The 137914-nt window shown below is 38.5% G+C and overlaps 2 protein-coding genes across 16 annotated transcripts; both read left to right on the top strand.

The window, feature by feature from the left end:
• Nucleotides 1-40877: 40877 nt before the first annotated feature.
• aktip (akt interacting protein) lies at nt 40878-49173 on the top strand. 8 transcript variants are annotated; one of them, XM_056756297.1, is made up of 11 exons: nt 40968-40982; nt 41955-42046; nt 42124-42227; nt 43369-43577; nt 43852-43916; nt 44355-44455; nt 45048-45136; nt 45451-45549; nt 46607-46714; nt 46992-47052; nt 48105-49173. In XM_056756297.1, exons 3-11 carry the CDS (start codon nt 42186-42188, stop codon nt 48210-48212), a joined length of 882 nt encoding a protein of 293 aa, XP_056612275.1. In that variant the 5' UTR covers nt 40968-40982; nt 41955-42046; nt 42124-42185; the 3' UTR covers nt 48213-49173. The 8 variants fall into 8 exon arrangements, with proteins under 8 accessions (XP_056612247.1, XP_056612275.1, XP_056612300.1 ...); XM_056756304.1 differs by lacking the exon at nt 40968-40982 and adding an exon at nt 41060-41543 and having other exon boundaries at nt 41955-42037; XM_056756278.1 differs by lacking the exon at nt 40968-40982 and adding an exon at nt 41060-41543.
• Nucleotides 49174-49803: 630 nt separating this feature from the next.
• Nucleotides 49804-124705, top strand: chd9 (chromodomain helicase DNA binding protein 9). 8 transcript variants are annotated; one of them, XM_056758549.1, is made up of 39 exons: nt 49804-50058; nt 67525-69186; nt 92040-92428; nt 99961-100072; nt 100916-101062; nt 102100-102168; nt 102750-102805; nt 102988-103105; nt 103366-103452; nt 103543-103680; nt 103789-103910; nt 104993-105236; nt 105730-105906; nt 106003-106146; nt 106423-106678; nt 106758-106968; nt 107994-108189; nt 108271-108450; nt 108539-108721; nt 109223-109333; nt 110358-110554; nt 110760-110959; nt 111085-111244; nt 112930-113019; nt 114496-114599; nt 114685-114802; nt 114899-114956; nt 115514-115562; nt 115651-115906; nt 116449-116654; nt 116729-117604; nt 119011-119171; nt 119619-119849; nt 120148-120325; nt 120456-120595; nt 120687-120908; nt 120983-121120; nt 121218-121322; nt 121406-124705. In XM_056758549.1, the coding sequence occupies exons 2-39, from the start codon at nt 67648-67650 to the stop codon at nt 122273-122275; spliced, it is 8838 nt and encodes a 2945-aa protein (XP_056614527.1). In that variant the 5' UTR covers nt 49804-50058; nt 67525-67647; the 3' UTR covers nt 122276-124705. The 8 variants fall into 8 exon arrangements, with proteins under 8 accessions (XP_056614527.1, XP_056614536.1, XP_056614509.1 ...); XM_056758558.1 differs by having other exon boundaries at nt 49808-50058; nt 108536-108721; nt 120151-120325; XM_056758531.1 differs by having other exon boundaries at nt 49808-50058; nt 108536-108721.
• Nucleotides 124706-137914: the final 13209 nt, after the last annotated feature.

The raw sequence follows: 137914 nt of genomic DNA, 5'->3' as shown, positions 1-137914 counted from the left end.
CATCGCTCTTTATCACTTTTTCTGTCTGTTGTCTTTCACCCTGGTTCTGTCCCTTTTCTGGTTTGTGTGTCTTAAATTATTACTTTCTTATACTGACGTTTTCCAGGCGTAACAGACCACAGGTTTTCATGCCACATGTGTTTCTTTGCAAACATTTTGGCTCTCTTTCTTCATTGTTTATCACCCTTTCTTTTTCTGCCCTAAATGTGACTTTGGGTGGGGAAGAATTGGCCACATGGTGGAACTATGTTGATATTTCAGAGGTATCTGAGGGATAATGTGGTACGTATTAAATAAATTGTGGTATTCCCAGTCGAAAATTCATAGCTATATAACATTTTAAATACAGCAAGTGAATCTAAAATGACCAACGAATAGAACTTTAAGTCTCCAGATCGACTTTTATCTCAAAGTAAAGCTGGTCAGATCAGAATTTTTGGAATGATTATCACCTCTATTTTTTCTCACTTTATTAGGACCTTAAATGTAAGAAGTAATTTTTTTTACTTTGTTAAGGAATATAGATTGCATCTGCTGTTGAACTGTTGTATAGGGCAGTGGTTCTCAAACTGGGGGTCTTGGGCACCTAGCGGACCCCAAGATGGATCCAGGGGTCCCACAGTTTTTTGGCATTTTATAAAATATAGAAATTGATGATACATTATGTGCAATCAAACGTTAGAAAAACCACCAACCGTAAGAATGGATGTTCCAGCATTGTATAACATTTTTGTTTTAATTAAAATTCTATGTTTGAGATGATAAATCTTTATTTGGGGGGGCACAGAGGGGGCATTATAACGAAAAGTGTAAGAAGCTGATTTTGTAGATTTGTATTTTTGTATTTTTAAAGATGATGTCAGAGTTTGACATTTTAAAAGTATTTCCCAAGCTGAACATTTTGAATGTTATTCTGTCCATAACGTTATTATAGACATTACATTATTACATTAAACTTTATACTACTGTACATTACACTTTAGTCACTCTGTTGTAAATCTATACGCATAGACACTGTATTTACAATATAGAGTATAAACATCTTCAAAATGTCTATGGCATTAAACATGACTAAAATCAGAGATGCATTGCACATTTGTGGTTCTAGTCTTTTTTCAGACGATTGGCACTGGTTGGCATTGCTAGCCTGTGGCTGCCATTACATGTGTTGAGTTTCACCACCAGTTTCCTATGGCTTACTGCGATGCAGTTATTCGTGGAGCAGCGTCGCATAGCACACACTTCTCCCGTGAATATCCGCCGCTCCACTTGCCAATTCAAACAGCCCTTGAAAGCTGCTGACGTCCAATCCAATATCCTCAGGCTTTTTAAGATGTTTGAGTGTTTTCGCTCTGCCCTTCTGTAACATGTTTGAATTTGACCAGAGTTTGAAATCCTCAGTCATTAAATCCTCAGCGAGGCACCCTGAAACATGCAGAGTTTATTTTATTATGGGATGTTCAGACAGCCGCAGAGCAATTTTAGGAACCGTGGCAGCAGCCATGTGTGTTTTAGCACTGGGGCCTTATGTGGCATTGTGACCCCTAAGATAAACAAAGTAGAGAGATGAGTGTGTGTGTGCGCGCGTTCGTTCGTGTTCCAGAGTCTGTGCGAAGTTGTGTGTAATGTATATGTATGCAGGAAATGAGTAGGTGTATTTAGGCGACCGTCTTTGAATAACACTGGGCAAGACTTTAAAGTCGTCTATTGTCTGAAGTTCATCTCGGTCATTTTCAGAGCAGGACCATTAAAATGCCTCCTCCTCACTGACACTAGAGAACACGGCTAAATTTATCTTCAAACAGCCTCTCTGTCTATGAACCAACCCAAGCTATTAGACTACTGTCTGACCCTTGATCTTCACCCCTTGCTCGGATCTCAAGAGACAGAAGGAATGACTTTAACCTGTTTTCACATTCTCCATCTCTCCTCAGGTGTACTACCTGTGGTGTCCCTCTCAGCTTCGGGAAGTCTATTGCTTCTCTCTCTCCCATCCTCAAGACAACCAAATACAAGAAGGTAGCCCTTTACTTAATAAAAACTACATCCACCGAACCAACTGGCCACCCACATCTCCATTGAGCATGACAGGGTTGGTTGTGGCTTTCCAATGAGGGGTGGGTGGGAATACGAGAGATGGAAAAGGAGGCTGGGAAGTAGAGGCCATCTTTAAGGTAATTGTGTATTTGCGGGGTAGGGGGTGAGATTCGGAGGGGGTACTCCATATGTAATGAATGTTTGATTGAGGCTTGACGCCAGACTGTTGGGTGGTCCTGTCCAGAGTCATGTGCCCCTTTAGCCCCCCGACACTGATCCCTTTTCTCCCTCTGTCCCGTTCCACTCAGGTGGAACTCACCTGTTCAACTGTGACTGGGTTAGAACAGGGATGGCCAGAAACCCACGAGCATTGGCGCCTGACTCTCTTTCACCCTTTCTCTCGCTCTCTCTCACCCGCCTCCTGAGACTCGGTAACCCTCTCATCACATTACCTCACATCAAAAGCTATAAGCTAATTACAAACGACTGAGGGCATACACGCAATAAATACAAAATCAACATAATTGATTTAATCCTCTCAGCACTCAAATGAAAGATGCAGAGCGAGAGGAAAGAAGTAGAGGGAGAAACCCAACACAGTCAGCCAGAAGTTACAACTCGGTTTCGGTCTGTTGCTGGAATGGAAGCTTGGTAAAATAAACAACAACTGTCAAGTTTGAAAGAAAGAAATGAGAGTGACAAAAAATTCACACGGTGATGCAATAGACAGGAACAAGGAAAGAAGAAACTGCACAGTTCAACTTTGAATCAATGACAGTAAAAGGTTATTTTTGTCGGTGGAATATAAATACGTTTTACATATATATACTTGCATCTTAAAAGCCGAGGAGCCTGTACTGGTTTGCAGCATGGGCATTTATTTATTCATAACATCTGAGCTGCCCTGTGTGTTGCGGGGCTGAGGGCCGTTCGGTGTGCCGTACACCTTAATGACAGCTGAAAGTGCTGAACATTGATTCAGAGTGGGATGCCGTCTGTGCTCAGATTTACAGGCCAATGCAACCTCACATCAAATCAATGAAGCATTTGCATATGGAAGAGCAGCCCGGTAAAGTTCGTCTCCATCTGCTGCGGACTGCATACGCTTTTAAGAATTGATGGTAAATGGTATTGATTGATTTTGGACTTTTTTGGACTAAATCATAACAAGTTATATCATGGGTGGAGTAAGTTATGACGTTTTGATTAAAGGATACATGGTCAGAAAAGTGAAAAAGACAACTAAATACAGTATGCAGGTAAAACTTGTGATTTACCACCTCAATGTAGCAAAAATGTGACCAAATGCAGAATCCACATGCAAAAAAAGAGAGACTGTCTGCTGTACAAGTCAGCCATCTAATGGACAACAAAGGAACAAGAGAGAAACTTGTGGTAGTATTAAAGACTTTGGATAATTTCAATATGAGACTTCAGCATTCACAGTCATACAAAATTCACATTTTTTTCAATTATTAAAAAAACAATACAGCATTACCAAAATACTGAAGTCTACTTGTAATCTGAAAACTTTAAATATTTTTGTTTTTATTGGAAACATTGAGAAAGTGCAGCAAGTGAATCAGCCTATAATTTACTCTCTATAAAATTCATCCCGCAAGTCATTTTATGTGCATATAAATGCAATAATTTATTTGTGACCAACACAATCTCACGGCAATCCGTGACTATGAGGTGGCTAACTAGTATATGAATGTGTATGATCTTATTAATACATTGTACAATTTGCATTTGCACAAGTGATTGGTGAGGTTTGGTTACGGGATGGGCTTCAATTTGGCCTTTTTTGAATATTCATACATTTTGTACGATTCACATAGTATGAATTCATACTGGACAATTGAGCCACCTCATAAAATAGTCAAAAATTCTTCTAAAATCAGGCCGGTTTGTGACATATCACATATCTTTCCCTTTGTGTCTTCTCATGCTTGGTTTGTGTTATTATCTCATTTATTTAGTGTAAATAACCTTAAATGATCCATAAAACAAAGATGCTAGAAATCTCTCTCACTTCATCTGGTCCTAATGAATGTTTTACTGCAAACAATTACAGCTTACTGGAGCTTGGGAACAGTTTTTTTATTGTTTTAGCTCAGTGGTAAGAGCATGGCACTAACAACACCAAGGTCGTGGGTTCGGTACCACATACTTAGAAAGAGAAATGTATAAGATAATTCACTATAAGTCGCTTTGGATAAAAGTGTCTGCCAAATGCATACATGTAAATGTACCTATCACACAAACCTTTAAGCGTTTTTACATTTTCATTTCGTTTTTATTTGTTCATATTTTAATTGTGGCGGTCCCACAATTTCGGTGGGGACCTGTACACACACACAGCATGAAGGACGAACAACTGTAAATAGAAAACATTTTTAAAATACAAATCACAGAACAAATGTTTGCCTGTTGTTGATGAATGCTGACCGCTTCATGCACTGTATCATATCCGTGTAATATCTGTTGAATTGTAAAACAGTTCACAGTAACAGGTGCCTAATGCTGCAGTTTCACCAGAGACTCTTAAAACCATCCATCCGAATGAGAGAGAGATGAGAGGACGTTTCTAAATGGAATCATTCATTTAAAATAGTCCATATCTCTTTCCCTTTAACTGTGGAACGAAAGAATAAAACGCTTGGGCTTTTGAAAAGCACATTATGTAGAAAGCAATTAACATATACACAGTGTGGTTAATTTAGTAATAACACCTCAGCAGCTGGAACCCGCGCTAGTTCAAGCCGTTTTATCCCCAATCCAGCTGCTTCTGCATTAAAGCTGAGGAGGAGTTGGTCATAATGAAGACGACACGCATAGATATGGAACAGCACCATTGGGAAATAGAGATTAAGTGTTTGAATGTAACTTGGAGATGGTTTTCCTTGCATTCGGGTTTAAGTTTGATTTCTGTCTGGCTTTAGTTTGCTTAAAGACCCTTTTTTAGTCTTACTTTTTTCAGTGGTGAACACTGGCATGCATTTAAAGCATCTTATTGCTTCCACCGCAGGAAGTATTGTTATGTCCTGTGGAGAAAATAAACGCTTGAACCCTTACATATTTTGACGGATGTATGAGGATGCATAGTCCATATTTACACATGCGTGTGTTAAACACTACATCAAGCATTTCCCAGAAAGAGAGAGACGGCATGGTTAAAATAGGCTTATATGAGTTGTGTTTTCTTTTATTTCTTTAGACCGCAACAATTTAAGGAGTATGCGGATTCTATTTCTATTTTTATAATCCAAATGTATTTGGTTATTGAATCTGCTTTGAACCAGCACTGAAAACAAGCAGCATCTCTCGCCATTACTGGTAACTTTCAAAACATTCAGAAAAGCTTCGTCTGATGCTACAAACCAGCATCCTCTGTCAAATGTGTATATTAGTTTCATACAAATTCTCTTTTTTTTTCCTCTTCTACTAAAAACTGCTAAAACTGTGTACTAAAACTGCTAAAAACGTCCTTTTTGTTCTGATGCATTGTATTTTGCACATTGTCTGGATTTGAACATCATGTCTTGAATTTTTTTTCGAAGCAGTTTCCATGAGTAAGATTCACATGAGGTTTTTTCACTTTTAGAAAATGTTAAGTAAAATCTTTAGAAAACTTAAATCATCAACCTCAGGAGGTCAAAATAATTATTATATTAGCTGTTTTATTTTGCAAGATATGCAATTTTTACAAAACAATGTTTAAATACAGTTTTTATCTGTCTTATTTTGTTTTGTCAAGCAATAAACATGAAATAAAATAAAAAAGGATCATATTTAAAAATGTCATGTTGGAAATGACATGCTTTCCATGCTATATTATTCTTATGTTAGATAACAGTTTATTTAATAGTTCCCATGACTTTTTCACGTATTGCTTTCAAAAACCATTATGGAAGACCAAAGTGCACCCATGGAAAGGGCCACAAATTTGTTACCAAAATGACATGCATTGTCCTAACACTGAGCTCACACAAACACACACGCACACACTAAACTTTTTATACAACCATAAACCCTCAGCATCATTTAGTGCCTTGCTTTCAATGTGTTTAGCAGTGAAACCCCAATGCAAATAGCAAAGCCATTCCACATATGGCACATTTGTTTTGTTGCTTGGAAACTTATTGTTAAATGAGAGAGAGAGAGATAGAGAGAGAGAGAGAGTGAGAGAGAAGAACATGATGGAAAGAAAATAAATAGCATTGCAGTTTGCAGCACAAAGTAAGTGGCAAACATTATGAGAGTGAAAACCATTTGAAAAAAATTAATTTATGGCTGTGGTCTGTTTGTCATTTTGCCTGGCTACTGCTCTGTTGCAGAAGTAAAAAAGTGGATAATTATATTCACGAACAAAAACGTTCAATGTGCTCTCAAATAAAGGTCTGAGCAACAAAACACACACACACACACAGTGTCATGGCATTCAGCTCCAGATGTGAGCTCTGGGTCAAACATCATATGGATCCACTTTAATCGCAGTAGGAGAGAGAAATAGTGAGAAAGAGATAAGCCAATGATTCTTATCAAAATGAGCTTTTGTTTTCTTGTGGTATTAGCTGTCACCTATCCCCTATTCTGGTGGTTTCCAGGTCATGCTTTTGTGTATTTTTTGTCTTGTTGTTCCTTCCTGCACACCTTGACTTCTCACCTGTTTATACCATACCTTACTGACAAAAGTAGCTTTTCTAATTTATGATTTGTTGACCAAACAAGCTTTAGTTGCGCTGTCAATAAAATATGAATGAGAAACTTTGTATTAAGTGAATGATTCGAATTCAAATGGCACTGGTCCATGACGGAAACTCATCCCACCTAATAAAACAAAACAAAGGAGTTTCGAAATAGAGTGACTTAGAGAAATGAAGGAGATGAAATCAAAGGACGGCAGGTGTTAGTTCCTCTTTTCTTTTATTCATCCTTAGCTCTTTCTGTTCGCAGGTGTTATTCGCCTCCTATGGGATCAAGAACTTTGAAGACAGAAACATGATGTGGACCAAACCAGCTGTACAGCAGGAAGAGAGAGAGAGAGAGACCAGAGGTTAAGTTATATCAAATGCATGGCAACTCATAAGTCCATTTCCCCTTAGATAGGAAGTGAGACTCACTTCAATCCAAAATAGCTCAGAAGACCACATGAAAGCTCAAGCTATTCTTTATGGAAACATTAATCATTTGCAGATAAAACATTTTGACCTAAATTGACTTTTTTGTTTTTGTAAAACAATTTACCGAATTAAAGGTACATGTTTAATAAATAGAAATTACTATGATTTATTATTATTGAAGGCATAGTTCACCCAAACACGATAATTCATTTCAAACCTGTATGACTTTATTTCTTCCACAGAACACAAAAGAAGATCTTTTGGGTCAAAGCTTTAGCCCACTTTTGGCTCACAGGGACTGGGGTTCGACCACATTCATCAAAATATCTTCTTTTGTGTTATATTAAGTCATACAGGTTTAAAATGACAAGAGGATGACTTTTATTAAACTTTTATTTTGGGGTAAAATATCCCTATCCCATCCAAACTGACTCCTACATTCTACAGGAAATCAACACCACCCTAAAGCTATAATGTCTTGCCCATGGTGTAGTTTCTCCCAAGGCTCGATTTAAAACCTTCAGAATACAACCCCTCACACCACAAAATTGTGACTGTATCTCCTTAAAAACAGATATCCCAGGGCAATGGAGCGAGTTAAAATAAAAACAGAGCTGTCGGTCTTGAAGACTTCTGCTCATTATCTCTTTCTGGCTCTTACAAGGCCTCATGCAATACTTACAAGCATCGGGCACTGCTGTGCCTGTTGTCTTTTTTTGTTTTGGCTTTGTTGTAACATGAGAACGGAACACAGACACATAAGCAAACATGGTGTCACTCAGCCGCAAGCACAGACTGCAGGCATTTGTGGTCTCTCTCCCTCTCTCTCTCTCTCTCTCTCTCTCTCTCTCTCTGTCTTTCTCTTTCTCTTTCTGTCTCTCTCTCAAACACACTCCCTGTTTTCCTTTTCATCCCCAGTACAGTTTTATGGCCTAGTTCACATCTTTGCAAACTTGATTTTAACATGCTGGAACATTCCCTCTTCGTCCATGCACGCTGTCAGCACATCCTCACTAAGCAGCATTTACCATCTCTCTCTCTCTCTCTCTCTCTCTCTCTCCCTGCCGTCATAGCAAGAGCACTAACAGCTGTCAGTTATGCTGCAGTCTAGGCTGTACACCTCATTCCCAGAATGATCTAACAAATGTTAAAATCTGAAAAAGCAATAAAGACACAAGAAGATTGAAGCCGTACACTTTGGTAATACGTGCTTGTGTCTTTGATGTTGAAATCTTTTCCTCGCCGCTGCTGCTGAGATTATGTCTCTCTTGTTTTATACATGTTGCTCCCATCAGAATGGGGGATCGGTAATGGTTAGCACATGGCTAGCTTTTGTCTTTGCGGTTTTTGTTCTGTTATAAAGGGCCAGGATCAGATCTCTCTCGCTCTCTGCATTAGACTGAAGTGTGAGACAGGTTTTAACGAGTGCAATTTGGCTTTGATGTAACTGTGAGACTCATTAAGCCCTTCTGGTGTGTGCTCACACACAAGCCGCCGTGAGTTTCGAAATGTTTCGTCTTGGTTGCCTTTATATGTCTTCGCTTTCCTAAATACATCTGGCGACCATTCAGACACGCTCTGCTTGCGCCAACATGAACGCGTGAGGCATTAGACCTCTGCTTTCCACTCTTCTAACACCTCACACATGAACACGCAAATCCAATGTGTCCAACATTTGGTTTTGCTAGAAGTGTCCCTCTCCCAATGACCTGACACAAGTGTATAGTTTCGAACTGTTGCAGGCCACAGACAGGTTTATTAGAATCATACATCAGACAAGAGGGAAACGCTCTCACCTAGATTACAGATTTCCAAATGAAAATCCATCCCTTCATCTGTGTTTGATTCTCCTTAACACAAAAGAATTATGAAAGAATTTGTGCTTGTATGGATTTTAGTGTTGAGCTCTGCAGCTTGAGTTGTCAGAACTGGTGAAACACTCCTTAAACCGTAAAGCTTAGTTAATCATCACTGTTAAATCCACATTAATATCTAAAACCTTTATAAAACACTTAAGCAAACAGTAGATCACGATGAACTTTGTAAGGGCAAGCATCTGGACAAAGCCAGTAAATAATATGGAAACTGTATAGTTGCCAAAGCTGTGGATAATATTGCAGATTGTTTCCTCTTTAGATATCAAACTGATGTTATAATAGTCACAGGTTTGCTTAACAGCACTGACAATGAGACTAAAAGCACATCATTCAATACAGGATTCCCTAAACTCGGTTCATTCTATGACTTGATGATGAGTTCAAATGTAACAGTAAGGATGTCTGGAAAAGTTCTGCATATCATGCCATGCCGTATATCCTATTGTTTTAATTCACTATAAACAAAAAAATTAACCATGCACAAAAATGTGCAAACCGGGGATCAAATTAAGACATCTTAATTTTCACAAAGATATTTGTCTTCAAATAATACAGTAAATACAGTCTAGAACACAAGTTGTACATGCATTGAGGATTAAAAAATCTGCATCACTATTTATCATGTAAAATTATTATACATTAATTATTATAAAATATATGATGTTGAGTGAATGCTCGCCACATTTTGTATAATTTACTAAAATAATTGTGCTTCAAAACCCACTAAATACCACATTCTAACGGGTCTGAAATAACGGGTGTGGCTTAAAGTAAATGTAGGAGCCTGATGAAAACTTCTCATTTAAGCTTAAAGACATCTGACGGATTTAGAGGGTTTTGCATCTGAACTCTTCATATACAATATACAAATGACTTCAGATAATGAAATTATTATTTAACCCTTATGGCCTATACCATTATAGTAATTGTAAATAATACCTTATACCTTAATAGTTAGTTCTCATGAGCATTTTTTGTCTTAGACTTTCATAGAAAGGGTCATTGTAAAAATTTTGCTTCTTAAGCAATTTTGTCTTGTTTTCTAGTTTAAATATTTTACATTTATAAAACTTCTTTAAAACCTTAATTACGATACATTTACAAAACAAGAAAAGTGACCCAAGATAGTTTTCAAGACTCCTTCACAGTATCAAACAGAAGATGAAAAAAAATATGTTGTCTGACAATAAGCCTTTTTTGGCCAATGTGTATGATAAACTAGTTTTAAATTAGCTAAATAATAAATATCTTAATACAGCATTCTTCAGTAATCCATCTGCATATCTGAACCATGCATTTTCCTTTTTTCTAATAATATAGTTTGTTCCACTGGAAAGGATCGAATCTTTGATATTTACACCATGTTCAACTTTTTCTTTCTTTCTCTGGAGTGAACTGTTTTCCTTGTCTATTCACATTGCAGAAAACAACAATAAAATATAAAAGATGTACATTTGATTATATTTTGGAATAGTAGATTCCACAGCATCTCCAGAAAGGAGATCCAATAGCAGCCTGTGTCCCGGTTCAGGTATGTTATGGTTTGGTTTAGTTCTGTGTTCCTGTTTTACCTGCATTCCCTCATATATTTCCATGGTTACTGATTAGTTCTCACCTGTTTCTGTTTCTGTTTGATTCATTAGTTAATTTTCTATTAAAGCCCTGAGTTTTCAGTAGTTCACTGTCCTGTATTTTTTATGGTATCCTGTGTTCGAAGCCTGTGGATTTAATAAAGTTGCTTTTTGGAATACTGCAACTTTGTCGTGTGCTAACCACAGCTACACGTTGCAGACTGTTAGTAAAACAGAAAATTATAATTGCACCATTTATGCCCATTTTATATTTCGTTGTTATTTGACATAATTTAGTCATTCTTGGCATATAATAGAATATATCAATATTTTTCTTCGTGCGGTTCAGAGTATAGACCTTAGATGGCTAGGAAAATGCTTTTGCAAGGTTTCTGAGTGAACTATGGTTGTATGAGCATGAATTATCATAAACAACCACAGACGAAAATGTTTCCAGTATTTGACAAACTCGCTGTGGTTGTGTAGTCATCCCTGCATGAGGTCTGAAATGAAACCTAAAGCCTTAGATAAACAATTAACTCTGCATTTTGTACCACAGAATCTGTAATATTGTAATATACAAAGACAGTTCTTTCTACTTTACATTTTAAAGACTTTAAGATAGACCGTTATTGACTTGACTGTATGGTTGCTTTATGTAGCTAACAAAATACATTTTAAAATGACTGTTCTACATTAACACCACATTAAATTTATTCTGTAAGCAGGATAAACTTTTACCAAAAACTGAAATGTTGTACAACCTGGTCCTTTTAAAAGAGTTGCATGAAAAGCCTGCAGGGAGATATTATACTGTGTGGTATATATTTTGTAAAAAAACTTTTATGTGTGACTTTGAATGATCAGAATTCACGGGGTGAATAAAAGCTTTAAATCCTGAACTGACCAGCGGTTGACATTAACTTACACTTGCTTCCTTCGTTTTTTATTGCGCACATAAAAGGTTGCTTTTGTCTTGAAACGGTTGCATCTGGCAGTCACAGCTTTTTGACTGATAAGCTCTTTCTTCATAGAGTGACTCATTTTTGATAAAACATCTGTGTTTTTTCAAGTGTGACCTGGGTCTCCTTTTGTACCCCCCTTCATCCCCTGATCACTCGCTCTCGTTCTTTCTGAGCCTTTTATTCATTGCCAAAAAAATATCAATAACATAATGCCACAAAGCTGTTACCAAAAACCAAGCCATTAAAATGTCAGTTGCATGACACAGATCTTATTTTTCCCTTGTATGCTACACATCTTTTGTACATTTTAAGCTTTTTTCATCAGTGATTCAATTTATTTCTACATGGGTTTAAACCTGAACAAAACTGTGTGATAACTTTTTCAAGCAAGCATAACCGTTAATCTTCATTTCTCAATAGTTGGCTTACTGCATCTCTAAACCTTTATGAATGATTGTGGACAATGTTTTCTATTTACTGCTAACAGTAGACACGCCATCCTCATGGCCATTGTTTTTCTGCAAATACAACACATCTCCAAACAATCTGATTCACCTTCTTTTTATTTGAGCAAATGAGGCCTAAAACCATTTTGTTAGTACTAAAAGACCCGAAATGTTTATTTGGGGGAAATAAAAGCTTGTTTCCATTTGATTTGCAGTAATGAGTGTAGAGTCAAATATCCTTCGGAGAAAAGATTGAAAGCAGGGCATTAACATGAGCCGCCATGACATTTTGCCAAATCAATCTGGACTAAAAAGGTTTACTTCAATTGAGTGTGCATACTTAAGTCAATTATGTTTCTAAGGATAAAGTGGAATACTGGATCAGGGATCCAACAGATGTCACTGAACTTCTACATCCTGAAAAATATCCCTAAAATAATCAACAACGCACAGTGTTGAATTGCATTCTTCTTTTTTTCTCTCACAGGAGGTTTTTTCACCCTGTTTGCTTATTTGTTGGCTTGATATTGCCCAAAGACATTTACAGCCCTCATTTTTGGTGATTGTTTTTGTGGCACAGAAGTTACAGCCTCATTGGAGTTAGCATTTAATCATCGTGCTTGTCCCTGTGGAATTTACTAATGACGATCGACTCTCTGGGCATGCTCAGTGTGCACTGCGGAGGGCTGAGGCCTGCGAGCATGTTTGTCCCATGAAAAGCTGTTTCTGTCACCAGCCAAAGCTGTTGTTTAACAAGTGGAAACCTCATCACAATTAAGCCCTGGTGGTTATGGCTTGGCAGTGTGGAGATGGCAGAACCCTTTCCAGCATTTCGCAGTTCTTGTTTGGCATCTTTTATCCTTGCCTGTGGCTTTTCATGACAACAAACAAACAAACAAATCCATAAAACTGTGGTTTTCTAATCGCAAAACAACCAAAATAGCATTTCTATACCTTGTCAATGACACTGAATAATAAATACAGTATGAGATTGTTGAGTGTGTGAGAGTAAAAGCAATGTGTTGGACAGGTTGTATTTGTAACGTGGCAGTCTGGCAGGTGCAGATCTCTGGTTGTGTTCAGGCAGTAAAGAGCTTTGATCTCATATTTTTAGGTGTGACAACTGTTTGGCAGCGTGTAGCGCCGGGTCAGAGAGAGGCCTCCTCTAGTTAGGCCCATATGACTAAAGCCAAAGTTTGAGAGAAGGCAGAAGTGTTCATCAAAGCAAAATGAGGAAGCTAACATACAACATACCACGACATGGAAAGTTGTTGGGCATGGAAGAATATTTGGTAACTGCTATATCCAAAGGAGCTACCCTACTGTCACAGCGAGGTCAAGTGTCCAGTCTTTCCATTTGTGATGTGTTTTATAGAGCTTGTTTAATGATCTTAATACCCGGGGAATTGCGACTTTGCAAAACCTCATTCTCAAAACACTAGACCAACATTGACCATGCCAAGTCTCCAGAGACCTTCATATAAACCACACTGAAATCTCTCTTATCCTTCAATTCAAGAGATATTTATATTATATTTATAAAAATATGACCACAGGCCATGAAGAGGTCAAACTATATTTACCACTTTCTTTTATTGTGTACAAAACTATAACTGGATTTAGTTAATTAAAGTTTAAAGTGCTTTTACAGTAATAGGATAACACCGCAAAGACACATCTGAGCGCATGAAAGGAAACAAAATATAATTTTATGTGCTGTCTGTTGGCCACTCCTATCTTTAATAAAAACTTATATTTGCTATAAACTAATAAACCTTGTCTGCAGAATAGGAAATTAGCCTATTACAGCTACAGTTAATGAGTTGCATATTTTCTCAGAATCTGCAGGGGTAAAAAGTTATTGCCATTTTGTCATAATTTGGCGGCTCGATTTTTTTCTGCCTTTTATTATTTCTTATGGGCTAATTAAGCTATTAGCCTCCGAAGAAACTCTTGCGCATTCACGGCAGAAGTGTAATGTTAATCTTTAGACTTGTGCCAAGTACTGAGAGCTGTTCTGCAGAGCGTCAGCTCTGTGCTTCTGCTGTCTGAAGTGTGGGAGAGGTGATGGAGTGCGAGACCTTTAATGAACTCTTCGTGCGTTTAAAAGGACAACAGCTCTCAGCGCACACAGTGCTGACCAATTATTCTTGCCATGGCAACACATGTTTCTGTTTTGATAATTGTCAGGAAAAAATCTTTTCAAACACAGTGCTGTAGTTATAATATGTAGGATGAGTTCACATTGTGGATTATACAATGTTTCTTTGTATCCCTGCAAGCAGGCACTTTAATCATAAAAATCTTTGCTGTGATTTGTTGTGTGCATTTTTACTATCTTTTATATACAGTGCTTAAAGGAACACTCCACTTTTTTGGAAATATAGGCTCATTCTCCAGCTCCCCCAGAGTTAATGAGTTGAGTTTTACCGTTTTGGATCTCAAGGTCTGGCGATAGCACTTATAGCAGAGTTTTCCTTTAACAAATGTATTAGACCACGACACAATGTAGAGTGTTTGCCACAGCTGCCCTATGGTTATTATCAAAATGTTTATTTTATGTTTCTTTAAAGGATAATCCACTAGTACAGTATGCGTTATCCCTTTAGTCACAGTATTTCTAATGCTTAAATGTAATTATTGTTGTTATCCAATATATTTTAAATTTCCTAATATCCTTATGTCTTCTTTTGTGTGTAACAGAACAAAGAAATGTATAAAGCAGCCCTACTATGGTAGTCAAATGGTGGCCAAGAACTCTTTGGTTACAAGCATTATTCCAAATATCTTTCTCTGTTCATTAAAAAAAAGACATTTATACAGATTTGAAACTCGAGGGTGAATAAATGAAGACAGAATTTTCGTTTTGGAGTGAACTGATGTTAATCTGAGGCACTATAGAAGGCCATCCACTCAAAAAAAAAGTTTTTATACATCTACAGTAGAACATTTACAAAATCTCTCCATTGAACCTGATCTTTACTTAACATCCTAATGATTTTTTGAATAAAGGAAAAATCAGTAATTTTTACCCATACCCTGTATTTTTGGGCGATTTATAAAAATGCTCCCATGCTGCTTAAGACTGGTTTTGTTGTTCAGGGTCACATTTAGTTGTTTCAGTTTGTGATTTGCCTCATAAATCTTAAGTTGATATATTCCTAAAATATTTGTGTTTTCTCTTCATTTTAGCTGGTGGTTTTATAAATTTGTTAATCTATCAATATCATAATCAACATCATTCACATCCCTAAGATATTCCCTTGATAAAAGGTTGTTTAAACCTTTTCTTACTGCAAATGTTTCTTGCTGCATTCTCTTTCCTGTATAGCGTGACTTTAGCAAAGGTCACTGTGTGTTTAACTTTCATTAGCCCTTTGCTCCGTTAGCATTATAATGAAAACACTGCTGCGGCAGATCTGCAAACATTTCTGGAGTCAGCAAAAGCTAAAGCTTGATGGCAAATAAATATAATTTATCATGATGTTTGTGTTAGCGCTTTAACTGCTCATTTTTATACCTCGGCAGAGAGATGCTGTGTCAGTTCAAAACGACAGTGTCATTCATAATAACATCCAATCCAATGTTCTCAACCTCATACTAGTAAAACCACTGCAAACTTTTTGTGAGCAGTGACAACATTTAACCGTAGATGTTTATTGAATGATTTGTGACAGTTTGACCTAGCCTTGAAGGTTCGTTATATTGCAGATTGTTAATGCTCCATTGCACTTACATTTATAAATGTAGAATATACAAATTCTGAAGAACCTTACAAATGAGAGAGCATTTAACATCTTGTCAAGAAGCTGAACAATAAATGCATTTCACCAAACCCTACAAGTATCAGCTTAAGCATAAAAGATAACAGACATGTTAACACACCTCTCGGACTGAACTATGTTCTGGCTTCAGACATTGAATGCCAGACCACAGTTCACATGTTCTGTGTCATATGGAGTTTGTTAGGGGAGGACTTTCTGATAAGAGGAGATAAAGCATGCATTATTCCAAGATTGTTCCAATTCACTATGATGTCATATAAAATGGCCAACACAAATTATCATTTGACATGTGACCACCCAAGAGTAAAATGCTTTGTCACATGTAAATGTGTACTGTATGTGTGAGAAGAATACACGGCTCTACTTTGTGAACACATTCATACGTTTGAAACAAAAAAGTGAACAAATGAACAATCAACAAGCGTGTAGGCCAAATGATTAACTATGTGTTTTCATGAAAGTTAGGATGTGCTTCTCCCACATAATAACTATAGAAAAGGCAAGAAAGAGAACAGCTTGTTTTTACTTGGCAATGGTAAAAGTCTTTTGCCTGTTTTTTCCTTGCATGTCTTGTCCACCCCAAAATTACAATTGCTCTTTGATTACTTTGTTGTTTTCTATCATTTGGTATTTATCAGACACTGTTAGTTCTGACATAAACCCAGAGAGAATACGCACATCCAAAAATGTCATTGCAGAGGTAAAAATTTGTTCAATAAATCCCTTTGTACAGTGTATTTCACATTTGCTCTTCTTTATAGGGTGGTGGTGAAAGGTGACATAACCATCTAATCTGTGGTGAACAAATGCTGAATCTCAAAGGTAGGAAATTGGCAATTATACAAAAATAACACAATTTGCTATATTTGTTTAGATTATAACAAATCCTTATGCGAAGATGTTTTGTTGGCAATAGCTTGAATTTAATTTTTTTATAAATACTGGATCTACTCGAATTGGACAGAGGCTCAGATAAATGTGTTCCTGTAATCCTTCCCATACTGTATACATCTTTTAAAGTTAGACTCGTGATGTGGACTCTCATTTTGAGGTTGCAGGGACCTAAAGCCACAGGATGAGGTTCGTAGCTCTGAGGAAACAAACTGTGAGAGATCCAGTACTAGACATACTTTCATATGTTTTCCCTCACCGCAGAGCCACCAGCCAAACCCTCCTTTACTGACCTCAAGGGTACAAATCTTTCTTTCTCTTCTCATTTCTTATAATCTGTGATTAGCTCAGAGGATGGCTATGGTCAGCACAGTCCAAAGATCCTCCCTTGGATAATATGAAACATCACTGTGGCTGTAGGTTGTCCACTGCATTTGTGTCATAAACACTGACAGTCTTGAATGCTGTTTTGACAGGATTACTTTTCCAAATAACATTTGAGTTACAATTATTAACAACAGACGATATCTCTGATTTCACATCCTAATTACGAAGAGATTTCTAGTTTGTCTCGGATAAGAATGTCAGCAGATTTTAAACCACCAGCTAACCAAGAAAGTTTTCAAAATGGTCTAAATTCATAAGGAGTGTTAACAAGACAAAGACATGATACATTTAGCTTTAAACTTACGGTGTTTGAAAAAGAAGATTTAAAATCAATTGTAATTGTTTGATCGAGAATGAGAAATATACACAGTGTAGAAGTAAATTTACTTGACATCTATAAGTAAATGGCTATTTGTTTTAATACTATTGTTTTACATACTGGATGTAGTCGTTTTTCTTTAACTGCATGTGTTACAGCGTCTGTCGATAAGAGTAATCTTTACAGACAACAGTAAACATCCGGACTGCTACGGCGCAGTCTTTTACACTAACATTTTCAAGTGAAGTTGTAATACATCTCATTGTGAGATTGAAGCAAAGCCACAGACACCAAGCAATGGATAAACCATAAAAACAGAACAGTGCAGACTGATGGAATACAGCCCACATCAATATTCATTGACTAGTGAGAGCGAGAAAGAACCAGAGGGTGAAACATGTGGAAGAAAAAGAGAATAACCACAAGTGAGAGATTATAATCTGTTTTCCAAACAGTGCTTTGTTAACAGTCTCCAATGGCTAATAAAACACCAAATTTCATCTCACACCTCTAAGGCTTAGAAATGTAATTGGTTTCATAATTGTCAGTCATTCTAATGAGAGATGTTGACCACAGAGCTATAATGCAACTTGAGTAACAAACAATGCATTCAAATTTCAAACTGATCTATAACGTGTGTTCAGTCTTAAGCAAATGTTACGTTACAATCTTGAAAGGATAGTTTACTTAAAAAATTTAATTCTGTCATGAGTGTCTGTGGACCACAAAAGAAGATGTTTTGGGAAGGGTTTTGTGTCCTATACAGTGGAAGTCAATGGGGGCCATTCTTCAAAATATCTTCTTTTGTGTTCAGCAGAGGAAAGTCATACAGGTTTGAAACTACTTATGTCATGGTAAAAATCCTGATGTGTGGGGGAAACCCCGAGCACAAATGCACCAGCACTGTGTTGATTGTCACATGGAACAAAACAATACCCAATCAGAATGCCAGCTGACAGACGCATAACAACCATAGTCATGACTTCAACCAAACAATTATCTTTCTTCTGTCAATTTTCTGTCAAAAGCATTACAAACATCGCAATTATGAATAATTTCTATAAAAAATTCAGGTTGTGTGCAAGTGACAGACATAATGGATCCCCCGTCTTACAATAGTGGTAGGAGTCCGAGAATGCTGACGCTTTAAGGTAGAACAGAAAAAAATAGATCCAGTGGAGCTAGTGACGCCAGTGGACTCTTTCAGGTGATAATGTCAACAGCTACTTTTACAAAACAGTCTTGATGTTATTTTTCAATAGCTGTGAAGACATAAATACAACAATATTTAAAAGTTGCAATATTTTAATAAAAAGTGCTGTTCCACCTTAAATGATTTAGAACTCCCTGCTTTAATTTCTCAACAATAAATAATAATTGTCAAATCACAAAAAAGCTTGGATGTATACATTTGTTTATAATGAACACATATCTAATAAACATACAGTGAAATAATAAATAAAATCTAAAGTCTTCAGAGAATTTGCGAGATTTCCTTTGTTCACAGGACTCTGTTTGAAGATCTGTTTGTGTGTGGTCTTTGTAACATCACGGCGCAGTAAACATTATAGGAGATAATCGATTCAATCTAGGATTCTTTGTCCTCATGTTTGTGGTTTCTCACAGTTTGAAACTCTTATAAGATTAAAAAAATCTTTTGGTGAGGCTTCGGCATAAGTGATGAGTAAATAATGAAAGCTTTTGCCTCTCTATCGCCATCTCTGTTTGCACCCTAAGATTGCAAGTTACTTCTCATATGTACATGAGTTAAAGTCAAATGATGAAAAAGGAGGACCTTATCTAATTCTATCCGTACCCGACAGCTCAACCTCCTTATTATAACCCGAATGTTGTGTCTTATGTTGCCAGTCGGGTAAAGGTAAGGAGAATTTAAAGTACTAGTTAAAATTCTTTCATCATTTACTCACCCTCTTGTCATTTCAAACCTTTATGAGTTTCTTTCTTCTGCAAAATACAAAAGGACACTATCACTTTAATGTCTTGAATGAGTTGAAACTTGTCATTTTATCTCAATCGAGTGTAGTTTCACTTTAATCAATCTAGACAGTGCAAAGCTTATTGGATTTAAACAATTCCCACAACTACACATGACTAAAAGAGACGCTCATTTGGCATCTATTCACGTGATGTTATTCAGTGATGTTCTCAGCAGCCCTCAGGACAAGCTCTGTAAATCTGACAGTACAGGTTTATTTACTAATAACAGATGGTTTCCAGTTGACCTTCAATCGACATTATTCTGTAGAGGCCTGCGTGTTCTCCTGCGTGTTTGCCCGATGCTCCACAATAAACCATTCAGCTAAGACCGTAAATGAGCCGGGTTGGTGATGCATCTGTGTGCGTGCAATCCTTTGCATGGTTACTCACCAGACTAATTAACCAAACACACATCGCTCAGTGCTGCAACCCAAGACAATTCCAATTTGAGTCGCCCTAATTGAAGTGACAACTTAATTACAGCCCGATGATATCAGGCTTTCCTCGTAGACCCGTGTATCTCTCCCTCTACTCTTCCATCTCTCTCTTTATTCTTTCAGAAGCTCTAATTAATGAAAGACACCCAACAAGTTCAATGTAAAATCGGGAAACTCCGCCCCCTAACCTTTTTCCCATGTCACACGGTGTATAATTAAACCCTGATGAGCGAAAAGTCACTTTGTCTCATTTTCGTTGACGATATACATAAGAGCTTCTTCATTTAGGGATAACAGCGGCTCACCCCCACCTTACAGCGTAATTAGCGTTAGCATAGTTTTAAAGGTGCTACATAGAGTTTAGCATTAGGGCTGAATCACATCATTAGCATAACGTCTGTGTGTGTGTGTGCATGTGTCTGTAAGTGATTCGCCCCAATCTATCTCTCTTTTCGCTACATCAAAGTGAAATGGAGCGTCGCTGTAATTGGGCCATGCCGTCCTGTCAGGATGATTCAAGATGATGTCTGTACTTCTCCCTCAGAACCCAGTGGCTCTCTAATTAACACTCCAAAAACTCACATGTGGAAAGAGAGGGGAAAAACGTCATAAGTATTTCATGATCCGGACTTATTAGAGTTTGCAATATCAGTTTAGTATTACACAATTATTAAAAGTTTTGCTCACTTTCAATGGAATCAAAAGGGAATATTTTATCATTATGGAAATTGTTGCGTGGAAGTGTTTGTTGTGGAACAGTATATGTGCACATACAGAATCAATGTGTTCAATTGATGAATGTGATGGCATCGGTTGTTGACGGTTAATGGTGTCCATGATTGTTTCCTTCAGTGATGTCATTTTGCACATGCATGCTTTTTACTCACAAGTTGAGGAAATGTGAAGTACATGACAGACAAAATCATGTTAAGGGGTCAACTTCCTTTTGGGCTCTGAATCAACATTCTTGACATTTTAGATAACATATTAGGATTAGGTTTAATTCAGTCTCTTTGACACCGTAGAGGACATAAAAAGTATGGATGGATGGATGGTTCATTACTAGTTTTAGGGTTAGTAATTGCAAATTCTATTTTAAAATGATATTGAAATCCTTTATTTAACACTGGCAAACAAGATGATTTAGATGATTGTGTTTTGTTTGACTTGGGAATTGAACCCAAGTAAAATGTAATTGCTGTTTACCTCAGGAAATATGATATAGTTTGTCAGTGGTTTCGTTTATAGGGATAGTTTGCCTAAAAACGATAATTTACTCACCCTCATGTCATTCCAAACCTGTATGACGTTCTTGTTTGGAACACAAAACAAGATATTTTCAAGAATGTTGGTGACTAAACAACATTGACATGGAGACATACCCACTGGGAAGTTTCTCAAAAAATTAAAATCTTCTTTCGTGTCATATTGTAACGAAAGAGTAATCCAGGTAGTATAAGATTTATTAGAGAAGAACACAGAACAAAAGCAATCCATGAAACATCGAACCAGGACAATGAAACAACAACTGACAAATGACAAAAGAAATACAAGGGCTGTATAGACAGGATCAAACAGGGTAACACGACACACCTGGGGAAGACCAACCAACAGGGAACCAATGAACAAAAGAACTACAAATGACTACAAAACAGGACAGGAACTCAAAAGAACCCAATTAAAGGTGCAAAACAAGGAAAGCACAGACAAACTCGGGACAGAGTGCCCTCCCTAGGAGTGGATTCCAGAACCTCCTCAGAGACAACTTCAGGTGGGTGGTGGAGCAGAGGTGGAACAAGGAGCTCGACGGAGGGAAACTAGTTTATTTTTGCCTTTTGGTACTGTAGGTCAAGTACCAAATCAACCGATTCCCCTTCCTGTATTTTCTTCGGCCTATGTTTGAATACAAAAAGATTTCTTTCTGTCTGATCGTCTTTAATGTTATTTTATCATCATTTGATTTATAAGAATTATAATGGAAAAAAGAAAAAGAATCCAGTTAATATTTCATAGTAATCCATGAAATATTGCCAGCTATGCGTGTGTGTTTGTACATGGAAGTGAGTGTGGACAGCACCAGTCGTTGGATGTTAAAATACTTGCGAACACCCTTAATAATAAAACAGCCTCCTATTAAAATATTTAGTCTTTCCCATCAGAGAATCTTTAAAACATGAGATTTCTGCTCTCACTGTTTTGAGAATAAAGAATGTAGGTGCAGACAGAAATCACAGAATGCAAAAGAAAGCTTAAAACTTTATTTTCTTTGTCTCTTCCTCTCTCTTTTGTTTCCTAACTCTCTTTTCTTCCTCTTCATCTGTGACTGGATTGGGGGGTAGAAAGCAGGCTCTTCAGAAACATGGCTTGTTATCCCTGCGTAACACATGTCTGAAGGGAGGATGATCGCACACCCTCTGCTTTCCTGTGATATGGGAGACGGGGAAATATGTTCTGTTTCAAAGTGAAAACAACTACAAATATATAAAAGTTTGATTAACATAAGTAGCTTTAGGAATACAAGCTGGCTGGCGAAGCAGATTCAGCAGTTCCTATCCTCTCTTCAGCTCAGCTCTGCTGTGAACTCCACTGACACTTGACGTGGTGACTTTCTCATCATCACGCTGTTAAACATGTCTCTCACTCAGCCCCGCCCACTCTGAGATATAGTATTAGCAAGCAGCTTTAGCTGGGAGGTGGATTCTAAGCTGTTTTATAATGTTTCTTTTATTTTAATGCACAAAGGTATCACGTGACATCACGTGTTGTGCATATGAAGGAGATCGAATTTGAATTTCAGGTGATGACCGATGTGTTTGAGCATGCCTTTGTTCAAATACCGTAAATGCATGCCTGTTGTATATTCCATTGCTGGTGATTTTACCCAAAAATCCTCAGTGAGGCAAAGCCTCTCTTTAATGTTCAAGACTGACCCTGTGATGACATCATTGTCACGAGCCAAAGGGAGAGACGCTTGCGTGATGAAAGTTAGAGATACAGGCCACCATGACTGCATGCACAACAAACCACTGAAGAACATCCAACAATCTCTTTGTGTGTTGGGTTTTTGTGAACAGAGATGACAGGGAAACAGGCCATTGTGTGGCAGGAGAATGACAGAAAACATATTTAGAGAGCAGGTCACTAAACAGGCCTGCAGGAATTTGGGTTTTGAAATGAAAACAATTTGGGGAGGATAAATGTTCCAGTCCCAACATCAGGATTAAATTGTTTACCCTACGGTTCTGTGAAAATCTGACCACATTTTCAGTGGCCATGCTAGATGGATATCATTTCGCTTCTAGAAACAAAACAACAAGAAATTGATCAAGATAAAGCCTTACGCAACAAGGTCAACTATGTGTTACACAGGTTTGTGAACTTGATATTCTAATACTCATTTATGGCCAAAAGCATTGGTGATAAATTACACTTTTTTCTGTTTATTGTTTGGTTTATTGTTTGAATCATTACTGATACACATTTCTTTAATTTAAAAGTAATAAACAAATAGCTCTAATAACAAAAATATATAATAATAAATAATTTTAGTAACATTGATGAACTGTGAAAAATTGTGGTTTGCCTGAACTTTTTATAGTTCTTGTACAATTCTGTGGTGCTAATTATTGTGGTAATATTATAATATTTAAGTGTACATTTAGCTGAAGTAAATTTTTAGCTTATATCATTAATTGCGATTTATCGGTATATTGCAAATATACAAACACTGTAAAATGTTCACATATAAAAAAAATCGAATTGCCACTGTCAGAAAATTGAAAACAAACTCTCTTAAAAATAAAGGAGCTTGAAAGGATCTTCACAGCGGTGCCATAGAAGAACCATTTTTGGTTCCAAAAAGAATCATTCAGCCAAAGGTTTTTTGAAGAACCATCTCTTTCTTACTGTTATAATCTGAAGTACCTTTTTCGACACAAAGAACCTTTTGTGACAGAAAGGTTCTTCAGATGTATTAGGTTCTTTATGGAACCCAAAGTTCTTCTATGGCAAGAACCTTTTGATGCACCTTTCTTTTAAGAGTGTGGGATGAAGCAATGATTTGTGACTATGTCTGGAACTTGAACAGTATTAGTCATAAAAGACAAAAACGATTAAATGTACACAATTTTAAAAACCTGTTATTTTTAACTGTTGTTTTCAGCTCAGTGTTATGCCAGTACCTTGTAGTTTCTACGAAGAAAAGTACTGAAATGTGTTATTTTTATTCAGCATGTAAAACATTATTCAGCATGTCCATTTGTTAACATTTGGTAATTTCATTATTTTATGTGCACTAACAATACACATCCACATCATTTAGACGCTTAGTTCACGTCTTAGTTCACATTTCAGCATTTACTAATATATTTTTTTAATAAAACAATGCATTAATGCACAATGAACTAAGACTGAACAAATCAAAAGTAAAGATTAATAAATGATAAAATGTTAAAAATATACTACTGATTGTTAGTTCATGTTCATTAGTCATCTAATGCATTCCATTCCATTCCATTCCATTTTCTACCGCTTATCCGAACTACCTCGGGTCACGGGGAGCCTGCGCCTATCTCAGGAGTCATCGGGCATCAAGGCAGGATACACCCTGGATGGAGTGCCAACCCATCGCAGGGCACATCTAATGCATTAACTTATGTTAAAGTCGGCATTAAAATTAAGTTTTAATGGTGTTTTTTCACATTGTTGTGACGTATTCGAGGGAATTGAGAAATGTGTTGGGCTGTACTTGATTTTTAAATGGTTTGTCGGAAGGTGTTGGAATCCTAGCCATTGAACAGTCCATATAGTCCCACCCTTGCGCCAAGAAACGTCATGCAGAGATAGATGGTGTGAGGAGACGAAAGGAAGTTTTTTTAATGAATTTTAAAAAGTGACCCATGCGTTTTAAATATTTATTATAAACACTGCAATATTTCATAAATATTTTTTGGTTTTGATTTCAAAGAATCTTGTAAAGTGAACCTTGTAAAGCACAATACATTCTCTATTCTTAAACATTGTGTAAAACCAATGTAACTGGCGCCAAAAATAACTGGCGGTTAAACATGACAGCCATGGTGAATGGTTGTTGGACAGATTAAGCTATAATAAAATGTAATGCCTATAGTGAAAACTCAGGCTTATTAACAGACACGCCACCTTTTCACACGTGACCATCGATCACTACACTGGGCTGCGCTGACAGGTGCACGAGGGGCTTGGCCATCACATCTTGAAGAACGTAACACAAAGTAGGGTTGTATGTGTATTTGTGAAGTAGATGCATGTTCCCAGCTGCCTCTAACTCTAACTATTATATGCAAGAGTGACAGCTCATGATAAAGGTAAGGGAATAGATGTTGAACGTTCTCAAACAGGAGACAGCCCAATAATCTGCTCAGATAGTGTGTGACCCAGCATCAGTGTGTGTAGTTACAGCGCTGATGGAAGCGCTCAAGATTTTAATTGGACATAGCAGGCGTCAGTTCATGCAGCAGCATGCGGATGCACCGGATCCTTGAACGCCCGGCTGGGTGATTTTTACACGCCTGACAACTGCAGGCTCACAGACTAGGTGACGGGAGGCTGGGTAGTCGCCGTTGTATCACCTGATTCGCCACCGGGGCCCGTAGCCACAGTCTTGTTTAAATTGTGAAGAGGAAAGGAAGTGACACGCATAAGCTGGGCGTCACGGTAATCGGTGCTAAATGAAGGACTCGCACCTGAGATGCGAGAAGGATGCGACCAGACCACGCTGTCAGGACTGCTAGTCTGAGTTATTCACACTGCCTTCAGGAATATTCACACACATCATTAGAATATCCGTCCCCATTACGAATATGGAGATTAGCGGAATGGTAGCATGAGGAGAGAAACCTAGTTTGTATTGTGGCAGAAATGACAGCGATGATGATTATGTTAATGATGAAAAAAGACAATGATGAAGATTAGCGTTGATCTGGAAGGGGGATCTTTGACAAGAGCTGTGGGCCTTATTTACTTGTGTCTGTCTGCGAGCGAGAGATGGGTAGCGGGTAATGTGAAATGATGAAAGGACAGGCGATATCAGGCCAGCCGTGCATTTAAATAAAACACACAGTCCCATATGCATACAGAAAATCCCATTAGGACTGTGCGCCATTGGCTGTCCCTACTCTACGTGTCTCTGTGAGTATAAAAAGAATCTATTGAATAAAATAAATGCTATATCAAAAAATCTTTTGTTTCTTAGTTTTTATGAGGTTGCTGTTCTGCTTTGAATTTTGCCATCTGCCTTTTTGCACATATTACTGTTGGTATACTGATCTTATTAATTTAAACAACATCTTTCCTCCAGAGAGATTTTGGATAATTTGAGAATATTTTCCAAATTGGATTCCACTTAACTTTATGTCCGTCCAGTTCAAAACGATTCCTATCAGTTTGTTCAAAGCAATTGAACTTTATGAGCACTAAGGCCAAGCATTTTCTGCCAAGCGATGTCAAAAGACAATCTTCTTGCTATGAATTTCCATCCTATGGTCTGTCCAACTGCACTGGCCAACGCTCAAGCCGCTAATGCACATCAGGCAGAGAAGACAACTATAATTATTCCCACACACTCGCATACATACACACACACCAAACCAATCAACAATGAAAATATGGAAAGATAAATAGCTTTTGGATATTGTTTCTAATATGAAACCATGGTTCAGTGCAAATTTGGAGCAGATTTTGATTTCAGTAGTTGTTCTAACACACAAAAAGAAAGTGAGATGGAGATTCGGGTGAGGCTGGGCAACTGTGATTTATGAATTGAGGAGTGAAACTTGACTGCGCTTTACCGTGTTCTTTTTTTGCCTTATTGTTTAAAGTGACAGTTCAACAAAAAGAAAAATCTGTCATCATTTACTCATCCTCTTGACATTTGTATGAATTTCTTTATTTTGAAGAACACAGAAAAGAAAAGTTAAAGAATGTTCGTAAAGGAACAACAGAAGTATCTATTCACAATTGTATGGAGACAAAACCAATGCAAGTGACATTCTTCGAAATATCTTGTGTGTTCTGCAGATAAAAGAAAGTCAGACAAGTTCGACAAGAGAGTTGGAAAATAATGAGAGAAAATTGTATCCCTTTAAATTCACATTTAACTTAAGCAATGAATTCACATGCTTATACAACGCAGGTTGTGTGGTACAAGCTGAGTGGCACAACACTCAACTTTGTGAAAGTTAAATACATGAGTTATTAGAAATAAAGCTGTAGTTGGGGTAGATGACACTTGACATTTCTATGCATTTAGAAGACACTTTCATTCAGAGAGAATTGCATTGCTATCATTCGGCCAATGGACACACAGAACCATACCACATCTCAATCTCTCAGAATAAAAAGTGCAAAGAGAAGAACTTTTTCTTACTGCGTGTGTGTGTTTTGAGTACCAGTCAAAAACATCAAGTTAAAAAATTGTTTTTTGAGGGGCCGTGCAATTCCGATAACTGTGAATGAAACAGGAGAAACCTTTCTATCTAATGGAGCTTTCCATTAAAATAGTTCACCAGCACAATCTGAATAAAATAATCATGATCCTCACATAACACGAACTGATAAAAAATAAGAGGGGTTCTCCATCTTAGTGCAATAAAGTATGTTGTTTATTAATTCTGAACAGTGTTCTGATTTTAACAATCGGTGTAATAAAATATTCGTACATTGGGTTGAGTGCAAACTCTTGTCTGATGAGTGATGTATAGACAGAAGGAAGGATATAAATATTATAACACACAGGTGAAGAGGGGATTGACTCTCTAATGCATGCGGTTTCAGACCATCCTAACAGCTGCTCGGCTACTGTGTGTTTTTACAGGTTGTAACTGTGTGCTTGTTTATTCTTTAAACAGAAAAAGAAAATGTGTCAATCATTTCCTTTTTTAGGGTGACTACATCATCACAGCCTGTTTCCAGTTTTTGATAGATAGATTTGATGTTCTCTGTGACATGCCTGGATAAGTTTATCACATTACTCCACCAAATGATTTGTAAATTAGTACGGTTGACTTATTTTTTTCTGTTTTCTACTTAGTGTGTTGACAGTATGCTGGGATTTAACTGTTAGACAAGTTACAATGTTAAAAAAGGCATCTTTACATTCTTCACCTTCAAAGCACGGCCACTACAGTTTAACACATTTAGAGATGTTCATGTCTTCCGTTTTAACAGACTTATATGACTTATAAGACTGAAACAAGGGTTGTTATCAAAATGTCATTTTTAATTTAGTTATATTCAATTTAAACATTACAGAACTAGCTGTACCTGCATAGATTAACCTGATATGTAATTTTAAACAGTAACTGTTTGTTCCAGTCCATGAATCTGATTGGACAAGAGGCATTCCATAAGAGCTGATAAGACCAAAACAGAATTTATGCCACTCTTACTCATGTGGAATGTTTTTATATATTCACATAAAAAACACTTATAGATTTTGCCCAAAGTCACTTGAACATCCTTTAGAAATAATCTTCCTTTTTAAAATGATGGGTAAGGAATTTAAGTGCAAGCTTTCTCTTTGAGTCTACCAGCCAGTAATGTAGACATTTAAATGGAGAATCTTTTCAAGCAGAGCTGTCTGTAAATTTGCCCGGATTAAGGTTATAATCCATTAAAAAAAATGCTAATGCATGTTTTATGCCAATTACATTCGAGTTGTGTTTTCTTTGATGCACACAGCATCTATCAGTTAAAACCAGTGATCTTAAATCGGCGTGAAGCAGATAAACTATGTTTGCACTAAACCTTAGTGGGCTACTTTATCTTCCCTTTCAAAGTTTCAGATTTTTTTTGGAAAAAGTACATAATGAGTGGTTACTTCTGATGTTTTACACAAATTCATTAGAAAATTGTATTATACAGAAATTTAATAATGTGTAGACAATTCAAATAAGCTTACATAAAACTGCATTTATGTCAATGCGATACTCATTACTTTCTTTATGAAAGTCATCACCAAGATTTTATGTTATATGGGAAAGTTTTAATTGCTGTGAAAAGAAAAAAAATCACTTATCAGTAAACATAAGTTTATTTAAATTTAATTTTTTATTTATTTATGAATATTTATGTTTGTATTTTGCCACCTAAAATAACTGATATAAAATAAAAATATTGATTCATTGAAAACAAGATTTTTAAAACTCCTGATTGTTAACCTTGGGAAAGTAATGCATCACAGCAAACAAAGTGATATTTTGGTGGTGAAATGTTTTATGATGTTAGACTTCAAGTTAGTCCTCATTGTAAGGAGTTTACAAGGGGAATTTAAATGACATAGACTAAGAGAAAAGCTGGACATAAAGTGCTTTCAGATAAACCCCATGAGCATGATGCAGATATGTTCACAAAACACTGGCCCATTGTTCACAGTTTGAGTTGTTCCTGTAAACTCACACAATGACACAATGTTGTAGGTTCTAATGATCCCTTATATTCCCTCAAGCTCCCGGTCTCCTGTTTTTAAAAATTCCTTTGTGCATGATGCTCCTTTAGATAACAGCTAGCCCTTCCGTTGCTAAAAATGGCCTCCATTTTCCACTTCGGAGGACACATTTAATTTACACACCTCCATCCTCACAGCATATGTGGATCATTCGTTTGGATTTGTGCTTTATTAATATTGACCTAATTTTGCATGATATATTAAAGCTGTGACTCGTGGCACATTTACTTCGAGAGTGCGAGTGCCGCACAGTGTGAGCACAGATCTGGAAAATTAAGCCATTCTGCTCATATTAGCTTATGCTTCTAAACAACTAATATCCAGGGGATGGAATAGATTAGCTGACAATTCATTCAAATCTGTGTGGGGGTAAAGCCATCTTCACTAATTGGTCTTATTGGAAAACTTCATCGTCCTTGTTGGGCTGGGTTAAAATACCACGTTATGGCTTTAATATAATGGATATAGTTCTGTTCTTTGCACAGAAGCAACAAGATCATTCATGAGATTTTAGGAATCACAATCTGCAGAAATGTTGTACCACTTTTCCTGTGTTTGAGCTACATTAGTTGCATGGGAATGGGAACTCGGGAACAGTAATGCAATGAAGTGCTTTCTGCTGGCTTGGTGTAATTATGTCATTTGTAGTTGCTGTTCCCAGCAAACAGGATGTCCCCAGTTTAAAGTTCTCTTGTGGTGAGAAGCAGTCAAGTCTGCGTGCCACATGAGCGAGGTCTGATAGAGAGAGACATATCCAACATAATGCGGTTATCAGATGATTGGTCTAATTCTGCCTTTAGGGCCTCCCTTCCTTTCTCACAACAGTTTTTAAGAGATTTTTCAGGCTAAAGTACTGTAACTGGCTGGTTCACCAGTGTTCTTCAGAGGTACTTCTCTAGACGTAGAGAGAAATGAGTAATAAAAATAATAAAAATAAACTACAGCCAGTAAAGAATAGTGTTCAAGCTTGAAATCCGTTTAGGCTTATTGATTGTGACTATGTAAATGAAATGAATTATGCAAAATAAAAGACCAATCCTAAATCAGTTTGTAAATGTCATGGTAGTGTCATCGCTGTTGTTATGTTGAATGTTAAAATTCTGTGTGAGACTTTGAAATGTATTCTCATCTCATTCAAGACTACAGTTAAAATACTGTAAATAAATAAAAATAATTAAATAGCATGCCCAAGGTTGAAATAATGGTACAGTGGCCTTGTTATACATTACATGAATTTACTATAGTATTTACTATTTACTATAAATTTTGCATAATTACATGTAACTAACCCTAAACCAAACTAACTTTGTGATCTTCTGATATTTCCTCTTCTCATCCTCTCCCTTATATGGAAATTCACTATATTGCACTATATTATAAGCATAGCTTAACTATAGTATTTGCAGTAAAGCACACGAACCACAAATTTTCCATAGTTTAATTTTAATAACTACCATGTATATGATAACCATTTAGTTAAACTGGTATGGTAATAAATTGTAATTGTAAATTGTAATAATCAGATAAAACATGATTGCTATGTGTATATATACACAGAACACTGCTCATAAATAGGCCTATATTTTCTGTAAACCAGTCAATAAGCACGCTTAATGACCGTACAAGTTGATATCTTTATGTTCTACTTCAAATGGAATCAAAACTGGGAATTGATAAGCATCGAAATCGATCAAATTCAAATGCCACAGTTCAGTTGAGGTTGTGTAAGCATCTGTGTGTACATGTGCATATTTCTGTATTTCTGGAAGTGATAGTGCACACCACCACAGGGCCAAGAAGCCGCCATAGCCATACAGAAGGTCTTGTCTGCTCCACTTTCAATATTAAAGTGTGTGTGTATGTATGTAATGCCCAGGTGTGCGTTTTCTTCTCTCCTAGCTTCTGATCTCAGCGTAACGCAGATCCCCTCATTAATATTCCGCAGGAGGCAAAACAGGCCATCAGGTGCAATTCACTATTTGTTTCAGCACATCTGAGACACAGTCACATCAATACAGTACATTTCAACCCTAACAAGAACAACTGTAGCGCTTTCATTCCTCTCCTCAGGTTCCCATTGTCTGCTCAATAATGAAAAGCAATTAGGTGGGTACACAAAGCCCAGCGGCCATGCTGCCTTTTGTTTCCATTCCGTCCACCTAATCCGCAGTCAAATTTCTCCTTGTTTATGGAAGGGGATGAGATTCTCACAGATCCTATGGGTCACAATCAGGACAAAGTCTGCCGGGCCTTATTTCCCATTTTGTCCCTGCTTATTTCCATCTAAATGAACGTGTTAGCTGTAACAGGTCTGTGTGCCAGCGCGTGCGGGCGCCGCCGCAGCCGGTCGTCTGAAAGCTGAAGGATATGAGAGAGGGCAGCTCAGATTGTATCTGTGGATAAATTATTCAGAGTTCAGCTTCTCTATCCAATGACCCCACTAACAGAGCACAAATTATTTAGCAAGCTGCCAAAGCGACAGCGTTGCTACACACGTGAAGCGTTGCCTCCCCGAGCGGAATCGCGGGCGAGACGGAAGGTGGAGAGAGAGGCTTATACATATTCATCCGTTGCATCAGCTCACAGATGCTCTGATTTCCCATTGTCACTAATGTCCTAGTCACCCCAAGCATCGGGTTAGAGTAAAAGCCTTCATTAACACAGTGATCTAAGCACAGGTAATGCTCACCTTTCTTTTTAGTCTGTCTCTCGTTGCGACTGTCTCTCTTACTCTCATAGAGATGAACGAAGAGATTCCTGTTGCGGGCGATCAGATGATAGCAGTGGGACTTGAACTTGTTCAGGGTTGTTAAGGGACACTAGCACAAAGCGCTGTCATGTGAGTCTCAGGTGTCCACTCTGTACCCGGCAACACGGGTACCTTGGTGCTGACGTTTTGGTGGCAGACTGCACTGTATGCTTAGAATTACAAATACAATTGGCTTAACAACGTAATGACAATATAATGACCATATAGACAAAACTCTTTTAACTCAAATATGACATAAAACTTACATTGAAAACAGAAGTAACCATATACTATGGGACAATGATCTGCTGTTGTCATAAAAAGCCCAAGCAACAAACTAATGAACGAAAGAGAGAGAGAGAGAGAGAGAGAGAGGTGTTGGAGGGTGGTATAGCATTTGGTCTTGATCTTATTAGCAGTGATTGGTTCTCTTAGACCTCACACTTGGTTAGGGCTGTAATTGCCTCTGGCAGAAATGGGCTGTAACCGTGGTGATCGGGGAGGAAAGTGCCATGCCTTTGTTTGCAGCAGCCGCCACATGGTGTCGTGTGTGGCACCAGCTTTAGGGAGATGATGGTTATGACCGTGGTGCTGCCTTTTAAAATCATTTTAATAGGGAGTGCGCTTCAGAGGCATGAGCTCGGAGGCTTGGGAAAGCAACATCACATAGATGGGGTTTAGAAGTTCAGCCCAGGAGAGAGGCTTGGAGTCAATGATAGAGAAAGGCTGCCACCTGCTGTCTGTCAATTGAATTACTTTCTCATATGCATCAGATCATGAATATAAAACAGCTTTTTATTTGTGTACTTGATTTATCATTCAATTCTACTTACTAGTGTACTCTTAAATGTTTTTAATAATATCGTATGAAATAAAAATACCTCAGCAGAACAGAGGACGGGGCTTTGGAACATAGGATTTTATTAGTATTTTGTATTTTCTGAATTTATAGACAGAATTTCCATAGCTGTTGTCATGTCAATGAACATGTAATCTGTGAAGACCTTAAGGATTTTTTTAACTGTTAAATTTGTGGTTACTATAGTTATAAAAATTTGGTATATTTTGAGTAAAAATATTGTACATTTGAAAATATATATATCTGTAGCACGTTGAAAAAAATACAGGTCATAGGTACGTGGTTCTAAATATTTGCTTGCAAATAAGTTTAGGCAGAAGCTGTCGGATTCAGATCCTCTGTCGTCTGTCTCTGCCTAAATCAAAGAGCAGCTTTAAGCAGACGTGTCCCTACTGCGTTAAGTGTCTACTTTAATTTAATTCAATAATCCCGATAAATGAAATAAATCCCTTTTGGGACACCCATCTTTGGTTAGCGAGATAATGTGAAATGAGGTTCGGGGAGAAAAATTAGGACATTATGGTTGATTGAGCTTTAACAAAAAGAGGAAATATTAATACCGAGATATGCTTTATGTTTATAATTTTAGTTTAATGAATGAGCGCATCCGTGTGGAAAAAATAATCAGAGGGAAAAATGGAGGAGAGTAGATTGTTGGGGGGCTTAGTTTGGGAATGAATTAGCATTTAATCCAATCCCAATGCAAATTGTTTCACTTGAACTTTTCATTTCATTTCGTGTCATAACTTATGCTTTTGCTTGTGTTGTAACAGACGTCTGCTAAGTGTGCATGAGTTTTACTTGATGCAGAATGTCTATTAACTTTAAACAGACACAGGCTGTTCAAAAATAAAGCCTGGATGAAGATAACTTTGATTTATATTTATTGTAAATATATTGTATTGCATTTCTGTCCAGCGTACACTAACGTTCCTTTCATACTGCACGCGTGAGCAGTGCGTAAGCAGAACGGGAGCTGGCGCGTAGGGAGGGCGTTAGCAGCACGTGCCCATTGTCCATTGTCCGCCTGTTTCGTGCTCTCACATAGTACAAGTTAAAAATAAAAAGCCATCGTGCTTTCAAGGATACTAAAGTCACTAAAGGTGGTTAACGCACCATAGAAGAGAGTGACTGTGATGCGATCACTTTTCTCTCACACATATGCAATATAAGCATATAACATGATGTCTGTGTAGTTTTATCTGTTTTTTCAGAAGGTTATGATGACAGTGGGTTTCAGACAGTACAGTGACAGCGTAATGCGGTCGTTTTCCACTCCTTCATATGCATTATAAGCATAACATTTCAAATATACTTGTATTATAAATCCTTTAAATGTGCTGTTGTAGATTTGGCCTAAAAACTCTTGGCAAAACTGTTGAAGGTCATGGCGATTGTTAAAAACACATTAGACACCACTTACATGCTTTAAATGTAAAAGTGTCAATCCATGTGGATTTTGTCTGTAAAGAATGCACTGTCGCTTTTATTGAGCGTGAGCAGTGCAGTAAAAATACAGAAAAAAATACATGAGGCGTTTCAGGCTGGGTGGGTGAGCATTCGTTTTTAGATATAATGCATCTTTTGTTTCCGAACCCTTACATTTTTGCAATTTTACGTGTCTAATACATACATGGGCAACTTATAACACAGCAAAGACACAGAAAAACACGTATTTGCCCCATATGACCCCTTAAAGACCCGTTTGTAAATGAGAAATCTCATTTGAATTTTATGCTTGAGTTTTGAGACGTCGTCCCTACAAATTGTGTGAAGCAAGCGGTGTAGTCTACATGATATGCAGGTAAACGGCGTATATCCACTAGAAAAGATCAAGTATTTCAGTATACCCACTTATAAAAGTGTGAGGAAACGTAACAACATCAGTGCAACCGGGAGATACAAAACAAAATGAGATAATGAAAGGCAAGCATTTAAACTACACTATTTCAGTGTTTTCATAAGCCTGCCCCTAAAGCTACTGCAGAAGGTGTTAAAGAAAATGAGCCAGACGAGGCTCATGCTAAACTGTACACGGGGTCCCCCTCTGTCCGGGGTCGCAATAGTATACTCTGTTCTCCAGTTTATTATACTTTCTGCTGATAACTAATCCCCACTTTTAAAACCACTGCAGATTCTTTAATAAAATTTGCATATTTGATATCATTAACATAACTGTATGAGGTTTGTTGGCATATTAAATGGTTTCTAACTAGCTAACTTCACAAATGTAAGTTTGTGTGGTGAATCATTAAATGAGGCATGGGAGAGATAACTTGCTAAAATGTCTATAACTGTTTTAGATCATAAGAAGTGAGAACTGTGAGAACTTGTGAAAGACAGGCAAGCAATCTATAAGTGCAACGGGTGTAATATAAAAATGCACAAATGTGACCCTGGAAACCAAACCAGTCAGAAGTTAGGATGTTGAAATAATCTAAAAGCTGAATAAATAACCTTTCTATTGATGTATTAGTTGTTTGAATAGTCTTCTGTGATAAAACAGTTTAAAACTCTGGATTCTGAGAGTTGAAAAAAACTAAATATTGAGAAAATTGCCTTTGAAGTTGTTAATCAGGGGCACTCTGGCAGGCCAAAAAAAGTTTTTATATATTAAATGTAGGAAATTTACAAAATATTTTCATGGAACACGATCTTTACTTAATATCCTAATGATTTTGGGCATAAACGAAAAATCGATAATTTTGACCCATACAATGGATTTTTCTAAAAATGTTCCCATGCTACTTAAGACCAGGGTCACAGGCGTTCTTCGTAAATTACTATTGTTAACGATCTATGTCAATAATAGTCACAACTTCCACTCATACGTGTTTTGATTTTAACCATTTTTTTCAATACGATTTATTCCAAGTCTTTGACATGGCCTTAGCCTGTCAAAATCAAACTCAATTAAAATCTAAAGATTATACTTTCACAGGATATTCTTTAAATTATGTTGGTTGACCTGCTGAAAAACCCCAAAACACAATAGATGCAGATTGAATCCACTATAATTTATGTAATACTATTTTTTAGCAGGGTGGGTTTATTTAGAATTACTATATCACAAATAAATGACTCTATAGCTGGGCTTTCACATGGATCACAAATGTGCATTGAAAATTGCCAGCTGACAAAACCTTTGCTTTATTGTATATACCATCAAAGGCTAAATGTTAGACAGTGATTAACAACCCCCAGCTGTCATATGCTATTCAAATCTTGCTTGCAATAAATATTTCAGAATGCTCTTGATAACATATTGAGGGATACTCTATGCATTCGTGAGTGTGGTGGTGCTCGTGGGTTGTAGGCTGGGGGGTCAGAGTACACTCTAGACTACACAAACTAGACTACACTACTTTGTATAGCTAACAGTTGATTATGCTATATTACGGCGCCCTCTTGTGTCCACAAACCTCTCACGTAAGACATGTTAACCACGTAGGCTCAAAGTGATCAATATTCTGAACTGGACAGATTATAACCAAAGCAATATTTCCGCCGATTTCTTATTCAGCTAGAATGAGATACTTACGACATTTCGCAATCGATTCAAACGGGAAAATATTAACGAGAACTACATTAAACTGCTTGGTTGTTTATACATGTCATTTCTTGCTTCTCTCGCACTGTCGACAGGTGCTCTCTGCTAAGTATTATTGAATGAGCTGTCCCTGAGCATCTGTTGTTTCACCAGCCCTCAAAGGTAATCACAGTAATGGATGTCGCATACTCACATAAATAAATATGTTTCCAAAGAGACCCGCATATCGACTACCTCGCTAATCAATTGCGCGGCGGCATCTGTTGATGGAGGTTTAGGAAGTGCAGCGGAAGATAGACGTGCAGATCGATGCCTGCAGCCAATCAAAGCGAGCGACACTCACTGTTCCCGGGTCATCTACTGGAAAAGAGATGAAAATGTAGCCTACACAACATAATGTAAATACAAAGGCATTACAGAACCAGTTATCTAAAGACTGTTGCTCGATTTAGTAGCGCAAAGGGTTTATAATCCAATGGGAACGTTCTTACTGATCAAATAGGCTATATCTTGAACACATAAGCAGTCCGAGAGTTTATGAAAATTAGGCCTATCCATTGTTTAGTTGTTGACAAAAATATTGATTTAGTTATGTTCACTTTAAGGCAGATTAAGTACCATCTGTATTAGGCCTACCGCGGTTTTGCTACAAATATCATGGTTCAAACTCTTATTTCTGTGAAACAACAATGGTTCATTGCTCGAAAAAATGTTGTGGTTGTCGTGGGCAAAACTTTCTACTGCAAAAATATGCACTGAGTATGTCATTCACAATCATAAACAAAGCTTAACATGACATTTGAAGTGATCTCCGTAGTCTACTATACATAAACTTCTGGGAATTTACACATGGCATATTTGTTCCGATCTCTAATTTACTCCTGGTGACTCCGAGACCTCCGATAAGTCACAGTGCTTTCTCTGTTCCTGCTTTTGAAGGTTGTGGCAAAGTTCTCTCCGGATCCTCTCTGAACCTCATAAGAACTCGTCTGCTTCGAGACTGACAGCTCAAGGCTGCCTATTTGGGATAACCCCCGCTGCTGTGCAATATTCATAAATTTAATTTTCAATCCTCTCTGCCTTTTATTAGTTTGGGTGTTATTAAATGAGATTGCTTTATCTTAATATATATACAGCGCCTGCGAACGTGTCTGGAAGCCGGTACTCAAATCCAATAACATGGCCTGTACTTAGTGCACGGCTCTAATAAATGGTGGCGTGTGCAATGCATATGCGGACACAGAGCCCACATTACGTACTCATTCATTCATACACCCCAGACAATAATGCATATTCGAAAGCAACTGAGCTCTCCCTTACTTCGCATAGTCTAAAAAAAGAAGGTTGCCGTTCATTGAGACCATCCAGCCTAGAGAGAGTGAGCACTGGTTATCAAAAGTTTTCTTGATTAAAGTTTAAAACTTATTTGGGTTTTTTAATAATATATGTTATTCTGTATACATATCCGTCGAGAATTGCCAAACATAGGCTACATAACCATGTATCTCTACCCTATGACACTAGCAAATGATCGTGTCAATCATTAAAGTGCTGTTACAGTAATGGTTTTATGGTTATTTTAGATGTAAATAACTTGGTGATATTTTGTATTATTTATAGGAATTTTTTGAAGCCTAGTCAATTTTATTATTTTACTGTATTTGCAAGTGGATCATTTCAAGCATCATTTCCAAAAATTTTAGAGGGGGTTTTTAATGTATATGTTTTGGTCGGGGTTTATTGGTATTCTACTGCCCAGGAACTGCAGATCAATCCATTGCCCCAGATAAATAAAAAGTTAAATAAAAAAGCCACTCCATAAAGCAGTTGTGCTGAGAACAAAGTTGGAGAATCTAAAACTACTTTAGAATGTATAGCGTATGTAAACATAATCTTTAATCATACAAACCTATTTGTATATTTGTCTTAGAAATACAATCAGCAAATAACATACGGCTCTTTTTTTGGACGTTGCACTGTTGTAGACAAAAATGTATGCACACAGAGACAAGACTGAAGGTTATTGTTGTAGGTGTGTTACTGAAGCTGAAGAACAGTGCTTTGTCTCCCTCCTTTGCCTAAACCAAGTCATAGCAAGCTCTCTCTCTGTTTCTTTCTCCCTACTCCTTTCCTGTTCCTCTGCATCACAGGTTCTCTGTTCCTGTAAAGGTTGCAGCTTAGGAAAGCTTAGTCTGCTCTGTGGATGACCTTTGCTTTTAATATGAACATTTCTCTTTCATTATTACTATCATATAGTAAAATCTATGCACATGATTGCGTACAATAGATCTCCTTTTCATTAGTGCCGTAAAATGCCAGCCAGGTTGTGTAAGGGACATCCAGCCGTGCAGTCAGATTATTTGCTCCTCCGTCTACCCTTGCTCCCTTTACCACCTCCTGACAATGAGAATTAATATGCATACAGTTCTGCTCCCTCTCTCTCTCTCTCTCTCTCTCTCTCTCTCTCCTCGCTGGAGTTCAATAGGCAACTTTATCAGGGGGAACATTATTGAGAGCTTTGCCGAGAGCTTCTTCATCACACTCACATCTGAGCCTCCCCAACACTTGTCACTGTCAATCACAAGGTGATAATACACTGAAGATTTCCTCATTTGGTTTAATAAAATCTCCAGGCTTATTTGAACTGCAGTCATTATAGCAAATAATTGCTGCATTGAGGTACTAGCCAGGCCATAGCCTAAGGGATAAGACAAGACTATTGCTCTGTGTGGGACTTTTTTTCTTTTCTAGCCTATACTCTCTCTCCCCAGTTGTGCATATTCCAGCAATGAATATTGCGTCTGAATCCAGCTCTGGCTTTTCTTATTTAAACTAACATTGTTATTACTTATTATCTGGACGTGGAGTCATTCGTTCTGACTCCTTTATGGCTTTTGCTGTCATGGTGTATTTCACTGGGGGGCTGCCAATTGCAATTTTTAACTGTCATTTAAACCAAATTGCAGATCAGAATGAGCAGGTCCTCAGTGTCTCCGAGAAGAAATACAGTGATGGAGAGGATGAGCGCAGGATATTCTTCATCTGCAATTTAAACACAACGATCTACCGGGGATATGCTTTTCAAGAGGTTTGGTACATTAATCAATGCAGACAAAAAGGGGCAAAACAATATGAGAGACTGTTCTCATTAGTGTTGATGGGTTTTTTTAAGAAGTGAAACCTTATAAAGCTTTTCAGAGCCTGCCGGATATTATGGAAACCATTGTAAAGCATTTCTTAACTAACATTTAAGTTAGGACAAGAATCAAGCAAGTCTTGCTTTGTGTCAAGGACACAATAATAAACAAAATAAAATCCGTGTTAATATGTGACAGATTTGTAAAGGTTTATAAAACTCACCAGGTAAGTTCATGCGTACAACCCTTTAAAGATGCTGCTTAAGTACATATAAAAGAATTGTCGTGAATTTATTTTTCTGCCGAAAATATTAAACACCAGGCTTTAGATGTTTAGATCAGGTTGCGTGTAGCTGTTTTTGTGAGTCAAATTATTTTATTTGCTATACAAAGCGAACAGTCATCTCTGCCCATCAACATCATTAACATAGCCAGGTCAGACAGGCCAGACGGTATACAAATCAGGGACTAGGGAAACCACATGCAAAATTTTGTTTAACATTTACATTTTTGAAATCTTGTAAAATTTAATCATTTATTTTATTTCAGCAACATTTTTAATTTGTTGAAGGAGTCAATGACCTTGCCTTGTTTACTGGCTTCATAGTGAAACCACAGGCCAGTTTCTTAATTAACAGACGGTGTTGAAAAACAAAATGAGATCAGATAATTAAACAATAATTAAGTAAATAATTAGTTCCCACTTTCAGTCTTTGACAATGTCATTTTCCTCAATTAGGTCAATCGGTGAAGCAGTAAATGAGTTTTTTTTTTCTTTTTCTCCATGTCCCTCATAAATGATTATTAGCCATAGCTTTCAATCAATCAAACATCAGTAACCAAAAAATACAGAGAAGCTACTCCGGATGTTAGCATACCGTTTGATTGTTTACTCTCCGTTTGCTATATGGATCTAAAAGAACCTTATGACCAATTGCTCATTTAAGTTATTTTAATTAAAAAGAACGTATAGTCAGTCGTAAATTTGATAGTAATAAAAAAACTTTAAACTCTTTTCATTACAGGTGTTACCTTTGTTTTAATTGGTTTCTTTAATAATCTTTTAAATGTTCTCTGGCATTCTTTTAACGCAACAAATTCTTATTTATTTAAAATACTAATTTATTCTTACAAACCAATTAAGATGTGCTATAAATCTAACACAGTAACAGCTTGATAAAAACGACCAATCCAAACTCACTACCTTGATAAAACATGATTGACAGGGAAAAGCGCCACTAGATTCTCCCGTGCGTGTCTATAAACCAATGGCAGAAGACTAGGACATTCCTTGCGGTTACTCAACTGGGAGGGTACATAGTCTGTGTTTAAAAAAATGTGTGACATGTCCTGAGGTTACCACGGTAAGATTCTCATAATCATTCAGATTATTAAGATCTAAATTTATGGAGGGTCACTTCCGCACGAATGCAGCCGTAAGATAAAAGCGGCGATCCGTGTCTGTAAAAACGATCACCTCTCGAACCTGAGGTCTACGTAAACGCAAGACTTTCACTGCTTTTACAACGTCTTCGTTGTGAATTTGCGTACCAATGTAAAGTTGTCACATACGGGTTTCTGTCTTCAATGATCAGAACGTGCCAGATAATACAATTTGTTGTGTAGTCGTAAACCTGGAGACATTTAACCTCTTTGGAGAGCCGTATTGCATTTCTGATATGGTGCCGTATATGTCACTCTCACTAAGAGCCAATTGCAATCTCGCAGTTGTGTTTATGTCCCGCCTTTTCCTGTCAAGTTAGCTTGGAGTGTGTCCGGTATTTGTGTGAGATTATTCAGATAGTGGTGTCGTCGGCTGTTGAAATGAACTTGTATATAGAAAATCTCATCTAAATAAAAATATTTCGCATGCGAACGAGTTGTTCTCTGACATGTCGTCATCCAGGTCAAATAGCTTGGTTCGGGTAAGTAGAAACTCCTTTGCTTCGGAGGGTTTGTTGCTAAAAGGCTATTCACCCATCACCTCGATCTGCATCGAAAGTCCACTTTCGTACCCACATAGCCTTTAAGAGACCCTCGGGTTTACTTGTTTAACTAAGATGTCTGCAGTGGGTGTCAATATTAAATGATGGCATGATTTGTTGTGAAGAGTAACAGCACTTGTTTCTAGTCAAAGCGGTTCTGCCAGTGTCTAGTTTTTCATGTCTCATGTCTTTCGCTCCATAACGTAATTACCGAAAGTTCCCAGACTGCGACAATAATAATATTAGTGATAATCCTCGTATCAATTAGACCGTGACGTGGCTCAGACTGAACTGTTTTATATGGCAAGTTCTCAACTATTTCCAGTTTTGCAGAATGTTTCATGTCTGTAGAAACGGGTGTTCCCACCCTCCCAGTTGACGTTTTGTCTGCGCTAGTGAGGATTACATTTCCACCAGCTGCCATTCAGCATCAGGTTGCTCAGGTTGTGTTCTCCAAATGTTCATGCGCTCATCAGCATTTATTTATATTTCTGTCTCTCATCCTTTTCCTCTCTCACAGTGAATACTTCGGATGCCGCTAAAAAGTGAACAAGCAAACACCCACCGAGAGCTCAATGAGTAATGAACACATTCTGGAGCATGTCGACAAACGTTGGTCGTAAGGTGAAGTATGGCCTATAAAGTCCTGGCACACAGACAAACAACGTTATGGAACAATAACCGATGTTAAATAGGCAACAGATAACCGATATGTTAAAGCCTCATGAGTCCTTAAAATGTCTAGATACCTATAGAAAATCTCAAAGGGAACCCATTGTGAATTCTTCCAAGCCTACTTTCTTTTTTAACCTTATTTGTTAGTTGTAGGGCAATCTTCGAAATTAGCAGGATTTGTTTTAAAGTAGGAGACCATGTTTGATATTGTTCTGCAGCTTTTTGCTTCCGAACATGTGACTTAACGCGATAGTTCATCCAAAAATGAAAAACCTGTCATTTACTCGCCCTCAGGTTGTTTACGAACCTTTATGCAGTTCCATGAACACCGAGAAAAATATATTTGGAAGAATGTTGGCAATTGTCAACTCTAGGACAACACCCACTACCATAGTATGGAAACAGTTTATTTTGTTCTGTTGAACACATAATGAGATATTTTGAAGAATTGAGGAAAACAAAGAGCTTTTGAAACCTTTGACTACCATTTAATTGTTCTTACTATGCTAGTCAACGATGTGCCTGAACTGAAAATGACTAGCATTCTTTCAAATATCTTCCTTTGTGTTCATCATAAATCATTGTAAACAGTTATGAGATTACATGAATGTGAGTATATAATAACAGAATTTAATTTTCGAATGAACTATCCCTTTAAGGGAGTAGTCACATGTAGAGCTTTTGGGTTTAAAGGTCATTTTCAACAGATCTGTATCTGGTAGAGGGGTAGTTTATATAGGTTATATTTTGAACAAATCTATTCTTTTGAAATTAATTATTTAAATAAAGAAAAATTGCTGGCCTGGCTTTGGCATGGAATCCCAGCTGTTATGAAGGCGTTAAATTCAGCTGTTTCCTTATAGATGCGGATTAGCAGACTAACGTCTGTTCTCTGAGGTGGTGATTTATGATAGACATGTGGGCTTCCTGTCTGTATCAAGGTTTCTAGTTTGACTAGAGTACGTCATAGGTTACATTCTTATATAGAGTTATTTTTTGTCTTGTTTTGAAGATATTTTCATTTTCTTAGGCCTCCTTGTAAAGCAGGTAAATTGTGTGTGTGTGTGTGTGTGTGTGTGTGCGTACACAGAGATCAGACGGTGAGGAACAGGGTGGTCAGGGGGAACCTAGAGTCAGTCCAGCTCGTCCTCCATTTGGTAAGAAGCAACTTCCCTCCATCCCAAAGAATGCAGTCCCCATCACTAAAGCTGCCTCGCCGGCCACTTCTGTACAGTCAGCCAATGGCACCCATGCCTCATATGGGCCTTTCTACCTGGAGTACTCGCTGCTTGCCGAATTGTAAGTCATGCTCTGATCGAGTCTTGGTTTCACTCCAGATCTTTTGTGCTGGTTTTTGGGGATGGGTGGTGCGTCGTATTAGGTTTAGTGGTAGTGTTTCAGATTACATTAAACTGTTTAAAACGTCCAATCACAAACAAGAACATAAATCTGTTAATCAAGTTCTTGCTGTTTTTTGAACATATCATCTAGCAATACAAGTGTGCAGTTTTAGTTTTGTTTTGTTTGAGGTATATGGGTGAAATTGATGGTAACTACCTTGTCTTTATTGCAGCACCCTGGTGATCAAGCAAAGGCTACCTGGCATCTATGTACAGCCCTCATACAGATCAGCATTAAGTAAGAACCCAATGTTTCTTTTGTTTTTCTTTGCTGTCTATGGCATAATAGAGCAGATCTCTGGAAACTTTGTTTAAAATTGTTTTTTGTCAAACTGGTTGCAGTAAGAGATTTCGTACTGGAGAATTGTTTTCGTAGTTCCAGGAAGTACCCTTTTCTGTGGAGGCATCCACTTTTAGTTTACAAATGTCTTTTGGAGTGTCTAAATTCGCTCCTGCTTTGTAGCAGGGCCTAATCCAGTAAGAAACTTGCACACCTATGCATCTCTGTTGTCACACAATCCTCAACAGACAACAAAAACGCAGATCTTATGATGGTGTCCTTTGTTATTGGTTCTGTAACTTTGTTCCTGAAACTGATGTGAAAGTGGCTGCTGTCATTTATCATTTAGTACTGATAAGCCTCTGATTCCATTGATTATTGATTTTTTTTTTGTAGTGTGGTTTGGAGTGATTTTCATTCGACATGGCTTGTACCAAGATGGTGTGTTTAAGTTTACCGTGTACATTCCTGATAACTACCCGGATGGAGAATGTCCAGTAAGTACAGTACACTTCCTCTTCATATTCAAATGTTCCGTGAGCAAAATGCTGTGCGTTTATTCTCTTTATTCTCTCCCAAAGATTTATTTTTATCGTTTTGTTGATCATATACCAGGGGAATTCAAGCAAACATAAAGTCACTGTCCTTCAGAAAACTTGTATATCCAATTTAATGTTTTTTTACAGTTTTTGAGTAAAAACTGTGTTGTCAAATTTGACAAGGCCTTTTAATACATTTTATTATTATAATTATTATTAGTCGCCCTTTATTTTTATGGAAAAAATAAAAATCAAGAACAATGGAGAGAGGACAGCAGCGATAAGCATCTTTACATTTATGTTCCAATGGTTTGTGGCACAAGCATAGCTTTATACCCATACATTTTTGAGTCTTCCAGGCTTAACTTTTACTATTCTTTATGCAGATGTCTGCAAATAAAATGTATCATCTGTTCTGTTAAAATATATAATCTGTTTTTGATGTTCAGAATATCATGTGGTTAACTGTGGTCATGTCTACTTGACCTTGCAGTTTGCTTTCATCAGATGTGCTGATCTGTGTTTCTTTTGTTTATGTATGTCTTTTCAGAGAATTGTGTTCGACACCCCTGTTTTCCACCCACTAGTGGACCCAGACTCTGGTGAACTGGATGTGAAGAGAGCTTTCACCAAATGGAGGTCTGTAAAAAGGCAACTTATTGTGGTGTTATGGCCAAATCTCTAGAAGAGTATATGCCAACAGTGTCATAGATATAAAAGGTTAGGGCTAGAATGAATCCGACAAAGGCCAAAATCTTTCCAAATGGAGTTCACTGTGAGGAGAATCGTGGAAAACCATCCTGTGAGATCTTGCCTGATTTTGGCCCATTTAACTATAACCATAAAGTTAGCAGGGCCTACATATTTGATACATTGAGGCTTTTTAGTGCATAATGGAAATTAGTTTATATAAATAACTTGAAATTGCAAGTTATCTTTTCCTTGTATTACAGGCGAAACCACAACCATATCTGGCAGGTCCTTATGTATGCACGCACAATCTTCTACAAGATCAACACCTCGGACCCACTCAACCCAGAGGCTGCAGTGCTGTGAGTAATGGGTGCTGTATTTTTCAAAACACTTGGCACTCTTCAATCTTCCCAGGGCTTACATTTATGACTCTCACAAAATGATTAATAGTCTATGCCACTGAAGTTGCCTCTTTCTTGTGCGTTCTGTTGTTGCTTGTGTTGGTGCATACTAGGGCTGGGCAATGTGTTTAGAGTATTTTTTAATTCTTTAAAATCATTGCGATACCCGATAATATTTGCGGATACAGACCGGAGGGAATTCGTTCCAGACCAGCCAAGTGCCAAACAAAAACGCATGCAGGCACGCGTGCACACACACACACAGGCACGCCATGTGCACAAACCAGTGTTGTAGTGACATCTTTCATCAGGTAAACTGCGTGAATAAATCACAAAACCAGTTTGCGCTGTAAATTAATCCTACATGTTTCTTTTATGCTGGTATGATTATCTGACAGGGTATTTACTCTGTACATTTATTTTATGCGTTTATTTTAAGATGGTAGGGCTGTCTTACAGGGTATTTTGCCTTGGGAAATCATCCTACCTGTTTAAATGTCTAATGTGGTTTAGATTATATTAAGTTTTGCCCTGCGGTAGGAATATCTGACAGGGCAGGACAATTCGAACACCAGTACAGCCCCGCGAGCATGTGGTTTTGCTTTGCTGATGCAGGTCGTCTTTCTCTTGGTCTATCTGTGCATAATACGCAAGCACATTCAACTGACCGAACAATGCCGTGTTTCCAAAATTCTGTTACTGTAGCTGACTGCCTGGGCATATGAACATTAATGTTCACGCTAAAGCCTACATCGCATGATAATGTTATAACCCGTATTTTCCATTATTATCAATTATCGTCTGATTTCTGTCTGTTGTAATCGACATCGAGATATTTGCGAGACATCGGTGATATATGATCACATCACATCTCCCAGCCCTAGTGCATACTTGGTCCACACAAAGACCTGATCTCCTACAACATTTCTTTGGTCTTTGCCACCCAGTTGTTATGTGGGAGCTTAACATGTTTTCCGTCTTGTTTTGTTTACCAATGTTTTTATTTTTTGCACAGGTATGACAAAGACATCCAGCTTTTTAAACGCAAGGTGATAGAGAGTGTCAAGCTATGCAACAGTCACTTGTTTGACCAGCCCAAAATGGATGATCCTTATGCAATAAGGCAAGTATAAAACTTGTATAGTATTTTCGCATAAGACTTACTTTATATACAATATAATGCTACAAAATAAATTGTTTATCAGCAAACAATGTATGACATATCGCTTATTGCTCCTAAACTCTTTGTAAGTCGCTTTGGATAAAAGCGTCTGCTAAATGTCTAAATGTAATGTAAAAATTAAAGCAACACCTTGTGTTGGTAAATGGGGTTAAAATTTAACTGTGAGTCATCAGACTGCTCATTTGTTTTCACCTCTTTGTTTGTATTTTCTCTCTAGCTTTTCCCCATGGAATCCAGCAGTACATGAAGAGGCAAAAGAGAAAATGTTCGCGCATAAAGTGAGTGTGTGACGCTCCCCTGACTGCTTCCCAAAACCAAGTAAAAGCTGGCTTCTTCCTGTTATCTGATGCATGCTTCATTGAAAAGCGTGCGCATGTTAGTGCTTATTTACATGTGGAATGTTGTGCAGCTTATTTCCTTTCCCATTTCCTATTGTTATTTTGTACTGTACAGCCTTAAGCTTACAGTATGCTTCAGTTTTCCCTTTGTGCACCTAGCTGTAGATGCATGCAGCAAAAAATTGTAGTGTGTGGATGTAGTTTGGGTTGTACATTGTTGACTTGAACACACAACGGTAATCATCTGTATCTTCATATGTATATACACTCACCTAAAGGATTATTAGGATACTAATTATAATTATTATACTAATACGGTGTTTGACCCCCTTTCGCCTTTAGAACTGCCTTAATTCTACGTGGCATTGATTCAACAAAGTGCTGAAAGCATCTTTAGAAATGTTGGCCCATATTGATAGAGTAGCATCTTGCAGTTGGAGATTTGTGGGATGCACAAAGCTCCCGTTCCACCACATCCCAAAGATGCTCTATTGGTTAGAGATCTGGTGACTGTGGGGGCCATTTTAGTACAGTGAACTCATTGTCATGATCAAGAAATCAATTTGAAATGATTCGAGCTTTGTGACATTGTGCATTATCCTGCTGGATGTAGCCATCAGAGGATGGGTTACCCATCATGGGTACATGGTGGTCATAAAGGTATGGACATGGTCAGAAACAATGCTCAGGTAGGCCGTGGCATTTAAACGATGACCAATTGGCACTAAGGGTCCTAAAGTGTGCCAAGAAAAAACTTCCCCCACACCATTACACCACCACCATGATTGCATTGAGAAATTGAACAGGTGTTCCTAATAATCCTTTAGGTTAGTGTATGTATGTATGTATGTATGTATGTATGTATGTATGTATGTATGTATGTATGTATGTATGTATGTATGTATGTATGTATGTATGTATGTATGTATGTATGTAAATGTAAATACATCTCTTAATGTTTGTGTCTAATGGTCATCCTCTTTTTGTTGTAGAGACTGCCCGAAGATTACAACAAAGGCTTGCAGGTGTCCGGACTATCTTGGGTGAAACCTGGCTCCACCCAGCCTTTCAGCAAAGAAGACAGCCCACTTCAGACATGAACCTTCAGTACTTTAGACTATCCACCAGGAGGGTGCAACAGAGAGACAGGAATCAAATTCTCATGAAGTTCTATGATCTCAACGTGCTCAGCTTTAAATCGTTTTAAACTGCTTCAGTAACATGCAAACTTTCCCATTGTAGATCGAAAGACCAGTTTGTTTTTTGATGCTGGGCTTGAACATGCCAATGGCACAGAGCTTGTTCTTGTCAATACTGTTACTTGCACATGTTAATGCTTTCAGGCACAACAAACCACCTCACTTGTTTGTGTAGGTCATGCTCTTCCAAATGGGGAATTGATTTTATGGCAAATAATTTGACAACGTTAATACAAATTTTCTTTCCCCCTAAATTGTTAAGTTTCAATTTTAAATGTGCATTCACAAACGGGGACAGGTGATTTTAGTGTGTAAATTTTGCCTTTAATATGGTGTAATAAAAACCTGTGTATGTAATTGTTTAAATGTAAAATGCAAAGCAAGACGTATATTATTAAGACACTTAAATTAATCCTAATTTGATCAGAAATGTATTTCACTTTGAATGTGTTGTAATTGCTTCATCGGAAGGGTTTGATGTGTAAATAGTGGAGCAATGAATGGTCTTGAGAGGACTCACTACGATTTATTTATCTAGAAATGTACAATGTTATGATTTTTGTGGTTTTACAATATCCATTTTCTTTATTTTGAGAATTTTAGGAAGGACTGTAAGAACTTTCTTAATCTGTTGCAGACAAATAAATGCATAAACTAAAACTTAATTCTGTTGGGAACGTTCCATGACTGGATTTTGCAATTAACTCATCAATTGACCGTAGAATTTGTACCTCAAGACAAACTGATGAATATGAAGGCTTTTTTTATCATGGACATGCACGGATCCTAATTTGAATTTTGTGTACATGCTCAAATTATTATATTTCCTAAATATTGAAAATAAAAATTCTATGATCATTTACTTGCCCTCAAACCTGTATTATTTTCTTTGTTCTGCTAAACAAAAGATATTTGAAAGAATGTCAGTAACCAAACAAATCTCATCCCCCATTGACTCCGATAGTATTTATTTTCCCTTCTATAGAACTAAATGGCAGACGAGTGCTGTTTGATAATTGACATTCTGGCAAATATCTTGCCTTGTGTTTAGCAGAACAAAGACACTTTTTGAACAACTTGAGTGCGAGTAGCCTAAATGAGATTTTCATTTTTGTGGTGAACTATCCCTTTAAATCGAAAATGTATTCTACTTTGAAATCACTTAACATGAGTGCATTATTTTGTATACAACTTTTGTATCAATGTCATTTTAATGCTTAATAGTGCATTAGACCTTTTTAATTTAAACTCTGGTTTGTATTGGCTTTATCAAGTGTTGACCGCCAGCAGTTCCCAAAAAATCCGCCAGAGGTGATCAAATATCAGAGGCACCGACAGGAACTTTTCTCCACTACGATAGGCCCTTTCACGTCAGTGTAAAACACCCCCTGACTGGCTCAGCTTGCGGCGCGGCCATCTTGTACGTGATCGATCTAACATCACATTTGGCGAATATAAATCTATTTCACGGTTTACATTGAGCATTTAAGAATCAGGACATCAGCCTTTACCGAAAGTTTGTTTGAGAACTCCATCAGGTGTCCCAGTTGTTTCTGAAAACAGATTCCTCTTCGACCAATCACGGAGGACTTAACAAATATGCAAATGAGCGTTTTTATCATCATCTACGTCAGCAGCACTGGAACCGCTGAGGTCGCCCAGCAGCGATATTAACTACGCCAAAAACTTCGCTATTTTATTCCTCCATAAATGTTCGCGGTCTGTCGCAGGATTTGGCTTCATTTGGGTAAGTTCGTTTATTTATCTCTTCTCTAAGTCTAAAGAGAGACTAGATGGTATTAGAGTGCGACAGTGCTGAAACTCAGGTGGCTGTCAGTCCTGATGAGAGAGGGGAGAGAGAGAGTGACAGAGAGAGGCAGACAGGGAGAGCGTGACGTTCAGCTGCCTGAAGGGAATCCCAGTCTGGATGAAACACGGTGTGATCACAACATCTGAATTCGGGTTCTCTGTCACGATATGAGCTCCACGTGAAAGACACGGACATGGACACCGCTGGGTTTCCGACGGGAGGTGGTTCTGAACTAACAGCGACCGAATACACTTCAGAAACTGGACCAGATCGCTGCCTCGTTTCGACGAGGATGAACGCCACGGGACAATAAAAGGGTTTTGTTTCAAGCGGTGGTCATGTTTCTTCGATGTTTCGAGAAAACATGAAGAGAACGCGAGCGTGTGCTGCTTAAAGTTGGAAGTGCCGTTTAAAGATATATTGACGCGCCGAAACACGTGTAACGTCACCAGGTGATGTTTCGGACGAGTTCATCGATGCCGGATTGTAGTTGTTTTGTATTAAACACACGGGTAAACTGTGAAGGACGAGGACAGGTGAGACTATAAACTTTATTTGTGGTTTGTGATCGTTGGTACCTTTCAACAAGTGACGGAAACTGAATGATATGCGGGGATGTAAATGACCGTGGTAAGTTATTTAAAATGGTGTCCCAAACTATATAGTATAATATAGCACTTCAAAGTACTTTAAAGATGGTTGTACTTTTGTTAGTGGACGTTTAGGTTTTTCTGTGACACATGTAACGTTGGGGAAACCAGACCCTTCGTATTAGGGATAACGGTTACCAACAGCCTTTACTTTCCTGAGGAATCCAACAGGTCGTCTTCCAAAATACCGCTATGTTTTACAGGGCTCCTTGTTTTGCTTTGAAACGGAGAGTACCTAAATCTCCTGTGTACAATACAACATTCACGAATACTCAAGTTGTCAATTAAGGCTTTCATGAAGTAGCACAAATTAATGATCTAAACTCACTCATGTCTGTAGATGGTTTGAAAGCAACAACATAAACAACTGTTAATGTGCATACGCGCTTTTGTGGCCCGAACTTAACTTCCGGTAAACATCCGCAAAGAATAGAGTCCCTGTAGAAATAGCAAAATAAATAACAATTCAATTAAATTTGCTTGCAAGTAGAAGTATGTCAAGCCAGTATTATTTTGGGTTACCAGTAGACGAACCTTTACTTGGCTTAACTTAAAAATGACAACGCTTCACAACCCATTCAACAAATTGTTTATGTAATACAATTATTATACAATTAAATATGAATATAAAGTAATATTATAAATTAAATTAAATATAAGTAGTTACATCATTAGCCAATCGCCAGACCGATCAACAAACACAGACAGGAAGTTAACTTCGGGACAGGCGTATGCGTTTATTGGGTTAGGTGCAAGTTATAGAAGCAGTGACAAACAGATTTATTTCGTAAAATAGTAAAAAGGAAGCAGTTATGTAGTTTAATAACGTTACATTTTCGGGTTTTGGTTTCATTCTGTATACATTTATTGCCATTTAGATGCAAACATGGTATTTCTATTTTATATACATTAAAGTTCTGGACTGTAAAATATCTTATAATTGTTATGTTGGCCAAAACAACCATTTTATCAAAATTAGAAAACCAGCAATACTGCGAGTTATTTTTCGGTACAGAAACACAGTCAAAGTGAAAGCACATTGTGAACCTGCTGTGTGTCGCTTACTCTATGTGCTCCAGCTAATGTATGTTGTGTGGCTGATGTCACTTTAAATGAAAAATATCAAACACCTATTGGTCTACGTTTGGCTTGAATGTAGTTTAGTATATAGGTCAACAGGTGGGGGGTGCAAGGTAAACAAAGATTGGACAAAAATCAACTGCCGCAAACACTGTTTGAATTCACAGAAAGACTCTCTTCGATTATATCATACAACATCTCCATCTGAGTGGCGTTGAACTTAATGAACTGTCACAATTGACATCAGGAAGCAAAACGTCATTCAGTGAGTCAGTGGAAAAGACACTTACTTAGGTTTCCATTCCATATTACTTGGCTCATTGGAATGCTTGATTCTGATTGGCCAGTCACAACATTTCCGGGTTTGTTATTCCCAGATAACAACCTCTCAAAACTAATAACACACAGTAATCCAGATGCAGCGAATCATTTTGACAGGCTTTTTTGTTTAAATTAAATATAAATATGTCTTTTAATAACACATATGACATTATATTTACAAATGATGAAACCAAATTGCCTGTTATTGACATTTGAACAACGTTTCTTACCTTAAAACCAAAAGTAAACGGATTTTCCTTCCAGAAGATCTGCATTTGGTAAAAATTAGCTGATAAAAGATATTTCATGTCTATTTTTTCTCATGTGCCAAATAGCCGTGTTATAATCTGAATAACGTACAAGCAGTGGGCTGTTATCGAAAAATAAGCCCCTTCAGTGATACAATGCTGATAATACTGTCGAGGCTTATTTCTGCGATATCAACCGGCTGCCTGTACAATATCCCTTACTTCAAAAATCATGATAAGATGGCAGATAATGGAAGCACTTTTTCATGACAGATTAGGTAAAATCCCGTCCAACCAATTTTACATCCATCTGTTCTGTACATTGGCTAAGAACTGCTGGTTTTGGTGATTTTAGCAGTTGTTACATAAGAAATACATTTGACAAATGATCTGTGACTTGTTAGACACGGGCAAGCTGTTGTTTTCTTTTTACGTCTCTTTTCAAGGAGTGGCTCTTTGTTATTTCACTATTGTAGGAGGTTCATTATTTGTCCACTGCATTTCACTGATTACGCTGGTCCACCTTTATGTTTAAATGTATTCTAAGAATAGACAAATCTTTGTTAGACAAAGAATGAGGATTACGCTCACTGGAAGTCTGACGTTGTGGAGTCAAATTATAGTGCAGGACTTTAAAATTGGTATTGTTAGTTCAGTTTGGATTGAGTGCAGATCGCTATATTTCGCCTTAAAAAGAAAACGTGTACTTCAGCAGTGTTTTTCTAGAGGGTCAGGACCCCCTTGTATGTCCCATGATAAAATTAGATGGTCAATCAAAGCCTTTTAGCTGTTTTCATAAAAATATGATTCCATTCCGAATTTTAATTTAATCAGCATTTCTAGATATATTGTGACCATTTCAGTACAGTGTCTGTTGAATTTCAACAAAATCAAACCTCAGTAGTGACAAAGTCATCCTACAGCAATGTGAAAGACTGACAGCATGACAAGACGCATGAAAACTGTGGTAAAATCGATGTTATCACAGAATTGTTTTTACTTTCTGATTAATACATGTTCACATATTTTATTATTGTTGTATTGTAGTGAATATGAACTTGTTTTCTTTGCAGTAATTGAGGTCGGAAAAAAATACAGATTTCATTTTCGGAAAATAAATATAAAACTATTTTTATTTGAAATTTGGAAGAAATATTGTTAGTAAGTCACAGAATGAAACAAAATAAAAAACTTACCTAAGGACTTACCTATAAATGGTAAATCCAAAAAAAGTGTGCTTAAAGTGCTTCACTGAACTGAAATTTTAACTGAAAAGATCTCAAGATAAATGGACCAGGGCTTGACATAACCTGGGAGGTTGATGGCTCCGTGTCAGAGCAATGCTTATGATTTTCGGACGGATCAGGCCTTAACTTAACATTTATTCACCAAAAAATTGTCAAGAATTCTTTTAATCTTCTCTCATCATCTGTGGCTACATCCACTCTGTTTAACTGACGGCCCTAGGCTACTCACCTCTCTCTGTCTGACTGCAGCACACGCATTTTCCAACGTACACACCAGAGGTTGTGCTATACTTTTTTATTGTCTGTCATTTTGACTGGCAATCTGGCATAATCTATTATTTCCCGTCACTATGGTGAAAGTTGGTGTTAGGTGGTAATTAGTATGTTCGTGACGTCATTACGCTGTACTTGCCTCTCGGAACTTGTTGTATTTTAATACAACTGAATGCCCAATAAAGCCGTTGTTGTTTATATTCATTTATATATTTCATCATTTAATGTTTATGTTCATATGTGATTAGATCTGGGAAAACCCAACACATGGTGCAAATTCATATACAGTTGAAAGAAAAAGTATGTGAACCCTTTGGGCTTACTTGGACTTCTTCATAAATTGGTCATAAAATGTGTTCTGATCTTCATCTAAGTCACAACAATAGAGAAACACAGTCTGCTTAAACTAATACCGCACAAACATTATACGTTTTCATGTTTTTATTGAACAAAACATGTAAACATTCATAGTTCAGGGTGGAAAAAGTATGTGAAACCCTAGGCTAATGACTTCTCCAAGAGCTAATTGGAGCCAGGAGTCAGCCAACCTGGGGTCCAATCAATGTGATGAGATTGGATGTGTTGATTAAAGCTGGCCTGTCCAATAAAAAACACAAACCAGTTTTGAGTTTGCTGTTCTGAAGAAGCGTTGTCTGATGTGAACCATGCCTCGCACAAAAGAGCTCTCAGAAGACCTACGATCAAGAATTGTTGACTTACATAAAGCTGGAAAGGGCTACAAAATTATATCTAAAAGCCTTGATGTCCATGTGTACACGGTAAGACAGATTGTCTACAAATGGAGAAAGTTCAGCACTGTTGCTACACTCCCTAGGCGTGGTCGTCCTGTAAAGATGACTGCAAGAGCACAGCGCAGAATGCTCAATGAGGTGAAGAAGAATCCTAGAGTGTCAGCTAAACACTTACAGAAATCTCTGGCATATGCTTACATTTTTGTTGACAAATCTACAATAAGGAAAACATTAAACAAGAATGGACTTCATGGGAGGACACCACGGAGGAAGCCACTGCTGTCCAAAAAAAACATTGCAGCACGTTTGAAGTTTGCAAAAGAGCACCTGGATGTTCCACAGCACTACTGGCAAAACATTCTGTGGACAGATGAAACCAAAATTGAGTTGTTTGGAAAGAACACACAACGCTATGTGTGGAGAACAAAAGGCACAGCACACCAACATCAAAACCTCATCCCAATTGTGAAATATGGTGGATGGGGCATCATGGTTTGGGGCTGCTTTGCTGCCTCAGGCCCTGGACGGATTACTGTCATCGATGGAAAAATGAATTCCAATGTTTATAAAGACATTTTGCATGAAAACTTAAGACCATCTGTCCGCCAACTGAAGCTCAACAGAGGATGGACGATGCAACAGGAAAACGACCCAAAGCATAGAAGTAAATCAACAACAGAATGGCTTCAACAGAAGAAAATACGCCTTCTGGAGTGGCCCAGTCAGAGTCCTGACCTCACCCCGATTGAGATGCTGTGGCATGACCTCAAGAGAGCGATTCACACCAGACATCCCAAGAATATTGCTGAACTGAAACACTTTTGTAAAGAGGAATGGTCCAAAATTTCTCCTGACCTTTGTGCAGGTCTGATCTGCAACTATAGGAAACGTTTGGTTGAGGTTATTGCTGCCAAAGGAGGGTCAACCAGTTATTAAACCCAAAGGTTCACATACTTTTTCCACCCTGCACTATGAATGTTTACATGTTGTGTTCAATAAAAACATGAAAATGTATAATGTTTGTGCGGTATTAGTTTAAGCAGAGTGTGTTTCTCTATTGTTGTGACTTAGATGAAGATCAGAACACATTTTATGACCAATTTATGAAGAAATCCAAGTAAGTCCAAAGGGTTCACATACTTTTTCTTTCAACTGTAGGCCTGTTACAGTTTTTGATTTCATATTCAAACCCTTTCCAAATCAAAAATTTATTTTACAATGGTAAGAGACTTACTCTAATAACAATGAAAAAATAACATTTCCTAGTGTTGAAGTCTATAAAAATACTGTACAAAACCGAAAGTAAGGAAAATGGTGCAGGGCACACTTAAAGAACGAGAGCTCTGCCATTATCGCTACACAAGGAAACTAACAAACATTACGGACAACAACTAATAAGCAGTGAAGCAAGTTTTACGTTGTTTATCATGTGCATAGTGTCTGGACTTTTGATAATCCCTTGTGTGTTTTGCGATCGCGGTCCAGCTCACGTGAGCAGCGGACCGGGGATAACTCCCGGTGCTGCAGACTGGGAGCTCTTCCATCTCATGAAAACATTGTATATAAAAACTTTGCATGTACAAAAGGAAGACGAGTAAACAGAATCTTTCTTCTGTTCCACTTTAATCTGAAAGACGTTGAATCTTCACTCACCACCTGTTGTGTTGGTTAACGCATGCATGGTGGGAAAAGGAATGACTAAAAAAAGAGGTTACTTGATAGCGCTGGTCCAGGATCAGCTTAATTTACTAAGAGATACCCTTGGTCATATTCAGATAGAGCACAGTAACTGTTCTCGGATCTCTGGCAGTAACCACAACCTGCTCTTTAGATGAGTCATAATTCAACATATATGACTTAGCTTCTGTCACAGGACAATTTCACAACGGAAACGTGTTGAGGTTTGCACTTCAAGACCAGAAGCATTGTCACCTAACTGCGCCTCATCTTGTTAGCGGTCATACAGTTTTGCTGGCACGGGAAATTGGTGTGAAATACATATGTCAATCATACATAATTATTGATAAGCAGCCCTTTTATTATTAAGAGATGTTGGGCATAAATTGAAATGTTTAGCATAGACAGTTTTATAAGATAGAATCCCTGAAATGTTTTAGACATTTGCGTGTTTTCGGTTTCTATGTATGTGTTGGGGGAGGGTCGCGGTATTTTCAGAAGTAGGAAGCTGCACGTGTTTTTGTTCATATAGATATGGCCTGAGATGCTGGGGCTCTTATCAGTGGTTCTTTCTGCTGTGGGCTTATGCAGTCACTGCAGAACACCTATAGCCTGATATTTCACCAAAGAAGCAGTATTCTGTGGAACAGTTTTGAATGTGTTTACATTTGTACAGAAATGTTAATATGTGTAAATGTGTTCAAATAGTTTTAAAATATTACCTGTCTATGAGGGATGCTCATATTGACCGTTTAACCGTTAACTGATACTAAACATTTTGACCGATTAATACTATCAGTTAAACGATTTAAAAGGTATGTATATTTTTTAAAGTAAAATAATATTAATATAATTTTTAAATAATAATAATTTAATAATGCGTTTTTAAATAACTATTAAATCGTACATGTTTTTTAGTTTTCTGAATTGAAGGGATGGGAATTGATAAGAATTTAACGATTCCGATTCCATTATCGATATTGCTTATCGATCCGATTCCTTATCGATTCTCTGATCGATTCTCATTGGGTGAGGGAATAAGTAAAAATTTGTTTGTTTGTATTAACTCGCTTTAATATCTGATAACAACACAGCACATACTCAGAGTATACACAAATTATGTGTAGCAACCTCAGAACAAACTCAAAAGTAGACATACAAAATAAAAAGAAGTCTTCTGTAAAAACCACAACTATCATCTTAGGCAAATTAAAAAAAATTGTGCAGAAAAATGGTCATGTTTGCCCTCTCAGGAAGGATACGAGATGAAATGGCGCTCACATTAACTAAATAGAGAAGTTTCCTTCGGCATTAATAGCAGATGACGTCTCGTTAGCTCCGCTGCTGCTTGACTCACTTGTTGTTGCTCTGTCGCTAAGTAGTAGTGTATCAAACACGGTCCTGCAAATGAATTGCGTGCTGTGTGGCCAAATGTTTCTGCATATTGGAGGTAGTTCCTCCCTTTGTCGAAATTAAACTTTTACAGTTGTTGCAAATGACCGCATTGGCGTCTTTTCTAGTGAAATATAACCACACTTTAGATCGCTTCTGCCTCGATTACATGTTTGCTGTGTAACCAAAACAACGCAGCGCGTGTGTGATGTCATGATGATGACACATTTGCAACCGATAAGCGGAACCGATAAGCGAACCCATAAGCGGAATCATTAAGCGGTTCCAAGGAATCGATTCACTGGGCACCGGTTCTCGGTTCCCATCCCTACTGAATTGTGAAAGAAAAAATGCTATACAAGTGTTAACTCATGGTGCCTGCAGACGCGTGTGACCAGGTGTTACATGCCCTCTGAAACCTTTTTGAGACAGATTCAAGTCCGATCACGCAAACTACTTGACGAAACCGGACAAGTGTAATTCATCTGATTGTTGAGGCCACATTTGTCAGGGCTTTACTCCTTCTAACAGAGGGCACTGGCAGCCTTGTTCAAGCTCATTGTTTTAATTGTAGACACATGACAATCGCGCTCACAACACGCTGTTACATTCTCTGTCGTCCAGGAGTGTCTACACCGCAGCAAAATTGAGCTCAGCAAAGCAAAGCTAATACGAGCCCTACTGCAAGGGAATTTAGGTGCTAGCAATCAATTTATCCCTTACATAAACTTATCTCATGATGCTTAGCATCGGCAGCCTCCCATGCGCCTTGGAAATGAGGAGAAAACAGTGCGACCCGTGGTTTCCCTGCTTTCTTTTAGACGTATCGTAAGTGAATATTAATGTAAAATATGAATAGGTTATAAATAGGGCTGGGGTAAACGATTACTTATTAAACGGTTAATCTAACGATTATTTTATCGATTAGTCGACTAACTGGACAATGAATCTAAGGCTTATTTTTCTGTTGCTTGATTAATAAAAACCATTATGTAACTCAAATAAATACCTAAAATAATCTTAATAAAATACTTTATTAAACATCTGCTTTACACAAAATAAAATAAATACAATTATTTTACTGTTATACAAAATGAAAGACCAGCCTGTTTACTCTTAACAGTACCAACATAACTCTCTTGTTCAAAAAATTCTAAAGTTGTAGTGCAAAAAAAAAAAACACTGTGCAGTGCACAGTATAAACATTCCTGAGTGTTTAACACAATATAAAATTCCTGTTTTTGCGTATATTTGTGCATTGCATCTCTTTCCCAAGATAGGATGCTAAAGTAATTTGCTTTTCCCTAGAAAACACGAAAGCAATGCATATTAGAACAACAGCTATGACTGTGGGGTATTTAAAATCTACACTCAACCTCATTGTAGTTATGCTATGCTATGATTAATTTATTTGAATGCTAACGTGGCTATCTAGCAGCTGTGCACTTTGGTGGTGCTCGGCTAACCAATTAACCAACGTATCTTAGCTCTCTGTGCAGTTTGTTCGTGCTAGGTTAATAGCTAACGTTCATGTTAGCTAACATCAGCTACTACAGATAGCGGTGTTCTGCAGCCGTAAGCTAGCTTCCATTCAAGCCAACATTAGATGATAACTAACGTTAGCTAAACACAGTGGTCTAGGCCCCAGTAGCTACCTAGCACATACAAACTGCACGGAGAGCTAAGATAGTTAGCTAGAACCACCCAAGTGCGCAGAGCTCAAACTACACTACACAAACATGTAATTAATTTAGCCAACGTTAGTACTTACTTGTTATTGTCTCCTTCACGAGTGAAAATGGGGTGCCTCCGCTTCATATGCTCCAACATTGCTGTTGTGCTGGCGTGGTATGCCAACTCCATTTGGCAAAGAGCGCAAACAACAACACCTTTACGTTTGGGACTTGAAGTATTTAGATACCCATGTTTTGATCTCCAACGTGTGTGTGGCGAGCTGCTGCGAAGCATCAACACAAAAATATGACGTTGACAAAAATTTTATGTCGACCTCATCGACGCATCGCTACAGGGCTAGTAATAAATAATGTTTATATTTTGTGCGGGTATAGCAGATCAGTTTCTAACGTTCTTTCTTTTTGTGAACAGATTGGAAATCATTCAACGCTGTCTTAAGTAATCAACACATAAATGGCGTATTCTGAACTCTTCCACAGTTATTTTCGTTTTAAACATCTCAGATATTTAAACATTTGTCCGCAGGCTCAAAAAATCAGTCACAGCGAATCATAGTAATTCGCTCACGTTGGGTCTGTAAACTTATCAATGATGAGCTGAGCTGTGACCATGACGACAGCGAGAAACATCAGTCACCCAGCCGGCAGTTCCAGACTCTCCCCTTCTCACGCACATAGACCTACACTGGTGGGCTTGCGATCTACTTGTCTTTTTACATGGGATATAACAACTAGAAAAAAATCAAAATTGGCAAGTTGCACATGCGCACATGGGTTCTTGTAAAAAAATGCTTGCGCTGTCTCCAAAACTGTTAGGGAGTTTTCACACTTGGGTCTACTTTAAAAGAACCGAACTCAGACCCCTTTAATTGGACCAAGAGGTGGACCAAATAAAAATCATTTTATGTTCACACTGTCTCTGTCCCTGAAAGAGGACCCGGATCCTTTTTGGTCCACTTAGGCAGTAATGGGTACTCAGTCATCTTTATGTTCATAGCCTTTTGTTTTTTGGGGACTGATCCGTAGGAATCATACTATAGTAAATATAGTATAAATTAAAATTTAGTAAACGTTAGCAGTTATTAAGAGTTTATGCACTGTAAAAAGGGACTGAATTTACTAAAACTGCAATGCTATATAGGGCTGTGACGTGGGTTCCGAAATATATATGATTTATATAAATAATATTTATATTATTATATTTGGGTGTAGCAACCACATGAAGAGTGGAAGAGAAATATGGACCCTAATTAATTTTTTTAAATTGTTAAATAGTTAAATTCCTGAAAAACAAGGGCCAGGCTGGAGCCTAAATTTGAGGCCCGTGCAGGGCTCTACAATTGTATATGACAGACAGATCTCTAGTGATCAGATTTAAATTTGAGATGCTATAAGGATTAGCAACTGTCTCTTCAAAACACTCACACGTTTTCTCTTTTCACAGGGTCATTTGTATTATGCGCTCCACCGATAGCCTTTATTTTTTTAAAGCATCATTTACACATCGACAGAATCGAACAGGAACAGCAAGGGAGCCGAGAGCGGTTTGTGTTCACAATGCATGTTTTTAGCGAACCGTAGCATAAGCCAAAAGCGAACCGTACCAAGATCATCTCCTGAGATGGTTTCGGTTTGGTTCACATGAAAGGGGTCTGAGATCGTTTACAGTGTTTACATATGGCCGAACACCCAGTGAACCGTGCTCAGACCCCTGAAAAGGACAAAGTGTGAAAACTCTCTTATTCGCAGTCTGGAGCCATGGTAAGTATTATTGAATTAATCTTACAATCTTCAGACTGCTGAAGATGAACAAAAAACGTTTTTTCCCACATTATCTGATGTGACAGTGTAACTTAATTGCAGTGTACATGCCCAAATGCTTCCTGGCTTGAGGCAGGTGAATTTGAAAAACAGTTGTCGGGAGGTGCCCTGTAATTTTGAGGCCTGGTGACAGACATAGCTACGGCAGCATAAGATTTAAACTCTCCACATAGAACGTCGACTGCAGATACGAGATAAGACTATTTTGAGCTGTTGCTTTCTTTGAATGTTACCACCCAGATGACTGACCTTTACTCCATGTTCCACTACTATGCTTTAAAGCGAAAGTTCACCAATTTAAATTCTGTCATACTTTACTTGCCCTCTTGTCTTTTCGAACCTGTATTACTTTCTTTCTTCCATAGAACATAAAAGAAGATATTTTGAAGAATGTTGTTAACTGGCCCCCATTTACTTGCATTGGTTTTGTGTCCATACAGTAGAAGGGAATAGGGGCCAGAAATTGCCAAACCCCAGCAGAAATGCTTATCATATTAAAAAAAAACACTAAGTAGAAAACCACAGTCTTCTCGTCCCCAGATCTCACTTTCAGTTTCGACGGCTTTGACTATTATAATGGGAGTGATTTAGTTTTGCTGCTTCCACTGTTAACAGGGTGGTGCTGTAGATTGTTTACAGTTGCTAAGCAACATTGCCATTTGGTACAATAATTTAGACTTTACGGCAGGCTTATTTAATAATATACAAGTTATGTTGTTTTAAAAGGATTTGTACCATGATAGACCTTCCATCCCCAGGCTATAATACACCCTAATGCTGATTTAATAAAAAGACAATTTAAGTGTCCCCATGCTCTCTAAGGCCTGAATATAATCTATGTCGGCTTGTTAGCCTAATTATGGATTTAAGTGATTTTGAAAACGAGAAAAGATTGAAACCAGATTGTTAATGTAGCGATCAACCATATCTGCATTTCTGTGCTTTCATTGTCGTTTTGTTTATCTAAGTGTGCGTGTGTGTTTGCTGTGAGTCATCAGGTCGTGACTGACCTCCTCCACAGCCGGTGTTGGTCTGCGGTCAGAACAGCCTGTTTCTCTCTCACCCTCTCTGTATGGTTGTGTGCATGTATGCGCATGTGTGCGTGAAACGGAATGAGCTGTCCACACAGCAGTCGGTTACGTCGTTCTCCCAGTCAGGGCTTCCCAAGGAATTTCACCGGTCTCATCCTGAAGTCCGACGCGAGTGTGAAGCACCTGGCTCTTGTCTGCAGCTGAATGTTTTTCAGCTGCTGTGTCTGTTGTAATGCCTGTTTCTGAGCTTCACTAACGCTGCCAAATGCTCCCCAGACGTTCTCTCCCCTTTCACCTCTCTCAGTCCTCAGGGTGAAAGGGTTTATTGCCAGACTTAAGGAGATGAGCAAGCTAGAAGAGCACAAATATATCATTGTCTTATGTTAACGAATGATACAACATAGAGTTTGTTGCTGAATTATAGGACTTAAGTGGTCCTACTTTTTTTGCAGTTTTTCATTACAGCAAGACAAGTCCGAATTTCCTTCGAGCAACTCAATTTCTTATGATGTTGGAATTTCAAGATTAAATTTTACATGAAAATCTGAGGTACAGGATGTCACATGAACATAGTAGCTCACAGAAGTATGAACAGCTAATTATAAACTTTCACAATTAAGCGCTGTACAAGAATATTTGAATATTCGTTCGGTGGGTTGGCATTGATTTTCAATTGAGAGATTTGTATGTTCTTTGCATTCACGCTTGAATATAAATCGGCTATAAGTAAAAATGATTTAGCTACCGAGACCTCTAGGCCCCGACCTAGGGGTCACATCGACTAGCGGTCAGCGTCGTTCGAATGCTCCGCCGGAGACATTTCCAACGAGTCTCTCTATCGTTTCTCTTAGTTTTTCCAGACCGGAGATACGGACAGATGAATGTTGGTTTGTCAATCTGGAAAAGGAAATTATTCTGGAATGCTAAATCACACTTTCGATCGTTATAAGCGGGACGAACCTAGGCTCGTCAGGAAAGGTCTCCTCCCGGCCAACTTTTATCATCCATTTTACATTCAACGACAGCACACATCTGTTGTTTCTTAGACATTTTTGTCGCTGTCTAGTGGCTAAATCTGCTCCTGCCTGGTGGACATAAGCGCTCATAAAGCGGAGTCTGAGAGTGGTCATGGGCAGGCGTAAATCAATGTGACATCAGATTGTTAGGGATCCCCAACAGCCTGTTTTGTGTCACTGTTGTGGTTTAAAGGAGATTACAAAAAGAAGAATGTATGGATTTGTATAATTACAGGGTGTTTCTGCACACATGCTGGCGATATATAAACATTTAAAAGTGCATTTTCTGGGATTACGGCCCTTTAATGAAAGATGCTTTGTGTTTTTCGGTTTGTGCAGCGCAGCATGCTGTCCGACAAACCTAATATTCGGAGCACGTTGGGATCCGGTGAAGCAAATTTAGTGATTCAATCAATCCATCGAGTTGGCAATCAAACTATACATTCTGCTAGCCTGACTACGTCAGACGTCGTGCTTACGCTCAATTTCATTTTGCTTCTGTACTCAGTCTGATATAGCAAACCATCGCCCCGTTTATCTCCGACTCCATACCAGCCGACCTAACAGCGATCAGAGGGTGGGCTGAGAGCCATGATGTAGACGCTAAGCGCCGATTTTAAGATTTTAGTTAGGGATTTCTAAAACTACAGCGGACATGGGATGCTAATCGCTCTGTTGTGGAGAATATTCCCGGCAGTTGTCAACTGAAGCCCGAAGAAGAAGAGTGTTTGGTTCACATTTTGAATGGAAATGATGTTGTGGCACTACTTCTGACAGGTTTTGGGAAAAGTTAAATTTAATTGAATAAGCTGTTACATTGTACTCGTCAAGATACTGGAAAGAGAGAGCGCTTTGGGGCTACAACTATAGAGAGAGAGCGTGTTTTACTCTCTTACTCAATGATGAATAAACTGAAAAATAAATGTAAAGACATAGCACAGCTAACCACTGTACAGGAAGGGGTTGCGCTGTAGATTATACCACAAGAAAAGAAAGGATCATTGCCAAATGGAATGTCGCACAATAATCGTTTTACCTCGATCATTTTGTTTTTGTAATTGACGAAGGCCAAAATTGACGATTTCAATTATTTTCTATTAATTGCACAGCTCTACTATATCCAGAGCCCTGTGATGCGGACGCGGAATCCTGCATGCTAAATAGTGGAAGCGCTATTAAAATCTGTAAAATTAAAATCCGGTTCTTGCATGCATGAGTAAATGTGTTACATAGTTTACCGCTCATGGATTTGTCTGTTTCTCACTGAATAAGGACATAAACACATAAACATCATGTCCAGAGCTGCCCTGAGAGTTTATTTCAGGTGCATTTAACTGTTTGAAATAAGCTATCGTCACTGAACTACTTACAATGAAAGTCAATTGTCTATTGTGGAAGCGTCTTCACGACGACCCGTCAAAATAAATCACAGGTTTACCTAAACGCTCAAATGAAAAAATCTGTAGTTTTCTATAGTGTTTGATATAGCAAATTGTGGTATTGTTATAAATTGACCAACTGTAGTAATAGAAGCATACTTTAACATTTACTATGGTAAGGTTCAAACACACTATATTGTCTAGGAATTTTACTGCAGTTTACTATAGGCCTAGTAAATACTATAGTATACGCAACTACTGTACAGTATTTTATGAGGACAAACATTAATGTCCTTTGTTGTTAACCGGTCTATTTATGTGATGATCTGTGCATTTGTTTTTTAAAGATGATTTTTTTTTACGCATTTTGGCAGACTATTTTATCCAAAGCGACTTACATTACATTATCCTATACATTTGTTTCAAAGTATATGCAATTCCCTGGAATCGAACCCATGAACTTGGTGTTGTTAACGCCATGCTCTTACTAAAAAGAAAGGAAAGTTGATAAAGTTTTATACTTGTGCTTATACTTATATGTGTACAACTGTTTAGCCTGTGCTACATAACTTCAAATCTCTGTAGCACCAGTGCTGTGTGCAAAAAACGTAATGTACAATTCAGATCGTGGATCGAGATTCTTTGTTATGAAGAACGTGGGAAGATCGCCCTGCCCTATCATGAACCTAGTATTATGTATTCTTTTGAACCATGACCTGAGTGTTACACCCCTAATCTAAAGTGAACCTAAACTAGGGCTGTGCAATATGGACGAAATATTCACATTGCGATTTTTATAAGGAATATTGCAATTGCGATTTTATTTGCGATTTTGGATTTTTTTTACTTTTTCAAGCATGTAACATTCTAAATGTACTCAGTGCACCAGAAGTGCATAACAAAACATTCCACAAAAGAATAACATAGTATTAACAGTAATACAACTTTAAATAAATGTCTTTAAAACGGACAACATAAAATAAATCCTGGTTAACTTAGCTAAATTCCAAAAATAAACTTTAAAATTGTATTTTCACTGCACACATTTCGCTGCTCATATACAGCTCCATCGTTCTGCTGGACCAAAAATCTGTGGTCGTGGTCGTAGTATTTTACTTGCTTAAGTTTGCATTCAACGCCTGCCTTACATTTCTCATACATTTCAGGAATAACAACTCGTGTGAAATGAGTGCGCAAGGGCAGCTGGTATCTTTTGTCGAGTGTTTGTATTAATATTCGAAACCGTCTTTACTGATGTACGCAAGCATCATGTCTTTGCAAATCTGATAGGTGATCGCTTCGGTAATTTCTTTGTGGCGTTTTGATCCTTTCTCATAAGGCGTTACGCCTGCAAATGCTTCAATGATGGATACTTGTTCAGCCTGGCTTTAATGTGTGCTTTTGTTAGGTTTAGACAGACTTTGTTGACATGCATTGATCATATAGTTTTTTATGCCGCTGTTTTAAGTGTTGGAACACGTTTGTTGGATTGCCTCGTTTCATTGCAATAATCATTTCACAGATCTTGCAGATTACCTTGCTTGTTTTTGCTTAGTAGCGCAGTACACTTGTTGCGATAGTCAGTGTCACCAGTGATGCATGATGTCCACCCACCAACCGATTACATCACTTGTGCACCGCGGCACTGTCCCCCACCGTCATTTTGAAATTTTATATTAATGAGTCACTTAGTTTAGTTAAAGGCCGAACTACAGTTACGGGCCTGAACATTCAGCGTAAGAGCAACAAGTCTCAGCAAAGATCACCAGCAGCAGTTCGATTTTATTCATCATGTGAGGAGATTGAAGTGCTGACTGACAAGACAATGACGGAGACTTTTCTGTCAAAGAACATGTAGTAGAATATGTAAGCACTGTCATCAAGAAGGTGTTAAGTTTTCATTTTCTTTTTGTTCTAATTTAAAAAAGCCAGTGCTTTGCCATTTGTTTAACATAAAGTTTTTCGTTTCGTGTTTCTTTCTTATTCTTTCTTTATTCTTTATTTATTTAACACAAGTGTTTTTTGTTTCCTATTCCCTTTCTTATTAGTTTCTTATTTATTAGTATTTTGCACGGTGTGTGCCGTGATTACTCATTTTGTTAATATAGGCAACTTATTTAACGTAAAGTTTTTATTTTCATTTCTTTCTCTTTTTTTATGTGTATCGTGATTTTTTGTTTTGTTATTGTTCTCACATTATTTGTTAAATCTGGTTTTTTATGTTGATTTCTTACTTGTGGTGTGTGCAGTGGTTATTTTTTTATAAGGTCTGTGTTAAATATTATATAAGCACATGTCATTGTACTTTTTTGTAGTTTTGTGTGTTTTTATTTAAGGTCCGGTTGAACGAACAGTTTCGTGTTTGAAAAAAAACTTTTCAGAACCTATATAAACCTTGGGGGATTGTCTCGAGCACAGAAATGCCACGTAATACATCAAACTAATTTTTTGCAAGTTGACCATGTTCAGCACGAGAAGCCGGCACGTTTAAAATTGTAAAGAAGTCAGAATGCATGAAACGGCGTTGAATTCCCACTTTAAGTTATTGAACCCACCCTTAATTTAAGCAATTGCCTTTTTCGAATTGCTGCTAATTCAAAACTGAAATTAAAATCTGTCATGCTCACGTCAACATCTCAAACCCCACAGCAAATCCCCCCACACCCGGTGTCACTAGTGTTTTTACATGTCTATTAACCGGTGAGAAAATTGAATCACTGCCACATACCTATAGCACAGAATGTTTTTGTAATATTTTGGATTCCTATAATCAGTAATTGTGTATATAAAGTTATTAAATATTGTTTCTGTTTTTTTTCTAGAATACAGTCCTTCTAGGTGATGGATACAGAATCACTGTGAGTCTTATCGGCTTCCTATTGCACTCAGCAGTCCTGTCATAGGGGCCGCTGAGGGGCAGACACTTCATGCATTAAACTCATACTATGACCGACCCAATCATGGACTTTTTTGATGACCCTGCTATATTTGGGGAAGGGCTTGACAGCCTAGTCCAGGATGATCCAGAATTTCCCCCTGGGACTGTATCCTTGGAAGATGAACTTAACTTGGGCCCTAGCTTTGAGGAAGCAGGGTCGACTTCTGTCCTCCAGCACGGAATACCCTACAGTCAACCTGTGGGGCATTTTGACACCATGAAGGCACAGACTTCAATACCCCAATCATTTTCTGGTCCAGAAGGAGGTAACAGTGACGGAAGAGCATTTCTGCCACAGCAGCAACAATTTCAAGGGCACAATATGAACCAAGTACCCCAGACAAATGGACTGTTTCTGAACAACAGCCCCATGTGGGGAAACCATGATCAAAAAGGAATTAACTATCATCAGCACCATCAACAACAGCAACATCAACACCCACAACTCAAACAGTTTCAGCAGCAACAGTTTCAGCAGCACCAAGGTCAGCATCAGCAATATGCTCAGCAGCACCTTCAACAGAGACAGCATGGCCTCGATCAACACCCGATGTCAAACCAGCAGCAGATCCCCCACCAACAGATTGCCTGTCAGGGTTTGCACCATCTTGGGAAGACGTATCAAGAACATGCTGGATTTTACTATCAGGGCAACGTCTCTCAAATTCATTCCCAGCAAGGTCACCGTAACTTGCCTTACAGGGAGGGCAGTTCCTTTCACCCTGCAGTCGCCCAGAGTAGTCATTCGCAGTCCAAACCATTTCAAGAGGCCTCTATGATGCATGTGTCATCCCAACAGCACAGCAGGTTTCCGATGGCCCAAGGGGTCCAGAATTTCACTGCAAGTCCAAGGTTGGAAGACAATGAACTGGGCTTTCCTGTGCAATCCTCCCCTGCAACCCATTCTTTCTCAGCTGGCTCGGTGAGCCATGGCTCGTCTTATCCCACTGCTCATTACTCTCTTGCCTGCCAGCTTCCCTCTGTAGTAACTCAGTCATACCCCTCTACTCCGGTCTCTTTGACAACTTCTTCACCTGCCATCCCATCATCAGCTCCAAACTTGTTAGATTCTGGTTGTTCTTTCCTGTCTTCTGGAATGGAACATAAGCAGCAAGTCCAGTTGGCTGGCAGTCCAGCACAACAGTGCCTTTTCCGTGGCATGCAGAGCTCCAAATCGAACCGGGATCCCTTCATCTCCTCTGAGTTGTTTTCTGAAGGTCTGAACTCGTTCTCTGCTGACCATTCGTTCCCTTTGATGGAGAGGAAGAACTGTAATGTGGCAGTACCATCTTCTTCGAGGCAGAATGGAAGCAACAGGAATGGGTTTCAGGTGGAGCAACATGGTGGGAGGCTCGAGGACTTGGGTGAAGCACCTGACCTTTTGGAGGATGAGTTGTTGCCCCATCTGGAGGCACTAGATCAAGAAGATACCTCCAATCACTCTTGGGTAAATGCAGGATTAGGAAATGAACAACAAGAGGAAGACAGAGTTGAAGCGAAGGGGGAGGTGGATGGACATGATGTGCCAATAGGTCACAATTCACAGGTGAGAAAAAATCTTTTACACATGTGATTGAAAATGTCTATTAGCTTTTGAGACAGCTTTTGAGTTTTGGTGAAAGCACTTTGCAGAGATGTTGGAGTGCTCAAAGACTATACCTCTGAACTCTATGGTTTGGGTGTAAAGTCTGATTGAGCCTTTTGAGAGGAAAGGAATGATTTGGCTTTACAAACCACTTGAATTTTTTAAAATAACATAAAATATGTAGTTACATTTAATGTATCTTATACAATTGAGTTGAAATTGGTTAAAGTAGATTTTTTATGTCAGTTTAACATAATGTATATTCAAGTGACTTATGTAATTTTTTACAGTGTAGCTTGCATTGTCTAAATCTGTCACATCTGATTTCCACAAAACCTATTCTTATCTATGAGGTCTTTTTACATTTCCAGACTCTCCTTTGGAAAGATGCATTTTCAATCATAATATCAAAAAATCTATTAACATTCAACATTTTTACAATTGTTGTAATTCTACATTGTTCCTCAGACACTTCTTCCAAAGTGACCTTCAGTGTATTACAATGTTTACAGTTAATCAGTATGTGTGTTCCCTGGGTATCGAACATGTGACCCTTGGGCTGCTACACAGTGCTCTACCTGTGCTACGGGAACATTTCAGCCTATTCTTCCCCTCATTTGAATAAAATATGAAATATGGTGTCTACTCACTAAGCTCCTGACTAGATGAGAGCTAAATGATCACTGGAATTTAGCCAACTAGACAAGTTTTGTATTTAGTATTTTGTAAAGTTGATCTGTTCAAGAAAGGAATGGACAATACAGACAGAGGAAAGATGGATTGAATACAGGCTCCATATAACTTCAGATTATTCACTTCTATCCCTTCTCCTGAGGGGCTGCAGGCAGGCAGGTAACAGCCGATTAAGAGTGGCAATGGTGTGTTCAGGACTTACTGAGGCTAAGCTTACTTAAGGCTATAACAAGATGTGGGTCAGGCCAACCGTAGGATAGCGGGAGGTGCGCTATAGCTTGTTAGAATAGGTCTGTTTTTTGGTTTTAAGTGTGTGTGTAAATGGGAGATATGTGTGTGAGGGCAGGCAAATGGGGAGATGTTGATAATGAGGCATCCTGAGAGAAAAGAAGTGAAAGAGCGAGAGGAAATAGAGCAGGAGTGCTGTCTAGTTCACCGATCAAGAGCAGCAGGCAGTACTTTCATTGTCAACACTCACTCTATCTCTCTCTCTCTCTTTCTCTCTGGAGCATCAGTCTTTCCCCTCAGCTCATTGCTGCTGACACAGGGAGTTGAGGCTCAGTGATTCAGCTGCCACACACACACACACACACACACACACGGTGAACTCTTTCCACTCTTTCTGATGGGCACACAGAGTGTTTTTGCCGTCAGACATGCATGTACAAATACACCTACCCAAATGCAGATTATGATTTGCCAGCCACATTGCTTTGGTTGGAGGAGAAACAAACAACAAGAGTGACCTCACTATTCGTCAGTAGATGGGTTAAATTATAGTTTGTGTTCATTTTTTATTCTATTGTTAAAATAGCACGTCTAAATATAGACATACGCTGTGTAGGTGCTGATTGGCAATTCGAGAGATGCATTGTTATGTCCTCCTCTAGTCAATCTGTCTGTCCTCACATATCCTTAATTAAAGCCGAACCAGGATGTGGATCAGAGTTCATATCGTGTGACTTCCTGTACTGAGTGTGTTTGTGTCTGTCTGCGTTTGGATGTGCGTGTGTCAGAGAGAGAGACTGGCCATTCATGTGCACTGGGCTGTGGAAAGCCAACAGATGTATGATATGAGGCTGTCCCAGGGTAAAAAAGAGAAATGCACTCAACCTCCTCTGTCCCTGAGGGTTTAAGGGGCAAATTTGTGCTTTAATGTTCTGCGTCTTATAAGACAATGAGGGGTTGGTGTTTCGATCTTGAAACTTCACCTTAAGGTGTGGTTACACATGTTTGTGAAAAGCAATCTAATGCTTTTGATCATATAAAAATTCCAGCGGAAACCCCTGTGTATTGTGTGCAGTATCGCTATTATCAGTTTTTCCTCCATTTTGGATCTTTAAGAGGTCACACCGTGACGTATTAATCTTCTATTGGTCACATGTTTTCACATGATACAAATTGGCAGGTCAGAGCTCAATTTGAACACGCTGAAATGTGAAACGTCTTCACATGAGCTTGTGTTTCCAGTCTGCCACTTTCTCATGCCTGTTAATGGGGGTCAGTGGAATGAAAAGTGAAGCCTGTAGGATTGCGTTAACGTGTCCTTAGCAGTTCTTTTAATTTAGCTAACGCGTAACTTGCTTTAATCTGACTAATGAAAAGAGACGTTCCCTTAGTCCATGTAACAACCAAGTAAATGATGAGGAGACAAGAAGGTGGAACCCCCAAATTTTTTATAAAACCCCCATTAGACTCGTGCAAACAAACAGTACACATGTCTGTACTTTACATAGGTGTTTTCCTTAAATGCGGTTTAGCTCTGTAACAACAAGAAAAGGCATGTTGTACAGTAGTCTATGCTTACGGTGTTATTCCATATTTACACATTAGAAAAACCCAACTCTTCTTATGAATTGGTGAATGCAAAAAAGGTTGGAATGGATGTTATGGACCTTTAAAACTTACTGTTTCACCTTCATTCTTTGCACATAAAAAAAATGGCATTAGGCACTGGGTTTGATGTTTCTGTCAAACCAGTTGGATACCATCACAACCCCCTTCCCAATTTAAAAAGGATTGAGTGCAAACCGTACAGCTAAAAAGGTTTAGTATGTAAGCACTTTCAGACAAGAAGATGTTTATATGGGTAGTTGACACATAAATGTGACCTGAACTCTAGAAGAAAAATTACATTGAAGATAAATCTCTTTTTACAAAGCTCATCGATCTGAAAAGAGAGGTGTGTTATGATTAGCCAGTTAACCAGTGCTTAGTGATTGGTCGAATACTGCAAGAGTGTGAGGGAAATGTAACGCCTCTTACCACATTCGGAACATCATGTTCCAAAGCAATTGTACTGACAGGTGTCAAAATATGATCGGTACTTCCTTATATAAATTAGAGCCCGAATCTGATACGGAAAATGAAGATGATCAAGCCGATACATCAACTTTGCCAGCGCGACTCGAGCAGGATGTAAAGGATTGGTAATTTTTTTTGAAAAATATATTATGTTAAATAGTTAAAAACTATAGCTATCTGTTTTACCTCTTGCATACAACGTTACGTTATAAAGACTATAAACAAACAACCATATACATCATACAGAGTTTGTGTGAGATCGAAACAAGCTCCCATTACAGCAGGGAATGGTAACATAATAAATTACGCGAGCGCTTTTGCTTTTCTTGATCAACCAGTGTTACGCCACGTCTCGTCGCGACTCAACAAAGACAATTAACCCAAAATAAATACTGAATAAAAAGACATTATAAACACGACATTTTATGCCTCTAGTTGTAACATTATTACTGATTATTAGGACTTATGTTGTCTTTTTACACATTGCGCGTGCGTCTGCATTTGCAGATCACAAACAAACGACAAACTCAACTTGCGTTAGTCTGTAACAAAGTCTTTTACAATGAAAAACACTTGCAGGCTGCGAATCTGAAGTGCCAGCGAAGTTTTAATGGTTGAAATGGCCCCACTTTTAACCAAAGCTTTCGCGCATAGAAAGCTTAGCCGTCTTAATCTCTCTCCCAAGTTCATCCGTGAAATGTGCTGCACAAACATTTGGATCTTACTTTTCTGGAACAGTATTGTAAATAAAATGGTGTCACACCATAGGACACATGTACAGTATATTTGTCAACTGCCAATATCGGATTTTAAAGGCAAGGATATCTGTGCAGTATATTTTGTGATTGGGAGTTTTGTTGGTCACAATCACAAATCTGTGAAAGAGGACAATAAACTAAATTCTCATTCGATCTGACAGTTCGTGGGTGGATCTACTTGTGTGATAAACGGTTTAGTATGAATGACAGGCCAAAGCGGGCAGTCACAGTGTTACAGGGTGGTGTGATAGCGTGAGGGCTCGAGAGAGTGAGTGAGACCGGCTGACGGCATGAACAGAGCCCCTTTGTGCTACTGCTTTGTGCAGAATGAACATTCAGCAACATGGATGCAAATACCAATCCACATCCCTCACATTACCCCATAACCTACTGTTCTGGATGGGATCTATTGTTTATAGGGGTCAGATGTTTTGTCTGTATGTTTTGTTTTTATTTGATTGAGGTAATGCTAGTCAGGGTTCCTTGTACTAACCACTTCTTTGATTTAAAAAATGTATATATTTTATGTCGCCCTCTCATCCCATTTAAATTATATATGCCTTTTTCTGCCACTGTACAGGCTTTTATGATGTGAAATTTGTATTAAATCTGAGCTGCTGTATAAATATAGTAAATAGTGTAGTATACATTTCTTTATTGCTGTCACTGTTAAATTGTTACAGGTTCACAAAACAATTCATAATACAATGTTGTGGAGACTGTTTAGGTCAGAGTTAAATGATCTGAATACCTTGCTTAGAATAAACTGCTGCCTTATTTTTTTTACTACAGAACAGAATTTGACCTATTTCACAAAATGGCTACAGAGACCGGAGGTAGGGGAAAACTTTTTCCGGCTGCACTGCTGCCATAGCCATTCATTCATTCATTTACATTATATTTACATTTAGTCATTTGGCAGACGCTTTTATCCAAAGCGACTTACAGTGCACTTATTACAGGGACAATCCCCCTGGAGCAACATGGAGTAAAGTGTCTTGCTCAAGGACACACTGGTGGTGGGTGCTGGGATCGAACCAGCAACCTTTGATTTACCAGTTCAGTTGTCTTACCCACTAGACCACCATCTTACATTCAGCTTGTTTTCTCACATGCATTCATTTTATTTACCAAAGGTAGCATATGTTGTCCGATTTATTCATGGTTTACTGGGGGATGTAAAATAGGGAAAACAAACATTACAAAAACATTGTTTTTTGTTCAATTTCCAAATATAACAAAATGTGTTGGGTCTATTGTATGCATGTGAAGCTAATGCAGGAAACATGTTTTTTAACTTTAAGCTTTTTTCTATTAAATAAAGCTCTCTTACAATACTGAAAAGCATACAAAATGTTAAAGTTATACATCACGTTAAACACATTTATTTGTGAGTCGCTACTAAAAAAAGCCACTAAAAGCCTTCAGGTCTCGCGGGTAGTTTGAAATATGCGCGCACCCAGTGAATAGGAGCACAAAATAGTACAACTGGTTCTCTTTCACGCCTTCTTACTCTGAAATGGACATATAAAGACAAAATTACTTAAAAATTACCATATTAACAAGAATCCTTGTAAACGTAGTCCGTTTCGTGAACAAACAGTTGGAAACAAAACGCATGTGTGTTACAGTAGTGTTACAATGCATACCCACTTAAAGTGGCAACAGCATAATAAAGATCTCTGTTTATAATGTTCATCAAACAACAAAGGACTGTTTTCCCTTATATGAGTCGTTCATGTTCACAACAAATAAACATTATATTTTAATAAATAAAAGTAGCTTTACGAAAGATGTGCTTTAAATATGGTAAAGTGTTGAGAGAATTTACATATACAATAAAAATAATTAAATCATAAACAATGCTTGTATTAATATCTAATTGATTTATTAATGTTCTTAAACACATTTAATGCAGTTTTGTGAATATTTTTTCTTACCTCACCCTGTGGCTCGTGGTAGCACCTGTGCCACCTTTCTCAAATGTTAGTCTAGAGCACTGGACTTACACTACTGTCAATGTGGCTGTCTGAGGCTGACTGTGCTGTAAACAAAACCCTGTTGGTTATTTTAAAAGTGGGAGGGGCCACTCGATATGTCTCTCGCTCTCTGGATTTTTCAGTTGAAATAAAATGACGTCAACATATCAAATAATGCTGCATGTTCCAAGGCATTGCAGTGGGCCTTTAAATGTTAGTTAATATGAAATATATGTTCTGTGTGTATAATGTATGAGAGGCTAAGCAAGAGTGTGAAACGATGCTTGAATGAAAACGACTGCATTTTGTTTTTTTTCCCACCCAGTAGGTTTTATGGCATGAAGTTTGTATGCGCACGTGTATGCATGCTTGCTTGTAGGCATCCTACCGTGTGTGGCGTGAATGCGCTGTGTGAGTAAAACAGGTCTGTGTGTGTGCGCATATCCGCCTCTTTGTGTAAGTGCGTGCCTGTGTGTGGCCAACTTGCTTTGTTGCTTCCTGACCCTGCGTCTGTGAGGTTTATATAACTGGGCCGGTCTGTCAGGCAAAGCTTTCATCCACCACTGTAACCTGACACTTAGTCACCTCCTGCTGTATGTCTCAGTGAGAGAGAGAGAGAGAGAGAGAGAGAGAGAGAGAGAGAGTACCCCCTGTCCCTGAACCAACAATATAACTTGTGTGTGTGCTCGTGTCATTCCCTCCCTTTTTAGTCTGCTACCAGTCGTTGTCTCATTCAACCAGTCTGACAGCTCCGTCGCACCCTCGAGTGCTGATCCAGGGTCAGCTGTTCCTTGCCTAATCAAATGACAGATTACGTAAGAAGAACTGCTGTGAGTTTCACAGATCAGCGACAGAGGAAACCCTCTATCAGTTCTCGACTGTGAACGGACATTAGAGGTTAAAGGTAAACAGGAAGGGTCTGTGGTAGCATTTCTCCAAAGGGGGGGGTCTTAATGCTCAACGGAAGGGGAGGGATGAGAAGAGAGGAAGAGGGAGGGATTAGTCGAGTTATGTTGTAAAAAAGCATGTGGGAAGTTTGCCAGACCAAACTACACAGTAGGTCTCAATCTCAAGCCCGTTTTCTGCTTTGCTGTTATCACTTTGCATGTGTTTGTGTGTTGTGTGAGTGTGGTATCACTTCAGCCTGCTGAGGATTAATAAGCTTTGACTTTGGGATTAGTAACTGTGTGTGTGTGTGTGTGTTTGTCTGTGAGTTAGCCGGCCATTTTCTCAGCTCTCGTGAGGGGGGTTAGAGGAATGTCAGGAGTTCAGTGTGATGACACAGTCTGATCTACAGTACTGCTGTACAACTACATTTAACCCCTTACACTCGCATTAGATACACATAGTTCAGCTGGTGTTAGATATTGTCTTCAAATCTGTTTCTAATATTTTAAGCTTCCAGTTTGGTGCTTTCATTTATATAAAGTTATTTATTTTAGTTTCTGTTTATTTGTCAGATCTGAGGTGGCTATTGCATTGTAGATTTCTGATTTGCTAGAAGATTAAGGCCATAGGTTTACTGATTGGCTAGGTTAAGGGTTCTCAACTCTGGCCCGTGAGATCCATTCTCCTGCCGAGTTTAGCCCCAACTCTGACAAAACACACCTGAACCAGCTAATCTGCATCTTCAGGGACAGATGCGTTCAACTTAATGCGTGGTTGCGCAAATGGCTCAGCGTATCACATTACAGTACCGCGAGAGCTTTTCAAATGCATAGTGAGCAGTCTGCTCTTAAAGGTGAGGTAGTTAGTTTGGAAAGGTGCTAATTTTAGCCTGCTAGCACTGAAATTATAATCCCACCCTCTATGTGATTCGCCGTACAAAACCACGCCTCATCCAAACACATGAATGTGTTTCGTAAATCAACGTAACAATTTTCTAACTAAATCTATTAAATTCTTCTTGAAAGCCTGTACATACCTGTCCCAAAGAAAGACCATTGCCTGCCAGAGCTGACTCCATTGTGTATAACAGCTGAACCAATGTTAATTTGCGTTTTTCCTCTTTCATGATGCAGACGTTTTTTCGTCAATGCTTTTTCAAAAATTGACTATCGTTTTGTAAACTTACTTGTTGTCGGTTCCACTGGAAAATTTTATTATTGCTTATTGTCCGCCATTTTCTCTACATTGACACAGCTGACGTGAGCGCTCTGATAACGTATGATGTCTGTGTGAACAGGGTGCGCAGTGGTATGCAAAAAACATTGGCTGAAACTGTACACATGACCAGTCACAGCGTTCGGCCAGTATGTTTTGATTGGACAAACGTTTTATGGTCCCAAGCCTTTCACAGACGATATATAATTAATTAAAAAAATTGACTGCTATACTTCTTGTTTGCTATCAGGATTTCCAACCAACATGACAAAATCTTTCTGGTGAGGATCACCCACCCTTCCTTTAAAGCGTTCTAGGAATAGATGTGTTGAACTTAATATGCTGCTTCGCAAATATATCAGCGTATGACATTAAAGTACCGCGAGTGCTATTACAAATGCAAATGGAGCAGTCGGCACATAAATCGTCCTCGTGGTACTTTAATGTCATATGCCGATAGATTTGCGCAGCGCCACATTAAGCTCAGTGCATCTCTTTCTTAAGTCGCTGATAAACTTGTTCAGGTGTTTTTTAACAGGGTTGGGACTAAACATGGCATGAAAATGGATCTGAAGAGTTGAGAGCCACAGGGCTAGGGGATTGGGACCAGAGGTATTTAATTGATTCGGCTCCAGTCAGATAATGTCCTGTCCTTCGGATGAGACGTTAAAGCGAGGTCCTGACACCCTGGGGTCATTAAAAATCCCATGGCACTAGGGGAGTAGGGGTGTAACCCCAGTGTCCTGGCCAGATTCCCTCCAATGGCACTTGTCAATCATAGCCTTCTAATATTCCCCATCCTCTGAATTGGCTCTATCTCTCTCCTCTCCACCAATAGCTGGTGTGGGGTGAGCGCCCTGGCGCCGTTGTACTGTGGCTGCCGTCGCATTATCCAAGTGGATGCTGCAGACTGGTGGTGGGTGAGGAGAGACCCCTTCATATGATTGTAAAGCGCTTTGGGTTTGCTGCAATACACAATAAAGCGCTATATAAATGCCTTGTTCATTCATTCATTCATAATGTGGCTACCATTGGTTTAAAGGAATAGTTCACCCGAAAGTGAGCATTTATCCAAGTAACAAAGATTTACCAAATTATATCCTGGCTCTTCCTAGCTTTGTAAATAGCTTTGATGACGGCTCTCAAAACTGTGTACTTTTTGTCACATTCATAAAGTATTAATATTTCCCTCAACACTCCACTCTATCACTATTCTAGGGGTTTAGGAAAATATAAACAGATGGTAGAATATGTTGTTAATATATGAATTCTCTTGAGGGTTTCTATTTCTAGTTTGACTAAAAATGTCACACTCATAACACTGAAACGCCCAAGTACAAATTTGTTGCACACATGAAGTTGTCATATGCAGTTGTTAGATGCAGCGATTGCTAAACAGTCAAAAAAAAAAGATTTCTCTAACGAATGTATTGGATTACTTTTTGTTGGCAGAAAGAAAGAATAATTTATACTTTTTTACATATGTTAGAGAAGTAAAGCTCTATGTTTTGTTAAACTTTTTTCTGTCTGTAATCTTGGACTTGTTTTTTTCAGTGAGTTTCATTACACTTTCACCGTGTTAATGTTTTACTGTTGTGAAACAAAATGGAGTTCTGTTTTTATCTTGCTGTGGTGAAGTTGAATTAATAAGTTCTTATCTTGTATTGCCATGTGCATCTCACACATGTGAAGTAAGGAGTATCTATGAAAGAAATGTAAAACAGGATATGCCCTCCAGGCAGGTCTCCTTGGTTCATTGACAGGGTAAATGCACAAGTGCCAAATGAACTGCAGTTCCTCCATTACATTTGTTTGTGTCTGTCTTTGATTTGCATTGTTTTAAAGGCTTTCTGTGTGTTTGAGTGTTTTTACGTGTGTGTGTGTGTGTGTGTGTCTCGATCAGCTCCCTTGCTCCCGAGATTGTGAATCAATATATTGTGTACACGGGTCAGGGCACTGGTAAGGACCATGGCTCCCTTCTCATTGGGATACTGTTCAATTATTTTCCTGTGACGTGACTGCTTAAGCAAATTGTTATATTTCCGGCAAAACCGACATCTCTGACTTTTTTCCCCGTGAATCGGAAGTTGCGATAATTTTTACTTCCGTATTCTGACACATTTCTGAGTGAAAAGGAATTTCATTGATTTCATTTGGATGTGTAAAAACAGCTGTTGCATTGATTTTGAAATGAAACTGGCAGCAGACTTTACAGTTGAAGGGGAGGAGTTAACGGATGCTCCGGCCAAGCCGTCTAATTTACGTCATTTGAGATGGATAGTCATTTCAGGGCAGAAGGGCATTTTCTGATTTGAACTGAAGATTATCAGGGTACATATAATCCATATTGATGAGCTATTTTACTATAAACGCTGCAGTATTTCATGAAAAAATAAGAATTGTTATTTTTAATTTCACTGGAACATTAAATACTGGTTGAACAACATATGGAGGGTTTTTCCTGCATAGAAAAGTTGGAGGTGGTCGCCTCCGTCAAATTTCATGCCGCCTCAAGACTCTTCCTTTCCAAAAACACTGCGTGTATTCTGTCAACACTGTCATTTGTAATTGTTTGTTTTGCATGCAAGTACGTTTAATTTCTTGAAAGGTGTCTTAAATTAACGTGGTGTACATCGTTGTAATGTTTTAAGCTGTGCAGTTGGCTCTCTAAATCAGCGTTTTACATCTGTCAGTATGAACGCAAATTGCGATCAGAACGACTTTCAAACAAATTACTCCTTTGAACCGATTTGTTTGAACTGTTGAAACTTTTCAGTCATTAGCGAATATAAGAGCTCAGTGAATCATTCAAAGCTCTGTGGAGCACAATCGAACGCAGGATGTGTATGAGCTTTGCAAATTTAATAAGACGGGTTCATTTAATTGGGTATCGCAGGCTGAATAGTTAGTTGAAAAGGATGAAAAGTTTTTTTTGAGTTAAAACATTTCTGTTTGGTTGAATAAAAGTCATGTTTTATACAACTCAATAATCTCACTAATCAATAACCCAAAAAGTTTTTGTTGTGATATGTAAAGTGTTTGGTTAAGCTACTTAAAGGTACGGTAGGCCTACACGTGAGTGTTTGTTCAAGATAAGGATGGCACCACCTGTGCCTCATTTTAAACTAGGAAAAACCCTGATATGAGAAACACTTTCATTATTCTGTTACATATCAGTGCACAAATTTGGTCGATTATTAAATTTAACTGTTGTTTTGCATGCCTGTCTATTATGGCTGCAACGACTTCATCGAGTACTAAAAAACGTTGACGTGTGTGAAATGCGGCGACATGGCAAATTATTTACGTTTATCTGCTGTAATGGCAGTTTCTGTTCCCGGGCGTGTGTAAGTTAAATAGTAGAACAAGAGAAAGTATATACACATCTCCAGTCAGCAAGCGTGTTCACGGTGAAGGTCAGGACGTTACTCTTTCCAAGATGGTTCAATGTTTTGATTATTCTTCATAGTCACAAGATGATACTCTATGGTTTTGTTTAAAATGTATTTAGCTAGAGACGGAGAATTACTCGCTGAGTATATCTTAATTTATTAGAAGCAGTGGAAGTGGTGTGAATGTTGTGAGTCTTCATACACAATAACTCGTTTTAAACCTCTGATTTAACTGTAATCTGTTGGATGGATGCAACGCATTATGTGTTAAACATGTTACATATCATCTCTTCTCCTTGAGTTCTAACTGTTATTTACTTTGGGGAGCAAAGGATTCCCTCAACTTCAGAAGGAGATTGTGCTTTCAGTGCATCATTGCGCTTCCGGGATGCGCATGCGCGCTTTTATGCCACTCTGCATTTGAGTCTTTTATACTGTGATGGTTTTGTGCAATAAACAGAGATCAATAGTAGTAGTTTTACTTTTACTCAACTACATTATGAGACTGAAAACAGATTCGAATATTACTTGGAGGAAAAAATCTGAGCATATACTGTATCATACTCTAGTATTTCATAAACACATTTTTTAAATGTTTTGCCTTTAATACAGTACTTAAGTACATACAAAATCAGTCTTTTTTTACTTTAAAAATTAAAAAACTACTTAATTAAAAGTAGATAGTGATTTTAATGCAAACAAGGATTATAATGTTAAAACAACAACATTTATTTATGAAATGTAATGGAGTAAAAAGTATGATATGTTATATATATATAGGGTTTTTACCATTTATAGGTGGTGCCATCCTGATCTTGTACACACACACATAGGCCTACCGTACCTTTAAGTGGCTTCAGCAAATTGACTTTGAGTTTGACATATTAAAAGTTCTAACACAATTAGATAAAAGTGACAATTATTAAGTTATCTAAATGATTACTTTTATTCAACCAAACAGATTTTTGATATGACTAAAGCTCATTCAGAAATCTTGCATTCTATGTGGTTCATTTTGAATGATTCAATGATCTCGCAAGTGACTGAAAGTTCAATAAAGTGTTTTCCGGTAAAGAAACGTAGAGAGCATCGATGCTCCCTGGTTTTTCTAGTACATTGTGGGTATTATTAGGGAATGAATGTTTCAGTGCAATGGAAGTATTTTGCAAATGAGACCGCCCTTAAAATGGCTGACTCCCTGGTCAGTGTTCTCGCTACTGAACAAGCTTATTGAGACATGTTTTACCACCTGTCTCTGTCCCTTTTGCTGTAAATAATAAAGGACGTGTAAAGGTCTAGTCTACCTGCTGTGTGCTATCTGCCTGTCTTTCTCCCTGACATATCTTTATTCTTGCTTGTGTTGCAAGATGATTCTTATAAAAATCATCATATGCGGATGTTGATATATTGTGCATACAGTATACAAAAATTATTAATATTTATCATACCTGCAAACTCACGCTTTTTGGTGAAATTCCCCGTTTTGAATCCATATATGCCATTCTTGTGAATCGTATAGATGTTTAATTACGACTTATACCATATTTTTCACTTCTTTTTCCTGTAGCTCAAAATTAGACCAGGCGCATTCTGAGTAATTATGCCAGCATCCCGGGTGTTATTTGCGTATAAGCTTCACCTAGTTCATACGTCATGTGATAAGCTGCTGCTCCATAGGTGTCATGTGGTGCACTTGGACAATTTGTGCAGGCCAAAAGACTGAAGAAACACATTTTGACTAGCAAATTTTGGCTGTTGTGACAGTTTCTTTTAATTGAAGCAAGTATATATTTTTTCTCGTCAGAGTGCGCTAGAAAGCATAATATACATGTTAGTATTAAAAAAAGATCTTATGGGGAGGATGCCCCCAGAACCATCGCACCTCACCCAACCACCCCCCCCTGATTGTTTGGCTGTCACCTTTTTGACTTCCGAGTTTGCAGGTCTGATTTATGTGTATTATGTTCCAAAAAGCTGATTGATCAAGATGTGTAAAGTGGCCAGATGTAGACACCCCCTATAGCCACTGAAGCCAGGTTTGATGTAGATACTTAGTGTATGTGTGGACATACATGGATCACTGTGTAATGGAAGTTTAATGTAAATGGTCATGTGTGGGTGTGTGTGTTTTGGAGGTTGTTTCTGCTGTGCTCTATATGGGTCATTATTAGCTGCCATGTTTAATGGGTTCAGGAAACCAGCGCTACACATCAGGCCTTCCCTCATTAATTCTCCAGCCCTTCCTCCCTGCTGTACCACATTAGTCTGCAGGTCTAGTCCTAATTATGGGCACTAAACTCTCTCTCTGGTCCTGACAGTATTATTCATTTTCACCTAAGCAGGACACAGATTTTAAGTTGTGGGAAGAAATTGTATTACTTTGTTACATTGTTTTAAGAGCTGTGGATGAAAGTGAGAGCTTTCTTTAATAACACATTTTCACACACTTATGCCATTTTGAAGTAAGGTTTCATAGAAATGTTTTAGGTGAAGCAATATTAAACAAAATGAGGAGGTTTATTATCCTCAGAACAAGTATTAACCGTTAACTACATATTTACTTCTATATATGAGTAATATGGCAGCTGTGATTATTTTGACATAAAAGTCCCCCTTCAATTATTTAAATTATTACTTAAATTAGAGCTGAAAATACAACTTGCTGTGTGTGGACCACCCGAGGAATTTTTTTTAACATCCCACCTATAGAATCCATCACATACCAGTAGACACTAGTATAGTTTCCATTAAAACCAATACAATTTCCATTATAACTATTCAATCCATTTAACTTTGGTCAGGGTTCTATTTTTTTCCAGCAGGGTTGTTTTGACTGCTCCTACGTTTGATAACGTTAATGTCAGTAAATTCATTGGCAGCGGAGCACAAGGACAGTTTCACTTTCGTCTTTGCAACTTTATAGTCTTGTGCCACATCCCTACTAGTCCGTCCATTTAAAAAAAAACATGTGTACCTTTCCTCTACATTGTCGCATTATAATAAGGCAGAAAGGAAGCCACTGACAGAAATGTCATAGGTTTTACTCATGCGCAGTAAAGGGATATAAGCGTTGTCAAGACTAGGGCTGGGCCGATAGACGATGGCATCGCCCATCACCGATGGCTGACAGACATCATGATGGTGAGCCGACATTGTGATTCAAAATGTTTTTTCACTTTCATCACGTGGCTCTCCCTGCTCTGTGCAACAAATCACTTTGTAAACAAATATGAATAAGGATAAGGGGCATATAAGCAACAGATCCCAACACCCATTGACAACCAGATTAGGAAAAAACAGTGGTAGTCAAAAGTGCCCCAGAACTGTTTGCTGTCCTACTTTCTTCAAAATGACTTATTTTGTTTTCAACAGAAAAAAAAAGATAAAGTAAGATTTCCTACTGTGTACATTTTTTTATAACATTCAGAAAATTCTGAAATATTTATTAAACCTTCATTATCTGTATCCGCACATACCACTCAAAATAATCAGTATTGGTGGAGAAATCTATTATCGGTGCGTCTCTGTTCTTTTCCACTGTCCTTTGATGTGGAAACAATCTGCCAGTCCCCTGTTATTTGAGGACTAAAGTAAATCTTTTTTCACATCATTTGAATTTATTGCCTCAAAATAGTTAAGAGTTTTATATAGGCAGGTCTGTATTATTATGCCTAATATAGGCAGTCGAACATTGGGCGTGACGGTAAATAATTACTGTAGGTGGACGGAAGGAATAGCTTCTCTCTCTCTCTGTTTGTTTTCTCATATTCTCTGCAAAGCTGAACTCCTCCCAATATCTTGGTGCTGCTATTTCATCTCATTTACATATTAACTGTTTAGTTGCCATGGTGCGCAGCCGTTTGTGCCATGTGACCTCTACAACATGTGCCTGTTTTTCCTTCCTCCTCATGTCACACTTTCCCCCCTCCTCATTCCCTGTTTTATGTGTTCTTCCATGTGTTTTTCAATTTAGGAATGTACTCACTGCATCATGCCACTATCAGCCCGCTGGTCTCTACAACTTAAAGGAGAAATGAAAGATTGTGTGCGTGTGAAACAGGTCTGATGATAATTTCTTCATGGAACCCCATTAAATACATTTAGGTTGGTGAATGCATAGGACGTTTATCAAGGTTTTAGTACGAGTTGTTCCAAGCAGTCCAAACTTCAAGGCCTTGTTATCTCTCTCTCTCTCTCTCTCTCTCTCTTTTCTGTCGCTCTCACTCTGTCTTTCCATTTTTATCTCTCTCACACGCACATGTTTTTTTATTGAAGCTTGTTCTCCTGCGCTGAAGCTTTACGTGCACCTGGTGTACTAAATGAATACACACATGCACAGTTGTATGCCACCTAGTGAGGGAAGGAGTATGACACAGGATGAATTGTGACATTATTTTGGTCGCTTGTCTTAATTTAACTTTGCAGAAGTTGCTCTCACTCCAGTCTCGGGTGCATGCCTAGCCAAAGCTTATCCCTCAGCTCCTCCACTTTGCAGTAAGATTCTTACACGAAGATGACCAACCTTTGTGCGTGTCTATTTGCACAATTTGACATGCAAGGGTGTTCTCGCTTACTATTTGTTGATACATTTACTCCGCAATATGAACTCGTCATTTTAACCGTGCGTATTTGTTGTGTGTGTATTGGCGGGTGCACTCAGTGGTGTGTTGTAGTGCACGTGGAGCGTTGCACATGGCCAATGTGTCATACTTTGGGAAAGTGAATGCATGGCCTAATTTCCTCTCGAGTCTCTGTTGTCACTTCCTGTGAGTCAATCCAGCTGCATTGTGAACTCATGCCACCTGCCTCTTCTTGTGTGCTTTTCTGTGAGTGTGTGGTGAGGGGGATCTCTGCCTGATCATTGACTTATGATTTATAGTTTTATTGCAGTTTTAAGCAGTGTAATGCTTTAAGACACACATGGGCTGTTTGATATACGTGTATATGACCATTCTTGATCAGTTGCCTGAATTGTTTCCCTTGTAGTACAGGGTACTACAAGGTAGTAGGTCAAGGCTTGTACCTTTTGGGATTTTCCAAGTTGAGAAATTCAGTATTTTTGGGGTTAAGTTGTGAAAGTTAATTTAATAACAGCTAGCACCCTCTGCTGGACCTCCTGTTTTACAATGAGCTAAAGAGAGCGAGTGAGTGAGCAAGGGAGAGAAAGAGAGAGAGAGAAAAACGAGTCTGGATTTTAACGACATCTCTAATATTCATGCTGATGCGTTTTGCTGCTTTGTGCTTTCATTTCTCGCCCGGGTCTCCCGCTCACCGCACACACCCAGTCTGAGAGAGGGGAGGGGAATGAGGAAAAAGGAAAAAAACAAGTGGAATTAAGAAAAACAAGCTACACAGCGTCCAACCGAGCTAGTACAAAAACCTTTTGTGTTACCAAGCAGGGGTAGCGATCCTACCTACCTTCGTCTGGGATGTGAAAGGAGGAAGAGGAACAAGAAGTCTGTGTGCGTGCCGGAGGACGAGAAAACGAAAGCCCGGACAGCTAGCACGGTTCTCGGACGGACGGACGGAGGGAATCAATGAGATCGAGGGAGAGAGCGAGGGAGGGAAAAGAATAGAGCTGAGCGCAGCAGAATGAGAGCGTCCAGGACGCATGTGCCTGCTTTACGGGTCTCTTCCTCATTCCCTCGTTTTCCGTGAAGCGCGGCTCCATGCAGCCCGGCCACAGGAGAAGGAGGTGAACAGGGCTTCTTCAGCCACAGACCTGCCGGGGGAGGGAGGGAGAGAGAGAAAGTGAGCAAGCGAGAGAGGGGGAGGAGGGAGCGTGGGGGGTGGAAAGAAAAAAACGTCAAAAGGGCACGAGCTTTTGTTGGCGGTTGGAGAGAGGGAAGAGGGGGAAGAAGAAAAAACATGTCTACGGTGAAGAGGCCGAGAGGACGGGTGAGTGCGTGCGTGTGTGTGAGTGTATGGGGGGGGCGGGGGTGGGCGGGTGGTTGAGAGAGGGAGGGTCGGGGGGGCAGGCAGGAACTGAGCAGCTACAGGCTCATGCGGCAGGCTACACGCTCGCCGCCATCTTGTGCTAAATGCTTCTCTCCATTTCTTACATTCTCTCTTGCTAGCGTGCTAAGGAGGAATGCTATGCTACGTTAGGCAGCCGTTGACCCTCATTCCTCTCTTCGCCTGACTTTCTTCCTGTTTCTTTGCTGTGGGATGAGCGTGCCACATGCGTGCATCAGGCATTGTACGGCTACCCTGCATGGGTGTGTGTTTCTTTTTAAATGCGACTGTGCATTTTGTGAGTTGCGCTTTATGTGGAGAGGATCATGACAACAAGAAAGATTGAAATCTCTGCAGCGCTGGCAGCCTGTAATTTTAGTTATTTATAGATTTGTTACATGGCTGCAGTGATCAGGGCTGCTGCATTTTCCCTCTCTGTCTCTCTCTCTCTCTCTCTCTCTCTCTCTATCTATCTCTCTTTCTGTCTCTCTACGTCTCAAGTCATATTCTGTCTATTGCTCATTTTCTCACGTGCACACCACCCCCACTTACCCCTACATTTTCCTCTCTGCTCTCTCATTCTATAGTTTTCCGCCATTGTCCCTCTCGTTTTACCCTTTCATGTCTCAACTGGATTAGTGAAAATATTTCAGTTGAACACAATCTCTCTCTCGCTCTGTTCTATAGCTCATGTTTATCCACCGAATGAGTTTATGTTTATAACCCTCCCCCACTCCCTTCTCTTTTGTTTCATTCTTTCCAGATAATTCCCTTCATTTAGCCATTGGGAAAGCACAGGCTAGCTTGCTGACGTGATTATATTTTATGCCGGTCTGTTTTTTTTCTTGGCTTTATTGGCATGACTGTACAGGATTATTTGAATAATACTTTGGTTATGTCATATAAGAACAAGAATCTTCTTTGTACGGCAGTTGGACAGGTTTGCTTTGAAAACTGTGTGTGTGTGAGAGAGAGATTTAGATTGAGGAAAAGAGATAAAAGGCTAGAAAAGCTTCTGCATGTCAATCGAACCAGCATGAATAATAAAAGTTGGCATGTCTCGGCCTGCTATATGATCATGAAGTGAATTATACATGACTGTCTTTATTTCATGGGGTGAGGGGTGGATAATGTGAACAGACTAGACTGGCTCTCAGGTTAAGGCCTTAGACTATAGTCATGACTGACCTTTGATCAGCTACTCGTATGACGTGTGCTTTATTATTGCCTCTATATGACTATGCTTATAAATCTGTCATCTGTCATGTACTTTAACTAGTACTTCATTGGTGACTATGTATGCATATGGCCCCAGTTGTGTGCTTGCTACCCTTATCTTCGGTGGTAACTGTTTGGCCACAGAGAGCGTGATGAAACCCAGGCGTTGGGGAACATTGATGATGCAGCAGTACAAAGATGGAGGATTTCCTATGTTGTCATCCAGAATGTGTGGGTGGATTCAGGCTTGCCATGCTGTGCTGAAACCCTCCTGTTGCACTGCTCATCAGATAAGCTGGAATCTCTACAGTTGTTTGTGTGGAGAGAGTTTTGCTTTAGATGCCCTGTTAGGTTTACTGTGGTGGAGAGTGTGGCAATACAAAAAATATAGACAGGATTGAACTGGATAAAATGTCTCCAAACACAATATTTTAAAAGTAATATTTAGATTTCTGTCATTATTTGCTCTTGTTCATATTGTTTCCTATAGAGAATGTGAAGCTGACATCACCCCCAATATTGCATGTTGCGGTGGCGCCGCCATCTTGGGAGGATAATACTACACTGCTATTATTGTTCTCATATGTACCGTTACTTGTTTTGTTTGACGTATGGAGAAATCGAAAATGAAATGATCATGTGCTTTTCCGGAAGGACTCTTCGTAATGCTAAACCAACCATAGTTATATTTCCTCCAAACAAGAAAATCAAAACACGGCAATGTTGATGGTACAACATTCAACATGACGTGACATCGCTTAACAAGCTCTATAGAGTTTTTTTTGTGACCACGAGTTGTCAGCTTTAAAAACAGATAAAAGAACAAAAGAAGAAGCACTATAGTATAGGGATGGGTACTGAAACCCGGTACTTAATCGGTCCCGGGGCTAAATTATAAAAGAATGAAGTATCGATAAGCTCTGACGTTAACGGTTCTGCTGTCGGTACTGGAGATATTAAGAAATACATTTCCTATTTATTATTGCTAAATAACTGTTCACTAGCATATTTTAACTGACCAACCATTTCTAATTTGCGATAATATTAAAGACATTTACCTGCATTTTCGTTATTCGCAATCTCACACGCGAAATGTCCGTCTGTCCCACACTACACAGAGTTCGGCTGCACACAAAACGAGAGCTCGCGCTTAATAGAGTGACGATGGTGGAGAGAATCAACCCGCAATCTGGCAAAACATCTTTCAAAAGTGCATTATATGCAGACAGAGAAATGCAAAGTTTTCGCCTATCTACTAATTCATCATCCATGTCCTCAGGTACGTATACTAGCCTAGCAGTCTTCCTTAATAATACCGACATAAACATTGCATAAGGTCAGTTTAAATTAGTATGTAATAATTTAATAAACACACATCACATTAAAAAATAGCCTACATATAAATCTTTAGCTTATTTTTTTCTGCAGTAGCCTAATTTAATCTTAAACATTAAAAATGCGTTCACAGTACTGCATTTAAAATGGATGAATAATTATAAATTATGCTTAAGAAACTATAAAGCAGATCGTACCTAAAAATTTATTTGTATTGATGAAATAGATAAACTTTTTGTGTGTATATACTTTGCAAGAGGTTCCATAACCTGTATAACTTTTAAGCCCAAACAGAGTTAACTACATTATGTGAATGTAAAGCTGCAGTTACAGTGAACCAATCCAGTCCAGCATCTGGTCCAGTTATGGTTACTATTAAACAACAACAACAAAAGACACAAACAAACAGGCCCACATGCATTTTATTTAAATTTTCTATGAATAATAGGCTGGTATCAGTCATCTTTTACCTGCATTAAGATATGTTGGGTCAGTAAAAAAAAATTTAAATAGTGAAAACAACTCCAGCTTTAGTTTTGTCTTTCATAAAAAAACACAACAAAAAGTACCGATAAGAGTACCGGATCGACAAGTGGTATCGATAAAAGTAATAATACCGTTAAAACCTTAACGGTGACCATCCCTACTATAGTAGTACATACATTGACATCTAAACTAGATATTTGCTCTATATTGTGATTATTCTAATTTCATGTGACCGCTTTTATGATGATCAGACTGGAAATTAAGTCATTATTTGCATATACAACCAACACAATAGCATTTAAAAAATATTTTCTGTTTTTTATTTACTATTTATAGGTGTCTGTTTAGGTAAAATGATCATTTTTGTTGCTGCTTTCTGTGGAATACTAAAAATATTTCTTCCAAATTGCAAATAAACTTATTGTTTCTATTTGCATTTATTAGCAGTTCATATTCACTTTTGAACAACACAACAGTTAAATTTGTAAATGTGCAAGTTTACCTCTTACCTCTTGGGGAGTTTGAAGATGAAAAAAAAGTGGAATGTTCTGTTAAAAAATGAAAATTGGGAATGATCTCAATTTGTTTCAGTGGCTGTATTTTTGCAAATAATAATGTAGATCTCACATCGAAATAGAGCTGCACGATTCTGGATAAATTGAGGATCCAGATTTTTTTGTTTTTTTTTTACGATTCTGAATGATGACTTAAAGTAATACATAATTTACTAGAGGTTCTGAACAAAAAAAATTGTTTATTTAGGTGTGTACTATGTAGGACTTTGCTTCAAAATTATTACATATTTCATGGTTAACCTACAGTAACTATGGTGAGAAATGTTAAACCACAAATTCCATAAGTAAACTAAAGAGCTTTTTCATTTTTTTACTATAAATGCAAAAGTTTAACTTCCTCAAAAGTATAAATGCATTGAAGTAACTTGCATATGAAACATTTCTCAGTAAAACAAATTCATAAGGTGACACTTTTTTATTTTATACATTTACCTGATATCTACAGACCGCTTGAAGGGGTCTTTACAGAAAGCAGTATTCTCACCTGTAGATAGTTTAAAATAACCCGAAAACATGAAATGATGGGCAACTTGATGAAAAGCTCTAATAGCGCAGCTTCTCTATTAGCGTTAATAGAGTAATAGGCGCTCTGTGTGAGATTAATTTGGGCAGAGTGGGACCTTGTAAACGCGTCTCATGCGTGTGAGTTGGCAACTTTCTGCATCAATCACAGTAAAGTTACTTCTGTGATCATTTGACAAAGACATAATGATATTGTGTTTTGAAAAGACGGGTTTGACGTTACATACCATATAATACTAATTTTAACTTCTGCGGCAGCAACAGCAAATATTGAAACGTCATGACTTTAGTCCGAGGTGCAAGTGAATAGACACACGAGAATCGTTGATTTTCATTAATTAGATCGCGTGGGTGTTCGAATCGAGATCAGGATCTTTTAACGATTAAACGATGCAGCTCTACATCGAATGTGACACAGGCTGGATGTCAATAGCATTAAACATTATTGATTATCTTTTGTATGATGACTAAACATCATGAAATCAAACCTGTGGTACAGACGACATTAGAACGTACAGTATTCGACATGAGAGCTGCACAAAATAATAACTGAATTAAAGAATGAATAATAACTTTAACAAACATTTCTCTCTGTTTATCACAAAGCTATCATCTCGATCTGTCGCCTTTCTATACAGTACAGAAAGACTACAGTGGTAGTGTTTTCATATAAATGTTAGACCATCATTTTATAAACTTTAAATTTTCTGCAAAAGTTGAAGAACATTTCTTTAATCAGGTTTTCCAGACACAAAACAGCCGACTGGTCTGAAAGACCATGAGGGGGAAAACATAATGGCAGAATTGTGCTTTTTTGTGATATAGGCCTTTTAAAAATTGTACACAAGCTGTCTTTTCTACTTTCAGGTATCGCTAAAATAGGGGTCCTGAGTGAATCATACTGGTCTCTGTAAACACCATAATCTCGGTGATCCACAACAAAAGAATTTGAGTACCGGGCACTTAAAGCTATATCTAAAACTAGATGTTGTACATCCAAGTTTGTTGACATCGTGTTTACTAGCATGCTGGCATGAAGTGTATTCAGATAAAGAGAGGTCTTTTGGACATTGAGGCTATGGTTGAAGTTTGCAAAATAGATGTTTTTACTAGCAAAATGGATGAAAGGACCCCTTAATCTCAATGTTTAGAGTAACTTTTTCACAAGATGTCTGGTTCATGGCTGGTGAACAGTAATGTTATGGCTATTGAATTCAGCTTATAATTCTGTAGCTTTCTCATATTGACCTTCAGACGAGTCTACATGGCATCATTGCTATCTTAATGAGTGTATTGTACAGCATGGGTAGACCATATGAAATTACAGAATCCTGAAATGGAAACGTTGCTGTTAGCTTACTGTACAGGTCTGGCTACATTGCAACTCAATTTTGTTGTCTTTCTAGTTGTGCACATGCCATCCATTCACAGACTGACAATTTTGTACACTGTTGAAATTTAAATGGTAACCTCTTTTTTTTTCCCTTTTCGTAGCCTCCTAAGAACACTAATGGTCCTAGCAGCCAAGTGCGGGTACTGAGCCCACCGGTGAAGAGTAACTCTTCTTCCTCGTCGTCCTCCTCGTACACATCCGCGTCAGAGAAACGGGTGCACAAGCGACAGCAGCAGCAGGAGCAGATGGAGTCGCCCCTTTCAGGCGATAAACAACTGAAGGCCAATCAAATCATCTCTGAGGCCATTGCTAAAGCGAGGGAGAGAGGAGAGAAAAATATCCCACGTGTCATGAGTCCCGAGAGCTTCCCGTCATCGTCACAGCACCGCAGCCACAAGGCGGGCGGCTCCAAGTCCAAAGGCAAGAATAAGAGTTCCAAGAGCGCACGGATTGTGGCAACCTCCAAGCCCAAACAAAAGACTCAGATTGGGTAAGACCGCTGTGAAATTCTCCCCATACTGGCATTTCATTTTTTGGTTTGTTTGACTGGAAAGAGAGGGAATGTGTATTGCAGGTGTTGGGTGTTTGACATGATCTGCTTGGGTTTTCTGCGTGATGGGGCTGATTTCTTTAGTTCTTCAGAGATCATCTCTATGATAATAAAATGCTGTCAGTGTAGTAACATTGCATCTCAACCTAAATCAGATGAGAATGGAGTGTTTATAGACCCATTGAGCATCAAATGAGCAAATCCATCCCTCTGCTCGCTGACGTTAGTCAGCAAGTCAACAAATTATAAAAGGGTGAATGACAAATGAACCACGTGTTTTGTAACCCACAAATAGGCAAAAGGACAAACAGGCGCTAAACATAATCTTTTGTTCTCCAGTCCTTATTATGGTTAATGATTCATTGACAATATGTAATGCATATGTAGCCTCATGCAGCACACACAGCCTCTTCTGGTTAGTTATAATAGATCATGAGGCTGCACCCAACATTCACCGCCTTATCGCAATGTCATGTGATCCGTGTTAATATAGGGCTAAATGGAAGAATGTAAGTTTTCTAGGTCAAATGCATCATGGGAAGGACATTGAAAAGTTTGTACCATCCTGTTGCGCAAACATTCAGACAAGTTCGTTCTTCCTTGCACACTCTCTGCTGGTCCGCGGGCGCGATTATGTAGCTAGTGTGAAAATGTTCAGCATTCCCGCTGAGCTTGTAAAAAAATGTGTTTTGAATTTCTTTTGCGACTTGTTCATCGTGCTTATTGGATTAGCAGTCTGAATGACCCAAATACTTGTGCAGCAAAGGTAGGGCAAACAGGACGTGTGTGTTCAGCCTCAACACCTTACTGGATGATATCTCCGCTGTTATAAGACACACTTTTTATTTCATGCTCATTTACGTCTGTGGAACAGAAAGTTGTATGGTAGAAGGACGCAGGTGTTTGTTAAACGGTGTTCAGGCTCTTCATTCAGGATTGGAGGATAAGTGCTTGTAAAATGATAATTGCTCACTTGTGACCACACGTTCTTTATTAACGTGTTTATTATTATAAATTGCTGCTTGTTAACCATAAACCGAGTTGGGATATTAAACTTGGTAGAAAAACATATTTTATTAGAATAACTATTGATAATAAATGGAGGTGTTTAGTAAACATTTGTGTCATTTCTCATAGTGCTTTAGATGATGACTACCATTTAGGGGTAGCACTTGTATCCATAGTAAAATTGTTGTGATAAATAGCTTATCATGGCTCTTTATTATATGCAGATATTCAAAAAAGAGAGTGAAAGGTTTGCCTGTTTAATTGTGTCTTTTCACCTGTAAAGTACTTGAAAGGCGGATATCGGTCTGGTTTGACTACTTTTTCAAGCTTGTTTTGCAGTGTAAGGGTTGTGAACAGGATGTTGTCACTCTGTTGACAGTAATAGTGTGCTACCTTGTTCTTGCTCAGCTCTGAGAAAGTGATATTTAAGGTTGAGCATTACTGTTACATAGTAACTAGTGATGGCATCAAAATTCCAATTCACCACAAAGTAATTGCTAGAATGCTTGGTTCATCTAAATTCATTGTTGCAGGGAGAAACTGACATGAGCACTTGGTATTTGGTGTATTTATCTTTACATGTCAGAAAAACAGACACAGACCCTCACCCAAGTCCCACCCCCTCAACCATTGTGGCTGTTCTCTGTGTAAACTTTAGAGACCTTTGAAGTCAATGTAAAAAAAATCCTGTAGATCCTACACTCCTGGGGACCCAGAAATATTCTGTAAAAATGTATTGTTTTAATTCCATGTAAATTACATTTCTTGTAAAATTGCAGTCTTTTTCTGTAACTCGTATTTTGAAAAAATACATGAAAATTCTGTTAATAAAACAGTAACATTTCGTAAAATTACCAAAAAACTGTCTATACAAAAGTAAATGGGTACCGCCATTGTTCGGTTACAAGCATTCTTTAAAATATCTTCTTTTGTGTTTTTGTGTTTTTAGAAAGTCTTTTTGAAATGACAGGTTTGAAATGACAAGAAGGAAACGATGACAGAATTTTCAGTTTTGGCTAAACTGTCCCTTTATGACATCAGATGAGTGTGAAATAGGGATGCTCATTTCGGTTAATATCCCTAACCGACAACCGACACTCGTTATCCGAACATTAACCGATAAGATTTTAATAATAAATTGGAATTAAGAAAATACATTCTGCGTCTCATTTCGAAGGCTGCGTCCTCCGGAGGTCGCTTTTGTCCGCCGCATTCACCTTCGCATGCGACCTCTGGAGGACGCAGACTTCGAAATGAGAACACAACTACAGTTGACGAGGATCCGTGACACGTTAAAAATACAAACATTTATTTCACAGATTTATTTTAACATGCAAACAGCAGCATAACGAATACATCAACAAAAGCACCTTTACATATTATCACATTTTCACGAACCTGCAGCGTTTTGGACAATGGAGAAAACCTAAATTATATAAATCCAAAGCATAAAATAAACAGGAAAGAAAAAAAAATTAATCAACAAATTATGACGAGAACACAGAAGAACCTGTAAAGTGTATATCCGTCTGAATGTTTTTTCGTTAAATAAAAATAGCAGGCCTAACTCAATCCAAAGCTTGGAATTTTTATTAAATAAAGTTACATGTTTAGGTGTTGTGGTGACAGTCTGGAGCTTGTTGACAATTAGACCCGCAACAGAAAACACCCTTTCAGATGGCACGGATGTCCCGGGAATGGCTTTCCACCATCCAATATTAGCTAAACATATATAAATCCTATCTGCTATAGACAGGGAAACCACTGATCGCGCTGTTATCTTCTCCTTTCCAAAGTGCACGGGCAGCTGATGCTAACCATTCATGAGATAAGTTTATGTAAAGGATAAATTGATGGCTAGCACCGAAATTCCATTGCAGTGCATTGTGAGCGTGATTGTCCCGTGTCTTCATTTGAAACAAAGAACTTGAGCTTGAGAAAGCCAGTTGCACTCCGTTTGGAGGAGTAAAGCCCTGACAAATGTGGCCTTAACAATCACATGAATTACACCTGTCCAGTTTCATCAAGTGATTTGCGTGATTGGATTTTAATCTCGAAAACGTTTCGGAAGGCATTTACACTTAGTTGCACGCGTTTGTACGCTCTGTGAGTTAATGTTTAGCAAGTTTTTCTTTCACCATACAGAAAACTAAGAACATGTAAGATTTAATAGTTATATTATTATAAAAAAAGATTATTAATATTATTAAATTTTAAATAAATATACTTTTTAAATCGTTTAACTGATAGTATTAACCGGTCAATTTTTTAACGATCGATTAACGGTTAAACGGTGTGAGAATCCCTAGTGTGAAGGCAAACGTGGGTCTTAGATCTTCATTTCAGAATTGGTACGGCTGGTGTCTTTAAGCTGTCTGTGGTGAAACACAAAGCCAGAAACCTACTGACCCGCTTTGCACCAAACAGTGCGCCACAGCCAGCAGCTGCCATTAAAGAGAAAGAGAGACTGCAGTCAGTCACACATTTACAGCTTTGATAGAGATTGATGGCTATAGGAAGTATTTCAGAGACATTAAAAGGTGATGAGATGGACAACTCATTATAAAAAGAATGAGATAAATCAATATGGCGGCTGTGGGGGAGGAAATTCGCCTCATAGTTAAAGAGCCTCATGCTTTTTTCTATTCTCAAACGTATGAGCACATAGTTGAATGAACAGTACATAGCTGAGCCTTCAGTACTTGAAATAAGCACAAAATATGATATAAAAAATCTTTGACTAACACCTGATAACAGTGATATGTTATTAGGACATAACCCTGGCAGGATTTTTGTGTTTCTCAATTGTAGAATGGCAAAGCTTAAGAGTAAACTGACTTACCCTAAAGTGCTGTTATGTTTAAAGAGGAAGTTGAAAGTAAAAGATAAAGCGCTTTTAGATATTTTGTTGTTTTTGGACTTTTTAGTGGGGTTTTAAAGGTGTTATTGGATGATGTGTTTTGTGTGCTGATGCGTTATGTACTGTATGCTGATGTTTTTTTTGCCACAAAGAAAAAAACTGATGACAATGGTGTGTGTGTATGTGAGAATCCATAGAGAAAAAATAAGTATGTGCATACTAAATGTTACAAGGTTACAACCCTGAAATATTAATGTAGCCTTCTGTGCCTTCTGCTGAAAACCTTCCGCTCTTCTGAGTATATGTGGGTCGTTGTCTCCGAAGCATATAAGCTTTAAATAATTGTGCATAAACATACAAAATACTACAAATGTACAAACATACTTACAAAACAATATACTTACAATAGCAAGAAAAGCAAAACAAATAAAATGATTATAATTTTCTTTGCATAATGCTAGAAAACGTTGTTGTATTTGCACAGTCAGCTTTTTGAAACTGCAGAGTGTATTTGTTGAATTATTAAGCTGTGCCACTGAAGATTTCACTGATAGTTCTGTCTCTGGCTTAAGAAATAAGTTGTTGTGTGAGAAAAGCAGCAATTAAATTACTTGTGATTTCAATTGCTGACAACAAGTTAGTGATAGACAAAGATGGCAACTCAGAAGAAAATTATTGAATGCCTTTTCTGCCTTTTATATATTTTTGCCAGATAGTACAGTGTAGAGATCTCATCATTGCATGAGATTTTTGACTGTGATATTAATTAATTCATGTAGTAATTATTATAGGCTGTATAGGTATGTCTCTTTTAAAGCAATAAACTTTATACAAACTTTAAACAATGCTTTTTTTGTTTTCATCAACATCAATGTTGTAGAGAGGTAACCTACAAGACTGCTGTTGATTTTTTAAAACTTCAGATTCTTTCTGTTTTCTTCATTGTTTTAAATGTCTACTGCAAAACACATAAATGAGAAATTCCCGAGAGATACAGATACTGAATATACTGTAGTTCAGCATTTTCATTGAGAATATGTCTTACACATTGTGTTTTCAAAATAATTGGCCATTTATTACATAGTAAATCAGTCAAGGGATTTGCTTAATATATGCATAATAGAAGCAAAGCTTATGTTGGTTAGATGTGGATGTTGCATGTTCAGTCAGTCAGCTTAACAGAGCAAAATACAGGTATGTGTATTTTGTTGTGCGTGTAAATTAAAGTAACGTTCATCAAATGCCATTTACAAGTAAATCAAATCTTGTCTGTTTTTTAGGTACTGTAACATTTAAAGTTAATAGTCTGACTCTAGCTGACGCTTGTAAGTCAAATGATGGGAACAAACGGTCTGCTGAAGACACGGACAGTGACTCTAACAACTTTTACCACAGTCACTCATAAGTTTCTAAAACATTTTTTTCTTGTCTGGTTTTGTGATTCCAGAGCGCCATGTGGTAAAACATTCCGGGCATTAAGCCACCAAAAATAAATGTAGAGGAGCAAAATCAAAATGTTTTCATATCTGAAATTGTTTTGGTAAACAGAAAAGGTCATTGTGTACCTTCTTATAGATTCGTTTTTATGTAAAACCTAGATTTTTTTCAGGACTCTGGAGAGTGATAATGATTTTTAGTCTGTTAACCTGAGTTTATGTCACACGCTCAAACACAGGTGGGCTCTGTCCAGCTCTGTCTGCACACACACACACACAGGTGCACGCAGGACCACCACATCATTTCACAGCTACTGTGGTGTGTGAGGAGTGGAGCTCATGTGTCACTCACAGGATTGTCACACACAACATTACTGCCTCCACCCACGTTGCCGGCTTCACTCCGATCCGGTTGCTAGGCAACCAGGAAGTCACGTTGTCCCGTAGACTAGTCGAGTGTAACATCATCCAAAGAGAGTGAAATAGTGAGTGAGGGTTTGTGTTTGCATAGCAGATGTCCTGTTTTATGAGACTGGTTTCCTCAATCTATTCAGCAGGGCTTAACAGACACAACTGTGTTCCTGGCACAGATTTGAAAACACTGTTTGACATCCAGTATACTGTATAATGTAATATGAGGAGATGTTATATTCTTAGTTGTGTAAATGTCCCTTTTCGTAGGAAATGGCGTCCATTATGTTCTGAATACACTTGTGTGTGTATTAAAGGTGTGGGTGTAATAAATTAACAGATGAAGGTGACTACTATACTGGGAGACTATATTCTGCGAGTCTTTATACGTGTGGTGTGGGTTTTATTTTTGACTGTGTTACGTAATTGCTTTTTGGGTTCTTAGATAGTGTTTGAAACAACAATCCTTAAAGGGGTCATATCGTGCGAATACATGTTTTTCTGCGTTTTTGGTGTGTTTGGCTTATTACTCATTTAACGCATTTCCGAATTAATTATCTAAATAAATTACGTGTTTTTCTGTATTTAACAACTCAAACTGCAAAAGTGATTGTTTACTTGCCGCTATCACTGCTAAATGCTTCTTAAACAGCGTACACAACGAACCGTTTCTTCTTCGGCTCTTATCTTGCTTACACAAGCAACACGCCTGTGGACACTGACGCTTGGCCATTGCCTGTCGACATGGACAGCGACGGACATTAATAAACCAAAAACACCGACCGTCGGCTCTGTGTGTACCTAACTTTCTCATGACTTTCTTATACTCCATATGGCCAAAAGTACGTCACATAACACATTTTCTTGTTGACCATTGAATTTCAAAACTATATTCGTAAATTGGAAGTTGGTCCTTTTACAACATCTTCCACTCTAGGTTTAATTCTACTAGTAGGTAGCAGGATTTTCTCTAATTCAGAGTTTCAGACATAAGACATTTGAGTTTGGTTAAAAAGCCTTTTAGCAGTCAACATCCAAGTTCACCATAAATGTTTAGTGTGGTTCATGTCTGAGATGTGTGCAGGTCTGTAAGGTTCTTCAACACCAGACTTAGTAGAGCATTTCTTTATGGATTTCAAAGCACCCTTTGTGATGCATTCCCTATGCACAAAGCAATGTTTATAAAGTCCTCAAGTCTGCTGGAACAGAAAAGGGCCTTTGCTTAAAATTTTAAAACACATCATTCTCTAAAACTTTGTTGTATGCTGTAGGCAGATCAGTACATTATAAGGCCATGATTTTGGTTTTGAAGTGCACGTGCCTCTTTGCTACAAGAAGACGTAAATCACTGACACTTTTGAATCAGTTTTACGTGTATTTTTCCTCGTGAAACTAGTGATCGTTTATTGTTGGGTCTTGGGTGTACAAGTTAAGGGGTTTAACATTCCATGTGAGCTTTTAAAGGATTTCTTCCCCAAAACAGATTTTTTTTCTTTCTTCAAATTCATTACGGGTAAGGGTCACCATATCTGACAAACAGGTTACTTTCACTTTTCATATTAGAGCTGTCTTAACTGAATATCCTTGACTTATCTTGCACTAGCTGCATTTACATGGAACCATGTAATCCGATTTTCATTTATGGGTGAAAATGAAAAATAAATAAAAACAATTCCAAATGCTATCTATAATCACATGATCACAAAATTGTTGCCTGTAGGTTGACCTTTGTCTGTTTCTCTGTGTTCTTTGTATAGGAAAATCGTTATAAAGTTTGGAAAGAGGAAACGGAAGAAGGCAGAATCCTCAGAAGATCTGTCAGATGATGATGACAGACCACCCCGGCGGTCTTCTAAAGACGATGATTCGGTGAGCTTTGATTCTACAGACTTCTGTGTACAGTATCTGTTTAAAAAAAGTCAGCCATGTAAAAATTTGTTGTAAGCAGGTATTTTTAGAGTATGATGCATAAGACACGTTTTTGCACTGGGCCAAGGACAAAGGTAACTTTGTGCAGGCATATGTAGGCTCCGAGAGAAAGACTGTATGCTGAAAGAATTCCCACTATTTATTCTGACATGACTCGCGTCCCATTCTCCCCGACCATGATACCCCTCCTCCACACCTGCAGATATAATTATCCTCTTTAAAAAAAAACTGTGTTAAATAAAGCAGTGTGCATTTGTTGACTCCGTTAGCATGTCGGAGATAAAGCTACAGCTATGCGCCTCTGATGCATTCTGGGAAACATTAGAATGTTATGGTGGATGACTTTAATTGGTCATCCGTAGATATTCTCATCCTCTCCATTTACTTTAACTCATAGCATTTAGGTCATGTTATATTTGGGAGGACAGGCACGCACACCATACACTGCTCTATACTAATTTACTGAAGGGCTTCCATCCTGCCAGGGCAGCTTGCTGAGTAAAAAAACAAAAATAAACTTGTACATGCGGAAGGGTTCTTCTTTTCTCTGTGTCATACAAACTTGTGTCATACCCATAGACACTGATGTACTGAATCAATTACATTCATAGACGACACTGAGGTTTCTCAATGGTGCTCTTGTGTGTGTGTATGGAGGGGAGTAGTGTCTAGAATTGTGGAAATGTTGCACCACCCATAATGTGTCTTATTCAGACCAACACTGAGAATTAAATTGCAGATGTACAAATGAAACCACACTCACTCATATATATATTTTAACAGAAGCGGCGTTCTAACCGGAAGATCAAGAGGAAGAAGTATGAGGAAGATGGGGAGGCCCGACTGTCTGATGAAGAAATGAAGGTCATCGTCAAAGCCAAGAAGAGTAGCTCCAATGCTCACAAAAACCCTGCAGTGCAACTCTTTGTGGTGAGGATGTGCAATTGTCATGATGTATACAAGCATGTTATTTAAAGGGGCAGTTCACCCAATCATTCTGTCATCCTCTTGTCATTTCAAACCTGGATGACTTTCTTTCGCACAAAAGAAAGAACACAAAAGAAGATATTTTGAAGAATGTTGGTAACTGAAAAATGGTGGTACCCATTCACTTCTATTGTATGGATACAAAACCAATGCAAGGCCATGGGTACCAGCGTTGTTCTGTTCCCAACATTCTTCAAAATATCTTCTTTTGTGTCCTGCGAAAGAAAGAAACTCATACAGGTTTGAAATGACAATAGGTGAGTCAATGATGTTTTTAAGTTATCCCTTTAAAGATAAATTGTTCTTTCATCTTTAACAATAAGACCTGTGCATCCCTTTGTTAGTAAGATAAATGGTGTTTATAAATGTGTAGGACTTTGTGAAAAAAGCAAAAACGAATTGTTATATTTGTTTTTATTTTAAGGCATATGATAGTATTTACTTTATCTCTACAAAGAGACTTCAGTAAATAATTTAAAATGGTGACACAATTTATCATTCTGGTTTGATTATTTGAAACTGATTCAAATAATTATGTAATTTCACTTTTGCTACTGACGTTTAGATCAAAGATGCTATTATTATCTATTCTACCTAGACAAAGAAGGATTGTAAAACTAGTCGAATTAGACATGGTTTGAGCGACCTAGCAATCAAATAAAAAGCCCATTAAAATCTGTATTCCCATTCTTGTTTTATTTTATGTTGCAAAATGAACATAGTATATTCCATGTATATTGCAGGGCACTATGCTTGAGTTTGTCTTGTGGCATTAGAATATGTTTTGATGTTTTCTGTGGCTCATTGGTTAGAGCCTGGCGCTAGCAACGCCAAGGTCATGGGTTTGATCCCAGGGAATTGCAAATAGACTGAAACAAATGTACAGTACAATTCAATGTAAGTCACTTTGGATAAAAGCATCTGCCAAATGCATAAATGTAATGTAAATAAATGCAAATGATGTTTGTATTGGCTTACAGGAGAACCCAAGTGAGGAAGATGCAGCTGTGGTTGACAAAATCATGGCATCTCGCTTGGTGAAGAAAGAGGTAACAGCATGTGCTATTTTTTACAGGTCATGCAGTTCTATGGGTGAATTTATGGGGTCTGCTTATGAAATTATACACAGTTACTAGGGCTGAAAGATATATTGAAATTATAAAAATATCACGGATGTGCAAGTTATTACAAGATTTTTTTTACTTGAAACGTTTAGCTCAATGCAGATGGCAGATAGACTGGCGAGACAGAGAGAGAGAAATGCTTTCAGTTCTCAGAAAGAATGTAAAAATGCCTGATAGTTATTTAATATATTTTGTTTTAAAATAATTTTTAATATATTTAATCTTTACAAAATATTTTTAAATATTCGGACATTTATATTAAATATCACGCAGCTAACATTTATGCACATTAGATGCTTCACCAGCAAATATAAATTTGTATATATATTTTATGCTTTAGTGGCGATTAGGTAATATTAGTATAGAATTCTAAACATTCTTTGCCAACTAATGTACTTAAAATTTTTGCGAGTGGTTTACAATGAGAAACTTGACATGTGCACTTTTCTTATGGATAATTGAATTATAAATGAACTCGTTTATTATTTTTATTCTTCGTTTGACAGGTTTCTCCTGGAGTGGTAGTGGAGGTTGAGGAGTACTACGTCAAATACAAGAACTAGTGAGTCGATTTTGTGTTGCTGTTTTTCAGTTAGCTGTGAAATGTGATGTTTCCATATCTCTAATAATGCAGAGGAGCTCAGAGCAGTTTACTGTGTGAGTGGGCATGAGTTGATGAGCATGCATAATTAAACGTGTGTGTAAGGAGCATTCTGTAAATATGCAAATATGTGTGCTTTCCAGCTCGTATCTTCACTGTGAGTGGGCGACGGAGCAACATTTAGTGAAAGACAAGAGGATCCAGCAGAAAATCAAGCGCTTCAAGATCAAACAGGCACAAAAGGCACACTTCTTTGCCGATGTGAGGACACCACTGTTTCTTATAACTTGAACAAATAGATACCGTGTGATGATTTTCTGTGGTTTCTTGCGGGTCGAATGCCATATGTAGTCTTTCAACCATTGTAATCTACCATTGTAGTCACTAAAGCATTATATTTATTCACCCCAATTCTTCTGTTTCACCACTTAATTTTTGTTCCTCACATACCGATATCCTTGATTTTCCATACGATGGAAGTAGCTTGTTTTTTTTAAATGCCTTGTATGTGTGTGTTTAAGATGGAGGAGGACCCATTCAATCCTGACTATGTGGAAGTGGACAGAGTGCTGGAGGTCTCGTACTGTCAGGACAAGGACTCCGGAGAGGTAACAAATTGCGTATTCAGTGGAGACTTATGAGCTTTCGGTGAGGGTGGTGTATGTTTTGTGAGTCTCAAAGCCTCCCCGTGTGTACAGCCGGTGGTGTATTATCTCGTGAAGTGGTGCTCGCTGCCGTACGAGGACAGCACATGGGAGCTGAACGAAGATGTGGACCAGACTAAGATCGAGGAGTTTAAGCAGCTACAGGCAGTAAAACCAAACACCAACAGATTGGTGAGACCTTCTCTCTCATTGATCAAGATCAGTTTTATATTTTATGGCTTTTCTTAGTAGAAGTGGAACAACGTTTAGATTTCAAAGTTAATGCTGTTTTTGTCTCAGGAACGTCCTCCGGCGAGTCACTGGAAGAAGCGGGAGCAATCGCGAGAGTATTGTAATGGAAACTGTCTCAGGGATTATCAGTTGGAGGGTGTCAACTGGCTCCTCTTCAACTGGTATAACAGGTGAGTAAATGAGTGCTTCCTGTTTCTGTGGTCTAATGAAAACATACTGATCATGTTATTTGTGTTTATTTACATGTTATGCTTTTTTACATTGTGAGTAAACATAAAAGCATGCAGATTCCAAAAAAGTCTTGGACTCTCCGAGTGGCCCCTTGCATTGTGGTATTTGTTTTACTTAAAACTTAATTTGTACTCTTTAGACAAAAAAATATAAAAAATTAAAACGTTTTTTTAAAAGTATGTGTTTAGCATGTTGCACACTTTCATTGAGCTTAAACAGTAACAGGCTTTATCTCATTCCATACCATGTCTATGGGAAACGGCCTTACACAAAGACGGCAAGATCACAAGCAGAGTTTGCCTTGTATCATATATCCCTCACAATGTACTTCACTGTTCCATGCTTTTTCCCTGCTGATTAATGCTTGAAGGCTTTTGTTTTCTTCACTAAAATTGTATCCACACTTTCTGTGCTAGTTTTTCACTTCTTTCTATGTATAAAGATATTTAGCTAAATATGAGATCATCGTGATAAATGATCTGTGGTTCTGTGTCATCTGCCATTTAGACTCCACATAGTGTTTCGACAAGCAATGAGAATAAATGGATTATAAAAATTGAAATTTCATTGACTCATCTGACTGATTCATTTTTACTGAAGTAAATTAGAAGCTTGATATGAAAGTGAGTTGCTGTAATATATAAGTCCATTTACTGTACCAGTCTTTTCACTTCTTGTCCTTGTTTTGTACATTCTCAAGATTGTAACAATTTACCTCCGTGTAGTTGCATTCCTGTACTCTGTGCTGTTTTTTTTTCTGTGGAATTTCCATTTGACCATGATAAGAACATCGTAAACATACTTCATCAATCTTGTGTGCTATATGACAGGTCTGGAAAGCAACACGTCATTGTTCAGTTATAAATTATAACAATCTATTGACAGCCCTTATTATTATACATGCACCATTTTTTATGCTTCAGTATCTGTCAACAATATCAACAGTAGAAGTGAACATCTGGAGTGTCTGAGGACTGTTGGTGGTTGGAATTCTCAACAAACACTTGTTGTTCATTTGCAGGCGTAACTGTATTCTGGCTGATGAGATGGGTCTGGGTAAAACCATCCAGTCCATCACATTTCTGGATGAGATCTGTCGCACAGGGATCAAGGGGCCGTTTCTCATCATCGCCCCTCTCTCCACCATCACTAACTGGGAGAGGGAGTTCAGAACTTGGACGAACCTCAATGTCATTGTGTACCACGGCAGTGTGGTCAGCAGGCAGATGCTCCAGCAGTATGAGATGTACTTCAGAGATGCTCAGGTGCCATTTTACTTCATCTCTGTTGTGATTGAAAGCTTTTGTGTTGGTCACCTTTTACTTTATTTTGGTGACGGAGAAAGGAGGATGAAACAAAGAGAGCCAATAAATGTTTTTCTTGAACACTATAAGTATTTATATAGAGCTCTTAAAAATTTCCCAGAGAATCAACGAAATGTTAGTAGTCGTTACCAATTCGATCGAGATACCACTTTTGATAGAACAGGAAAAATATGTTTGGTCTAAGCAACAGATCAAACTGTAAAACTATGGAAAAACAATGCAAATGATATCAAATGAACAAGAAATCATCTGTGACATCAATTTGCATACATTTATGTATACAGGTATTCTGTACCTTTGACATCAAATTGTTAGAAAAAGTCAATATTGTGATGATGAAGGAAAGTGATACATTAGTGTAGTCTAACATGCAAATCACATTGAAAGAAAAGCAAATGTGCAATCCGTCATTCGGTCTCTCTCGCTCTCACAGGGTCGTGTGATAAAAGGTGCTTACCGGTTTCAAGCTGTCATTATCACATTTGAGATGATTTTGGGAGGCTGTCCAGAACTGAACGCAATTGACTGGCGATGTGTCATCATTGATGAAGCCCATCGGCTCAAAAACAAGAACTGCAAGCTACTGGAAGGCTTCAAGCTTATGAGTCTGGTACTGATGAGAGATGATAAATGTTCACCTAATCAATCTCTTTTGCCTAGGTTTTCGATCTTCTGATTTGCTATCTGTTAACCTTTTGACCCTTAGGAACACAAGGTGTTGTTGACGGGAACCCCCCTACAGAACACGGTGGAGGAACTCTTCAGTCTGCTGCACTTCCTGGAGCCAACCCGCTTTCCCTCTGAAAACACATTTATGCAGGAATTTGGAGACCTCAAGACCGAGGAGCAGGTATTTTCGCTTAGTATTTCTTTATGTACTATGGTTTATGTACTTTGCTATACATTGAGGACAAATGTATTATAATTTTCTTTCGGGGACCTTTAATGATGTCCCCATTTGGAAAAAGCAGTTCACAATGTTGTTTTTTTTGTTTTTTTTGGGCGTGGGTTAATATGTGTGTAATTTGCTTTATTCTAATTTGATTCATGTATAGACAGTGGCTGTCTATGGTGTGTCCTCACTTAGCTCAATAATAAAACAACTCTGCTCCACTTGCTTGCGTAGGTCCAGAAACTCCAGGCCATCCTGAAGCCGATGATGCTGCGTCGTCTTAAGGAAGACGTTGAAAAAAAGTTGGCCCCGAAAGAAGAGACCATCATCGAAGTGGAGCTCACCAACATCCAGAAGAAATACTACCGCGCCATTCTGGAGAAAAACTTCTCATTCCTGGCTAAAGGCGTTGGCCAAGCCAACGTTCCCAACCTGCTCAACACCATGATGGAACTACGAAAATGCTGCAACCATCCCTACCTCATCAAAGGTTCAGACACAAACCCCTGCTGAAACTCAAACATACACATCTAGATCAGAAAAGTTCCTAAACTCTCTCTTGCATCTAGGGGCTGAAGAAAAGATCTTGGAAGACTTCAAGGAGGTGTACAGCCCAACAGCTGTAGAATTCCACCTGCAGGCTATGATTCAGTCCGCAGGTAAACTGGTTCTCATCGACAAGCTGCTGCCTAAGATGAAGGCAGGTGGACACAAAGTTCTCATCTTCTCCCAGATGGTGCGCTGCCTCGATATCCTGGAAGACTACCTCATCCAGAGAAGGTGGGAAACGCAAGACTGTACATAGTCCTATACAGGGAAAAAAACTTATCTCAGGGCTCGTAGGAGGTTTTTGAATTTAATTTAGATGGCTTTTGTTGAGTCTGTGCAGAGTTCAGAGGGTTTAACTGCATTTTGTCACATTGCCCTCTTTTGTATTTGCTTCAGATGCATTACAGCATTTAGATGGAGTTTTAACACGCACTCTAATCTGCTTTTTTTGGCCCGCGTTCAATGCCACGGTTTGCTTATCCTGGTTAATGTTCACATGTGAACATGTTTCTTATCTCTGTATAGAGTTCTTTACGTTCAATTTATTTGCAACCAACGTCATATGACAGCTCTGTCCATGTTCTTTTTTTATGTTAAGTGGATAGTCATTGGGATTATTTTGTTACATGTAAAGTGAAGTATCCTTCATTTCCAGTGTTTGTCCTTGACAATCTAGTAGCTAGTATTTACAATGTAGCATTCATTGAGTGGTGCATGTGTGAGGATCATCCAGCTAGGGCACAGCAAGAAACAGACACTCCAGGGATCTCACATCAGGCACATCGTCCCAGAGACACAGGTTTGCCCAAAGTGGGTCAGAAAAGAAGAAAGCACCAGCCAGAGACAGTCGATGGTAACTGTGAATAAGACAGATAGGAAGAGATGAATAGTTAGAATGCAGGAAAGAGCGGGATGAATAAGGGAGGGAAAGGAGAAAGACGGTCATGTTCCAAATGGTGCACCTTCCTTAATAATTAAATGGCAAATGGGAAACCCTAACAGTCTTGTGGACTTCAACAAAGGAATACAATGAGACGTTTTGGACTGGGCCAAAGAGTTTCAGACAAATAATACCAATATAGTTTTTCTGTGTTAGGCTGTCATGTATGCTAGCTTTGTTTGAGGCATATTACATATTTATGAATAAAAACATTATTCTGACTCGCATCAAAGCTAGGCTGTATTCCTCCTTTTTTCACTGGTGCTAAATAAAATCCATTGATTTGTAGTTCTGATGTCAAACTGACCTTTTCCAGATACCTCTATGAGCGGATAGACGGTCGGGTACGTGGGAACCTTCGTCAAGCAGCAATAGACCGCTTCAGTAAACCTGACTCGGATCGATTCGTCTTCCTGCTGTGCACACGAGCAGGTGGGCTCGGAATTAACCTCACAGCTGCCGACACCTGTATCATCTTTGACTCGGACTGGAACCCACAGAACGACCTGCAGGTACACAAACGCACCTGATAACAGTTTTTCCTTATTTGTAGATGTTTCTTATGTTTTTCTATTGTTTTGTTTGTTTTGCAGGCTCAGGCTCGGTGCCACCGGATTGGTCAAGATAAAGCGGTGAAGGTATATCGACTGATCACTCGTAACTCCTACGAGCGAGAGATGTTCGATAGAGCCAGCCTTAAGCTGGGATTGGATAAAGCCGTGCTCCAGAGCATGAGTGGGCGGGACAACAGTCTAGGAGGAGGAGGTGGAGGGGTAAGTCACCAGACGAATCATGTTTTCTTCAGCCTCGTTACGTTGTGTGTATTTTTGTATCATCCATATTATTGTAATTCTATAGCAGATGCAACAGCAGCTCTCCAAAAAGGAGATCGAGGACCTTTTGCGACGCGGAGCCTACGGTGCCATCATGGATGAAGAAGATGAAGGGGCGAAATTTTGTGAAGAAGACATTGACCAAATCCTGCAGCGCAGAACCAAGACCATCACCATTGAATCTGAGGGACGGGGCTCCACCTTTGCCAAGGTGTCTTTTTCTTCCGTTGTTTCCACCTCCATGTGTATTCGTGCTGGTGTAAAAAGCAACCTTTAAATGATAGTTATCCAAAAAGGAAAAATCTGTCATTTGCTCACACTCTTGTCATTTCAAACCTATACGACTTTCTTTCTTCTGCAGAACACAAAAAAGGTATTTTGAAGATTGATGGCACCCATTCACTTGCATTGGTTTTGTGTCCATGCTACAGAAGTGAATGGGTGCCACTGCTGTGTGGTTACCAGCCTTCTTAAAAATAGCTTCTTTTGTGTTCTGCGGAAGGAAGAAAGTCATTGAAATGACAAGAGAGTGAGTAAATGGTGACATCATTTTCACTTTTGGGTGAACTATCAGTTTAAGTACCTTGTTTTAGCAAATATGCAATGCTATTTACTAACATTTTCTTAACACATTATTTGTTTTTACTTGTTGAATATTATGACACTGTATAGCAGTTGATTCACACATTTACTTTTGTTTGCGTGTTTGCAGGCCAGTTTTGTAGCTTCAGGGAACAGAACGGACATCTCTCTGGATGACCCCAACTTCTGGGACAAGTGGGCTAAGAAAGCAGAGATTGACATGGAAACAGTTAATGGAAGAGTAAGTAGCACTCAAACTTGGCTGTATGAAATCAAGGTTTTTTTCTCATTTCTGCATCACCTTTTCACAAACTCAGTGGGGTGGTTTCCCGAACAGGGATTAGTTTAAGACAGGACTAGGCCTTTACTAGGCCTTAGTTAAATTAGGACATTTAAGCAGTTTTTACAATCATGCCTTACAAAAAAGCTTTACTGGTGTGCATTTTGAAAGGAAACAAGAGCACTTATGTATTTTAAAACATGTCACTGTAAGCTATTTTCAGTTTTGACAGCTCTAACATTTATTTTAGTCTAGGACCAGTCTTAAGCCCTGTCCAAGAAACCGCCCCTGTGTACCAAATTTGATTTTTCATTTGTTTTTGTTTTTTAAAAGTCTATAATGAAAGTGAACAGGGTCTGGTGCTGTCAAGCTTCAAATAGAAAAATTAACACAAGAAATAATAAGTGGTCCGTATGACTTGTGTGCTATATTTTTTTCTGTTACTGATATCTGTGTTTGCAATAGACTGAAAAGTCTTATGACTTCGGAATCACACGAGTCATAAATAATTTCTCATTTAGTAGTTAACGATTCCTGATTCCTTCTAAAAATATAACAGCAAAGAACATTTTCAGATAACTAAGCCAAGTGTTCCAGTGCCAGAATTACTTGCAAATTAGTTTCTGCCTAGACATCTGTGAGGATAAAATTAAGAGATTCAAACTGGTTGATATGAAAAGCAGCTTTGAGTATTAATAGCTGATGGAAACCCCCCAGAAATTTGATTCTAAGCATAGACGAGCTGTAAAAGATACAGCAGGATGCTTGTTAAGACAACTGGAATTCAGTACAATGCACTTTCTTGGATAACTTGATTGGTGTTCTTTTATTCATTTTACGAACAGTTTTCTAAGTTAGCTTTGAGTGCTTTTCTCACATCCAGCAGAACACAGTTACTGTTATTTAAGTGCATAGCGCTGCTCTTAGTAAAAGTGTGTCGGCGACTCCATTTTTACGGTTGTCTCTTGTTGCCGTTTGACTACAGAACAGTCTGGTGATCGACACCCCTCGAGTCAGGAAACAGACCCGGCCGTTCAGCGCCACTAAGGACGAGCTGGCTGAGCTGTCTGAAGGAGACAGCAGTGGAGATGACAAGCCCAAGGCCCGCCGGCCGCATGACCGCCTCAACAGCTATGGCCGCACAGAGTGCTTCAGGGTGGAGAAAAATCTGCTGGTGTACGGGTGAGTGGCCGTTGGCAGTTGACTGATATGAATTTGTCATTGTCAAATGGAGTGTTAGACACAAGAGGTGAAATTGATATCACACCTTTTAACAACTGAAGTACTAAAGTACAAAAGGTTCTTACGTCAATCGAGATTCCTTATGAATAAAGGTCATGTAATGTCAAGACGTTGTTTCTTACACCCCTCCCTCTTGGCGTCGTAGTTGGGGTCGCTGGAAGGACATCTTGGCGCACGGCCGCTTTAAACGTCCGCTGAGCGATCGTGACGTGGAGTGCATATGCAGAGCGCTCTTAGCATACTGCCTCGTTCATTACCGCGGGGATGACAAAATCAAGAGCTTCATGTGGGATCTGATCGCTCCCACGGAGGACGGCAGGACCAAGGAACTTCAAAACCATCTGGGTATGAGAACCGTAGCGTTGTTATAAATTCAATTACCTTTCCATTCACATCCTGCCAGGAGGATAATTAGCGTCTATTTATAAAGCCTGTGACATCATTAAGAGCTTGGAATGTGACTCCCGCAGGTCTGTCGACTCCAGTACCGCGAGGCAGAAAAGGAAAGAAGATGAAGACTCAGTCCAGCTCGTTTGATATTCAGAAGGCAGAGTGGATCCGAAAACACAACCCAGAGCACATGCTGTCTGACGACGGGTACAAGAAACATCTGAAACACCACTGCAACAAGTGAGTATTGCATTTTTTATTATGAAGTGCTGTCTCAAACGTGTGTTTGCTGGAGTATATGCTTCTGTGGGTTATGATTTGATAATGTATTGTACAATACGGTTGGTGTTAGGTAGGCTTGGTGAGCACAGTTTTTCCCAGGGTTGACATTTCCTGATAAAACAGGAAGTGGGTAAGACAGGCTTTTGTTTCATCACAGCGATGAAATGTGATTGGCTATTTGCTGATGACAGTTGGTTGTATGCATTCTGTGTAGTCTATGTATGGCTGTGTCAATCTATAATGTGTCACACTATTTTATTTGAAAAACTGGAAAAGATAAGTGTAGCGGTGATGATGTAGCTGTAATGATGTAGCGATGATGATGTAGGGATGTAGTAATGTATAATGTTAGATGAGTCATGTTTATATTGTGCTTATTTTGCCAGACGAGTATAAATGTAAAAAAAATCTTTTAATTCAGAGTCAGAGAGAAGCTACAAAAGACAACACAAGACATACACTTCACTGTAAATAATTTCAATAATCTCAAATGGGCAAACAAAGTTTGGTTCATGCATTTGTAATCATTCAGTTAGTTCATGATTTGACGCTTTTTGAACCGCTGCAATTTATGTTCAAACACTTTCTGGGTAAGATAGTGGATTCTTTTTAGTGATATGACATCTTCTGTTTATCTGGAGCCTCGTCACCGTTGTAATCAGATATTCAAAAGCTATGGCCAGTTCTGTAACAATAGTAACACCCACTATAATCAGCTGCCACATGGCTACGTGTGAACGCCCCGGTAGATGGATATCTGCTGCGGAGGAGGAAGTGCACACTAAACAGTTGTTGGGGAAAGTCTAGGTGTGTGATCTTTTTCGGGTAAAGCCCCCTTTTCACTGCTCACTCCACAGTCCACACACACACACCCACGGTGGTTTAGGGGTTTTACTACAGGCAGTGGGAGACAAGGTTATGCAGGTCACACTCCTCAGGTGTCAAACTTAAAACTGGCTGTTGTGATTGTATAGTGACGCTCTATCATTCTTTCATCAAGCCTTCTTTTTTTTGCTTGCGAAATCAGTCTGGAGAAAACGATAGATGTACATAATCTCAGCCTGTAAATCAGGTTTTGTGTGTCTGTTTTGATAATTGGACTTCTCTTGGGCAGGATATGTATGTGCTTATGTGTGAGAGGTAATCACTGTAAAGTTGGCTTTGGGCTTTTTGGCATCGGAGAAAGTTCCCCATTGTTTTGTAAGCTCTCCTGTTTAACACACACTCAGGGTGACCAGGGACACCGCTGTCAGTTTTGCCTCCGTCTGCATATTCACTTGGGATTGAAATGCCACTAATGTTAGGGTGTGAGTACTGTATGTCTGAGGTGTAGTAAAATAGAGTGTGGTTTTCATATTGTTTCAGCATGCGATTGCGACAACCACATCATATAGCTCTGTTCCATGTCACAAACATAAATGCCACGTATATTAACAGGTTACAGAATTCCAAAATTGCGAATAAGCAGTGCAGAAGTAAAACTGCAAGTAAGCAGATGGAATTCAGTAATGCTGTGTGTGAGACCCTGCACTAATGCTCAGTTGCCCCATGAGGGGATGTGCGGAGGAGTTCGCATAAGAGACTTGGCTCTGTATGTTGTACTTGTGCACTTTGCTCACATCTTGTCTTTCTCTCTGCCGCAGGGTGCTGTTGAGGGTCAGAATGCTGTACTATCTCAAACAGGAGATGATCGGAGTGCAGTGCCAAAAAGTGCTGGATGGAGCAGATGCCAGGTAAGCATTAGCCTGAACCTTCTCACCTTATTACAGAGTAATTCTGTCATGGGAAGAAAAAAATAGAAAACACCTGACAAGGGTGATCTGCTTGTGTCAGTGTTGTGGGAGAAAATGAAACGACAGTCATTTCACTGTCAACATTAGACTGCCTTTAAAAGGGGGAAAGGAACTGATTTACAAATAAAATAACCTAGAAATCTGACAAATGTTTTAGAAGTTCAAAAATCACTCTTACGTACCTTCGCTGGATCGGTTCCACATTTGTGGAATGATCTCACCGCTGCTACAAAATCATCAGATTCTGTGGCCATCTTTAAGAATCGCTGACAACACATCTCTTCCGTCAGCACCTGACTGATCAGTTCTGACTTGTTTCTCTTTTCTACTCTTTCAAAAAAATGAAAAATCTTAGCTCTGTATACTGTGGTAGGCTTTGTGTGAGATGTTTTTTGCACTTTTTGTTGTCTTTATTTTTTTCCAATTGCTTTCATTGTTTACCTCATTTGTATGTTGCTTTGGATAAAAGCGTCTGCTAAATGACTAAATGTAAATATAAATACAAACAGAGCTCAGATTTTTTTAATTGATATTATTGAAGATTTCAGTATGAAGTTGAATTTAAACATTTCTCATCATGTTTACCCAAACCCAGATTAATTTACCTATATCATTTACAGTGTAGTAAATAATATTCATACTCTATTTTATCAGCTGAGAACCTAAAAAAATGTCTGAGCTACAAGAGAGCAACCTCTCAGCGATACACTTTTCCACTGTTATCATATAAAAGAGCCTAAAGATTTGTGAATTTGTTATAATTTGTGCTAAAGATTAGAGATCAAGGGCATGTTAAAAGTAAAATAAGATGAGAATATTTTGGAAAAATCAACATTTAATACAAATTATTTCATGTTTAACGTGGGTCAAATCCTCTTTCATACATTTGTGATTTTATAAAAAATGTATTCACTTCTGTATCCGTCTAGATTTTAGGATTAGGTTTTGAACAGGCTGTACTGGTGCGAGTCAGTTTAAGCCAGTTCGCACAGTAAGAGAAACAGCCAAGCGCCATCTGCTGTTCGGCGAAGGAAATTGAAGGAATGCTCTGTGATAATAATCAACATCAGAATTTACAGAAATAGTTTAACTAAAAAAAACATTGACTACTTTTTATACTAGAACACAAATGAGATGTTTTAGAATTGACTTTGAAAGATTGGGAAGGGGCTGTCGAACTCAAAAATCAAAGTAATCTGTACAGTTTGTTTGCTTCACACTGACACATACAGCATGACTTGTTCTAATTCTCACAAATCTTTTTCTAACTCTCCCTAAGATATCATATGAATATCTTATGGCTTCAGATAGCTTGAAATATAGCTCATGGGTCTCACACTACGGAAGTGAAATATATCAGAAAGCTCCTGTTAGGAGGAACTGATATCACAGATTCTTTTCTTTGCTGTCTCTCAGGGAGGTGGAATTCTGGGTGCCTGAGGTGGATCATTCAGAGATGCCTGCTCTGTGGTGGGACTCTCTCTCAGATAAATGTCTGCTGTTTGGAGTTTATAAGCATGGTAAGTCCGATCCGCTCTAATGAACTTCTGGCTTCACATCCAGATAGACACGCTTACATCTAATGTCTCTCTGAATGTGCTTTAGGTTATGAGAAGTACAATACTATTCGCGCGGATCCAGCACTGTGTTTCTTAGAAAGGGTCGGGCGGCCAGATGAGAAGGCCATCGCTGCTGAACAGAGAGGAAATGACTTCATGGATGGGTAAGAAACGCATCCTTCATTCTTACAGGTAGAAGTTTTTTATCTTGTTTTTTTCAGTCTGCAGTTTAACACTGTTTGTGTTATCTGTGTGTGCAGGGATGTGGACGACCCAGAGTACAAGCCCGCCCCAGCCTTGCTAAAGGATGATATGGAGGTACGCCAATGGTAGAGAGAACGCTGGGCCTGATAAGACTATTACACACACACTCGCTTGTTAAAAAATATGAAATAGTTTGACAACATATTGGCAAAGCACACGCTGAGTTTATAAATGAGGGTTTGGCAAGATCTAGAATTAATACTCACCAAAGTACAATATCATTTTTATGCGTAGTTTAAACTGTATTTTAAGAACAGTCTGAGCTGTGCTGATGTCAGTGTAATGAGCGGTAACAACGAAAGATGTTTTTTTGTGTGGAAGGAGAATATTTCCATAATAACAATAGGTCATGTTTTTAGCAAAACTGTGATCGAATTGTAAGACCAAGACCACAGTGACAGAACTACTATACAAATGTAATTGTTGTTACATATATTTTTTCGGTATACATGATGCAAAGTGATGTTTAATGACACGAGAAAAAAAGAAATATTATTGATTTAAAATGTTCCTGTCAATCATTTTGGACGAGTTTTAGTTGGTCATTCCTAAGAAATGTGTTATAGTGTGTGTTATAAGATTTAACATGTTGGACCGCTTACTGTTCTTAGGATGACGCTTCTTCTCCTGGAGACTTGGTCATCACTGATGCAGGTGGAGGTACATAGTATTTCAACACTTCTCAGTCCATTTTCAAAATACTCAAGCGAATTGTCAGGTATTAACAGTGTGTTTGTGTTTTGTGCAGAAGGAGGTTCTGTATTAGATGGAGGAGGTGGGAATTCGGGTGCCGGCATGGGGATCTACTGGCCCTCGCCTTCCGCACTGACCGCCCGACTCCGCCGCCTGATCACTGCATCTCAGCGCTTCACCAAGAGCAGACAGATACTTCAGATCCACCAGACACAGCAGCCGACCATGACCCCTGCTATCTACACCATGCCCCCGATGATCAGCGACACACTCAATCCCAAAATGGCGGCTAAAATTGAAAGACAACAGCGGTAAGAGATTTTAGCTGGAATTAAACCTGAACTCATGATAGGCATGCAGAAGTAAACCATGTCAGAATAAGAAAGTTTTTTCCTGGTTACTATGTTAAAAGGATAGTTCATCCGAAAATGAAAATTCTGTCATCATTTACTCAACCTCAAGTTGTTTCAAATCTGTACAATTTCTTTGTTCTGATGAACGCAAAAGAAGATATTTTTGAAGAATGTGGGAAACTAAACCGTTATGGGGCACCAATGACTACCATAGTAGATTTTTTCCTGCTGTAGTAGTCGGTGGTGCCCCAGAACTGTTTAGTTTAGTTCGGCCGGACAAAGAAATTTATACAGATTTGAATCATCACTGAGTCAACTTGAGGTTGAGTAAATGATGACAGAATTTTCATTTTTGGGTGAACTGTACTTTTTTGTGACTCTCAATCAGCGGTCATGTGACCAGCCATGTTAAAAAAACAAAACGATTAACATTTGTGCATTTTTGTTTAATGGCAGTTTACTTATTTTATACATTGCTTATTCTGACATGTGTGTAACAGTTGGACACGGAGGGAGGAGGCAGATTTCTACCGTGTGGTTTCGACGTTTGGAGTAGTGTTCGATCCAGATTTGGGCTGTTTCGACTGGACCAAGTTCAGAGCCATGGCTCGACTCCACAAGAAAACCGATGAGAGTCTACACAAGTACCTGTGTGCCTTTATCGCCATGTGCAGGAGGGTCTGCCGCCTCCCGGCTAGAGAAGGAGGTGAGTGCCACACACATTTATTACTTCTAATCCTAATAGTGGAGGATATAACCCTCTGATATCTTTTCCTTCAGAAACAGTGGACTCCTCTCTTGCTATTCAGCCAATCACAGAAGAGCGCGCATCCCGAACGTTATACCGCGTGGAGCTGTTACGGAAGATAAGAGAACAGGTGTTGCGTCACCCTCAGCTCTATGAGCATTTAGCCCTGTGTCAGCCGGGTCCAGATCTTCCAGTGTGGTGGGAACCAGGATCCCACGATCGGGATCTTCTCCTTGGAGCGGCCAAGCATGGGGTCAGCCGAACAGACTACCACATCCTCCGTGACCCGGAGCTGTGCTTCGCCACCGCCCAGAGGAACTACAGCCAGAAGAAGGGTAATGTGGCTCCGTCCCAAACCCAGAATCAGGCTCTTTCACTGGGGCAGACTCATGTCCCAAGCCCTCTCCAACACATTCAGCCTAAAGGGGAGACTTCTGCATCCCCTCTCACTTTCCCAAGAGAGGATTCAAGCGAGCTGAAGGAGGAGCCGCTGTCGGTGGGAGAGCAGGAAAGAGGCGACAGAGAGATGCCTCCGGTCAGACCTCCCACACCCTCAGGAGTGGAGATGAAAGAGGAAGTGCACAAAGAAGGAGAGGGCGAGAGTCGAATGGTGGCAGCCAGAACTAAACCTCTCACGCCAAACTCAGCCACTCGAAAGCAGAAGAAGCTGAGCAAACGCAGTCGCAGGGAAGCCAGGAGGGGGTCGAGATCAGACTCTGATTCCGATGGCTCCTCCAGTTCTTCGTCGAGCTCCTCGTCAAGATCATCTTCCTCATCATCGTCTTCATCACGGTCGGGATCCAGTTCCTCATCCTCGTCTTCCTCCTGTTCCTCAGGGTCGTCATCTTCATCGTCCTCATCATCGTCGTCCTCAGAGGACAGTGATAGTGAAGAGGTAGCAAAGAACGGTGAGTTGTTGTCGATGACAGTCACTGTGACACATCTAGGCTCGGTTTGATAGAGAAGGCTTAGTCTAAACCAGGACTATGCCTTAGTTAATACTGGCTAAGTTGCTTTTATTAAAATGCCTTAGAAGAATGCATTACTGGTGTGCATCTTGAGACAAAACAATGGCACTGATATATATTAAGATATGTCAGGACAAGCTATTATCAGTTAAAATAGCTCAAAATTAGTCCGGGACTAGTCTTACGCCTGGTCTGTGAAACCGTGGTTTAGTGTCTTAAGTTTAGCTTAACATGTGATGAGGTTTAGAATTCTGTGTCACTGTACTGTCTCATGTGGCAGAGAGATGTCTAAAATAAGTACACACTAGCTTTTGGAGATTTTGGATTGCTCAGCAGCCTCTTGCTGTATGAGAAGGTGGTGTTCATCTATTTTGAACGGGAGGTTTTGTTTATCAATGACGGTGCAAAGCTGGCACGGTAGATATGTGTCCCTTGTGTATGCAACTGTATTCAGGTGTTTAGTCAGCATACTAACTAATGCATTAATGGCCAGTTCTGAGGGCATGTGGTTTAAAAGCATTCAGCAGATCTTTTGAAGAGTGCAGCCTAGAGACTATTAAAAGGGAGAGAACTGCTTACAGTCATTCATTACGTACAGTGCCGTGTAAATGCCTGAAACCACATTGCACATATAGGATTTATAAACCTGAAGGATTCAAGGTTTTTTCAAATAAATAAATGAAGGAATATGTTCAAGATTCTGCACTTCCTGACGGATCAAATACAATTTTTGACAAAGCCGTAAAGCAAAAATGAAATTTCTGTCATAATTTATTCACCCTCATGTCGTTCAAAACTTTATTTGACTTTGTTCTGTGAAACACAAAATAAGATATTTTGAGAAATGACTGTGTGGAACTTTAAGTTTTTTTACAAACCGAGGTCAGATCTCTTCTCTCCAAATTGAACGACAAAAGATGCTGTTTGGCTCATTGTCAGATCTTGTGGGCCTAATATGGATCATCAGGTTTTGCACAATCAGTTTTGCCAGCTCTAGTTGAAGTACATGCCATCTTTAGTGCCTGCAGCCATAAAAGCAAAAGGAGATATACCAAATACAAAGAAATACAGTTGTTATTCACTGTTATGCTGATTATCCAGATTCGTCAGGGAATTCTTGACTTAAAAGTAATACATAAAGCAAAGTAAAGTAATATCCTTTTAACTCTATTGTTATTCTGACCCCTTGACATCACAATTCTTACTGGTGTTGTTCATAAACAATTCTGTGTACTTGCTGCAAAAATGAGAAGAATAGTATGCTAGCATGCACTTCCTGAAATGATTTGTTGACATTGTTTAAGTTTGCCTGTACTATATTGATCAGTCTATGTGTGTTCTGGTAGCGTCAGCAGTGTCTGGTGTTAAAGGCTTTGATGAAGACAGTGTGGCCTCAGTCAACGCTACACAAGATGACATGCAAGACAGTCAGATGACCAACGGTATCACCAACCCCCCCCACCCTTTCCAAGGTGGATATATGCTCGCTGCTTCCTACTGGCCAAAGGTAACACTGACACTGTAACATTTTATGTGTTACATACTGCGAGGTCCAAAAGATATATCACCCAAAACAAATGTTGAATAAAAATTATAAAAAGTATCTAAAAATAGATTTGCTCACTGGTAAAATTAAATCAATTTTGTTTCATTTCCTTGCAACCATAAAAGCACACAAGCCAAAAAAGGAAAAAGACAAAATCACTAAGAAATGCCTTTTTTCTGTTTATTTCATTCAAGTTGAACCGATCATGTAATTAATAATGCTAAACAACGGCATCAACTAAATCAAGTTTTCCATTTGAATGGTTTCAAAGTTTTCAAACCTCACAGTATGTAAACATCAGGCTGCTTTGAAACAATACAATCCCTAATGTTTCAACACATTGTTATTATAATGCAAGAACCATCCAGTTCTACATATTTCTTGACAACATTTGTCGTCACATTGCAGGATCGCGTCATGATAAATCGATTGGACTGCATATGTCAGGCGGTATTGAAGGGCAAGTGGCCAACGGTTCGACGTGCGTATGAAGGCAATGCAGTGACTTCTTTCTACACCACTAAACTCCTGGACAGCGCGGGGACTCTTGTGGATGATCCGTCAGCCTCCCCTCAGGGTTCAAAGGTGAAGAAGCATGTTGCAGACAGAGAAAAGGAGTTCTCAGTCAAAATCAAGAACGTATGTTATTTTATGTTCTCCCCACAAATGCTGATCTGCAATGTGATTGCAGAGCTCGGCATGTTTTCATTTTATTTTTTCATCCCCCTCCCCTTCTTTCTCTGTTTGAGTTTTTTCTTTCTTGCATTTGATTTTGCATTGAATGTTTTCGGCTACAGTGTCAGAGACCTAATGTAAAAACAAAAAATAATAAAAAACGAAGGTTAATGGTGTAGACCTTCACGAAAGACTCGCGCCATTAGAGGTTGTGGCTTACTTTTTTTTAAAAATAATATTCTATTAACCTTTGGTCTTAAAGCAGGAAGGCAGCCTTAAACTGACTTTCCAGAAGCAGGGCTTGCCTCTGAAGCGCCCCCTGGAGCCTGAGGAGGGACCTCTCGCACAGCAGCAGTACCTGGCCCGGCTACAAGAACTACAGAACGCATCGGAGACCAGCCTGGCAGACTACACCAAAACACAGAACAACTATCCACAGGGTAACTACAACCACACACACTCACACAAATGCCTCACACAACAACACCACACGATGAGTGAAACAAGAACTCCATGTGGAGTTTGTTGACTTGGGTAACACTCAAGTGTTTGTTCTTTGTGATTTCGCAGGGCTGTCGGGGCAGATGCATCTGAATGGAATGATGGATGGACAGCCTGTTGTAAAAAAGAAAAGAGGAAGGCGGAAGAACGTGGAGGGCATGGACCTGTTGTTCATGAACAAAAACAGAGCTCCCATGATGCCAGAGCAGGTATGACAGTTGTGCACTTCCTTACAAAAATTGATGTCGATGCAGTAAGTTATTGTAGTGTAACCAATGCACCGCTACATGTCACACGCAGGTTCCTGCCGGCTGGAGTGGGGGTGTCCCTAGTGCATCCGCTCCCCCTAGTTCGAGCACACCTCAGGGACCTGGTCCTCTAGACACAGAGAGCCGTGTTCCCGTTATCAGCCTCAAAGACGGAACTCGATTGGCTGGAGAAGACGCTCCTAAACGGAAAGATCTCGACCAGTGGCTGAAGGAGCACCCAGGCTTTGTGGCAGATGTGGGAGCCTTTATCCCTGTAAATACAAAACACTTTCCTTATTGGTTTAGTTAATGGTTTGGCTCAAGTCAACAAATCATCATTTTTTGCAGAGTGCTAATAAGCTGCAGTTTCAAGATGGTCGACCAAAACAAAAGAGACATCGCTGCAGAAACCCTAACAAAATTGACATCAACAGCCTGACAGGAGAAGAACGAGTCCAGATCATCAATAGGCGAAACGCTCGCAAGGTCAGAGTTTGTTTAGTGTGCATCCAAAATTGTGTACTCTGCTTTTTTTATGCACGACTGGTATTTAATATGTGTATTGCTTCTTTTTTTGTTGCAGATTGGTGGTGCATTTGCTCCTCCTCTGAAAGATTTATGTCGGTTCCTGCAAGAGAATTCGGAGTATGGTGTCCCACCTGAGTGGGCTGACGTTGTGAAACAGTCTGTGAGTGAAAAACATTTTACACTTTAAATAAAAAAAATCATCAATTGGTGTTAGTCCTATAACAGACGCGGTTGTGTTCACAGGGTTACCTTCCCGAAAGTATGTTTGACCGCATCCTGACAGGCCCCATCGTTCCTGAAGAGGTGAGCCGACGAGGTCGACGTCCCAAAAATGCTCTTGCTAAAGCGGCCGTAGCGGCTAACGCAAGTGCCAATGCAGCCCTGGGCCTCAACCCTCTCCTGAGCAACGGACTCCTCGCCGGGTTGGATCTGCCCAGTCTTCAAGCTCTTCAGCACAACCTTCACAATCTCCAGTCTCTCCAGCTCACCACCGGCCTCATGGGACTGCCCAATGACCCCGCCAACATGGCAGCAATGTTTCCAATGATGCTGTCTGGAATGCCTGGCCTTCTAGGGATGAGCGGTCTCCTTGGAAAAGCTTCACAGGAAGCGGCGGGTGTTCCCTCAACAGGAGACGAAGAGGGGAAAAAGAAGAGCAGTAGAGACTCGGCCACACCAAAAGGTTCGACTTCAAGTCCGGACGGCAAAGCGGAAAGGACAGAGGGTCAAAGTTCCAAAGCCAGCACGTCTACGGCAAGCAACTCGAATCAAACAAGTGCTTCTGCTTCAGGCCAATCGCTGGGCCTCAACCCCCTACTCTTCTCTAGTGTGCTCTACCCAGGGATGCTTCTTACTCCAGGCCTTAACCTGCCTGTGGCCAGTCAGCCGCAAGCCGCAAACACTCAGCCAACCCCACCACCACAACCCGCTGCCTCTGAAGCCACGCCCCAACAGCCTGGCCTATCAGAGGAGAAAGACAGCGATGAGGGGGAGGATCCTGACGAAAAGGAGAACTGTGGTCCAGAAGGTTCAGCGAAGGCAGCGTCGTCGTCTTCAGAATCGAACAGCTCCTCCTCATCTTCAGGCGATTCTGATTCCAGCGATGAAGACTGAGTCTTTATACATGTATAAATAAATATTATATATTTATATACATCTCTTAGAAATGTATACATATAAACACACATAGGAATTATCCTGCATTTACTACATCATGTCTTTTTTGTTCCATGTAAATATCATAACTAAAGTGTTGTGTAATGAAGAGGGAAAAAATGGAGATCCTAGAAAAACTGAAATGAGATTTCAGCGTTCATTTAGGTACAACGTTGTTCGAAGAGACATTTTGCATGTCGAAAAACTAAGTAGATCTACGGACTTTGTGAACTTGTATTACACGATGATGTACAATTGCGACAGACAAGAAGCAAAAACAAAAAGGCATTATTGTTCTAGCTATGTCGTGGTTTAATTTTATTCAAGAGATGAGGACGTTGTTGCTCATGCAGAGCTGTATAATTAATATATTTTATTTGGGAGAAAGAACACGACTGTTTTGGGATTTATTTGTAAATACTTTAAGCAGGATCCTGAACACATAGACTTCACAGAGCATACCTTCAGATCCACAGCAATAACACACAGGCAGCTTATGAATGTCACTGAAAGCTGTAGAGACCCTGCATTCAACATCACAACAACCCACATTTATTTACTTACTTTACTTTCTTTCTTTTTTCCTCTTAAATCTCAATCTCAGCTATTTTACCCAAAGATTTGAGTTTTATCAGAAACCCATGAATCCATCTTGCAAGCACACAGTCACATATACTGTACAGTCTTAAGATATTCAGTGAAAACATTATTTTGCTGTGTTTAGGGACAGAAACACATTGCTTGCAGTGCCTGAAACCTACATGTGTCTGTGTGTGTACATATATGTTTAGAACAAACATAATATTTATAAGTCAACATCCTTCACACTGTGTGTGTGTTTGTACATTCAGAACAAACATTCTTTTATAGTTCAGACAGCACTGTGTGTATGTGTGATGTTCTCTCTGAAAACCGTTGCCTCAATTTGTTTGAAAATCTATGTGTCCAAGGTCCTGTCACCCTAATATTTAACCTTCTTTATAATTTCACAAACAACAGTGCAAATTCCCTTTTTTTCCCTTCATTTCCAGAGACTGCTCCAGTATTGTCATGTTATTATTCCTCACAGCGACCTGTCGGGGTCTCATCACACTAACACCGCACAAGTGTATTGAACAGAATTCAAGTATTTCCAGTAGTATTTCAAGTCAAATGGTTTCTTTATCAGATCCTCTAGTGTAATAAAGGTCAAAATCCCAGGTTTCTCTAGTTTGCAGATCCACATAGCCGCCTTGCTGCTGTTAGATGTAAATGATCTAGAAGTGTCCTTACGCCATACTTCCGTGTCTAATCCTCACTGCTCTGTGATTAAATCCAGCACCTCGGTCAACGCAATGAACCTCATTGGCATTTTGAATCAGGATGTGTATGACATTTGTGTTTCCGTCACGTGTGCTGATGCGCGCTTGTTCTAGACTGTTAGGATCATCGTTTAGGATAGGAGATTTTAATGCGTTTAGTCTCTTGCCTCACGTTTGTTCACATTCAGGTTGGCTACTGAAATTTTCCATTTGTAATGCAACTTTCTTCTGGATGCACTGCACAATGCAACTCTTTGCCTGTCTCACTAGTGAACACCGTTATATGGGTATTTCTGAGCATGTATCATTTGGTTTCATAGACGCCCTCAATTCTTCTCACACAATGTGTTTTTAGTCGTCTTCTCTTCACTGTGGCATCAGTACATTCTGTGTCTGTAGTTCGTGCTGAGCCGCGCACTTTGAAACTGTGTTCAGGTATTGCTGCTTTCCACTTCTTCCCAAAACCGTTCCTCTTATGTTGACATCAGCATGGATAGCATCTCATTTAATGGAATTATGTTTAAAGATGAATCGCAGGACTGACAGAGAATTTTTAATATTTTTGTCATGTGTTCATTATTTCTATACTATGGTTGTATTTAATGTTTCATTTATGAGGATTGAAACGCTGGACTACTTACCAGAATCAGGGCGAGATTTGCCATCATGGCACAATAACATCATCATACAACATAAAGCGAAATATAAACACACTACTGCAAATAAACATTTCTATTCCATTATGTGAAACATTGCTCTGACAGATAGACTCATTCGTTTTCGTGACTTGTTTCATTTCATACTTTCGATATTTTAAGATTAAAGCCCTTTTTGTGTTTTGGACGGTTGCAATACTTGCAAGTTGTGGCCTGTGTAGTCAATTAACGCTTCTTTTAGTGCAGGATATATGTCTTAAAAAGTTTGTAATTTATTGAATTCCTTTCTATGAAGTTCTATAGAAGAAATTGAGGTTTAATTATTTTTATTAAACATATTCTGACTCTACAGAAAAATCTTGTCTCATGTCAAATTTGTCAAATGTATTTGTTTTGAGCTGAAGCAGCAGTTATTAAAATGTAAAAAGGAATTGTCCCTTTGCTCTTTATTAATCCCTAATGAAAAACTGAGCTTGTATTTTTGGAAATTACATTGAAGGACGTAAAATTCAAGCAACAATGCATCAGAAACATATAAAAACAATGTGGAAATTATATTCAGTGCCTTTATAAAAAAGAAAATATTGTAAATAACAATTGTGACCTTTTCTCAAGATGTGTATGCATACATTATAAAACAAGATTTTCATGGTGGACAATTATAATATTGCATGTAGTAATAATGCATTTTATTTCATGGCGCCTTTCAGAACACCCAAGGTCACCTCACAAGCAATATACAGGTCACTACATAAAACAAAACACACAACGAACAAACAGCATATACATATAAACTCTCAATAAATCATATTAAAAGGTAAAAAAAGCCTGTTGAAAAAGATATGTCTTAAGACGCGTTTTAAAAGTCAACAAGCATTCGCTATTGCGAACATCAAGAGGAAGAGAGTTCCATAGGCGTAGAGTTCCATGTAGTGTACCATAATAGCCACAGGGGGGTGATCTTATCATGTTTTCCAGTTCAGTTGAGCCCCTTTGTGTTGGGTGCATCCCCCAAATACTTAGAATTTTATAATATAATAAAATATAATTTATACAACAATAAAACATGCATTTTTGTGATATTTAATTGCACAAAACTTATTAAAAATGTTTCTAAAATTCAAATAAAGTCACAAAAACTGTGCCGCCCTGGATTCATCTTGGGGCCCATATTTTGAGAACCACTGTTCAAGAAATTTCTTTAAAATTCTTAAGATTACAATTAAAGCAAAAATGAAGTGCTATTTAATGTTTACTGTAGAGGAGTCTGACTCTACTAAGTGCGTCATGACAGAGTTAACAACATCCGGTGGTCAACGTTGTCATGACAGCATTGGTAGACCGTAGCTACACTCATCCTGTGAGGTTTCATCTGTGGCTTGCATACAGTTTCACTTTGATGTTATATTTGTGTCTTTTATAGATGTTATTGATATTTTCTGGTGTGTATGTACATACGTTCATGTTCAAGCTTACTGAAAGCACATAATGTTCATAATCATACAGTAAACACGAAACTGTGACTGTACCATCTGAATCGGAAGTCAAACTCTTAAATTCATCTGCCAAACCCATCAGTAACAAAAACTTTTGAAATGAACCCCAAACACCATACCCTGTCCCCAGTTACAGCTTAGTTACATTTTATTTGTATTTTCTGATTTGTGTGTGTACAGTAAACATTAAAGGAGCAATGTGGAGATTATAGCACTTTTTAGATATTAGTGGTGAGCTTGCAAATTGCAACCAACAGCTCATTTATTCAATATTTTAACTATAAAATAAAGGATTAGGGTCAAATGCTGTAAAACACAGATCCCAAGTCAGTTTGTGAGAGCGTTTGAAGCCTATAAGCTTTATTGTGACACCAGCGACAAGGATAATTAATGAAGAGATATTTCAACGCTTATTCAACCTGTCATTTGTTACCATGGACATCCACTGACTGACAAGCAGCCCCGCACTGTTTATCAGTAACCATGTCTTGACACGCCATCAGGTTAAATGTCAACCCGCGTTGCCTGGCAGGTGAATCACAAAAGTCTGGAGCAATCTAAATCAACAAAGCCTTGCTGGCAGTGACCATGCAGAAGTATGTTTGCAGAACCTGTACCAATGTCAACAGGAAGTCCAATGTGTTGTCATAGAAATCAAGGCCCTGACATACACAACAGTAGAACAGGAGAGGTACTTAGGCTGAGATTATACTGATTAACAGTACACTTGTGAAGACGAGACTGGAGCCTTTGGACAACATCAGCTGATACTCAATATACATTTGGACAAAAGCCTTGTTGAATATTGAGGAGATTCTGTCTGCCATATACTTTGGCACTTCACTGCATTTTACCATGGGGTGCAGCTCAACTAAGACTATTCAGGTTCCGGATCCATCCAAGAAGCCTGAAGACAGACCAAATTCAGCCAGTTCCACAGAGAGAGAAGAAGACGATGAAGTCAAAGAAATCTCCCAAACACAGCAAAATGATGTTGCTACAGAAGATAGTTGACCATGTCTTTTACTTTGCACATTATCTTCCATAACCTTCAATGGTAAGATTCCCATATGTATGTCTTTATATTTTCTAAAGTAACTCATGTCATATGTGACCCTGGATCACAAAACCAGTCTTAAGTAGCATGGGAACATTTTTATTAAAAAATACATTGTGTGGATCAAAATGATCGATTTTAATTTTATGCCAAAAATCATTAGGATATTAATTGAAGATCATGTTCAATGAAGATATTTTGTAAATTTCCTACCTGAAATATATGAAATGTTATTTTTGTGAGTGGATGGCCTGCCACACTGCCCCTATTCTAACAACTCATACAACAATAGAACGTTAAATTATTCAGCTTTCATATTATGTCAAAACATGAAATTCTAAAAATGTACCCATAAAACTGGTTTTGTTGTCCAGGGTCACATATCATAAAGAAATTGTTTTATTTAGCAGACATAGTGACTCTCTCACATACTTAAATATTCTATCTGTTTCTTTCAGTTTCTATCCATTCTAGCTTTCAACTCATGAAGTTTTCAGGACGACGAGATGACTTCTTCATCTGCCTTATGCATTAATATGATGCGTCTGATCTCTACACACAGACTCTAATGTGTTTCATAACTCATGCCTGTACTACTTTAGATATCAGTTGTCTTTTGTGTGATCAAACTGTGGAGGAAATGGCATTTCAAACTGTTACAATCTCAAACGAGACAATTGCTTTACACAATTACTGCTTAACAGTTTTCATGAAATGTAAATAAATATTATGAAGAAATCCTACACTGTTGTTTATATCACACAAATGGCGCACATTTGTTATGCAGAAAATGCTGAAATCATTTTGAGACCACTAAACAAACCTGTATTAGGCCTACCCTTAATACCCCAAAGATGTCTCACTCAATTTCAATTTTCAGTGCATTATGGACTATTAGACTTTCGATCAGCGAGTGTGGGCAGGATTAGTTCTTGTCGTATAAGACTGTATGTGAAAGTAAAGATTTGTCGCACGCAAATATGAGATCATAAGATATTTAGATCAAAAGAAGAAACTGATATTAGTGCTATGATTTCTGAGTACTTCGCTAAGCCAACAAAACTTGATATAACAGCAAAAAAGGATGATGTTCGTTACACTTTACATTAAAGTTCCCTTTATAAAACATTTGTAAATGTGTTCATTAATGATTAATACGTCATTTACAAATGCATTATAAAGCACTTACTGCATAGATACGAAAGGATTCTAACGAAATACCTGCCAAATAGTGAGCCATTTTTTAATATATTTATTCATTATTTATTTGCAAAATTGGCTGTCAGATTGGAGACTAGGGTGTTATGGTTTTTCTTATTATTGTAGGCCTATATTTCCTTATGTAACTTTTCAAACCATGCTGCTTGATCCGATTTCAAATGGTGCCCTCCAGAATGCCTTCAGATCATGATGCTCATCTGAAGCAGGTTTTTCTTGCTTGCCAAGATAAATTCATCAAACTTTTGATCACTTCTTAACACTAAAGGTAGTCGTTTGTGATGTTTTATTAACGAATCTATTACTTCCAATAGTTACTAAAAATCTGAAAACATTTATTTATTATTTATTGTAGAAACAGAATGCTCACAAGGCTACATTTCTGATATGTATCGTATATTTAGAAGTATTGACATCCCATGAAAGTGCACTTTAAAGTGGATGCCTGTGAAGTATTCATTCACAACGTCAAACAGCTATAGCCTAATTTATACATGTTAATGTTATAAAATGTTAGCAAACCTTGAAAGTGTGCCTTACAATAGTGGATTCGTGTGAACCATTGTTGTAGACAAGAGTGAAACTCATTGTCAGACAGCACCAGCATCACTGCTGAGGGATTAATCGGGTCCTGTTCTCTGTGAAGAGTTTCCGTGATTTGCGTCTTTGTCGTATTTACTGTGAAAGAGTATTAATAGAGTCATGATCAGGTGGCGTTTAGGATAGATTCTCGCAGTCAGGCAGGGAGCTGGAGAGAGTTTCACATCGAAAGAGGCAATAAATGCTGTTTATGCTTTTCTTAGTCCCTCACTGTCAAAGCAAAATAATCTCTGTGGTATTGTGTGCTCATCGAAAATGTAATATGGCGGCTTTTTGCTAAATTTACATTTTGTTTCGCTTAAGCATTTGAAGCTGAGCTGCGAATAAATAGTGCAAATATGTGTATAAAGAAAAAATGTATGTTGTGAAAAAGTGAAATAAAGTGAAATTGCAAAAAATATAAAATACGAAATAAAATACAGTATATAAAAAACAAAAGAGATCACTGCATCACTCTCAATAAGAAATGCTTATTAGGCCTATTATATTATATAATTATTATAACGATGAAATGTATAATACGTCAAATTAGATAATGGAAACATATAAATACAAAAATATATTTCTTTGCAATATAGTTTCAACTAAAATGATATACAGTACAAGATGATACGAGTGAATTAGGTGTTGGCAAGTCACAGTAAGAGTGAATGTTTCAAGTACTACAGCGAAGCACCACTAGGGGGCAAAAGTGGCACGTCATAAAATCTGCAGTTCCCTCCTGCCTTCACCCCTCACTGAGAACATTAAACGTCAAGTATGTGTTTTAGGATTATTTGCACGAAGTGAGTTGAGCTCAAACCTATTTTAAAATCCAACCCCTTTGTAAGACAGCAGGAAATTGCGGGTAGATATTATTATTACAAAATGGAGACTATTGAATAAAGTGTTTGAGAAGATAAACGACAAGCACATATTTTGTAAAAACAAAATTGTAATAGGCCTACCTAATAGCTTTTTAATTTCACATGATGCGTGAAAGGAAGGCCTTCTCCTGCTCCTTCTTCTCTGCACTATTGATCGAAGTAAATACAGCCAGACATACCTGCAGGGAGAGCTGCTGTTTTATCGGTTAATTCTTATGAATTCTTAAGGTGCCCATCTCTGTCATCCACTGAGGTTAATGTCATGTAATGTTAATACATTGTCTGCTCTGTGGGTGTGCAGTCTAGTGCTGGAATTATTGACATCAATTTCATTTAACTGTGTCTTTACCGGGTAATCTTGTATTCAATGTGACCGAGAATCGGGATCTTGGATGATTCAATTTACACTTCTGGAAAATGAAATCCATTTTCTTCACATATCATGTTTTATCATGCGTCAAATCAATTTACAGCAAGATGCCGGCTGGTTTATTACAAAACAGCTATGTTGTACAGAATTTAATGTAAAATATCATGTTTTTAGAAGCGAAAGGGTCAGATCAAGAACAAACTATATTACGTTAATTTCATTCTAAGGAGCAATGTGAAGATTTTAGCGGCATCTAGCGGCGACGTTGCGAACGGCAGCCAACAGGGCCCTTTGGAAGCACTACGGCAGGGTTACTCAAATCTTACCCTGGAGGTCCGGAGCACTGCAGAGTTTAGCTCCAACCCTGATCAAACTTGCATACGTGTGATTTTCTAGTGATACTGAACAACTTGATTAGCTTGCTCAGGTGTGTTTGATCAGGGCTGTAGCTAAACTCTGCAGTGCTCCGGACCTCCAGGGTAAGATTTGAGTAACCCTGCACTACGGCAATGCTGTCATGTTATAGCATCTTTGCGTGTTTACGAAACGCGCTCTGTAGAGCAGTTTGTCCATTTCCGGCTTCTGTAGAAACAACACAACCAATTCCATGCAAAGGGACCCGCAGTGTATGTAGATAGAAATAGTTCATTCTAAGGTAATAAAAACATAACGCTTCATTATGTAAAGTCTTTATAGCTACATCTCTGAAAACATAATAATGTCTATTATACTGCTTTTCTGTAAATAGATCCTCCAAAAAAACGTCACACTGGACCTTTGATGCATAAGGTATAAACAAGAAACCTTCACTATAAGAAAAACATCATACTGTGTGATTTATAAAGATGATATACCGTAAATAAACTAAGGATAAACTATGGATTATCAAACCTTGTTCAAACAGTTTAGCATGCTGGTGTTGTTGTAATGGTATGGGGAATATTTTAGAAACGTAACTGCAGTTCTGAATCCATTCTAATCATCAATGCCTACTTCCATTGAGATAACATGATGTGTCATAAAGTACATGTCATGACAAACAACACAATGGGATTAGTGAATGCAAATGACCTCCACAATCACCAGATCCCAGTGGAATATAACACATTTCAAGGTCTAGTGAAACAACATTTGTGACATGAATGTGCAGCTGGCAAACGTAGATCAACTGTCTTCTGATACTCATGTTTTCACCGGCTTCTCAGGTTTTAACAAATTGCAAATAAACTACCCCGCAAAATATAGAATTGAGTAGAGTGAATACAATTAGAATAAGGATTTGGGGTGAAAGGAGGAGGGTTGGCTGCTACTGATATACACTTAAACATACATTTGAAATAGTAATTGACAGAACAGAATGATTAATGAGTTTATGTTTAGAACTTCATTCACATACTTGCGTTTTTCCACATATTGAATCCGCATCATGAAGAAATTTTCCTAAATGTTTCTGAAAAGAGAGACTCGAACTTTGCTTCTGAATCCTTTGAAAGTTTGTCCTGCTACAGACTTTCTGTGTGATCTATTTACTTTCAACTGTCTATTGAACTTGTATAAATGTAGACTCGCAAACTATGACAATATGTTTACGGTGTAGAGGTGGTTAATGGAGGCGTGTCTTGCCTCAAGGTGAGTGAGATCCAACAGCTTGTAACATGTATGCGCATATGTGTTGACTGTGTTGTGTGATCTGCTCTGTCTCAAGGTGAAATAGAGTGAGAGCAGCTCTCTCTCTCTCTCTCTCTCTCTCTCTTTCTCTCTCTCGCTCTCTCTCTCTCTCTCTTTCTCTCTCTCTCTCTCTCTCTCTCTCTCTCTCTCTCTCTCTCTCTCTCTCTCTCTCTCTCTCTCTCTCTTCTCTCTCTCTCTCTCTCTCTCTCTCTCTCTCTCTCTCTCTCTCTCTCTCTCTCTCTCTCTCTCTCTCTCTCTCTCTCTCTCTCTCTCTCTATCTCTCTCTCTGGCAGCTGCAGTGTAATTATGTGAAAGCTGCTGGTGTGTATATATAAAATGCCCTCCTGGCAGGTGTAGCTATTCATCTCCCAGATGAGGTTTTTCTTTTCTTTTCATTTTTTTTTTGCCGAGGCAGGGAGAAGTCTTTTACTGAAAATAAAGAAAAATGTGAAAAAATGTTCTAAATGTCATTCATTCAGCCACTATGTCAGTCTGACCTTAAAATATCATCTATCCTTTTTGTAAACGTGGACAAGGGAATCCTGTAAAAATACCACATTTTGATAAGAGATGAAGCACATAAAGAGAATGTGTGTGTACAGGACAGGTGTAGCCGCCATTGTGGGAACCAAAGATTTGTAAAATCTGAGACCACCTATATTGAGGGCCTCCTTGAGAGAAGTTGATTAATAAACTTAATATATGCTGATGCATATTTGAAAATGCAAAAAATGCGAAAAAGTTTCTGTGGGGGAAAACAATAGAGGTTTATGACAAGTCCAAAGAAAGATACAAAAACATGGTGAATGTGTCTGTGTGCTTGCAGTTATACAGATTCTGGGGTTCCAAATTATTTATTTATCAAGGATTTGACAAGATTAAAAAAAAAACTTAACATCAGCGTTTTCTTTGTTTCAATAAACATCACAAAAAGCAACATCACGAAAAGCACACTACAATATTAAGCTCAATTATTAACTTAAGTTTGATTTATTTTACATTTTGACTTGTTTGTTATGACAATATAAATGCAACAAAATTTGTTAGTCTATTTATGGTATTTCTCATAAAATAGTAAATGTTTGCATGTGTTGTTGGCCATGGTATGTTTCTGTTTCTGCATTTGCGTAAGGCTGTCCGAGCTCATATAACAGTATCAGATCACCCTTTCTTTCTTTCTTTCTTTCTTTTTTTCTTTTTTTCTTTCTTATTTTCTTTTTTCTTTCATTCTCCCCCCTTCTCAGTTGTAATTTCAGTGCAAAAATTACATGAGTCATGCATGGAAACCGTATGCATTTCTACATAACATTTTCTAATTACAGGCTGAATATGCTGTTGTCAGGGACACGTTGTGGCATCTCATAACATAACAGACCTCTGTTTGAAAGATGTACAAAGCTACACAGTTATAAACCATATTGGTTTTTCTGTTTATTTGTATGACATTCAGATGCATTATTATGGAATCAGAGATAACAAATAAAAATCTACAAAAACACACAAGGCATGCATGCTGGGTCTGTTGTCTTCATTAAACAGTGGAAATCACAGTGGATCCATTAAACAGCACCAGTGTTCTGTATCATTTACACACTGTGTGTCAACATGCACGATTTTGTGTGCATTCAAATGTTAAAGATATGGTAACAAATAACAAGTTAATTTAGCATGTGCATTGGCAGAGCCTCATACAGGCAGAACGTCATTTCTGTGTGCTGGTGTGTGGGTGGGTGAGCATAAGCCGGTAAAAGTAATGCAGACCTCTCTGCTCCAGTGGAGAGGACAGATACAGGGGAAATGAGCACTCCACACCATCATTAGTGCTGTTTCATATTTACATTTTTAAAGTAGAGGAACAACATCCATGTACTCTTCTCGTAGAAATGAAGCACTTGTCCTGAAGGCCATGTTACTCACAAGCAATTATGCTAAATGATGCAAAAGTCAGAATATGTTGAGGGTAAATTGCTTTTGGAGATGCTTTTGACATATGACTTTCTCGCATCTCCCTGCAAATAGATGCAGAAAGAGAGAGAGAGAGAGAGACATTAGAGTCCTATCATAAATAACTCTCTCTCTCCTTTGCTTGAGATGAGAGAGGAAGTGAGCAGAGGCCAAACTACCTTTGATTGAATTTGAGGGTATTAAAGTTTGGACTCAAGTCAGATTTCCATTATGTCAAACAGCCCTAGTGGATCATATAGCAAGGCTATAATACACCCACCTGTTAAATATCAGATTACACTGAAACAAATGACATCGGTTAGCAAAAGGCATTTAAGGACCTTTCAATGCTTTAGCTGAAACACTGCCCAAAATTACTCATACAGCACCATTGTTGCCTTACAATGAGATTAAAACCCATAAACCCTGCACCTCTCTGGCTCTGGTAAGGTGGAGGTGGAGGTGGCCTAGCAATGAAAGATCAGGACTCGTGTTCCCTAGGGAATGATGCTAGATGGGCACGACTGTGTGTTAACAAGCATTTAAAGAGCTGAGACATTACAACTAGAAAAATCAACCCAGAAGCAAGCTCTCTCTGTTTGCTCCTTCTCTCATTTTCTCTCTTCGCGAGGCCTTGGCTGTCACGATGGACAAATACAACCTTGTCAAAGCGGTGAAACGGTAGAAACAAATAGTGAAAGACAAGAATAAATGTAACTGTGGTTATATCACAATATGATATAAGAAAAACATTTATCATTCCATTCAAAATAACAAAAGTTATTATTTTTTCAAAAGTTTTTTCTGTATTCTAAAGAAAACAAATACGTTTATGGCTGAGATACTTAATAAATCACCTAATTAGGACAAAGATATTGGATGAAGATTTTTTCCAATATATTAGGGCTGAAAATCACATTTTGTTCACATCTTGGCCACATATTTGTGATATCTATTGAAACCTATTTCATATAGTAAATAAATGATGCTCTCTTTTAAATTAAGATTTAATTTTGTTTAGGTTTGTTCATGTTGTGTTTAGTCTTTTTTAATCTATTTGTATATTTTTAATCTATACAGTTGATAAAGTCCTCTCTTCTGTTAAGATTTGAAAACATTATCTATTAGGTTTCACATTGTATCTGTTCTGTTTTTTTGTTTATATTTCCTAGTTATGTTTTGCTGTTTCAGATTTGAACACTAAGCCTAAATCATTCATGGATTTTTACTATAGGAGGTCTCTCTCTTTCTTTCTAGTTTAAAAGAACACACTCTGCAGTATATCTCTCTATTGATTTGCTCTCCGATTTCTGCTGTACTTCTTGTACTTGTATACCACCGTGTGATATTAAATAAAAGAAGTCAAAGGAATTGCTAAGAAACTGAGACTGATGTGTTCTATTACAAAAAGTATTTTTTAGAATTCTTGTTCTTCACCCCTAATCTCACAGCCCCATTAAACACCAGTTCAACATAAGCAGTTCTGAGAGTTTGTTCAGCAACTTAAAACAACATTGGTACAATGATACGTTTTTGTCTGTCTTTGTACATGTTATGATACATTTTCTTCTCATTTAAAACAGATGTACTTTTATTACTATTGTCCACTTTACAAAATTTCAAATCAGATGTATTTGCATACATATACAACAACATTCATTTTTACATAGTTATGCAATAACATGGTTTAAAAAAAGTTAAACACACAGGTATTTTGAATAGACACATAACAATAGTAACAACATATTGCTACACACGCGTGTTTTTTCAGACACACGAACAGAGACATAATGAAAGATAAAATTAAAGCAATACAGAGAAAGTGAACAAGCTCCTTTAAAATATCATGCTCATTCTGTGGAGTGTTGACCCTTAGGCCTTGACAGTTCAAAAACCCATTAAATGTGTAGCACTTGCCAGAGCTAAAATGAGAAGCCAGAGGCTGTTCTGGATAAGGTGAACCGAGAGAGAAAACAGAGTTAGGAATATGTCATAATACAACACTAGAGGTGATGCTGTTTCTGCTGCTATTTAATACATTATATAAAAAAATACTCCTCACGCGAATGTAATAAAGGCAATATTTTGTGTATTCATCAACAACCTTCGTTGAGCATGTTGTGTCCTAACAGCCATGAAAAAAGCTGTTGTCTGTGAGCTTGTTTTGATGAAATGTGATTGCATTGTTTGCCCATTGGCTATGAGCACAGTCAAACAAAACATTAAAGAGAGACTCGAGAAATCTATTCTCCACTCATTATTCACAGTAATACATATTTTCCCCATCTGTGGCAAAATTGCATTTGCAGTGTTTATTATCTTTTCTGATTGTGTTCATTGATAGTTCTATCTCCACAGTTTCATTTGTTATCTGTGTTTTGTTTGGAGCTGTGAGCGTTCTGCGGGTTTTGCTGGGGAGCCAAGCAGAAGTCATTTGGAGCATCCTGTCAGTTCTGCTGTGCTTTAAATGAGATGGAGAGACTGCGTGAGCTAGTAGTAATGGAAGTGGGAGGCAATAGACTGTGAAATAAAAACCAATGCATTTCAATACCAGGCTCATTGTGACCTTTTCCCACAAAATCACCAAACATTCTTTGAATGGAGAATTATTCAGGTGGAATCACCCACTTACACACAGCTATATTCAGCATCAGTCTTTTCCATTCCATTCGACTCGATTGTACATTAAAGAGGAAGTACCCCTATTTTACCCAAATATGTATATTAGCAGCTTTCCAAAAAGGTGAAACACTGCTAGTTTTCTAACTAATCAAATGAGTGTTGTGCCTAACCACCCCATGTCAAAACATTGGAAGGAAACCGCTTGGAAACATGTGTAATGGGGTAGAAGATATAGGGACTACAAATGAGATGGACTACAAATCCCACAGGTCAGATTGTTATAAAAGGAAGTCCAATTTTAGGGACTTCCTCTTTGAAGCACCATGTGGTGTGGGAACTTAAGGCTGTGTAAGAGCTGATGATAAGACCATCGATTAACAGAACTGAATTGTGCCTGTCTGGATCAGCATGTACACTCAAGTCACTTGCACTATTGTATAGTCTATATTGTTATCTGTTCATAACCTCCTGTACATTAATGTTCACAGTATATAGCCTTCTGTATATATTGTTCATAGTACATACCGATTGTCATATTTTCATAGTACATGCCCATCGTAAATTATTTTCCTAATATTGTATTCTGTATTTATTCACACTGTATATCTGCACTTGCTAATTGCACTTCTGGTTAGACCTAAACAACATTTCGTTACACTGTACCTGTATATGTGTAATGACAATAAAGTTGAATCTAATCTAATCTAAATCTAAATACAGAGAATGCATGATTGCCGTTTACTTAAACAATTACCTATTAAATACCGACACAAAATGGCTACAGACACAACGAGTATAAATAAAAATAACAGGGAAACACACTGCAGTGCTGTGCAAAACAAAAGATCCTGCCGACTACGCCATTTATATAGAAGGTGTTAGTTTTGCAATTGGTGTCACTTTCTCTTTATCTTCTGTGTAAACTGTGCACCTCAGAATCCAGAGCATTTTGTCTTGTCATGATCCTTTATTAGGAGTCAATTTTCAACTTGGTCTTTAAGCTGAATCTAGTTAGTCCCATGTGGATCCTAATGGGTCAGTAACAGATCTGGGCTGCGTACAGTAGGTTGACAAACTGAAGTGTTTTTTTTTTAAGACAAAGGGCCTTTTGTGTAAAAAAAACACACGCATGCTTTAATGTTTTTTTATTTGTGGGATGTTTGCTTGGTTGTAGAAGACGTTGGGTCTCAGCTCGAGGTTGCCTGGCTTTCTGGGGGCTGAAGACTGTTGGTCCTGCTTCTGACTGATCTGAAAGAGAAAAAATAAATGATCCAAAAATGAACCTATGTGTGCTTGATTTAAGCAGCCTTTTTGCACACAGATCTGCGTTCATTTATACTTTAGATTGACGTCAATACATGCACAAATGTGTCACACAAAAGATGTTACTGTAACATAATACACAATTAATGTTTTCTGGTTTGGTTTTACGAGACTGTACATGAGCTGTCATTTGCTATCATTTGGATGTTGTGCAAACAAGTCTCTGGGGCACATGGAATCTTTCGAGGAGCCCTTCTGTCAGATGTGGTTTTGAGGGCTGGACAAACATTGGACAGACATCCACTCTCTGCTTGCGATCGTCTGATATGGTGGCCCTGTCCAGAGTGTTTTGATCTCAGTGACCTGATTAGTGCCCTTGACCAGAAGACACTTGTCATCAAGACTCTCGTAGACCGAATGGGGTTGTACGAGTACAGAAGTCAGTCTGTGGCCTTAGGCGTAGAGACAACATTATAGTCATCTCCTCAGATAAACTCAGAGAGCATGAACCATGTGTTGCCGTTCAAGAGAAACAA

The sequence above is a fragment of the Triplophysa dalaica genome, chromosome 1 (assembly GCF_015846415.1).
Source record: "Triplophysa dalaica isolate WHDGS20190420 chromosome 1, ASM1584641v1, whole genome shotgun sequence".
Classification (NCBI taxonomy): Eukaryota; Metazoa; Chordata; class Actinopteri; order Cypriniformes; family Nemacheilidae; genus Triplophysa; species Triplophysa dalaica.
The sequence above is the reverse complement of the archived record's forward strand: the minus strand, read 5'-3'. Positions and strand labels throughout refer to the sequence as shown.

Excerpts from the sequence above, each read along its gene's own strand:
- chd9 (XM_056758531.1), top strand. The coding sequence starts at position 67,648 with ATGACCGACCCAATCATGGACTTTTTTGATGACCCTGCTATATTTGGG. Across the intron at positions 102,806-102,987 it reads TACGTCAAATACAAGAACTA|CTCGTATCTTCACTGTGAGT; the intron begins GTGAGTCGATTT and ends TGTGCTTTCCAG. Across the intron at positions 120,596-120,686 it reads CTCCCATGATGCCAGAGCAG|GTTCCTGCCGGCTGGAGTGG; the intron begins GTATGACAGTTG and ends TGTCACACGCAG.
- aktip (XM_056756269.1), top strand. The coding sequence starts at position 42,186 with ATGAACACATTCTGGAGCATGTCGACAAACGTTGGTCGTAAG. Across the intron at positions 44,456-45,047 it reads ACCCGGATGGAGAATGTCCA|AGAATTGTGTTCGACACCCC; the intron begins GTAAGTACAGTA and ends ATGTCTTTTCAG. Across the intron at positions 45,137-45,450 it reads AGAGCTTTCACCAAATGGAG|GCGAAACCACAACCATATCT; the intron begins GTCTGTAAAAAG and ends CTTGTATTACAG.